At 40.5% G+C, this 144,179-nt stretch overlaps 2 protein-coding genes across 2 annotated transcripts; one reads left to right on the forward strand and one right to left on the reverse strand.

Moving 5' to 3' along the window:
- Nucleotides 1-12,559: 12,559 nt before the first annotated feature.
- Abcb5 (ATP binding cassette subfamily B member 5) lies at nucleotides 12,560-91,243 on the forward strand. Its single transcript, XM_042695830.1, has 27 exons — nucleotides 12,560-12,612; nucleotides 16,170-16,227; nucleotides 18,162-18,312; nucleotides 19,701-19,755; nucleotides 22,020-22,211; nucleotides 22,304-22,475; nucleotides 24,701-24,825; nucleotides 24,920-25,097; nucleotides 27,195-27,308; nucleotides 27,583-27,693; nucleotides 30,184-30,309; nucleotides 33,181-33,384; nucleotides 35,433-35,603; nucleotides 41,733-41,894; nucleotides 45,405-45,545; nucleotides 51,397-51,540; nucleotides 52,953-53,057; nucleotides 53,536-53,613; nucleotides 59,600-59,683; nucleotides 72,211-72,414; nucleotides 74,979-75,079; nucleotides 76,526-76,666; nucleotides 79,598-79,754; nucleotides 82,336-82,533; nucleotides 84,987-85,193; nucleotides 89,256-89,402; nucleotides 91,046-91,243. Exons 1-27 carry the CDS (start codon nucleotides 12,560-12,562, stop codon nucleotides 91,241-91,243), a joined length of 3,777 nt encoding a protein of 1,258 aa, XP_042551764.1.
- Nucleotides 91,244-113,990: 22,747 nt separating this feature from the next.
- Nucleotides 113,991-116,617, reverse strand: Sp8 (Sp8 transcription factor). The gene is made up of 2 exons (XM_042695842.1): nucleotides 116,597-116,617; nucleotides 113,991-115,507 (listed from the first exon to the last, which is right to left on the reverse strand). The coding sequence occupies exons 1-2, from the start codon at nucleotides 116,615-116,617 to the stop codon at nucleotides 114,008-114,010; spliced, it is 1,521 nt and encodes a 506-aa protein (XP_042551776.1). The 3' UTR covers nucleotides 113,991-114,007.
- Nucleotides 116,618-144,179: the final 27,562 nt, after the last annotated feature.

Here is a 144,179-nt window from a genome sequence, read left to right on the forward strand (position 1 = left end):
ACCCAGCCAGCAAAGTGCATGAAACTCTTACCTCCCATTAAGAACCAGAAAACCCAAAAGTGGAACTGTAGCTCAAGTGGTAGAATACTAGACTTGCAATGCACTCATTACCTTGCTCATGTAACTATAACACCTCTGTACAGTATTTTCATAATAAAAAAATTTATTAAAAGAATTAAACTATAAAAAAGAATACTAGACTTGCACACAAATGCTCAGTAATAGAACCTAGGCCTTGAGTTCAAGGCCCTAAAAATAGAGACATAGGGGCTGGGAAGGTGGCTCAGTGGTAGAGCGCTTGCTTACATGCATGAAGCCCTGGGTTTGATTCCTCAGCACCACATAAGCAGAAAAAGCCGGAAGTGGTACTGTGGCTCAAGTGGTAGAGCACTAGCCTTGAGCTGAAGAGTTGAGGGACAGCACCCAGGCCCAGAGTTCAGGTCCCATGACCAACAAATAATACAGAGAGAGAGAGAGAGAGAGAGAGAGAGAGAGAGAGAGAGAGGTAAATAATTTATTTTATAAAATAAAAAGTCTGAAAAGACTTTTCTACAAATCCAGGTAGAAAAGGAAATTGAATGACAACAGAAAAAAAACCCATCTACAAAAAAAAAAAAAAAGGTTTGACGCCAGAGTGTAATGGGTCTCAAATTCTAATAAAATCACTTGCTCTTGGTGTTTGTTTTTTTGTGGACATTTGTGGACATACTCTGCAGAGGTTTTGATTCAGTAACCTGACAAAGACTTTAAAACTTGAGTTGTTGTCATGCATAGTGATGATGGTACACAATGTAATAAGCACAGAGAAGCAGCTGTGTCTGCAGGCTTCCAAAGGCTCACTGGTGGGTGATGCTCTCAGCTATCAGTATTCTGGCCTTAAAGCATCCCTCAGTAGCTACTTTTTCCTAAACCTGAGGCTGATAAAATTAATTTCAAATGTATGTGCGTGCATATACATTCACACATTTACATATGGAAATATTCATACATCAGACATAATAAATCAAAACTCCAGCCACATATCAGCTATGTATGCTAAGATAACTTACATATTCAAACTTTGTTTCCTCATCTTTAAGTTGTCATTCCACGAGATTATAGAGAAAATTGAAGGCACTACTGTATATGATGTACTCAACCTTGTACTTTGCAAATAGAAAAGGATTTGTGAATCGTATTATTATTTAAACACTGAAGCCCAATGCTGGTGGCTATTCAGGAGGCTGAGATCTCAGGATCACAGTTCAAAGCCAGCCTGGGCAAAAAAACACCATGAGACTCTTATCTTCAGTTAATCACCAAAATGCCAGAAGTGGAGGTGTGGCTCAAGTGGTAGAGCATCAGCCTAGAGCAAAAAAATAGTTAAGGGATAAGGTCCAGGCCCTGAGTTCAAGCCCCAGTTCCTACACAAACAAATAGATGAACCCAAGTCAGGAAAACCCATTGATTTGATTCAAAAACATTTTATTTCTGAAACACACACACACACAAACAAACATCCCCCATTTCATTGTACTTGAAATTAATGATATAGGATAGTATCATAGTTTACATGAGTTAAGACTCAATGTCCCATGAAAAGAATTTTCTCACAGACTCAACAGAGTAAAGCCAGGAGTCCAAGAGGTTAGAGCTGAGTGTTTCTTCTAACTCTGAAGTCATACTTCAAAGTCCCTGGAACACCCCACTCAATTTTGGTGTTCAAAATGCAATATCATAGAAGCAATATCATCTAGATCTTTCTAAACTGCAATTGCTTCTTATTAAAGTGGGCCTAATAAATCAGTGATCAATGATATCATTTGCATACTGAGAAAAATAATCAACGTTTCTTGAAAATTCCACAAAGTTTTTCTCACAGTGCACACATCAACTGCCCACAATGGAAGCTATTATTAACTATTTCTAATTTAGAGGCTATAGAAAGGAAAATTTTCCAAATATAAACACAGAACTAATGGATAAAAGATTAGTCACCATTATAGGCACTTGTTTAGGAAACAGAGTAAACATGAACATACTATGTAGCTGGGCCCAGATCACAGAAAGAATCCCTGACAAAACTTGAATTTCCTGTCCAAGATCCTTCTCTAGAGATCACTGATTTCACTTGTAAATTTAAAGTTTTTAAAAATCATGGGGGAATTCCCTTGTAGAGTTTCATGGTTTTGTCCCAAATTCTCCTGGGTCTTGCAAATTACACTGTGTTCTTATATTTGATAGTCACTATTTTGTTGAAGATGGACTTTGCTGAGTTAAAGGCCCACACAGATTCCAATTTATAATCAACACTAAACCTTTTGTGGCTTTGAGTTAGTCTTGGCAGAACACTTCCAGGGTAGGAGGATTTTTAATGGGTTTCTTTAAAGAGATTCCTCAAAGAGTTCATTTAGGCTCAAACCAAAGTAAACTAACTGCTCTATTCCCATGGATTTTAGGGTTAGAATTCAGAGGACATGTGATGAGCAATGCCTACTGGAAATTTGTCTGAACACCATGGACCATGTTACCAAAAGAAACTTTCTCACAAAGATTTTTAAGCACCTTTATCCTCCCATTATTTTAGAGGAGTTAGAACACACAGGTGTACTTATATGCATAGACACCAATATCAGAAGTTAGTGTGGTAAAATTGATATTGTGTTGAATATCACACCATAAAATGACCTTCCAATGCAAAAGAATGACATTATTTTATGGAATTTGCAGTGAAATTTTAGAAGTGAAAAAAGGCATGGCTACTAATAGCTCTTAGCTATTCATAGAATATCTGTTGTACTAAGTAGATGTCTATCCAAGAAAAGTGGAAGACAAGATATACTTTTCTCTCCTCTTACAGTTCCTATACTCTTTATTATGTCTTAAAATGTATCTGAGTTGTGAAATGTTTGATCCTCTAAAATATTTGAAATAGCAAACCCTTATTCTGCTCCTCTCTATCATTCTCTATCATAAATTGTAATAAAAAAAAAGCAAGACAAAACTTCTACATGGGAGGCTGAGAAGGTGGCTCAGTGGTAGAGTGCTTGCCTTATATGCATGAGGCCCTGGGTTCAATTCCTCAGCACCACATAAGCAGAAAAAGCTGGGAGTGGCATGTGGCTCAAATGGTAGAGCACCAGCCATGAGCTGAAGAGCTCAGGGACAGCACCCAGGCCCAGAGTTTAGGCTCCATGACTGACAAAAAAAAAAAAAAGAAAAAAGAAAAGGAAAGAAAAGAAAAGAAAAAAACCTTCAACATGGGCTATTTTCTTGAATGAACCCATGGCTCACATATAGTTTAAAAGTTAGAGATAAAATAAGTTTTATGATAGCAAGATTGTTCCATATTAAGATAAATAAGTCTACATGAATTTTAAGTATTATATGTTATTTACTTTATTAAAAATAATTGTTAAATGGCTGGAAAGATAATTTTCTTAAATATACCTAATTTAATGACTTCCTTTTTATTAATACATAAACAAATTTATTTCTACTGTTTTAATTGTTGAATGATGGCTTTGTGTTGACAATTATGATGCTTGTAATCTATTATTTCTTTGTGTGTGTTCCAGTACTGGGCCTTAAAACCAGGGTCTCTTGTACTCACTTGGCTTTTTCACAAAAGACAGAGCTTGACCACTTAAGCCACTCCTCTACTTCCAGATTTGTATACAAGTGTGTGTGTGTGTGTGTGTGTGTGTGTGTGTGTGTGTGTGTGTGTAAGTGTGAATGTCCTGGAACTTGCTTTCAGGGCCTGGGTTCTGTTCCTGATTTTCTTTTGCTCTGCCACTTATCCCAGCTTTTGTGATGGTTAATTGAATAGCAGAGTCTAACAGATTTGTCTGCATAGGCTGGCTTCAAACCTCAATCCTCAGTTCTCAGCCTCCTGAGTAGCTAGACTTCTAGATATGAGCCACTAGTGCCCAAGTAGTAATTGCAGTATTTCAGTTTTGACTATTACATTAACACATATGAGCTTAGACTTTAGCTGACATTAAAATGAAAACTTTAGGAAACCGTTTGACAGTTTCTTGTAGTTATTTATCCAGGAGAAATGAAAGCATACAGATCCAAAATGTACTCTCATGTTTACTGCAGTACTCATCACAATAGGCAAGATGTAGAAGCAAACTCATGAACCAATGGACAATGAAAATGTGGAGCCATGAACAGGTGAAATATCCTTTTGTGCACACTTTCATGGATAAACCTGAAGAATGCTATGTAAGAGAAATAAAGCAAACCTGGAAAAGTACACCACAGGATCCCTCTCATTTGTGGAATTTAAAATATTTATCTCATTAAAGTTGAAAGTAGAACAGTAGGTAAGAGGAAGGTAAGAAATTAGCCACTGGACTCTAGTGTTACTGGGTAGGGAGTAAGACCTGGCAACTATGGCATGGCTCACTCACATCCTTAATCCCAGCTAGCAGGTGGCTGAGATCTGAGGATTGCAGTGCAAATCCAACCTGGGCAGGAAAGTCCATGAGACTCTCATCTTCAATACCAGAAAACCAGAAGTGGCTCTGTAGCTCAAGTGGTAGAGGGCTAGCCTTGAGCTGAAGAGCTGAGGGACAGCACCCAGGCCCAGAGTTCAAGCCCCACAACTGACCAAAAAACAAACAAAAACAAAAACAAAAAACAATAGAGACTAATTTAGTATATCAAGAGAGAAGGTCAAATATACCTACCATAAAGAAATGATCAAAGTTTAAGGTGTTGAATATACTAAAGACACTGAGTTTATTATTACCCAATATATACTCAGACAGAAACATTTTGTTGTACCTCACAGATATCTACAAGTATGTATCAATAAAAAAGCAAAAGAGGGGGAGGAGAAAAGGGAAGGAGAAGGAAATGGAAAGGGAAAGGAAGGGGAAGAAAAGGAAATATAATGGGCCCACAAACATATACAAAAACATTCAGATCAGCTTTATCTATAATAGAGAAGGGCAAACATTCAACAATAAGTTACTGATTAAACAAATTTCAGTAGTACATTCCCACTGTAGTATATTGTTCAATGTTAGAAAGGACTGAACTGCTGATACATGAATCCACATGGATGATTTTCAAAACAATGGAAGTAAATATAAAGGAATCCATACTATATTCCATTCACATAAAATTCTTGAACTACAAACTTAATGTATGATTACAGAAAGCAGATCAATGCTTGCCTGGAGGTAATCGATAGAGGGACTTACTACAAAGGGACACAAGAAGATTTCTAATGTTAATGAAAATGTTCTGTTTCTTAATTGTAACACTAATGGTGAAGATATGTGCATTGGCCAAAACTCAGAAATTGATACAATTAAAACTGGTGTATCCTTTAGTGATGTGTCCATATTTACTATAAATTGGGGGTGGTAACCTCTAAAAATAAGGAAACAGGATGTTTTGTATAAAAAATACTTTTACCTCAATTTCATCCATGTTAAACACTAATCAATTACAATTACTAATAAAAACAATTATCATCAAATAAATAAAACTGATGTATTTTGTAGACTATAAAATATATTATATCTTGACTGATTTTCCTGTTAATAATTAGAGAAAAAATGATCTAATGAAAGAAGGACAAAGAGAGGGAGGTAGAGAGACAGAGACAGACAGAGAGAGAGAGAGAAAGAAAGAAAGAAAGAAAGAGAAAGAAAGAAAGAAAGAAAGAAAGAAAGAAAGAAAGAAAGAAAGAAAGAAAGAAAGAAAGAAAGAAAGAAAGAAAAAGAAAGTCTATGTGGTGCGTGTATACATATCACAGGTTCTTTTTCCATTTATTCTTGTTGGGCAGCTATACTAATTCTCTACAGCTTTGATATTGTGAATAGTTTAGCAATAAACATGGCTATGCAGATATATCTCATATTTTAAATTATACTTCATAGTATATACCCAGGAAGAGTATAGAAGAGTCCTCCTGTAGATCCATTTTTTGATTTGTGATGAATCTCTATAAAGATTTCCACAGTGGTGGCACTAGTTTACATTCCCTGCCAACAATATATGAAGTCCCTTTTCCCTGCATTCTCCACAATGTGTGCTGGTGGTTTTCTTCATGATAGCCATTCTATATGGGATCAGATGGACTATCCATGTAGTAGTGATTTGCATTTTCTTTATGACTAAGGATTGTGTTCATTAGCTGTTTGCTCTTCTTCTGAGAACTGTCCAATTCATTTGTCCACTTATTAGATTATTTGTTTCTTTAACATCAAACTTAAATCACACATAAAAGTAAATACCTTGACTGAGAATGGCTTATTCCAGTAATATAGTGTCAAGTCGACACTCAAGGTCAATTGCTCACATGTAAACACTGCATTATTCTAGCACTGTTGATACCAGTGTAAGTTAGTATAGTTGTTATGGAAATAGTACTTTACTTCTTCAAAGTACTAAAAATAGATTTCCCTATGACCCAGCCACCTCACTACAGGGTATATATCCAAAAGACTTAAAAGTCAGTATGTCAAAAAGATAGCTGTACTCCTGTGTCCAAATCAACCTGTCTGCCAACAGATAAAGAAGGCAGATAGAACCATGAAACATGATTATCATTTACAAAGAAAGAAATCCTTTTTGCAGTCATATGGTTTAGAGTGGAGAGCATTCTGCAAAGTAAAATAATCCAGGCATAGAGAGATGAAAACCTTGTGTTCTCACATGAGTAATGGGAAATGATCAGACCCACAGAAGCAGAGAGAACAGCAGCTACCAGAGTTTGGGACAAGAGAAGAGAAGAGAAGGGGCGGCAATGGCCAATGAGCGAGACATTGCAGGGAACCAGAAGCAAGAGAATCTGATACTGTGCTTGTTACACAGTGGGGTTACTGTAGATGATGATGATGTGCTGCACACAGTTAGAGGATTGGGAATATTTTCATCATGAAGAAATCATAAATGTTTGAGGAGACAGACATGGTTACTTGACTTCAAAATTACAGCATGTATACATGTATCATAGGGTGCACTCCGAATATGTGCAACTTCTAAGAATCAGTTAAAATTTTTAAATTTAAAAAGCAGTCATATGATCCACAAACCCCACTTCTGTATACAGATAAAAATGAAATAAAAATCCCCATTTCAAGAAGTAGACACACCATCATGCCTACTTCAGCAGCATTCACAATAGCCAAGACAGGGGCCACCCTGTCTTGATACCTGTTAAAGATGAGTGGGCGTAAAGACATGGAAAGGCCTAGAAAAAAGTATATTTCTTGATACCTGTTAAAGATGAGTGGGCGTAAAGACATGGAAAGGCCTAGAAAAAAGTATATTAAGTGAAGCAAGCCAGACCAAAAGAAACACAGACGGTACAGTTTCCCTCATTTGTTATCACTAGAATGTACCTATATATCCACAAGCAAACACAATGGATGATAGAAAATTTTAAAAAACATTACACTTGGACGTGATAAATTATACAGCACTCCAGATATTCGCAGTGAGACCAAAGGAGGACATTCTTAGGAGAGGATCACAAAGGCTATATGCATATGATCACATAAAATGATGGAAACAAGAGGCTTTTGTTATTTTCTTTTTGTTTTTTGTTTGTTTTCTCCTTTGTCACTTTTTTTGTTTTCTGTACTTTTTGGTAGTTTATGTAAGTTTATCTGTTTTGAGGGAAGGCAAAGAGGGACACAGAAATGGTGGGACAAAGGGTGAACAAATGCAGCAGTCATACTCACTAGACACTATTTTGAAAAGGAACTACACAAATTGTAGGGGAGGGGAGTCAGGTGGGAAAAACTGGGGGAAAACATGGGAAGAGGTGAGACTATTCAGGAAGAAATGTACTCATTACCTGACTTATGCAACTGTAACGCTTCTGTACATCACCTCTACAATAAAAAATTTTTAAAAATTTTAAAAGATGAGTGGAAAAAGGAATTGTTCATGAACTCCTGCTGAGACAGGAGGATCACAAGTGGATCTAGCCCAGACTATGCAGTGAGGTCCTCTTGGGAAGGCTAGACAGAGATAGAGACAGAGACAAAGAGAAAGACACACATGAATATAGACCTAGAGACAGACAGAGATAGACAGGGAGATAGAGACAGTCAGGCAAAGACAGGAGAAAGAGGAGGAGGAGGAGGAAAACCAGGAGAAGGAGAAGGAATAGGGAAAGGAAGGAGGGAGGGAGGAACGGAGGGAAGAAGGAAAATACACATGGTATTACAAGAGTGCCTGTAAGCCGGTGATTTTCCTTGTTACTCAGTGCAACCCAGTCTCACTTTAAGACTATTATCAACCCATATATATATGATATATAATATAAATATATATAATAAATATATAAATATATATATATATAAAATTTGGGGGGGGTCCAGTTGTGGGTCTGAACTCTGGACCTGGGCACTGTCCCTCAGCTCTTCAGCTCAAGGCTAGCGCTCTACCACTTGAGCCACAGCGCCACTTCCGGCTTTTTTCTTTTTGCTTATGTGGTGCTGAGGAATCGAACCCAGGGCCTCAGGCATGCAAGGCAAGCACTCTACCACTGAGCCACCTTCCCAGCCCCATATATCCCAAATTTTAACCTTTGCTCTTAAAACTGATTCCCACTAACTCCTCATTTCCATGTTAGCTGCTCTTTTGAACCCAGTTTCCAAAGCCTAATCATTGGGCTCTGACTTTTTATTCCTTCTTCCTTGTCCTCTGAATCTACAGCCTGGCGATCCTCTCTTAAGAGTATCTCTCACATTATCTGTAAAACTAGACCAAAGTAGTCTTTCCAGTCTACCTATGGCATCAAGTTAATTCTATCACATTTTATTAATGGCTTTTTCCCTCTTGTTCCCACAGCTATAATACAGTTGCCCTTAAAAGAAAAGGTTCATTGGTGTCTGCGATCAGATCTATGTTATCTATTTCTACGTGAACTGCTCATTCTACACAGATGGAGCCTCGTCCTCTGCTGTGAGATAACCCGTTGTGTTCCTGAAACTCAGCCCTTACTCCTCCTCCATGCACTGCCACTTATTAAAAATCCTAAGAACCCTGAAGCAATTCACCACGAGTGAGGAGTGAAATCATCTCGGGTCATAATGTTCTTGTTCAATATTCTCATATGCTCCATTAGTCACTGGTCACTCTTTGTACTAGGCATTGCATGACTTCTCTCTAGCCAGGCATGTTAAGCAGGTTTTAGAGAAACGGGCCCAAAACAAAGGAGAGTAGAAGGGGAGAGGGTATATTTTTAATGAAAATACATAACTGTAGCTTCTCGCAAGTCCAAAATCCACAAGGCAGAATAAAAGAAAGTTATATTTGAACAAGAAGGTAACCTGGAGATAAAAATCTCATAGCACAAACCTAAGGTTATCAGGAAAGTTTGATACTGGCATAAAGGCTCACATATACAATGGATTAGAGACCCTAGAAATAAATTTTCTCATATATGGCAAGATGATATTTAAAACCAAGCATCAGTATCTCATGCCTATAATCCTAGCTACTCAGGGAGGCTGAGATCTGAGGACCATGGTTTAAAGCCTTTGGGAAGACAAACCTTTAAGACTCTTATATCCAACTAAACATCAAAAAAGCTGGAATAGAGGCGTGGCTCAAGTGGTAGAGTGCTATTCTTGAGCCAAAAAAGATAAAAGACAGCTAAAGGTACTGTCTTTGGCCTTCTATGGCCAAGACCACAGAATGGAGAAAAGATGTATTATTCGTCAAGCAGTGCTGGTAAACTTAGATCCACATGTAACAGTTACAGGCATGAAACCAAACTGGATCAAACACTTAATCCTCAATGGAAAAAAAAAGAAACACAAGAACACATAGAAGCAAAGCTTCATAATATCAGATATGGCAAGTACTTGTTAGGTAGGACTCCAAAAATTTAGACAACAAAAAAAGACACGTTTTCCCTCAAGATTAAAACATTTGTGCATCAAAATACACTATCTAAAGAATGAAAAGGCATACTGTTATGTGGGAAAAGCATTTGCCAATCATTTACATAGTAAGATATTTATAGCCAGAATATGTAAAGAGTTGACAGATGGAGAAAAGGTACCCTATCATAGCATATTGTACTCATAAAACTGACATGTTGAATTGAAAGCCATTTGTACAACTACTAGAAGATAATTATTAAAATGTAAAAGAAAAAGGACTACATTCTGAAATAGGAAGGAAGGAGGGAAGGAGGGAAGGAGGGAGACAAGGAGGGAGGGAAGGAAGGAAGGAAGGAAGGAAGGGAGGGAGGGAGGGAGGGACGGAGGGACAGAGGGACGGAGGGTGGAAGGGAGGGAGGAGAAGGAAAACCTAATTTAAAATCATTACTCAGAGCTGGGCCCCAGTGGCTCACCCCTTGATCTGAGGATCAAGATTCAAAGCCAACCCCGGGCAGGAAAGTCCATGAGACTCTTATCTCCAATAAAGCACTAGAAAATTGAAGTGGTGCTGTGGCTCAAGCGGTAGAGCACTCGCCTTGTGCTGAAGAGCGCAGGGACAGCGCCCAAGTCCAGTAGTTCAAGCCCTGCGCGGGACAGACCAAAAAAAAAAAAACCTTACTCAATGGTTCTGACTAATCATCTCTGTAAAGAAGACATACAATTGGCCAACTCATGAAAAATCCTCAACCACATTAATTGTTAGGGAAATAGAATTTGCAATCACTTCACACCCACTAGGACAACTATTACCATCTAAACAGGAAACATCGGGTGCTGCCTTCTGCAGATTTGGAAAAACAAACCTTTGCATGAAGTATTGACACTCAATCAACACTCATTTGTGTTAAAGACATTTACTTTACCTATAGTAGTAACTGATTCAGTTAACTAGCTAAAAGACATTATGGGACACAAAGTAGAAAATTAGGTATATAGGCACTTTAGGGAAAGAAAGAAAAGAAAGAGAGAAAGAGAAAAGGAAGGAAGGAAGGAAGGAAAGAAAGAAAGAAAGAAAGAAAGAAAGAAAGAAAGAAAGAAAGAAAGAAAGAAAGAAAGAAAGAAAGAAAGAAAGAAAGAAAGAAAGAAAGAAAGGAAAAGAAGAGAAAAGAAGAGAAAGGGGAGGTGTTCACTTGGTTACACAAACTTCCTGTGCTCCTGTTGTTTCCCAAGTGCAACAGGACAGGAAGTACTTGGTGTGCCTTTGCTGGCAGTTCATCGCCCAGTTATGATCAGATATTAGGCTGTGTGACCAGAAACGACGAAAGGTAATACCCAGTTCAGAAGCTCAGATATTTATGCAGCTGCTCGTTGACGAGAGAAAACACACAGGATTTTTGATGTAACTGGGTAACAGGTCCTGTACATATCAAGGTATGTCCTAATTGTTTGGCTTTCTTCTGATGAATGTGGGAGTTATATTCTGTATTGCTAATTTCTCTAAGATGCAAATGATTGATATTGACTAGTCATGTTAGGACTTTTCTTGTTTATCACTTTTCTTATATATGTGTCAAATTACTGGAGATAATACAACGTCATGATAATATCTCCCATGCATAGCCATGGCTGTTGATTTCTACAAAAGGAGAATAAGATAGTGTAATAGCTACCTTCTTTCTTGTTGCTACAAGTATGTTAACACATTGGGACACTCTCTTTCACTAAGAAGCTTCCTACTTGGAAGTTTATTAGTTTTTTCATATATTTAGTATCATTGAATTAATTAGAAATCCCATTCCAATATATTTATAATAATCTCAGTATAAATCAATATATGGCCTAATATGTGAAACTGAATCACAATATATTGTTATATATCAGTAATAAAACAATAATTTATAATCTGGTGATGATCTTAAGATGATCTGAGATCCTAAAGTATCATCCAAAGGAAAAGAATGTATTATATTTAATAGAGTGTTAACAATGGATGAGTTTTCAAAAAGTTCTTTCAGTAATTTAATCCAGGTGTGATAGAAGCGCTATATGTTTCATATTTGATTAAATTAAAAATTATGCTCCTTCAAATAGCTAGATAACAAAAGTTATTTCAGTTTTTAGTAGAGAAACTAAGCAGGAGGTAACTTCATGGTTTTCATCATTACAATTCAGTCTGTGGTAGAATAAAAATAAAATCCAATATCCTGGCAAATCAATGCATTTTCCACTTTCATTTTTCTTATTGTACTCTACTTTTAACTTTTCCATTAAGCTCAGAGTGTAGTGAAGAAGTTGTAAATTCAATGACAAATACTGAACAGATGAACCAGAAACCAGGGCAGTAGAAGGATCAGTGGATGAAGTTCTGGGCAGCTTCCTTCTCACAAGCCCTTAGGATGTAAAGAATACTGTGTAGTTGGACACCAGTAGTCCCACTTGTAATCCTAGCTACTCAGGTGACTGACATCTGAGAATCCCAGTTTGAAGCCATCATAGGGAGAAAAGTCCATGAGCCTCCTATCTCCAACTAACCAGCAAAGAGTTGGAAGTGGAGGTGTGGCTCAAGTGGTAGAGCTCTAGCCTTGAGTGAAAACACTAAGAGATAGCACCTGGACCCTGAATTCAAGAATGCTATGTATTCATCAAGTGAAATATTCACCATTGTGTTGCATTTGTTAATATGTTTTTTCAGAACAAATTAAACATCAAATAAGATGGAAAATTGTGAAAGGTCTGAAGAGATGCAAGATAATTATCAGAGAAATGGGTAAGTATTCCCTAAATTCTTTGAAAGGTATTCTTCTGCAACTTCATACACAACCTTATCCTTTCCACAGCTATAGAAAAAAAATCCAAAAATATTTTTCACCAAATACCTGATTGTGGGTGTATGTCTATTATTCAATTTCCTATAGCTATGATTTATTCATTTAGAGATATAAAATGAACATTTTTTTATTTTTAATTTATTTTATTTGTGAACATACTGTACAGAGGGGTTACAATTACATGGGCAGGATAATGCATACATTTCTTACCAAGCATTGCAGCCTCCTCCTTTGTTTACCCTTCACCTCCCTTCCCAGCCTCCCCCCTCCCCGCCCACCCAATCCTTCCCCCCCCCCTCACCGATGTTGTAAAGCTCGTTTTTGACATGACAATTTGTACTTCTCATTGTTGCAACAGGTCCACCTGAATCCTTAAACGACTTGTTTTTCCCCATCTCCTCCACAAGTTATACTGACATCAAATATAGTGAAAGCGGGGGTTATACTGTGGGGGAGGGACATACAAAGCAACAAAGAGATAATCTTATAAATGTGTTAGAATCACATGCATGAAAGAAAAAAAACATTAAAATACATATCTAAGGGTTCATTTTCCTAACATCACATTATCTGACCTTTTCCGCTTGACTCATATATATACTAGATATTGCAAATAAGGGAAACCATGGGACCTGTGTTTCTTTGGGCCTGGCTTCCTTCACTTAATGTAATTTTTTCCAAGTTTTTCCATTTCCTAACAAATGGGGCAATGTCATACTTTCTGATGGAGGCATAGAATTCCATTGTGTATATATACCACATTTTCTTGATCCATTCATCTACTGAAGGGCATCTGGGTTGGTTCCATATCTTAGCTATGGTAAATAATGCTGCAATAAACATAGTTGTGCTGGTAGCTTTAGTGTGGTCTTGTTTGTAAACATTTGGGTACATGCCCAAAAGTGGGATTGCTGGGTCATAGGGGAGCTCTATGTGAAGTCTTTTGAGGAACCTCCATACTGCTTTCCAAAGTGGTTGAACAAGTTTACATTCCCACCAACAATGAAGTAAGGTTCCCTTCTGTCCACATCCCCTCCAGCATCTGTTGTTGTTAGAGTTCTTGGTTTTTGCCATTCTAACTGGAGTGAGGTGGTATCTCAATGTTGTAAAACGAACATATTTTAAGATCAATTTTATTTTCAGTTTTACCAGAACAATAGCATTTCATTTGCCATACAATCTATAAACCTGCAGAGAATCCTTCAGGTCACATGACTCATTAGTGCTGGGAAAGGCTTCTACAGCCTGTGGTGTCTTTCTGAATTCAATCACCTGTATCAAAAAAAAAAAAAAACATCTTAAGACTGAAGCAAATTGCCCTGGGGGACTTTTCCTTCAGTTTCAAATGGAATTTAATTTCAATTATTCATTATCTTCTTTTAAATTGGAAAATAATGATTGCATGTATTTCCAGGATTTTATGGGATGCTTTGATTCATGTGGATGCTTTGATACATTGTGGACCAATTCGAGCTCATGAACACACCCACCACCTCATATACTTATTTCTGTGATGAGAACATCAAATCTGCTCCTTTAACTGTGTGTGTGTGTGTGTGTGTGCGTGTGCGTGCGCGCGTGCACCATTACTGGGGCTTGAATTCAGGGCCTGGGCACTGTCCCTTAGCTTTTTCCCTTACAGTTAGCATTCTACCATTTGAGCCACAGCTCCCCTTCTGGCTTTTTGTTGGTTAATTGGAGATAAAAACTCTCAGGACATTCCTGCCCGGGCTGGCTTCAAATCACAATCCTTAGATCTCAGCCTCCTGAGTAGCTAGGATGACAAGTGTGAGCCACCAATGCCCAGCTCCTTTAGCAATTTTTAAGAACATAATACGATTAGTAATTATAACCATAGTGCTGTGCAAAAGATCCTTAGAACTTATTCTTCTACTTCACGGAAACTTTGCTTCTCATCCAGTATCTTTCCTTTCTCCGTTCAGTACTCACCCCTCGGCCTCTGGCAGCCACCATCCTCCTCTCTTATTTCTGCAAGTTTATTTCTACAGATTGGACTTTTTATATTCCACATAAAAGTGAAAACAAACAATATTTGTCATTCTGTATCTGACTGTTTCATTTAGTTTCACTTAGTGGCCTCTAGATTTATCCATGCTTTTGTGAATGACAGAATTTCCTTTTTTCTAAAGACTGAATAGTATTGCATTCTGTATCCATATGGTATTTTTTAACCATTCATTGATGTTTGGATAAAAGTTGTTTTCAAATCTTGGCTACAATAAATGGTGCTGAGCAAAATGGAAATATGAACAACTTTTTAGTCTATTGACTTCAACCTTTGTAGTTGGACCTAGAAATTGGATTGTTGAATCACATGCTAATTCTGTTTTTTGTCTTTCAAGATACCTCTATTCTGTTGTACAAAATGGTTGTCATCATAGCAGCGCAGAAAAGTCTATGAGACACTTATCTCCAATAAACTACTCCCCTAAAAAAAGTGACAAGTGGAGCTTTGGCTCAAGTGGTAAAATACTAGCCTTGAGCAAAAGGATGCTCAGGGAAAGCACCAGGCCCTAAGTTCAAGCATCAGAACTGGCACAATCAATCAATCATCAATTAATTAATTAATTTAATTAAAAAATGATGGGGACATGTTGAAAATCAAAAGATCTACACTTCATTAATTCTTCAGTCTTGTTTTGCACTTTTGTCTTTCTAAGCCCCACAAAATGAGATTCCTTTTGTCTCCATCTCTGTAGTTCTGGGATTACAGGCACAGCCTCTAAACCAGCCATTTCTTTAATCATTTTTGTTATTTTTATGAAGTCCATTTTTCCCACTCTTTTGCCACACTAAATACCTTTTCCTAATAAATTCAAAGCTGATTGTCTAACTTGTATGCCATAGGATAATTGCACACAGGAGTAATGAAGAGATATAGTTGCTACAAGACTTCTGCATTATCTGTGAACCAAATAAATCCTATCTCTTACATGTTTTACTCGCATATTATAACTTCATAGTTAAAAGTTAAAGTTCTGGATTCAGAAACACGTGTAATCACTAGCTTGGTAAACGTGAGCTGTTTACACCATGCCTCTGTTATCTCAACAAACAGTACCAGTGACAACTTATTTTCCTAGTAACTTTTTTACATTATATTTTTATTATCTGTAAGTAGTTTGCAAAGGAGTTATCATTCAACAAATCCGTTTATGAATATAATATGTCTTGATTGATGACACCCTGTTCATCATCCTCCCCTATCCCCTTCCAACCCAACCCCTACTCTCAATGTTCTTAATTTTGCAGAATATGTTGAATATTGAATATTATGACTGTATTCTCCACCCCTCCTCTCCTCATTCTTAAAAAATTCTATGTACCGTCTATCGTTAAATTTGTGTCTGAAATTTCAGTTTATATAAACTTGCTACCAAGGGTCATATTTGACACTTCAGCAAGATGTTAGCTGGAGAATTTTGTGAATTTTGCTTCCATTGTAACCTTCCCATTTTAAACATTTATTTTCCAGAGCTTTTCAAGAACAACCTCCTAAATCAAGGAAGCAAGCTGTTGGTGCTATTGAGATAGTAAGTGAAATTGAGTACACAGTATGTTCTATAACAATTTAAGGAATTGTTGACAGTGCATCAAAAGGTTATGTTTTTGGGCTGCATGAATCTATTATTTCTGATAAGGGGCAAGAAAAAAGGAATTTATCAAAGGAAAGTTTCCATCAAGACAAATATAAACAATCTGAAAGTTCCACAAAAAGAGATTTTAAAAAAATAACACAATATCCACACAATGATCTCAAGCCTTCAACAACAATATGTGTGTGTGTGAGTGGGTGTGTATGAGTGTGTGCATATGCATATGTGTGTGATGCATAAATATTCCCAAGGATTATTGTTGATGGATGGTGAATTATGAATTAAGTTTATATTTCAATATTTCCAATAATTATTCATTGATGTGTTACTGTTATCTTAAAGTATCTTAAAAATTATTTGAAAATAGAAACTAATTATCCAATTATCTAAGTATTTTGTATAGTCTGCCTACCAGAAAACTTTTTTAAACATATCTTCAGAATGTTCCAGGCACGATCTCATGAACATGTCCTCTAACCTCCCCTCCACCAAATCTAATATCTTGACCCCCTGTCAATGTTCCAATAAATAGAAATTAAATAACACCTATTGTTTTCAAAAGTGAAAAGCAAACTACCTGGGAAGTAGCAGAATATGTAAGCTTTATCAAGGAGAGAATACCCTATTCTGGGGTATTCTGATACACTCTTATCTGTCGTATTGAAAAATGCAATGGAAATTGCTCCTTAAATATTGATTCATTATTACACGAATAAATAGAAAAACATAGGATTTTTTCAGTCTCTACACATGAGGTATGTCCTAAGTTTCACTTGCTGTCAATGGAAATCTAATGACACTTTGGTGCCATTTTGCTTTTTGTCTTGATCTCTCTCTGTAAGGTAAGTAATGTTTCCATGTTTCAATCATACTTTGGATTTGGAATGGTGTTGTGAGGTCCTGATACAGAAAAAAAGTAGAGTATTTAGAATTTGGATTTGAGGAATTTCTTTTTTATTATAAACAGCCATTTACTCTATTTACTGGATTAAAAATGTCCTATATACAATGAATCCAAGGAGCTTAAAATAATTTTTTTAAAAACGTCATTCTCTACATGTTTACTAGTTGATTAGTGTTTAGCAAACTTAGTGATGCTGAGCCTGGGAACTGAAATTTTGCCAATCAAATTTGCACAAAGTGGGATATTGTTGATGCTTTCTTTGAAATACCTTTGTGTCTGTATGTGCTGGTACTGGGGCTCGAACTCAGTGCCTGGGCACTGTCCTTCAGATTTTTTGCTCAAGGCTAGTGCTCTACCACTTGAGACACACCTCCACTTCCAGTTTTGTGGGAGGTTTTTCGGGGAGGGAGGGTGTCGCGCTCGTGAGGCTTAAACTCAAGGCTTGGGCATTGTCCCTGAGCGTTTTTGCTCAAGTCTAGCACTCCACCACAGCATTATTTCTGGTTTTTGGGTGGTTAACTGGAGAAAAGAGTCTCATGGACGTTCCTGACCAGGCTGTCCTTGAACTGCAATTCCCAAATCTCAGTCTCCTTAATAGAGAGGATGACAGGCATGATTGATGAGCTAGGATTACAGGCATGTGCCACCAGCAGCCTGGTCTACTTGTATGTGTAGAAAGAAGCTTTGTATTTGTGCTTGTGACCTGACCTATGATATCATTTGACCTTTGATATCAATTGCATTGAGAGAGCTTTCTTAATTTTTCAATGTCTTCTTCAAAAGTGACTGTAAATTCTTAACATTGAGTGTTTGGATTTTTTTTACTTTATATATAAATGCATATCCATGACGTAATTTACTCAATCTCTTAACCAACTGGCAAAGTAGCATCTTCTTGGAGGTGAAAGCTGCATGCTGGTGTCTGTCCATTCGCTGTCGTAACCCTACTGAGCTTTGCTTCCCTCAGTTCCGCTTTGCTGATGGCATGGATATCACCCTCATGGCCCTGGGAATCCTGGCATCTTTGCTGAACGGAGCCTGTCTCCCGTTACTGTCACTGATTTTAGGTGAAATGAGTGACTACCTTATTAGTGGATGTCTAGTCCAAACCAACACAAGTGAGTAGACAATTTATTGTTCTGTATTACTGGGTACTCAGAAACACAAACAAAACAGACACTGATGTCACAGTGAAAGATTCTTGTTGGGTAAAACAATGTCCATGTTACAGACAATGATGCTGCTATTATTCAGCATTGCTAGACACTGGAGAACAAAAGTCTATATTCTTCAGCATTCTCTAGAGAAACCATTAAAGCATATATCCAATAGCTTGCATAAAAAAATAACCAGTATGTCTGCATAGATGTATCTATCTGTTCCTGTGTGAGAAAGAGAGAAAAACAGACATGGATAGATTCACATTATTCTTTAGAAGATAAATTCCAGTGACCTTCCTATGTACAGAGACAGCCTCCAGTCTTTTTATATAGTGGGTATTATATATGTACGTACGTACATATGTATGTATGTATGTATGTACATATGTATATGTAATGCCCTCATTTTTAAAGATACTTTTCTAAATTCCACACTGAGAAGCTGTTAAGATTGGAACTAATAACTCACTGAAATCTTAACTGTCTTTTACACAGTGGTCTTGGTGTATCTAAAGACAGTGTCTTCCCTCTGTAACCGACTCAGTTTTTTTCTTTTTTTTCAGTTGTGGGGCTTGGACTTAGGACCTGGGCACTGTCCCTGAGCTCTTTTGGCTCAAGTCTAGTGCTCTAACAGTTCAAGCCACAGTTCCAGGCCGGGTTTTCTGGTGGTTAATTTGAGATAGGAGCCTCATGGCAGGGCTGACTTTGAACCGCGATCTTCAGATCTCAGCCTCCTGAGTAGCTAGGATTACAGGCGGGAGCCACTAGTGGGCCTGTCTACTTGGCTTTAACTAGAATTTACAGTATCTTCTTTTCCACCCAAAGTCTAGTCTTCGAAGTGTTTCAATCTTGTTTGAATGGACCAAAACTATTGTTTTCCCTCTGTGTCCTTCCATACAATGATTTCTTCTAAAGAGTTAGGAGTGGGGGAGGTGAAGTTTTATGATACGAGCAGAATTAAATACATATACGAATTTTAGAGCTCATCCTTTAATTATATACACCAAACAAAAGCAAAATTACTTGTCATTATTTACACGGATCTACCAGATCATTGAGTTATTTTTTATTCAGTACAACTATGTCTCTATAAATGACAAACCCAGCCACCTAAGACAACTTTCTTAGGGGACCTACTTTAGAAAGGAGGAGACAGTACATATCTAACTGATAATGCTGTGGTATATTTTGTCAATATGGTGCTAGACAGCTTTTTGGAACTAAGCACAACTCCTGACATAACAATGGAAAGCACTAGATTTTGTTTGAGGTCTAGTTATGAAATAGTATGGTTTAACTTATAAATTCATATCCCTTACAACTTAAAAAGTAACTATGTTTTGCAGCAAATTATCGGAACTGTACTAAAACTCAAGAGAAGCTGAATGAAGATATGCTCATGTAAGTCCAAATGAAGCACTAATTTCATGCTCATTGAATGCTGCTTTATTTACTACTTGTAGAGAAAAGCAACTGTTATGTGTGTCTAAAGACCAACGTCTACATAAATGATTAAAACAAAGTGTGCTCTTCTTTTGTTTTATATGAGTATGTTCTTTTCCGTTTAAATGGAATACAGGTCGTATGTTTTGAGTGGTATTTGACCAAGTTGTCTTCAGCAGAAAAGTTGTAGGGATTTTCATTGCGTGCCAATTTGGCCCTTAGAACTGATAGTAATATCCCAGAGGAAGGACTTGATGATCTTCCTTTAAAAAAAGACAGATCATTTTCTTCCTTGGTGCCATTGATTCATGCCTATAATCCTAGCAACTTAAGAGGTTGGGACCCAATGGATCACAGTTCAAAGCTATCAGGGTAGAAAAGTCTACTTCAATTTCATCTCCAAAATAGCCAGCAAAAAATTGGGCTGGCAGGAAGGCTCAAGTGGTAGAGCACCCTTCCCAGACAAGCAATCAAGTAAACAGAGTAACAACAAATATATTTTTCTTCTTTTTAATTATAATAGAAAATATCATTTCTATGAAAGTCAAACGTCAAACATTGAAGAGTTGAAGATGTAGCTCAGTGGTAGAACACTGACCTAGCATAACAACACTCTGGGTTTTAGCATCAGTACATCCTCTCTCTCTCTCTCTCTCTATCTATCTACCTATCTATCACTGTGTCTCACACACACACACACACACACACACACACACACACACCACAAAATCTTGAAAAGATGGATGCAACAAACATTGTAAAAATAATAGTTTTTTTCAAATGAAGGTTTTATTTTAACTAATATTGAAGACAATTTATTCAGACTATTAATGAGTATCCAGACTAAATATTATAAAGTGTGAAATTTTAACAATTCATAAGAACACTCTGGTTTCATAAGTATGTATGGAGTAGTACACTTTTCCCAACACATGCTGCAGTTGCTGGAAGGATTCACCTACACTGCAGATGTACACTGGATTTCCCCAGTGTTTCCCCTGGATCTAGTGGAGCCTGTCATCTCCTTTAAAGCAAAATCTTCATCCTGCCTAACCCCAGGGACACCATGGCCTGCAATAGTGTCTAAACACCTCAATTCTTAGCCTCCATTGCCCAATATATCAGCCATAGCACATATGGCTATATGAATATAAACTACTTAAACGAAGTAAAACTACTCAAATTAAGTAAAAAGAATTCAGTTACTCACCTTAGTCACTTACCAAGTGACTAAGTGGGTAGCCACACCTGGCCAGATACACTGACTTAAAAAAAAGTTGTCTTATAATTGTCTTATTCTTGACTTATCAGAGCTCTTTGCAAATAAATTCTGGACACACGTTCTTTCTCTTCAAATAACAAGCATTGATCTTATTAACGTCCTTCACAGGTCACTCTGAATTGCTCTCTCTTGGGTATTGTCATTGTCCTCCAAACAAAAGGCCAAGACTTGTTCTTGTACGTGGTTGTGCTTCTACGGCCTCATTCAGGAGCACCCAGTATATGTTATTAAATGACCACATCTCTTATCTGGTCTCCTAGTAGGGCATTTATACTAGGTTCCGTTTCTCTGTGGTTGTTATGAATGCCACATGTCCATCCAAATAGACAAATCTTCATATCTGAAATCTTTTCATCAGAGGCTGTAAGCACAATTGTTTCTTTTTTTCTTTTTTTATTTTGACAGTCCTAAGGCTTGAACTCATGCCCTGGGCACTGATCCTGAGCTTGTATACTCCAGGCTACCATTCTACCACTTGAACCACAGCTCTACTTCTAGCTTTTTGGTGGTTAATTAGAAAAAAAGAGTCTCATGGACTTTCCTGCCTAGGCTAACTTTAAAACCATGACCTCAGCTCTCAGCCTCCTGAGCAGCTAGGATTCCAGCCATGAGCCACTGGGAGCTGTCAATAAACATTTCTTAACTCTGTTTCTCCCATAACTATCTTAGTTGACGTCATGTATCTTTCCCATATGAGAATATTAAACATACTGAATGAGGGTATACATGACAGATATGTTTTTAATACTAATTGCTGTGAATAATATGAGAAAGACAAACGAGGTTATTCTGTTATATGTATATATGCGTATTGTTATTTTTAGCTATTTTTAGGCTCTACCATCAATTTTATCCAATATAATGATCTGATAAATTTCGTTCCTTCATCTGATGGAGATGATTTGTGCTTCCATCTAACATTCCAATGCTCTTTCTTCAGGCTGACTCTGTATTATGTATGCATAGGAGTGACGGCCCTGGTATTTGGCTATCTACAGATTTCCTTTTGGGTTACAACTGCAGCACGCCAGACCAAGAGAATTCGAGAACAGTTTTTCCACTCCATTTTGGCTCAGGACATCAGCTGGTTCGACGGCTGTGACATCGGCGAACTTAACACGCGCATGACCGAGTAAGTAGACGAACAGGTAGCAAGCAACCTGTCAGCTTTGTTCCCTTACCCAGCATGCCTCTGACTCGGTCCCTTTCATTGACTTGTTACAGGGACATCAACAAAATCAGCGATGGTATTGGAGACAAGATTGCTCTGTTGTTTCAAAACATGTCGACCTTTACTATTGGCCTGGCGGTTGGCTTGATGAAGGGCTGGAAACTCACCTTGGTGACTCTGTCCACATCGCCTCTTATAATGGCTTCCGTGGCAGTGTGTTCTAGAGTAAGGACACAGGGGGCAGTGGCCACATGCACACGTGTGGGCTTCGGGCCTGACTGGGTGTGTCAAAACCACATGGATAAGCAGGAATGGAAAGGAATAAAAGTCGTCTTTAATGTCCCAGAATACAAAGGGATACTCTCAACCATAAATACTCCTGATCTTGCTAACCATTAAGTACCTTCCAGTCCTCAAATCGTGACTACAATGAGGCTTTTTTTAAATATCCTCCTAAGAATAAAGAGTAAATAAATGTCCCTCTCCATTTAGCAGCTGATTCAGCTTCACCTGATAGTGTGAATAAAGTATGAAATACATCTGCTGCAAGAGACATCTGTGCTCTCAACTCCCAGCAAATAGGTTCTAATTCATTCTCCTGCGTAAAACTAAAGGAGAAAAAATATCTTACAGTAATATACACTTAAATTGCTTATATGTCAGGCTCTTCAAGTTTGCATTTTATAAGGCTTTAGCTAATATTTAAAGTGTATTTTGTGTCTATTTTATATATTACATAAGTATACTTCATTTTTTAAAACAAGTTGCATATTTGCATCCTTAATTACATTTTTTAGTCATGTTGAATTGGCACTAATCTTGTGTGTGGCCTGGTTTTGAAATTACTGTTCTTTGTAAAAATCCAAGGCCAGCAATACATCCATACTAGTCCTCTCTATGTCTAGTCGTGGAACACTCTATTGTTGTGTATTTACTAACCTCTTATATTGGAGATACAGTGGTTTTAATTTTGCAATAATGATTGCCCTTTGGGGAAATCAAATCGTAGCATTTTCTGGTTTACCCACATGTAAGATCACTCACATGTAATATACTACTAAGATGCATTATTATATTAAATAAAGAAGTGAGGATCAAAATGTCCCTAAATTACTACATATACCAGAATAGTTTTTAGCATCTTCCAATTCAAGTTAAATTGTCTGGCATTTATTAAATATTCACAATGTTCAAGGCTTTGCCCAATATGATATTTCTCCTCCAGTGATAAGTTCTCAGAATAATCATATTCATTAAGTGAACTCGGAAAATAGTGTGTATTTCTGAGCTCATGTTACTGCTGAACTTTTAGAGGGGTGTGTGTGTGTGTGTGTGTGTGTGTGAGTGTGTTGTGTGTGTGTGTGTGCATATGTACTGATCCTGGAGCTTGAACTCAGGACCTGGACACTGTCCCTGAGCTTCTTTTTCTCCTGACCAGCACATTACCCCTTGAGACATAGCTCTACTTCTGGCTTTTCTGGTGATTAATTGTAGATGAGTCTCATGGCCTTTCCTTCCCCAGCCTGGCTTCAAACCTTGATACACAGATCTCAGCCTCCTGAGTAAGTAGGAATACAGAGATGAGCCACCAGTACCCAGCTTGTTAACTCTCAACTTCAACAGCCATCCAAACCTGTAATTCACAATATCAACTTGAAATGATATGCTGTGTGCATGGCTGTGTTATAATCTCCCAGACCTGAAAGCGACCACATTGCTTTTCTCTTCACCAAACTGTTATGATAATCACTAACCTATGAAGAGTTAGTAAGAGGGACAGATAACAGAGGAAAGGGTGCATCTGACTTCAAACCTTGGAAAATCAAATACTTGCATCAACAACAACATCCTCCTAGTGTTGGAGAAAAAGCACTTATTCAACAGGTGAATTATGCACACCTGTGCTGCTTCCTTCATTTTCCTCTTCCCACAATGCCACAATGCCCCCAAAAGAACAATATCTCTCAAGTCTTTCCCAATTGTCCAGTGAAGCTACCTATGTCTAAAACAGTTTTCAAAGGTAAAGGGAGAGCTGGGCACCAAGTGGCTCAAGCTTGTAATCCTAACTACTCAAGAAGCTGAGATTTGAGGATTGTGGTTCAAAGGCAGCCTAGGCAATAAAGTCCTGTGAGACTCTTATCTCCAACTAGCCACCAAAAAGTCAGAAGTGGAGGTGTAGCTCAAGTGGTAGTGTACCAGCCTTGAGGAAAAAAATAAAGCTCAGGAACAGCATCCAGGCTCTGAATTCAAGCCCAGGATTCACACACACACACACACACACACACACACACGGTACAAGGACAGAAAATAATGATGTTCCACCAAGTAGAAAAAAATGTAGGGGTGGTGAGGCTACCTTGAATTCTGACTGCATCTGAACTCAATGCGTGGTGCCCTGCTCACGGCCTGGCTTGAGCCTTCCAGCCCCCTGTGCATGGGATCTCTTGCAGATGGTCATCTCATTGACCAGCGAGGAACTGAGTGCCTATGCCAAAGCCGGTGCCGTCGCAGAGGAAGTCCTGTCATCTATCCAAACAGTCATAGCCTTTGGAGGCCAGGAGAAGGAAATCCACAGGTGGGTCTCTTTGATTAAGACAAAACATGCTGCTTGTTTTCAGTTCGTCTCCCCCCCCCCCAAAGGCTATTCCATGGTATTGTGTCTTTGCTAGGTATACACAGAATCTTCAAGATGCAAAGGATGTTGGTATAAAAAAGGCTATCGCTTCCAAACTGTCCCTGGGGGCCGTGTATTTTTTTATGAATGGAACCTATGGGCTGGCTTTTTGGTATGGAACCTCCTTGATTCTTAGTGGAGAGCCTGGCTACACCATCGGGACCGTGCTTGCTGTAAGTCTTGCTTGAGAACAAAGGGAATTAATCTAGATGATGTCTTCTTTCCTAGAGCTTAGTCACAATTGTTTTTACACACCAATAGTTACTTCCTTCCAAGGAATGATAGGCAATTTTATATTATCCTTCAGCTTGAGGGAATTTATTTCTCCAATGTATTTTATTGTCCCCATTGTGTTTTTAGAAGGGTCATAATGAAATCATCACTTGCAGGCACATAGTTTTTCTTATTTCACCAGTCAAAACAACCAGTCTCTAGTAGGACATTTCCTTTCATGCCTACCAAGATACAATGGCACTCAAGAATCACCTCTGAAGTGTAATAGTCTTTGGACGGCATACACTTCCTCTGTCCATTTAGCATACAATAATGTTAAAAAATAAATTACTGGAACCAGATACCAGCGGCTTATGCTTATAATCCTAGCTACTCGAGAGGCTGAGATCTGAGGATTGTGGTTCAAAACCAGCCCAAGACAGAGAAGTCTGTCAGACTCTTATCTCTAGTTAACCAGAAAGCAGGCCAAAAGTGGAGCTGTGGCTCAAGTGGTAGAGCACCAACTTTGAGCAAAAACCTCTATGGGACAGGGCTCAGTCCCTGAGTTCAAGTCCCAGTACCACCCAGAACATAAAAAAATTAGAGAAAAAAATACATACAGCTCTGTCCAACATTACTATTTGGTGTCATTGAAGTGCTTAGGGGTTATATATTCAAATTTTAGTTTATTCAATGATCTCTCAAATTTCATCAGTCGACAACTGGTCAGCTCAGGATTAGGGGGCGTTTGCCGCAGTGAAGTGATCTGTTCCGTACACTACAGCTCTTGTTTGGTCTTCCCATTCCAGGTAGACCTCCTTTCAACTCAATTCATCTTTTGGTTTCAGGCATCCCTTCGAGAGCACCCACACTATGTTAGAGCTCTTTCTGCAAGTCAAATGTGAGCATGAAGATTTTTGGCTAACCCTTGCTCCTTTACCCACCCACCCCCCAACCGCACCTAGCTCACAGAGTTCTTTCCAGGGAAGGGCTAACAGGCACCAAAGCTCACCTCCTTACCCATAGCTCCATGCTCAGGTCATCAGTCTCAGTCAGCTCAGTTTCCTACTCGGATGGCCCAGCAGGTGGTAACCATAAAACCACAGAAAAATTCAGAGTTGTTCCTGCTGGGTACCCATGGCTCTCACCTGTAAATTCTAGCTACTCAGGAAGCTGAGATATTTTCAAAGGGCTTTGAAAATCCAAAATATCAAGCTGGGAAGGTGGCTCAGTGGTAGAGTGCTTGCCTCGCATGCATGAAGCCCTGGGTTCAATTCCTCAGCACCACATAACCAGAAAAAGCCAGAAGTGCCACTGTAGCTCAAGTGATAGAGTGCTAGCCTTAAGCAAAAGAAGCTCAAGGACAGTACTCAGGCCCTGAGTTCAAGCCCTAGGACTGGCAAAAGAAAAGAAAAGAAAATCCAAAATATTCTTATCTCCAATGAACCAGCAAAAAAAAAAAAAAAGGAGTGGAAGTGTGGCTCACATAATAAAGCCTTGAGTCGAAAAGGCCAAACTATGAGGCTGGGAAGGTGGCTCAGTGGAGAATGGTTGCTTTGCATGTAGGATGCCCTGGGTTCAATTCCTCAGCATCACATAAGCAGAAAAGCCAGAAGTGGTGTTGTGGCTCAAGTGGTAGAGCATTAGCCTTGAGCTGAAGAGCTGAGGGACAGCGCCCAGGCCCAGAGTTCAGGCCTCACAACCGACAAAAAAAAAAAAAAAAAAAAAGAAGAAAAAGAAAAAAAAGAGAAAAGGCCAAACTAGATCATGAGATCCTGAGTTCAAGTCCTAGTACCAGAAACAAACAACAACACACACACACACACACACACACACACACACACACACACACGTTATTCTATATTAGAAAATAAAGTCGTTGGGTTTATTTGCATTTGGAGTCCTTGGGTTTGTTTGCATTGCTTTGTATTTAATCACAGTTTCCATTCTCTCTAACCCAATCTCTCTAATATGTCTGGGAGCCTAAGTATGTACTTCACCTTGTGGTTCTGCTTATTCAGGTGCAGAAGGCTAAAGCTCATTTCTTGTTTCTGCAGGTTTTCTTCAGTGTAGTTCACAGTAGTTACTGCGTTGGAGCCGCTGCCCCACACTTTGAAAACTTTATAGCTGCCCGGGGAGCTGCCTTTAATATTTTCCAGGTTATTGACAAAGTAAGACCCCTATTTCCCTGAGAGCTAACAACTTTTATTGCAAAGGGGGACACCATAAACAAGGCACTATCAGGTTTGTTACAATGGGTATTAACCATGCTGGCCAGCTGCCTATGGAAAGAAAAGTGGCTTTTAAGTTGCTTTTAAGAGGGGACTATGTTTTATGCAAATCTTTATGTCTATCTTAATGTCCTTCTAAAACAGAAAGGGAAAACATTGTACAAAAGAAAACCATCTTTAAGCTTTTTTATAACGTCCTCTTTATTTCTCCAAGATACCCAGTATAGATAACTTTTCAACAACTGGATATAAACCTGAATGCATAGAAGGAACTGTAGAATTCAAAGATGTCTCTTTTAGTTATCCATCAAGACCATCCATCAAGGTAGGTCAAATTCAACAGTATTGTGCGGCTTTCTGATCTGCCACTGTCTGAGATCTTCTCTTATAAGATTATCTAGGATCGTTTTGAACAAGGTTTTGGCTCCTGAGCTTTACAGACTTGAGTACGCAGACAGACAGACAGATACGCAAGGGACAAATTACTCTGCAACAGCTATTTATAGTTTCCAGTAGTTTTTTTGTTTTTTGGTTTTTTTTTTCTACTACAGTTGCCCAACAAGCATTTTTTAGCTCTATGGGAACTCCACGTTGGATTTCAGAGCGCGCCAAATGCCTTGGGTTGTTGGCGCCACCTACTGGTTGTGCCTGGATATTACCTCACTCCGCAAGGATAACTCAATGTGATCACAAGATTTTCTGATGGAAGGCAGGTGCTGAGCCTTTTCCCTGCCCCTGCCCCAGACTTTCAGCATCTGCAATCATCCTTGCAATCTACACACACACTTGCTTACACATTCACACACTCACCCAGTGCGTTCTCCATCATTCACTTCGTTTTGGGCGAGTTCTTGGGAAGATGTGGCTGTCTCTCATTACCTTCCATTTTACATTTGCTTAATGTATTTAGCCATACTGTTAAAATTCGAAATGAGCAGCTACTAGCAGATCATGTTTTGTCGGAGGAAAGAAGAGTACCAGATTTTAAGTGAAATATACAAAATTAGTAATGACATCAACTTCTACTGTCACAAAGGATTTTTATGATAGCTGATCTTTATTCTTTATTTTTCCTTGCTAAGTTGTTTATTGAAATTCTCTCTTCAAAGCCATTTATTTTCCAAACATTTTTGTTGCCTTATTGTCTTCATTGGACTAGTGATGTCTTCTCTGCTTTTTGCTTAAGATTATCTTTCAGATAACATCATCTTTTTCTTTTTTCTTTTTCTTTCTTTTTCTTTTCTTCATCTCCCCCCCCCCACCCCCACTGGGGTAAGTAAGCCTCAGATTGTGATGTTTCTACCTGATTTTCCTTTGTAGCTATAATTATAGAAATGAACCATCCCTCCCAACTTATTTGGTCATACATGATCTCACTATCTTTTTGTCTGAGTTGGCATCAAACCATGGTCTTCTCAATTTCTACTTCCTAAGCCGCTGGGATTATAGGCTTGAGCCATCATGCCTGACTTAGATCTGTCTATTTTTAGTAGTAGTGTTAGTATTATCATTATTATCTTTAGTAGTGTACAAATGGGTTTCAATTTAACAAGTCAAACTATGAATCCAATGCATCGTGATCAATGTCACCTCCTCCCATCAGTGTTTCTCAATCTCACCCACACCCTCAAGTTTGGTGTCTCCTTTTTTGTATGTACACATTGAATGACATATTTTCCCACCATTCCTCTCTCCAGTCGTCTGTCCCTCCTTCCCTTCAATCCTCCCTCTCCCCAACAAAACATGTTTCAGCTTCCTCTTATTCTGTCTTTAACAGTTCACTAATTATTCAGAGAAGTTACAACGTTGGAATCCTCAGTAATTTACTCTCCTTTAGTCCATTTGTTTTTTGTATATATACCTCTGTATGTTTTCATTTACTTTCATAGTTTAGATCTAAGTTCTACATATGAGAGAAAACATAGTACCCTTTGGTAGCACAAGTTATTTCACTTAACATTTTTTTTCTAAGTTCATCCATTTCCCTGCAAATGGTGTACTAGTATTCTTCCTGATTAATTTGCAAAGTTTATAGAAATATATATCATGTATTTTCTTGATCCATTTATTCATGGAGGTCATTTGGGCTGTTTCCATAACTTAGCTATGAGGAATAGTTCAGCAGCAAACATCAATGTGCAAGTGTCTTTACCATATCCTGACTTGTAAGACTGGCTAGATCCCTAGGAATAGTATTGCTGGATCATAGGGTAGTTCAATGTTTAGCTATGGAAGAATCTCTAAACTGCCTTCCAAAGAGTTTGCATTATTTACATTCCCACCAATAGTGTAATAGGGCTGCTTTTTCACCCATATTTCAACGAGCATTTGTTTGAATTTTCAGATGCTGACTCATCTTACCGGAGTGAGATGGAATCTGGGTTATTTTGAGTTGCATTTCTTTTATGGCCAGAGGTGTTGAGCATTTCTTCATATGCTTATTGGCCATTCTTACTTGTTCTTTAGAAGAAGAACAGTCTATGTTTAGCTCCTTTGCTCATTTATTAATTGGGTTATTGATTCTTTAGAGTTTTCCTGTCTTGAGCTCTTTTTATATTCTGGATATTAGGCCCTTGTCAGATTTATAGCTAGCTGGCAACTAGATCTATTTATAGAGAGAAGTGATGAAAAATTCTTTCTGGCTTATTTTCCAAAGTTATAGGCCATCAAACATGCAACATGAAAGAAAATTTATTCTTGAGTGTCACGGAAGAATTGTGTTTTTGTGTGTATAATTGTACAGCGAATTCACGAAAATACATACAACTATTATAGCTATTCCTAACTGTTGGTTTACACCCGTGTATTCTGAAAGGTTCTGAAAGGTCTGAATCTCAAGGTCAAGTCTGGAGAGACAGTGGCCTTGGTGGGCCCCAGTGGCAGCGGGAAGAGCACCATGGCCCAGCTTCTGCAGAGGCTCTATGATCCTGATGACGGTTTTGTAAGTGCGGGTCCCGATGGTATGGCTTGCATATATTACCTATCCCAGTGTGCTGGGGCTCAGTCTTCTCATTTTTATTAGTGAAGCTGAGAGAGACTATATTGGTTTTTTTCTATGAATTTGTTCGTTCAACAAATGCATTAGAACCTTGGCATCCACAGGTAGGTGGCCCCAAGGACGCCACCATTGATGATGAATGGTGGAACGCCCAGAATACACAGAGTTCAATGCTCTGAAATGACTCAAATTCATCTATACCATATATCCAGTAGTAGATCAGCGTGTCCATAACTTGAGTAGTACTCTACATGGCATAGACTACAGTACTACCAGTTTCCACATTGGTTCTACCCACTAAACCCAGTGACTCACACACACGCAGGACAATGCTTTACTAGTACAAAGATTCTAACATCACACCTGCACAACGTGAGAAAATTTTCCTCAAAATAGTTTAATTCACCTTATATGTGTTATACACTGCCATCTAGTGGTGCTCTTGAAAACTACATTTAAATTTCTCACCTAATTTGGTGTTTGGGAGAATTACTGTAATTTTAACCTTTTTGACATAGCTAGGGCAAGTTTTTTGTTTTTTACCATTTGAAGAGGATATTTTCACAAAATTAAGAACAGAGAAGCACTCAGACTAGCACTCAATGATCTCAATGAGCTCCTCTGCATCAACTGAGCTATGTGATATATACGTGAAGAATTGGGGGAATTTATTTTTCTTGTTTTGATCTCATTTGAAATGTCTTTTGGTTTTATTTATTTAATTAGTTATTTATTTACCATGCTTAATCATAGCCACATGTAAAAATATGAGGCACTAGGTTATAACTACAAGGTGTTTTGCTACTTCTTTAATAGGCTGTAGGAATCCCTAGATTCTAGGAATTCCTAGGTTCTAGGAATTCCTAGGTTCTTCAGTAAATAAAAAACACTGTTTTCATCAGATTTTCATTCTAATAAGCAGAGATAGCTAAACAACATACAGAACAAGTATTAATGTGATACAATAAAAACAAATTCATATATTAAACAAAACTATGACAACATTTTATAGTGTCTAGAACTTACAAAGATTTTCAAAATTTGATCTAGGCATGGTGGTGCATGCCTGTAATCTAAGCAGTCAGGGAGCTGAGGTAGTATCACAAGTTCAAGGCCAGCATGGGCTATTCAGTAAGATTGTCTCAAAAGAAGAAACAATAAACAATGACAGCAACAAAAATGAATGTCAGGATGTGTCAGATCATTTTAGAAGAATGATATCTATAGAAAATATCTCTCTTCTCTAATCTCTGATGTTGCACTTAACTTTCTCACCCTTGTTAATAGTATGGAAAACAAGGCAGAGTTATCACATGGACAAAGCAATATTTCCACATAAATAATTCTTAATGCTTCATTCAAAGTTTCACCTGCTTCCCCCCCCAAAAAAAAATCTACTCCCTAGGGCCTGATTTCCTTTGCATTTCACTTTTTAACTACCTTAGATTCAGAGTCTATTCTTATGTTCTTAAATTTCTGGAAGAGCATTCTATGTATAAAGCAGTTGTTTAGAATACTCACCTGTTTCCAGGCAAATGCCAGGGTTGGCAAGCAATAGCCAGCCTGTAATCACCGTGCTTGGGCTCCTGTCATTAGATATGTATCAGCATTGCAAAGGGAAGACAGGGTCACTGCAGATCACTGGTATCCATGAACAGAACACACCAGTTTTTGTGGGTTAGTGAGGCACTGAAGGTTTAAAAAAAAAAAGAAAAAAAGAAGGCAGGAAGGAAGATAGAAAGAGAAGAAAGAAAGAAAGAAAGAAAGAAAGAAAGAAAGAAAGAAAGGAAGGAAGGAAGGAAGGAAGGAAGGAAGGAAGGAAGGAAGGAAGGAAGGAAGGAAGGAAGGAAGGAAGGAAGGAAGGAAAGAAAGAGAGGGGGAGGGAAGGAAGGAACAGAAGGAAGAGAAGAAAGTGAAAAAAGAAAGAAGGGAGGGATGGAGGGAGAAAGAAAGGAAGAGAAAGAAAGAAAGAAAAAAAAGAAAGAAAGAAGAAAGGAAGGAAGAGAGAAAGAAAAGAAAAGGAAAAGAAAAGAAAAGAAAAAAGCAAGCCACCTAAGGCCTGGAACTTACACCCCATTCAGTCTTAAAACTGAAGGAGGGCTGGGATATAGCTCAAAGTGCTTGCCTAGCAAGTGCAGTATCCTGGGTTTGATCCCCAGTACCAAAAAAAGAAAAGACAAAAACAAACAAAACCCCTCAAGTTCATGTAATAACATTTGTAGCACCTAGAGTATTATATGTGTGTAAGTTATAGTATATGTAACTAGCACCTGATATATGATTAATATCAAGTATATGTAATTAATACCTGGTATAGATAATTAATACCTAATTTGTGGGTCTTAAGACAAAGGTGCTCTAATAAGATTTTAAGACAGTCTTTTTTATAAGTTTGTTTCATTCCCATCTACCAGAAGAAATCTACTGACTTCACAACTAGTATGTGCAGCACAGCTCATCTTTTGTTTTATTTTGCTTTTTTGCTTTTTGCTCCAGGAAGGGGCTTGAACTCAGGTTCTTTCAAAATCGTGGCTGGTGCGCTACAGTTTGAGCGCAGCTCCACTTTCAGGATTTTGCTGGTCAATTGGAGTTCAGAGTTTTGCATACTTTTCTGCCTAGAATGGCATCAACCTCAATGGTCGGGTCTCAGCCTCCTGAGCATCTTGGATTGATGACCGCCAGGCGCGGGGCACGAGCTCCCAGCAGCCTGTTTCTGATGGCTTCTCAGCTGCTATTTGAGACGAGGAGGGGAACCCCTCGAGCCGGGCCGTTCAGTGAAAGTCAACCCCCTCCATTCTTCCTCTGTCTTGGCAGATAACCGTGGATCAGAATGACATCAGAGCCCTAAACGTGCGGCACTACCGGGAGCAGATTGGAGTGGTGAGCCAGGAGCCCGTGCTGTTCGGGACGACCATCAGGAACAATATTAAGTTTGGACGAGACGGAGTGACTGACGAGGAGATCGAGAGAGCCGCCAAGGAGGCGAACGCCTACGACTTCATCATGGAGTTCCCGCAGGTGAGCCCACCGAGGAAGGACGCGGGGTGAGGGCTGGTTTGGGGTTGCCCCCGATGAACTATCCAGTGGGAAGGGAGCGTGCTGACAGCCAGAGCGGACAGGCATCGTCCACCTGGGACTGGCTTGAGAGAGCTGTGCAAGAATAGCAAAGCAGTAGGAGGTAAAACGCATCAGACCAAGCTGAAAACTGGCACAGCTACACACACACACACACACACACACACACACACACACACACACACACACACGGCCTGAAACAAGCACAGGGCAAGAGATTGTTTGCATACGGATGAGGTTCATGTCAGATAAGAAATGTGGAATCGTATTTGTGAAGAGAGGTAATACAAAGCTGAGCGCTACTAGTTCGTGCCTGTAATCTTAGCTACTCAAGAAGCTGAGATCTGTGGATCCTGGTGTGAAGGCAGCCTGGTCAGCAAAGTCTATGAGACTCTTCTCTACAATTAAGCACCAAAAAGCCCGAAGTGGAGCTGCAGCTCAAGTAGTAGAGTGTTAGCCTTGAATGGAAACAATTAAGGGACAATACTTAGGCCCTGGGCTGATGCTGCGGGACTAGCACAGAAGGTGTGGAGGGAGAGAGGAAGAAAGGGAGGGGGAGAAAGGGTAAGAAAGAGAAAGAGCAAGGGAGAGGAAGAAAGGGAACAAGGAAGAGAGGAGAATGGGGGAAGAGAGAGAATAGAACTTGAAACTCTAGGCAAATAGGAGATATTAGACCTTAATGAGTATTGATACAAAGTTACATTTTCAAAAGACAGATGATTCACATTATAATCCTAGCTACTCGGGAGGCTGAGATCTGGAGGTTAGTGGTTCAAAACCAGATCTCGTAGAAAAGTTTACAAGACTCTCATCTCCAATTAGCCAAATAAAAATATCAAAACTGGGGGTCTGGATCAAGGGATAGAGCATCAGCCATGAGTGAGTGAGGGAAGAAGGAACTGAGTTCAAGACCCAGTATCCATACAAAAATAAACAAGCAAAAAAATAAACTGAGGCAGGCTGGATAGGAACTGAACAAGGCACAAGGAAGCTAGCTCTTCATGTGAGTGCTTCTAACATGGGGGAACTCATTCGCCACAACTCGCAGAGCTGGATCTGAATTATTCTACAATGAAGTGTGTGTGTGTGTGTGTGTGTGTGTCTGTCTGTCTGTCTGTCTGTCTGTCTGTCTGTCTGTCTGTCTTTCTGTACTGGGGTTTGAAGTCAAGGCCTTGTGCTCCTTCTTGGATTTTTTTTTTTCCCCTCTAGACTCATGCTCTAGCACTGGAGCCACAGCTTCACTGCTGAATTTTTTGCCTGTTCATTAAGGAAAAGAGGCTCTCAGATTTGTGTGCATGAGCTGATTTTAAATCTTGATCCTCAGATTACAGTATGTACAGGCATGAGCCACCCCTACCCAAGGAGACTGATACATTTTTGGGTGCGCCGGCTGCTCCTGGGGCTTGAACTCAGAGCGTGGGCACTGACTCAAGGCTAGCACTTTACCACTTGAGGCACAACTCCACTTGCAGCTTTTAGTCGTTAATTGGAAGTTAAGAGTCTCACAGAGTTTCCTACTTGAGCTGGCTTTGAACTGCAGTCCTCAGCCCTCAGCCTCCTGAGTAGCTAGGATTCCAGGTATGAGCCATTGACTCATTGATTGATATTTTTAAAAATAGGAAAATTGGTCTCTAGAAGTTAAAGATCTGTGGGCTAGACATGTGGCTCAAGGCCAGCCCAGGCAGAAAAGTCTATTTCAATGGAAAGAAATTTGATGTAATGGCATACACTTGTCATCTCAGCTATGACGGGAAACCTAAAATAGGTAGATCACCATCCAGGCACACACCTGGGCAGAAAATGAGGCTCAAAAAAATGTAAAAGAGTTCTGGAGGTGTGTCTCAGTGAGACAGTTCCTGCTTGGCAAGCTGAGGTCCCCAAAGCAAATCCCAGTACACCCCTCCCCCCACACACACACCACTATATTTATCATTTCCTGTTCTAATCATCCTGTCTTCTATTTCTGTGTTTCTCTCCCACTATTGAATTAGAAATTTAACACGTTGGTAGGGGAAAAAGGAGCTCAAATGAGTGGAGGGCAGAAACAGAGGATTGCAATTGCGCGAGCTTTAGTTCGAAACCCCAAAATCTTGATCTTAGATGAGGCTACCTCCTCGCTCGATACCGAGAGTGAATCAGTTGTTCAAGCTGCGCTGGAGAAGGTAAGTGAACAGAAGCATTTCTTCTTCCCATATTCTTGGTTCACTGTTATTTGAAATGCAAGAGCGCATAGATCTGCCACATGGTACTAAGTGCTAGACACTCCTACGGTGAGGAAGCAGTAAGTGCTTGAATTGGGGCAATGTATGATGCACACGCATGCATGAAGACCCCTCGTGTCTATCTACTCCAACAGATGTGGACCTCCAACCTCCCCCCACTAACCACTGGGAACCCACAACTATGGCCATGAGTATTCATTTTTCTCCCTTACATACCGGGGTAATTCTCATAACTATAATCACACTGGTGTACCAGAATCTTTGCTAGCTGGGTGCCAGTGGCTCACACCTGTAATCCTAGCTACTCAGGAGGCTGAGATCTGAGGAACAAGGTTCTAGGCCAGACCAGGCAAGAAAGTCTATGAGACTCTTCTCTCTAATAAACCACCAGAAAACCAGAAATGACGCTGTGGCTTAAGTGGTAGAGTGCTAGCCTTAAGCTGAAGAGCTAAGCGATAACACCCAGGCCCAGAATTCAAGCCCCACAACTATTTGCTGTATTAATTTTATTTTTATCATGGGTCAGTGTGGAAGGACAGGTGTAAATCTGCTTTGAGTGAGGATTTCTGGTCTCTCGTGGGGTGAGGGTAAACGATGAAATTCTAGCTTGGTAAATTAGATGGGTGACATGCTCCTTAGGCTTCTTAGGAAATGGCTCATGGCAAAGGGGAGAAGCCAGACACAGTGAGGAAACAAAACTCCACCTCAGTGCCACCAACAGAGCTTGTAAATTCAGGTCTCTGAAGAGGTCTCTGACTCAGTGGGTCTCCTTGATGCCAGTCTGTCTGAGAGCCCTGGGTAGCTCTGCTACATGATACATGATACAGCCTAACTCCATGAAAGCAGACTTTTTTTCTGGTTTTTGTTGTAGTACTGGGGTTTGAACTCAAGTCTTCACGCTTGCTTAGCTGGCACAAGCCCAGGTCTTTTATCACTGCTTTTTTCTCTTTTTTTGTCAGTCATGGGTCTTGAACTCTGGGCCTGGGTAGTGTCCCTGAGGTCTTCAGCTCAAGGCGAGCACTCCATCACTTGAGCCACAGCACCACTTCCGGTTTTCTAGTGGTTAATGGGAGATAAGAGTCTCACAAACTTTCCTGCCAGCTCTGGCTTTGAACCTCGATCCTCAGATCTCAGCCTCCTGAGTAGGTAGGATTACAGGTATGAACCACCAGTACCTGGCCATTACTGCTTCTTTTTGATACAGGGTATTTATTACTTTTTACCTGGGCCAGATGAGACCTTAACTCCTACTTCCTAGGATAACCGAAATGACAGTTGCACACCACCTGCTCACCTATTGAGATAGAGGTTAGGGATTTCATGTCTGGCTGGGCTCAGACCTTGATCTTGCTGAACCATGCTCCTGCATAGAGCTAGGATTGAACAGGCAGGAGCTATGGGCAGAGAGCCAGTAAAGAATTTGTTTTCTTTTTCTTTTTCTTGTTGTTGTTGCTGGTGGTGATCATGAGCTTTAACTCAGGGCCTGGCAGCTGTCCTAATTGTTTTGCTTAAGGCTAGTGCCCTACCACCTTGAACCACAGCACCACTTTGGGTTTTCTGGTGGTTAATTGCAGATATGATTCTCACAGACTTGCAATCCTCAGATCTCAGCCTCCAGAGTAGCTAGGATTACATATATGAGCCACCAGCAACCAGCAAATAAGCATATTTTTGCAGCTTCAAACGCATGCAAGTTGCTAACTAACAAAATAGGGCACAATGCAATGTATTCCCTGTTCCTAGGAATCCTGCCTCCCCTCCTATATTGTTTTATTAACACCTCTTTTTTTAATCTTATTATCTTCCACTTACAGGAAGTAGTAGAATCAGTGAAACTAACCAATAGTCATTTAAAAAAAAAAAAAACATAAGCCAATTGTTTCCTAAAGCAAAAGTAGGTTTTAACTGAAAAACAGCAATGAAAGAAAAGCTTCAGTTCTGTCCTCACTAGCACTATTGCAACAGCTCACTCCTAGTTACACCACACCCTCTTCAATCTCCACCGCCTTGCTTTGCTGTTAAGCTTAAAGTCCAATGACATCATGCTTCTGTGAGAATCCTCCAGTCACTCCCCATTTCACGTTAAAGGAAAGCCAACCTCCTTGCAGTGAACTCTATGCTGCTGGGTTCCATGCTTCTTGTGGGATATCATTCCTTTCCTCCCCCTCCCCTGCCCTTTTCCCTCAGATTGGCCTTAAATAGGACACAGCGCTTCCCAAGGGCATGTAGGTTCTCCTAGCAGAATGTGGACTCTGGGGGAAAGGCATTGATTGGTCACTCTGGTCCTCTCTGAAACAACGCATGACCCTTAACAGGCAGCAAAGAAACATGGTTTGAAAAGACTTTGGGGGAGGGGCAGGTGGCTCAGTGGTAGCGTGCTTGCCTTGCATGCGTGAGACCCTGGGTTCAATTCCTCAGCACTACATAAGCAGAAAAAGCCGAAAGTGGCACTGTGGCTCAAGTGGTAGAGCGCTAGCCTTGAGCTGAAGAGCTGAAGGACAGCACCCAGGCCCAGAGTTCAGGCCCCACAACTAACAAAAAAAAAAAAAAGCTAGGCATTGGTAGCTGACACCTGTAATCTCTGGGTTCAAGTCCCAATACTGGCACCAAAATAAATAAATAAATACATAAATAAATACTTTGCATCAGTGTGATTCAGGATAGTACTAAAAGTGAAGTGCTTCTCTCCCTCTCCCTCTCTCCCTCTCCCTCTCTCTCTCTCTTCTTCCCTCCATCCTCCCTCTCCCCCTTCTTTCTCTATCTCTCTCTCTATCTCTGCCCTCCCCCCTCCCCAACCCTGATTCTTCAATTTAAGGCTTGAGTGGTGCTCTTTAGCTTCTCCACTTAAGAATTTGCACTCTAGTACTTGAAACCAGCTCCACAGCCAGCCTTTCTGGGTGCTAATTGGAGATAAGAGTCTCATGTACTTTCTTGCCTGGGCTGATTTCAAACCACGATCTTTAGATTTCAGCTTCCTGAGTACCTACGACTACAGACATGAGCCACCTGTGCCAGCTTTGTACTTAAAATTACTATAAACTAGTTGTGCATCACCAATCTTTTTCCCCCTCACTGGTCCTGTAAAAATACAACCAATCACCAATCTTGTTCAAGAGAAAAATCTAGGGTTGTGCCAGACACCAGTGGCTCACACCTTAATCCTAGCTAATCAGGAAGCTAAGATCTGAAGATCGAAGTTCAAAGCCAGTCCAGGCAGGAAAGTCCGTGAGACTCTTATCTCCAATAAATTACTCAGAAAAAGCTGGAAGTGGTGCTGGGGCTCAAGTGGTAGAGTGCTAGCCTTGAGCACAGAAGGCTCAGGGACAGCTGCCAAGCCCAGAGTTCAAGCCCCAGGACTAGCAAAACAAAAACAAAAACATCTAAGGTTGGTGGATAAAGGTTTATGTCTAAGGCTCAAGCTTCTACTTTGCTGCTAGTTTGGATCCAGTATGTTGTGGGTCTTCTGAGATCCCTTACATTATATGACTTAGAGAATTGATCAATAAGAAAACTCCATTGTGTAGACTATTTTTCCTCATTAAGCTCTAAGAAATAGTCACTTAAGATCAGAGCAATTTTTACATACACACACACACACACACACACACACACACATATTCTGGTGTGCATGTTCTGTAACTATTACATGTCTTTCTCTATGCTTATATATGGATTTGGAGAATTTATGATTTATTTTTAACTATTTGTAGCAACATGATGGGTAATTAGGAACAGAAAGGGAATTTCTACAAGGGGATTTCCTTGGCTGGCTTGAAGCCAGAAAAACAAAGACAAAACACTCTGCCTCTTGCTGATGTCATTGGCCGTCTGGTAAGCCTCCTTCAGCAAGCTCATCTTTGTAAGGCTTACCTTTAAATGGTAAGCTTCTAACATCTTTTAGAGAAGTGAATTTGATCAATCGAGGTACCCTTGGGAATCTGGCTTAAGAAAGGGAAAATAATTATACTTCATCAGCAAAAAAAATAAAAAAGAATGTACCAATATCCTTTACAAAGTGATTTCCATGTAATATGTAAGAGACTCCTAGAAACACCAAGACTCTTTGTAGGCCATTGTTTGAGAGGTAACACAGGGACACATGGTAACAGTTCTCACATGAGCTACGTGTGGCATTTACCTCCCATCTTCCCATCGGGGTTCACAAAGAGGTTACCTAACACCTGAGCCATAGTGAAGCCAGCACTGGGGCCTAGATTGTGGCCCTCTACCCACTCACATAAGCATGGTACTCAACTACCTCAAGAATCTACCTCTGACTGGGGCCAGTGACTCGTGCTTACAATCCTAGCTACTCAGGAGTATGAGATCTGAGGATTGTGATTCAAATCCATCTGAGTAGACAAATCTGTGGAACCCTTATCTCCAGTTAACCAGCAAAAAAGCCAGAAGTGGAGCTGTGGCTCAAGAGGTAAACCAGCCTTGAGCAAAAAAAGCCAAATGAGACCACAAAGCCCTGCATTTAAGCCCCAATACTAGCAAAGAAAGAAAGAAACCAGTTGTTCATGTGCATCCATAGGAACAAACGCCTATTAAAACAGAACATGTTTGTACATTATGTTAGCTTTTTTTCCTCTTAACAAGCCAACCATGGGTGGGAAGGTAGTGAGACTCCCACACTGCTGGGGCTTTGAAGGTGGGGTAACCACTTTGTAAAGCTGGCAAGGTCCACACAGCAGATCAGCACAGCAGGCCACAGGCCCTGTGACCCATCAAGTCCTTTCCCACAGTAGAGTATACCTTGTAGAATTACATGCTCACATGAAACATATATAAGAATCTATACATAACTTTAAGCAATGGAAAACTCAAATCCAAATCAAAGGTAGGTTGGATAAGGCCAAGTGTATCATGCAGTGGAACTTTACCCAGTAATAAGAATGAATTATCTGGAGAGGGAAGGGATGGTAGGGAAAAAACAAAGGAGGGGGTAACAATGCTTGATAGGAAATGTACTCATTACCTTGCTCATGTAACCGTAACCCCTCTGTACAGTACCTTTACAACAAAATATATATAATAAGAAAAAAAGGATGAATTATCTACAACCCTAGGCCACCAAATGGAGAAAAAATATAATACTGAACAACAACAAAAAGACCCAGATACAGAAAACTATATACTACATGGCTCCATTAGTGTAAAATATAAAATGTCAGCCAGTCACTCACATCTATAATCTTAGCTCCTCAACAGGCTGAGATTCAGAGGATTGTGATTTATGATAGCCCAGGCAGAAAAGTCTGTGAGACTCCATGTCCAAGTAATGAGCAAAAGGCCAGGCTGAAGGCATAGCTTACATAGGAAAACATCAACTGAACAAGCAAACGGAGCAATTGCAATGCCTTGAGTTGAAGCCCTGGTACTGAAAGGAGGAGGAAGGGAAAGAGAGAAGGAGAAAGAAAGGAGGAAGGCAAAAGTCTTCTCTGTTGCTAGAAATGAGATAGTGGCTCCCCTGGGTGGGTAAGGTGTATTACTGGACAGGTCATGGGCTGGCATCTGGGTGCTGGTAATGTTCCACTTCCTAATTTTGGCTCGTGTGTGTGTGTGTGTGTGTGTGTGTGTGTGTGTGGTTTGGAAATCCACAATGTCAACCCCTATAATGTGTGCATTTTTCCTTGTTTATGCTATAAATGGGATCTAACCATTGAAATGCAATTACAAACACAAATGAGTTGAATTACAGATACAGTTGATACTGTACTCAACTATATGTGGAATAGCCCTATTTCAAAGGTAGCAAATAATGAATTTAAGCTAATTCCTTTTGGTTTCTCCTATTAGATAGCTCTGAAATGATCATTTGGGTCCTTTCTAGTTCTAAAGTAGCATGGTTATCAAAAACCACTAATGGGAAATCAAGTTCACTTTCTGACTTCCTTTTTTTCTAATTGCTAATAGTTTCCCTAATCTACTAAGATTTCCAGATGTCTATATCCAAAGATAAGATTCTTCCATATCAAAACTGATACTAGGAAAGGAGCTTTCTTGACTACTGAACAGGTTATTTGTACTAATTAATGTTTCTTTTTCATACATCCTGTGCTATAGGCAAGCAAAGGCCGGACAACAATGGTAGTAGCTCACCGACTTTCTACTATTCGAGGGGCAGATCTGATTGTCACAATAAAGGATGGGATGGTGGTGGAGAAAGGAACACACGCTGAACTAATAGCAAAGCAAGGCCTGTACTATTCACTTGCAATGTCCCAGGTAATAACCTTATAGTCACACATTTTCTTTTTTCTGGGTCCCAGAATTTGAATTTAGGGCTTCACACGTGCTTTCTTGGTACCCTAGCAACTGAGCCAAACCTAGAGGCTGGCTTTTTGTGAGCTATTCTAAAGATGGCATCTTATGGACTTCTCTGCCCAGCCTGGCTTTGAGCCTCCATCATCCAGATCTCAGCTTTCACAGCTGCTTGAATTATAGTCATGAGATACTGGTCCCTGGTTTTAACTTTTCGGAGGTAACAAATACTTTACTAAAAATTAGAGACCTTGGCTCTCACCAAGCAACCAAGGTTGTTTCACGATTCCTATGAAGAAGGTGAGCATGTTTCATTGGCTTGGCATTATGAGAAGTATGGCAGAAGTTAGATTAATGGCTTTAAAAAGGGTTAAGGATATAGCTCAGGGCATTTGCCTAGCATTCACAAGGCCCTGAGTTCAATCACTAGCACCAAAATGAAATGAATAAAATAAAACACTATGTAATGGCAAATAAAGGCCAGGCACACTACAAATAAGGCTTCTGATTTCATGCTGCAATTTGTTATATGTTAGAACACAAAGAGCTATACACAGAATAAACACTCAGCTATCAAGGCAAAATGCAAAATCATGCAATCAGATGTTCCAAGGAGAAATAAAAATTAATATTAATAAGGACCCAGAGAGCTGTATGGCCCCATAGAAGGCCTCGAGGAAGAGTCTTTTAAGGCTTACAAAGTCGGAAGAGAAGGGAGAAATGAAGCTGCAAGGAACTAAAAGGGTACTTGATATAAAACTGAGGCAGAAAGGCAGTCAGTCATCCGTGTGCCGAGGTGAGTGTTGGGGAAAGAGGGAGGAAGAGGGAGGTAACAAGGGTAGACTGAGGTTGGAAAGGTGCAGGAAGCATTTAATCCTACTTACTGGCATTCAATAAATATCCGCTTGGTGAAGAGATACACAGACAGATCCAGGCTGTGTACCAAACACAGCCCCTCAAGGAAAAGTAAAACGCACATCGGACAATCCAAAGGAGCATGATGATTCTGGAGGCACATGGCAAATAGACATTCTTCACGGCCATGTGTCAGCGAGCCATGAGACACCCTGTGGATCTGATGTGATTTCTTGCTTGGGGCACATGAGCAGCAGAGATGGAATCGGCCTTGCTGTCTCCACAGCTGCACTCCAGTTTTTTCCTTGTAACCTGGAAGGCAGTTTTTCCATGGAGAAGTCATCTCAACCTTCTTGGTTGGGCCATTCTACTTTAACTGACTGCTCCTACCTTTTTGCCAATTGGGACATTTAAAAAGTTATGAGCCTCTGTTGCTTCATGAAATTTATAACTTCAGACGTTAAACCATGATGCTAAAATGAACTACTTCTGAACATATCCTATGAAGTAATGAGAGGAAGACAAAAGTTGAAAAGGTTCTGGTGGCTCATATCTATAATCCTAGCTAGTGAGGAGACTGAGATATAAGAATCTTAGTTTGAAACCAGTCTTGAGTGAAAACGCTAATGGACAGCTCTAGTACCAGCGTGCACATGTGTGCAAACACACACACTAAGTAAACAAACAAACCCTGCCGGGCTCCAGTGGCTCATGCCTATAACCCTAATGCTTCAGGAAGCTGACATCTAAAGATGTCATTTCGAAACCAGTCTAGGCAGGAATGTCCATGAGACTGTTATCCAACTAACCACCAAAAAGCCAGAAGTGAAGCTCTGGCTCCAGTGGTAGAGTGCTAGTCTTGAGCAAAAAAAAGCTCAAGGACAGCAGCCAGGCCCTGAGTTTTATCCCCAGCACTGGTGCCAAAAGCAAACACACAAAACAAAGCAAAACCTAATTCTAGGTTTATTGTACATTAGTCCAAATTTCATGTTTCATTTAAAAATATTAGTTAAGCGGCGATTTGACTATTGAATTTGCATAATTTTTATTCTATAAAAGAATTATGAAGGGCTGGGAAGGTGGCTCAGTGGTAGAGCGCTTGCCTCGCATGCTCAAGGCCCTGGGTTCGATTCCTCAGCACCACATAAGCAAAAAGAAAAAAGCCGGAAGTGGCGCTGTGGCTCAAGTAGTAGAGTGCTAGCCTTGAGCTGAAGAGCTGAGGGACAGCGCCCACGCCCAGAGTTCAGGCCCCACGACCGGACCCCCCCCCCCAAAAAAAAAAAAGAATTATGAAGTAATTTTAATGTTTCAAAACCAAAATAAATAACAGTAAAAGAAAATAGGAAAGCCAACTGAAAGCTTTTGATATTTTTAACAACTAGTATAGTTATTTCTGGGCTGAGAATGTGGTTTAGTGGTAGAGTGCTTGCCTAGCATGCATGAAGTCCTGGGTTCAAGTCCTCAGTACCATGTAAATAGAAAAAGCTAGAAGTGGCACTGTGGCTCAAGTAGTAAAGTGCTAGCCTTGAGCAAAAGAAGCTCAGGGACCATGCCTAGGCCCTGAGTTCAAGCCCCAGGACTAGAAAAAAAACTCACAATTATTTCTTTCTTCGGAATAACATTATGTTTTTTGTTTATTTGTTTATTTTTGGTCAGTCATGAGGCCTGAACTCTGAACTGGGCACTGTCTTCAGCTCTTCAAGGCTAGCAACCTACCACTAGAGCCACAGCACCACTTCCAGCTTTTTCTGCTTATGTGGTGTTGAGGAATTGAACCCAGGGCCTCAGGCATGCAAGGCAAGCACTGTACCACTGAGCCACCTTCCCAGCCCCAACATTGTTTGTTTTTAAAATTCTTTTTAATTATAAAATAATTAATGAAAACAAACGTGATATTAGATCATGAATTTGCGTTTTCCACAATTTAGGAAAAATAAAAATGTTTGTTCTAATAAATACATAAAAATATCAAACATCTTATTTAGTAGTCTCCAGTTACCTAAAATTATGTCTAGTCCGAAATAACAAGATCACTTTAAATCTTAATACACCACGAATAAGTGTAAATAATATCTCCTCTGTGTGTGTGTGTGTGTGTGTGTGTGTGTGTGTGTGTGTGTGTGACAGTACTGGGGCTTAAACTCAGGACCTGGGCACTGTCCCTCGGCTTTTTCACTCAAGGTTAGCATTTAAGCCACCTTCCATGTCCAGCTTTTTGCTGCTTTACTGGAGATAAGGGTCTCACGGTCTTTCCTGCTCAAGACTAGTAACTCATTTTTTAAAACATTGACTATACAACTTGCCTCAAACTTGGCTCAATTGTGAGAATTCACTACAACCACAGAAACCATGGTGTTCAAGCTGTTGAGAGGACTCCAAACCACAGCAGGGCAAAGTCGGGAAGGCCGTGAGCTCCAAGCTTTGTTGCAAGCTAGCTGCCGCTTACCAGCTTTGGGATGGGCCAAGACAGGTGCATTCTTGGTGCTTCCTAGTTCTAATCTCCATCATGAGGAATACTCGAGTAGCAAAAGCAATGGCAGTTTTCAAAGGACCCTTAATACAGTTCCTCGGAATATTTTAGACAGTACTCTAATGAGAACCTGTCCTTCTCTACTCAAGGATATTCAAAAAGCTGATGAAAACACGGAGTCCACCACGTGTTCCACTGAAAGAGACACCAGCACTTTGTCTCTGGGTGCTGCAAACAGCGTCCAGCCCGACTGCTCAGGCAAGGCTGAAGAACCCACCTGCAACAAACAGGTAACTCTTCACCTGCCAGCACGTTGGTCCCACATGCTCTCCAGTTTTGATTTCAGTCGTACAAAATTGATCGTTAATACCAACGACACATTCACATCACAAGACAAAATCTTTCCCAAACCTCCCAAGGCATCTCCTAAGACTACATTTATGTCACAGCTCTATGTTGGGGACAAAAAAATATCACATGAGAATCTCATTCTATCCATGAGCAAGCAAGCCATGGGCGAACACAGTACCTTGAAGTGAGGGGTGAATATCGCCTGTGATGCTCAAGGTTGAGGTAACTCATGCAAGGATATAATGCACCCCACTCAGGATACAGGCCAGCTCTAGCACATACAGTCCAGCCCTCCACTCCTAGGCAGAGCCTAAGAAGCCCTGCTCACTGGAGCAGAGAGACACAGTCCCACAGTTCTCCTCCTCACCTCACCGGAGCCCCATATTGCTGCAGGTGCTCCCCAGGATCGCTCTTCAGTCTCCACCTGATTGCAGGCCCCGTTTCTCTATCTCCATTCTGCCTCTTTCCTCTGAACCTTCCCAACCCCCACCATAGGTCTCAAAGCCCCACTCTGGATGTTCTTTCTCCTCAGCACTCCGCCATAAAAAGCATTTTATTATCACCCCACCTCAATCCACACTTTTCCCAGCCTCCATTCCCTGAGGCCTGGCCCTGCCCCTACCTACTGGGTACTGCTTCTTCACAGACTGGCATGCCTTGAAAGCTTGTACCCTGACCCCAGCGTGTGGGGGTCAATCAACAGCTTGTTGGAGGAGACGGAGTGTCATATCTCCAGTTCCAGGACCACTGCTGCCTCCCAAACTGGAATTCCGTGCTTTTCTTGGGTCTGACAGATACTGAACTGCCCTTCCTCTTCCCACTGCCTTCTATCCACTCTTCTCCATCGCATGTGTCAACAACCACCTCAATTCCCTGGATTACTCGCCTTAAAGCCCTCCCTCTGCCCTTGGCATTGCCAACCTGTTCGTTGGTTTATTAGTATAAAGGTGATGTACAAAGGGGTTACAGTTATATAAGTCAGGTAAAGAGTACATTTCTTTTTGGACCATGTCACTCTTTCCCTCTCTATGAGTTTTTTCCTCCTGTCCTTCCCTTTCCACTCACTTTCAACATCATGTCCAGTGAGTACTGCTTTTAACTTAGATCCAATTCATTCCATTGTAGTAGTTAGTCTTTGGGGTTTTCATAATTACACTCTTCCCTTTTGCATTAGCTTTGATTTTTTAAATTTATTTAAATAAACAAGAAAAATATGTTTCAACTTTGAGCTCTGTTCTAAGCATTTAGTGGCTTTTAAAGCTGTAATCCATGACCTCCAAAGGACCTCTGACACAATTCTCTGATAGAATTCACAGGACATTATTCTGAATGGGTAAAAACATACTAACCCTTGATAAAAGTATAATATCTATTCCAATTATGAATATAGGCAAAAAGCTACATGTTTTTCTGTAATGTCACCAATGAACATCACAGAAATATTCATATGTCCCTAATACTCAACATAGTAAAACTTACTTCAAGAATCCAATAAAAAGCCACTATTCAGGGACTGAGAATGTGGCTTAGTGGTAGACTGCTTGCCTAGCTTGCCTGAGGCCCTGGGCTTGATTCCTTGGTACATAAACAAAAAATTAATAAAATTAATTTAAAAAATGTTAAAGCCATTAGTCAACCAAAAAGGAAAATGTATCCAAAATGAAAGAGAAAAGAAAAACATCAATAGAAGTAAACTCAGAAATCACACTTTGTAGAATAATAGAAACACTAAACAATCATTTTCATTAGATTTTATACATTGATATGTTAGAAAGTGAGGGACAGAAGATATGGAAATCATTTGAAGGAGTAATGATTTTTAAAAATTCAAAAATATTTGATGAAAACTTTTGGACTGAATGAGCAAGTAAAAATAGAAAACACACAAATAATATTAGAGATAAGATGAAGTCATTATTGATTTTACATATATTAAAAGAATAATAATCTTATGAAAGCATTTATCCTAACAAACTCTGCAGCTTAGATGAACTGGACAAATTTCTTGAAGGACATAAATTACCAAAACTCACTCAAGAATAAATCTATAGGGGCTGGGAAGGTGGCTCAGTGGTAGAGCGCTTGCCTTGCATGCCTGAGGCCCTGGGTTCGATTCCTCAGCACCACATAAGCAAAAAGAAAAAAAAAGCCGGAAGTGGCCCTGTGGCTCAAGTGGTAGAGCACTAGCCTTGAGCTGAAGAGCTGAGGAACAGCACCCAGGCCCAGAGTTCAGGCCCCTGACTGGACCCAAAAAAAAAAAAAAAAAAAAAAAAAGAATAAATCTATAGCTTGAATAATGTCAAATCTTTTAAAATCTCAAATTAATTTTAATAAATTTTAATCAATTCAGTTTATTTGTGGTTAGAACCATTCCCATGAAGAAAGTTTTAGCCCCAGTGGTTTTGCCATGCAATTCTATAAAATAGAAAGTTGGTCTCCTGAGACCAAGTTTATTATTTGTATGTTATTGAAATTAGACAACAGCTTACAAGAAAATTATACATACAATTACTGCATATATGGAGATACTCATAATAAAACTTAACAAGTCTAATCCAACAATCTATAAAAGGAAAAGTAAATCACTATCAAGTAGGAATTTTATAAGTGGCAGAAGGTTGATTTAAGGTTCAGAAATTCATATTATTTTCCTAATTAAAAAACTAAAAGGGGAAAATCTTATTTTAACTAATGCAAAAAGAGTCCACAAGCTGGTGTAAGTATAAAATTTCAAAAGCACACATTCTTACTATATGAAATGAATTGTTCCGTTTTAGAAGATTTCCTAACAGAAATCAAAGTCAATGTAGATGAATGCTCAATTCAGCTTCATTTTTAATTATGCAAAACTAGAATCCAAGCAAACTTACATTAACAAGTGAATGAAAAAATAAATGGTGGTACATTCATATAATGGAATAATCCTCAGCATTTGAAAGGACTTAAATACTAATTCATAGAACAATGGGGATAAAACTCAAAATAATTATGTTGGGCAAAATAAATTAGATGAAAGATGAGAGTCAGTTGCTTGCAATTGTAATCCTAGCTACAGACTGAGAGCTAGAAGCTTAAGTCTCAGGATGAGCTCTGGCAGAAAGGTATGTGAATAACTAGCAAAAAGTCAGGCTGTCTCCATGACCCAAGTAGTAGAACACCAGTCAAGCAAGTGCAAGACCCTGAGTTCAAAAGCTAGTACTGCCAAAAAATAAAAATCCATAACATAGGAATGCATTTACATAAAATTCAAAAAAGAACAAAGTAAGCAATCTAGGCAGGCAGAAAGCATATCAGTAATTTCGGGAGGGGAGCAGGGAAGGATTAACAATGAGAGAGGCTGAGAAAAGCAAGATAAGACTGATAGAGCTAATGGCTGTGTATATTTCCATGAGTATGTAGGTCTGGCTAAACTTACCAGCTTAGACATTTTATGTATGTAAAAGTTATTGTTAGGAATAATGGCTCAATAAAGCTCTAAAACACAGCAGATGAAATTTTTCATTGTGTAGGAACAGTTTTTCTTTATAAAATTCTTTCCTCTGTCTTTAAACTATATCTATTTCTTATTCTTATATCACATTTAAGACTACCCTGCATATAATATATTTAGGTAGCACCATATCTTCCACAGCTTTACAGAAGGTATTCAAGTTGTTTTTTCTTGTTTAACCTTTTTTTTCTTCCTATCTGTTGACACAAATTAAATGATATCCATTTTAACCTATTATTATCCCAGAGGCAAAAGGACATCTTCCATAAATTATCTGTGTAATATAGACTATCCAGTAGGGACAGGATGCCCCCTCTTCGCTTCCTGGCTCTGTAATTTACTGCTATTATACCCTGGGACATGCTAACCTTAGCTTCACCTCAAAATAAGGTAATTTTGTTAAATATTATGTTTAGCACTCTACAAAACGCAATGCACAACTTTCCTAATTTCCATGCATTCTTGTGGACAGTTAAGTAACTAGGTAAAAAAAAAAAAACAGAGGCCTCTTCTGATGATTGCTTCAGAAATTTTCAGGAAGAAAGACAACTGTCAGACGTTGAAACAAACTCAGATTAAGCTCATGATTCTGAAAACATATTTCAAAGCTGGTAGAATTATCAAAGTCCCATTGTCCAAATGAGAATTTGCCAGTCTAAATTAAAGCCAGAGTCAGAATTAGAAAACTTATTTAACAGTCTTTCCTAAGGAATTCTCTGATTGTGAGTTAATAAATACCAAGATTATAAGTTAATGCCAAAAAAAATTTATCTTGTGAATAACGAAGTCTTTTTTTGTCTGGTTTCCTACTCAAAATAGTGACTTTGCCAGGTGCCCAGTGGCTCAAACCTGTAATCTTAACTACTCAAGAAGCTGAGAAATGAGGATCAAGGTTTGAAGCCAGTCCAAGCAAGAAAGTTCATTAGACACTTATCTCCAATTAAGAAGTAAAAAGCCAGAAATGAAGCTATGGCTCAAGTGGTAGCATGCCAGTCTGAGAAAAAGAAATCTAAAGGACAGCTTCCAGGCCCTGAGGTCAAATAACAATAGTAATAAGAATAAGAATAACAATAATGATTGACCAAAACCTTAGACCACATAAAGGAGACATTCATCATGCTATGATCTATCCTTCGGGAACTGTGGCCACTGTCCTCTCTCCCTGCACACATCCAGGAAGGGCTGGCAGGTACCACCATGCTTATTAGCACTGAGCTGCTTTCTCTATGGAAAACCCAGGCTTTTGTATAACACAAGCCTCTGTCTTTAATAATATCAGCAACAGTCATGTCTGCTAACATTTATTGGATGTTTGTTGTTTACAAAGTCCAAGTTAACTTACATTCTAAAAATAATCCTACTGGATGCTAGTGACTCATACCTGTAATCCTAGCTACTAAAGAGCCGGAAATTTGGGGATCTGGGTATGAAACCAGCCCTTGCAGACAAATCTGATAGACTTTTACCTCTTACTGAAACAGAACAAAAAGCCAGAAGTAGAGGTGTAGGTCAAGTGATAGAGCTCAGTCATGAACAAAAAAGCTAAAGGAGAAACCTAGGTCCTGAGTTCAAGCCCCAATAGGGGCACAAAAGATAGATAGATAGATAGATAGATAGATAGATAGATAGATAGATAGATAGATAGATAGATAGATAGATAGATAGATAGATAGATAGATAGATAGATAGATAGACAGATAACCCTGTAAGGTGAGAACTGATGTGTCCTTATTTGGAAAGATGAGGAAAGTGAAATTCAGTGAGATAAAATAACATGCTCAGACATACTAGCATTTCACTTGTAAATAGGAAGCCCAAAGCAAGCTTGTAGAAAAGTATTAGAAAAAAATATTTGGTAAATAAATGATGAACCCAGAACACTTTGAAGCTTCAAATCCTAGTAACACTTTTACCTTCTACATTTTCTTTGCTTAGTTTCTACCAAGATTTTGCCCTAGGCTATGCTGTGAGACTGAACTGTTAAATAAGAATGATGAAAAGTAGACCTATTATTTTTTTCTGTGATTCATGGCTATCAGAACATGTACACTAATTTTCAGCTTTTGAAGGAGAGCCACTGAGTGAAATGCAATGCTGAGATTGTGCAAATAGTCCCCTTAGAGAATAACTCCTTTATGTTTCATAGCACAGGCAATGAACATTTTCTAAGGAAAATGTTTTACCTTGCTGCTGATGGTGTGTCCTATGTTACATTACAGTTCTGTTTGGGAGCACTCAGCTGTTCTGACTTGCACTGTGCTCTCAAACTACGGGTGTTCACCAAGGTATTTCATTTATAGAGACGTCTTCCTGAAGTTCCTCTATTGAAAATTTTTAAACTAAACAAGTCTGAATGGCCCTTTGTGGTCCTGGGGACCTTAGCTTCTGTGCTAAACGGATCTGTTCATCCTGTCTTTTCGATCATCTTTGCCAAAATGGTAACGGTAAGTACAATTCATTTGTGGATGTGTTTACAGTCATAATAAAGTGTGTCAGAGAGAAAACAGATTTGCTGTACACTTACCAAAATGGGGGGATGGGGACTTTCAGCAGCTCAGTGGTTTGTCCCTAAACTAGGGCCATGGTGGGAAGGTTATCTCTTTTCTTGGGAGATAAACCACATCTATTGTGCCATGTTTGGCTGTTAACTGAGTGATAAGTAAAGAACTTGCTCTGTTTTCTAATTTTGGATTCAGCATTGTATCAGCAATCTTACTTAAGCACTAAAGCAATAAAACAGGCAAATACTACTACCCTCCTTTCAACTAGCTGAAACAATGACAGTGTTTTATTACCAGCCAGCTCAGGGAGAGGAAAGAAGAGACTGGGATTGTGCCAAAACAAAAACAAAACAAAAAAAACAAGAGCTGGCTGGTTCCTGGCTCAAAGATCTTACTAGATCCGTGCATAAATACCAATATAATGACGAACTTTATCCATTTCTGGGGTGTCTTTCAACAGGCCCTGTATCACAGAAACCACTCTCAAGAGAGGGATGTTAAGAAACCTAAATTATTAAGACTTTTTAGAAATAATAATTCGAACCAGGCACTGATAGTTCACACTTGTTATCCTAGCTACTCAGGAGTCTGAGATCTGAGGATCACAGTTCAAAACCAGCCCAGGCAGGAAAGCCAATAAGACTCTTATCTCCAATAAACTACAAAGAGAAAAAAAAAGGGCCAAAAGTGGAGCTGTGGCTAAAGTGATAGAGTACTAGCCTTGAACAAATAAAGCTCAGGGGCAGTACCCAGGCCCCTGGTTCAAAACCCAAGACACACACACACACAGAATTCCAACATCCTGATGATGGGGGTGGGGGGGGGGGAGGTTGCCCAGACTGAAGCTTGAACACAGAGCCTAGGTGCTGTCCCTTAGCGTTTTTATTTTTGCTCAAAGGTGCCACTCTGCCACTGGCACATTGTAGCTTTTCACTAGTTACTTGAAGAGCAGAGTCTCACAGACTTTCCTGTCTGGGCTGGCTTTGAACCATGCTCCTCAGATCTCAACGCCCTGAGTAGCTAGGATTAAAGGAGTGAGCCACTGGTACTCAGCTCAAACTGATGCTTTAATGGAAAGTATACTATGGCATTAAATAGCAGAGACAAGACTCATGTGTCTGATACTGTATTTGCATAGCAAATATCAAAAATTCAAAAGTAAATTAAGTTTATTACTAGTAGACAATAGAATAACACTATGCTTTATCCCTCAGAAACACATAATCTTTTATTATATTGCAATTCATTTAGAAAATCTGATGTATCTACACATATTGGGGTTTTTTTTTGGGGGGGGGGGGGGTTCTGTATATTTTTCCTTTAAACTCCTGATGGAAAAATCTGTTCCTTTTCAGATGTTTGAACATGATAACAAAACCACATTAAAGCATGATGCCGAACTTTATGCTATGATTTTCGTCATTTTGGGCATTATTTGCTTTGTCAGTTATTTCATGCAGGTAAACTTTTGGGTAGGGGTTGTATGGGGTTTAAACGCAGGCTCTTGCACTTGCTTGGCAGATACTAGACCGCTGAGCCACACCAGCAGCCCATGTTCACACTGGTTATTTTGTGATTGAGTCTCACTACCTGTCCAGGCACATACCTAGACTGTGATTGGCCAATTTTAGACTTCCATCCTAGCTAAACTGAAAGGCATATGCCATTGCACCCAGCTATTGGTTGAATAAATGCCAAGGCTGGCCTCCAGCCATGATCCTATTCATTTCAGCTTCCCAAGTAACAAGGATTACAGGCATGAGCCGCCACCAACAGCCAACACTTGGCTTCATACAGGTAAATTTTTCGTAAATTACACATCACTAAGCAGGATTACTTCTTGGTATTGTCATCTCAGAGTTAAAAGTATAATTAAATGTCACAAAGAAATAGAAAAGTGCTTGGAATAAATGTAGATTTTTTTTCTTTGTTTCCTAGGGTTTGTTTTATGGCAGAGCGGGGGAAATTTTGACCATGAGATTAAGACAATTGGCATTCAAAGCCATGTTATATCAGGTCAGTATTTTCAGCTGTAATTTTCTTATCTTATTTGAAATGCATTACAAATGATTCCAGTTCTTAATTCTTTCTCTAGCATTTTCTTGGCCTCATCTTTTCCTTAAATCACTGAAAAGCATGCTTTTTTGTTTTGAGCAACAAAAATCTGATCTCAGCATCCTTGTTGTGCATCTTTCTAGCCAGGCACTGGTAGCTCATGCCTGTAATCTTAGCTACTTAGGTGACTGAGATATAAGGATCATGGTTTGAAGCCAATTTGGGCAAGAAAGTTTGTGCAACTTTCATCTCCAATTAACCACCAAAAAGCCAGACATAGAACTGTAGCTCAAGTGGTTGAATGCTAGCCTTGAGCACTAAAGCTCAGGGAGAACATCCCAGCCCTGAGTTCAAGCCCCAGTATTAGCACACGCAAAAAAGTGTATTCTTCTAATAAAAGCAGGACTAAAATCATGATGTTGGAATGGAAAACAGGGTTAATGGTCCATGTCTGTTCCTTGCATTTAGTTTAACAATATTTTGTTTTATTTTCTGGTGCTGATACTGGGACTTGAACTCAGGGGCCTGGATGCTGCCCCATAGCTTTTGTGCTCAAGGCTGGTACTCTGCTACTTGAGCCACAGCTATACTTCTGGCATTGGGGTGAGAAGAGTCTGATAGGCTATCCAGCCCAAGCTGATTTTGAACCATGATTCTCAGATCTCAGCATCCTGAATAGCTAGGATTATAGCCATGAGTCCCAGGCACCCAGCAACAAATTTGTCATCTAAAACATTATGTAGTATTGTTTGATCATGGGGATGAAAGATAAATTAGAACTCAAAACGAGAACATTCCTGAGGGTGAGGAACTGAACATTCCTCTAGTTCTCTTCTAAAGGTCAGTTGTTGTTCTTTCCCTCCACTCTTGAAGCAGCTCTCAAGTCTGAACCCAGGTAACATTGGCCCAGCTGGCAGGTCTACCAGCTGTGAAATAATTACCACAAGGTGGATCAAGTAGCAACCTCCACACTGAGTCTTGGGGGAAAACATTTCAGATTGGCACCTCTAAAATTCCTTCATGACGCTGAGATGGATTGGGTTACCCTGAAATCCAGTAATCACTGGAGCCCTTTGCCTACTTTTGGTCTGACAAATTCACACAGCAGGAGCAAATAGATTCCTGCCAGGGTAATTTCTTTGCAGAAATAGATTTACGGTCATTCTGGATGATTCCATCAAAAACCAGTTTTTTGTATCACATGACTTTGAGGTGTAGGGCTGCCTTGAACCAAAAGGCCACGGTCTTTGTACTCTTAGGCAATCCCAAGATAGAAAAATGCAGAGATCAAAGTTGGGGGGTTCACTTGACAACCTGAGGCTCTGAAGCACCACCTACTCAAAAAAGGTACTCATCTGGTACTTAATGTACATATATATGTACATATTATATATATAATGTACATATATATATAGTGGGAAACTTGATGTGATTGGTGGAGGAAATAGGTGGGAGGGAAAAAGAGAATGATGGAAGGATGACTCTGATCAAGATGCACGATATACATGAATGGACATGTTAGGTTGTAAATTGATTTAAAATCAATTTTAAAATCAAAATTAAAAGAAAAAACTAAATTTAAAAGGTCCCATCTCACATGCTTCCTTTATATTTGAGGCATCCCTTACTTGAGAAAAATAAAATAGGAGCTGGGAAGGTGGCTCGGTGGTAGAGCGCTTGCCTTGCATGCATGAGGCCCTGGGTTCGATTCCTCAGCACCACATAAGCAAAAAGAAAAAAGCCAGAAGTGGCGCTGTGGCTCAAGTGGTAGAGCACTAGCCTTGAGCTGAAGAGCTGAGGGACAGCACCCAGGCCCAGAGTTCAGGCCCCACGACCAGACTCAAAATAAAAGAAATAAATAAAATAAAATTCTACTTGAAAGATCATAAATTGATTTAACCACATATCTCTCCTGTTACATCTGGACTTTGTACAATGTATGAACACCTTTTGTCTTTACTTCAAATCTTTCATAAAGGTGAGACTATATTTAACTAACATTTTTCACACTTGTTGACAATTTCTGCTTGTTTTTGTCTTCATGAATTCATGTTTTTTCTCCTGTCCAAGAATATTACATCTTTCTAGAACATTCTGTAAATGTTTCCTGAAGACTATAAATTATAATGTTTTCTAAGCATAACTTTGAACTTCCTATCTATCCACAGAATGCTTATAAGAATAGAATCTCCTGATCATAAGTCAGGCTAACCAGTAGTTGTTCATCTCAGTTTCATGATTAATACTGGGTATTAATCCTTTTCCTAAAATTAGTCATGTGAACACTAACAGTAAATTCTTGGATAAAATAAACATGTGCTAACCTATAAGCCATAAACTCTGCCCTTCAAAAAAATCCTGCAAATGCACCCAAAAAACCCATGCTACTTCTCTGATGTTATTAAATTTCCCACAAAAATCAATGCAGTCCCTTTTAGTATATTACTTCTTTTCCATTGTCACCCCTCAACATTCTTTTATATATGCTTCTTAAAATTGGAGGGAGATTGTAGTTTATTTAGTGTTTCCTCTGTAGCCTTACAATTTTTGCTTTGTCTATAGTATTGAAAGCTCTAAAATTTTACTTAACTTTTATTGCTTGGTTTTTGTCATAAGATAAAACTTTGAAGACCTAGAAAGCATGCTAGGGCTTGCAGGGTTTTTATAACTATTTTGAACTCTCATTTTAGGCATAGGTATTTCTAAAAATCAGACATAGTCTTTTTGTAGCTAGAAAATCTGTATTTTATGTGATTACTTAAGTTCCTTTCAGTGAAAAAGAAATATTCTAATTGTTGCTGACTTCCTTGATTATAAATAATTTATTGCTTCTTGGGTTTTAAAACTAAGCTTATATTTTTAGTGGTAAATATTGATCTTTGGAGCAGGGGTAGGGGTGGGTGGTTAACAGATATGAAGTTGATTTTTGCCCAGATCCCTTAAATTGGATTAGCTATGGCTTCTGGGAGGAAGGGATTGTTTTATCCTAAATTCATTGTATTGGCCGTGACCTTTCAGGAATTTCAAGAAGGACCTAAGTAATCTCCAAAAGAACATGAAGGATCAAGTCCTAAAGCAGGAGAAATGGGGGAAATGGATGATGAAACTCAGCTGTAGGAAGTGGAGCTGTGGCTCAAGCAGTAGAGTACTAGTGATTGAAAAAAAAAAAAAAAAACAACCCTCAGCTGAGGAGCTTGAGCTGTTAAACAGGATAATCAAGACTACGGACTCTGCACCCTGGTTGTGGAAGTTCAAACCCTGACAGCAGCTTTTGCCAGCTGTGATCTTAAGCAACTCACTTCATGTCTTAGGCCCTGGGTTTCTCATTTTTTGGGGGGGTCCGGTCGTGGGGCCTGAACTCTGGGCCTGGGCGCTGTCCCTCAGCTCTTCAGCTCAAGGCTAGCGCTCTACCACTTGAGCCACAGTGCCACTTCCGGCTTTTTTCTTTTTGCTTATGTGGTGCTGAGCAATCGAACCCAGGGCCTCATGCATGCAAGGCAAGCGCTGTACCACTGAGCCACCTTCCCAGCCCCCCTGGGTTTCTCATTTATAAAATGAGGAATCATAGGTTCTCCTCACAGAGTGGTTGGCTGTGAGGACTAAGTAGGAAAATACATGCCAAGCAGTTATTTATAGTGTGAATATTTTTGTTTGTTTCTAGCAGAGGGAAGATGTAAGAAAAAGGTCTTACTAATAATTATTTTACCATCAGGAAGAAGAAAAGCAAATTTGTTCTCACTGGACACTAGCTATGATTCAAAAACAATCTGATAAATGCTTTGACAAATCTTGCATTTGTAGGAAAACAATCCTGTCTATGAATGAGCATTCACAATTCAATTGCTGACATGTGGAAAAGCAATTTGAAACATCTTACTGATTGAACATAGCATCATGTTTTGTTTTGTGTATCAATACCATGGCTTGAACTCAGAGCCTTGTACTCTCACTCAGCTTTTTGTTCATTGTTTGCACTCTACCGCTTAAGCCAACTCTGTAGTTTGACATTTTGCTGGTAAATTAAATATAAGGTGTAGAAGATTTGTCTGCCCAGGTTGGCTTTGAACTATGATCTTCTGATTTCAGCCTTCTGAGTGGTTAAAATTACAAGTGTGAGCCACCAGTGCCCAATTAAGTCTACTCACTTTTTTTTGTACTGGCCCTGAGCTTGAACTCAGGACCTAAGAGCTGTCCCTGAGCTTTTTGTTCAAGGCTAGTGCTCTACACTTGAGGCACAGCTGTACTTGCAGCTTTTTTTTTTTTTTTTGCTGGTTAATTAGAAATAAGCATTTCAAAGACTCTCCTGCCTGGGCTAACTTGGAACCACAGCCTCAAATTTCAGACTCCTGAATAGCAAGGATAACAGGCATGAGCCACTGGCACCTGATTCACAACTCCCATTTTACCCTAAGAATGATATGTCATAGCAAGTTACTATAGAAATCGAGAATGTAATATGTAATGTTAAATTCTTTTCTCTATATTATTTACTTCAGAATTCTATCTGAAAACCCTTTGTATGTTCCATGCCATGTGGAAATCAAGAAGCAATTAGAAAAATATATGGTTTGTGCTAATCTGGGAGAAAAGTCTATACAACAACATGCCAGTAATGACTTCTGGTTCAACTGTTCACACTTCCTGAAGCTGTGCCTTTGAAATGGCTACTGTACCACCATGAACATCTTGGGGTGGCTTTGGGACAACTAGACCCCTAAGCTCATTGGGACACCCTCCCAAAGCTAGGCTCACAATTGCTGCTACTGTACCAGAGTTGCACCTACCACAGTTCCTACCATATTCCTCTAATTCCTCTCCTTCTAATTCTTCTAATATTTCTACACAATTAATACATAGCCCTCAATCTGTTTTGGTTTTCCTCTTCTTAACTAATACTCATGTTTAAGAAACCTGAGCCTCCGGGCCTAGGTCAACAGCTTTTTATGTTCTTTACTCACTGTAAAGAGCCAGTCTCCACATGATTTTTTTTTTAATCCACAAGAGATACAAGTAGTGGGAGGCAGGGGGAGGAACCCTTCACCAGCCTATAAAAGAAAACCAAAATTCCTCAGGCTGAGAAGTGCTGAGAAGTGCTGTCTCTATTAGCTGTTGAAAATGAAATTGCTTCTTCCATTGTGCTTTTATTGCTCATATTTCTGACCTGCCTTCTTCAGATTGCATGTCTCCTGGCTGTATTTGTCTTGTGTTTCCTCAGCATCACACAATGCCTGGTGCACCTAAAATTGGGGGATAATGTGAAGAAGGGCCAGGTGAAAAATGTGCCTATGTGGATCCGAAAGAGAGGGAAAACAGACTTTGTCATTGTTAGTCTGTTGAGGCAAAAATATTTGAAAACATTTCTAAATTGTGTTGGGCATCACTTTACTATTTAAATAGAATCTTCTCTCTGCAAAGGACTTGGGAGAGTCAATCTTCAAATTACTTTGATGAGGGTCTAATAATTATTTTTGAACATAGATTATTCCACAATATGGAAACATGGTAATGAGTGCAAATGGCTGGGCTTCCATTGTTCAGTTTACTACACCTACAGATAGATCTTTGTGAATAAGAATCAGAAGTGAGTGTTCCCAAGAATTAGGACCTGGTGAGTGAGAAAGCAGAGAAATGGACCTTCTAACTCACTACAGCAAAGTTATCTTATTGTATGTATGTGTGCTAGTATTGGGACTTGAACTTAGGGACTTATGCTCTAGCTTGACATTTTCCTTCAAGAGTGTCATTCTACCACTTGAGCCACAGCCTTACTTCTTGCTTTGTGGGTAATTTAGAGATAAAACTCTCTTGATTTGTCTGCTCAGGCTTTCTTCAAACTGCAGTCTTCAGATTTCACCCTCTGAGTAGCTAGAATCAGGCATGAGCCACCTGCTTTTTGGCCAGAAAAAACTATTTTTGATAACCATGTTACTTCTCTTTTTTCCCGCAGGATATTGCCTGGTTTGATGATAAAGAAAACAATACAGGAGCCTTGACCACAACATTGGCCATAGATATAGCCCAAATTCAAGGGGTATGTACACTACGTTGATTTTACAGTAGCATGTATATGTGGTGTACATGTGTTTACTTGCACAGTTCATCTCTGCCTGGTTGTGGGCTAGGCTGGAGTAACTCTCACCATTAAGATAATCGGGTAAGCCTTTGAGATCTGGTTCTTTTAACCAAAATTAAAGAAGCTTTAGTATATCTAATAGGATAACTAAACCACTGAGAAGATATGAAGAATGAGAGAAAAGAGCTCATAATAGAATTGTAAAAAAAAAATTTAATGTCACAAATGAAAGAAAACATAGCTACCTCTGATTTTTTTTCCCACTGATGTAGCCCGAGCTGGTCTGAAACTCACACTCTTCCTACCAGGCCACCCAAATGCCTGGATTACTGATAGGCACCAAGCTCTGCTCCAGAAAATTTCTTTTTTAAAAAAAAAATACATAATTTGCCAGGTGCCGGTGGCTCACGCCTGTAATCCTAGCTGCTCAGGAGGCTGAGATCTGAGGATCGTGGTTCAAAGCCAGCCCAGGCAGGAAAGTCCATGAGACTCTTATCTCCAACAAAAAAACACTAGAAAATCAGAAGTGGCACTGTGGCTTAATCAGTAGAGCACTTGCCTTGAGCTGAAGAGCTGAGGGACAGCGCCCAGGCCCAGAGTTCAAGCCCCACGACCAACCAAAAAAAAAAACAAAACATAATTTCGAGGGGCACTGGTGGCTCACGCCGTAATCCTAGCTACTCAGGAGGCTGAGATCTGAGGATCGTGGTTCAAAGCTAACCCAGGCAGGAAAGTCTGTGAGACGCTTATCTCCAATAAACCCCTAGAAAACTGGAAGTGATGCTGTGGCTCAAGTGGTAGAGCTTGAGCTGAAGAGCACAGGGAAAGCATCCAGGCCCAGAGTTAAAGCCCCATGACTGACAAAAAAAATATATGTATATATACATATATATAATTATATATACATAATTTTATTGTTATTATTAAGGTGTTGTACAGAGGGGTTACCATTTCATAAGTCAGATCATGAGTACATTTCTCTTTTTTTAGACAATGTCACACTTTCTTCACTTTCTCCCAGTTTCCCCTCCCCTTATCCTTGTCCACAAGTTACATAGGTCATCTTTCATATCAGAAAATTCCCTTTCTCTGTGCTGGTACTGGGACTTGAACTGGACACTCTCCCTTAGTTTTTTAGTTCAAGGATGGGGATGAGTTAAAGCTCCACCCAGTTTTTGTTGTTGTTGTTGTGAGTTTGTGTGTGTGTGTGCCAGTCCTAGGCCTTGAACTTACAAGTCACAGATCCACTTTTGGTTTTTAGTGGCTCAAGATAAGAATCTCATAGATTTCCCTGCCTGGACTGGCTTCAAAACACGATCCTAGATCACAGCCTCTTGAGCAGCTCGGGTTACAGCGTTACAGATATGGTTCCCAGAATTTTTTTTTAATTTAACCCTGGAAACTAACATCTTAATTTATACCAACTTCAGTGCCTGCTTGCCTGTAGACATGATTCTGTGCTAGTTGTTACCCAGATGGAGTCACATAAACAAAATGTTTATGCAACATACTCGTTAATTAATGATGCCATCAGCAGCTTAATGAGTGTCAGTCATACTTAAGTGCAGGGTAGTGTGCAAGAGATGTAGAATCATTTGTTACTTCCCTTCCAATTACTTTAATACAATCAGCCTTTCTAAAGCAGTGAGATTTCAATTCTGATTGAGCAAAAGAATGCAAAACAAGATCTCATTTTTACTTAAGAAGAGCAGCACAGTATGTGTCAGGATACAATAGTGGCACCCCACTCATGTTTACTGAAACACTATTCACACTAGCCAAATTATGAAAACAGCCCAGAGTCCCTACAACTGATTAATAGGTTTTCTTAAATGTGTTACAGTTACACAGTGGAGTATTATTCAGCCTTAAAGAAGAGTGAAATTGTGTTGCTTACAGGAAAATGGATAGATATAGATCCATCATATTAAGCAAAGAAAACCATCCTTCTACTTATTTGTTGTTTCTAATAAATAACATCTCTTATTGAGTGAATTTAATGAGACTATTGTTCAGCTTGATTCTTTACAAGCATCTGACTAATACCGTTTTATCACCTGGAACTTCCTTGTTGCAATTAGTTAGTAAATGCTTGTCTCACAACTTCTGGGCAAGTCAAACTGTTTTCACTGAAACAGAATAAATGGGTGGATCCTGAAGGTTTTGAATTTACTGAATTTAAGAAATAAAATGACCACAGAAAGTGTCTACGTGCTGCTGGGCTCTGGTGGCTTACACTTGTAATCTAACCTACTTAGGAGGCTGAGATTTGAGGACCATGGTTCTGAGTTTGCCCGACAAGTTGGGAAGTAATTTGGAAGATCATATTGCTATCATGGACTTAACTAAATCATATCATGTGATAGTTTATTTATTACTTAACTTCAGTTACATCTCATTTTATCAAATATATTAAAGTGAATGTTCTTAAAATAATGTACCTTAGCTGGGCACTGGGAGAGCTCACCTGAAATCCTTCCTAGTCAGGAGGCTAAGATCTGAGGATCAGTTTGAAACCAGTCCAGGCAAGAAAGTTGGTTAGACTCTTATCCAGTTAACCAGCAAAAAGCTGGAAGGAGAGCTGTGGCTCAAGTAGTAGAGTGCCAGCCTTGAGTTATAAAGAAGTCTGTGGAAAGCACAAGATCCTAAGTTCAAGCGTCAGTAGCAACACATGTTGATGATGATGATGATGATGATGATGATGATGATGATGATGATGATGATGATGGTGTGTGTTTGTTTGAAACCTTTAAGTACCATTTTTAGGAGCTCTAATACTCTGAGAGTCATGACAAAAACATGTTGGGGAGATACAGTCATCAGAAAACATACCTCATAGAATAGTTGAATGAATGCAAGTCATTTCACTGGTATTATTTTAGCCCAAGGTAATGGCTGATGGCCAACCGGCTCATCTGTCAACACACTACTTTCTGTGCAATAGGTAGTTTTCATAAAGGTATGAAACCATTTGAGGTTCCTTTGGAGACTAGATTCCACAAAATTACAAGGTGTTATTATTCCTGTGTATTTTAGCAACCCTCTAGTCAACCAAAGGTCTTATTTCACTTTTGTCCACAAGAAGGGTGTGGCTAATACCACAATGCACACTTTATATGCCACAGACCAACAGTGCCAGCACTAGACCTGTAATTACTACCCAGAGAAACCAGAAAGATTTATTTCCCTTATTAATTCTAAGAATCCAATGAGCTGGTTAGTTTGTCCCAGAATATTATTTTATTACCTGCACAATGTTGAGCTCATTTCTCTATTTAACCTTTTAACAAGAAAAATACATAAACAGCGTGACACGACTTCTGATTCCATCAGTTAGCAGCTATTAAAACGACATTGCCACAGTATTAAAGTTGGCAAATAGCCAGTTGGTATTTTTTGTTGTTGTTTTGTTTTGTTTTCTCTGTAGTTTTAGGTTAATTAAGAAAAATGATCAAAACTTAATATGTCCACATATGTTAGTGATACTGTAGAAAGTAATATCCAAAACATGATAAATTCATATGATAAATGCAAACTAAATTTGATTTATTTTCCACAAACATATGCTAGTGAAAAATGACAGCAAATAAATATAAATCCTTGATATTTACATGGCCTTTTGCAAATTTGTCCATCTCATTGTTTTTCTGTTCACACCTATTTTCGCTACCATCATTTGGTAACACAATTGGGAAGATTCTGCTACAAGTGGCCCTTAGTCTTGTCTCAAGTACTTTGAAAATATTCTCATCTCTACTCATTCCACAGAGACTGTTCATAGAACCTATCTTTTCACTTCTAATTACTAAAAAACTAGCTTGTAATGGTAGCAAACACCTATAATCCCAGCACTCAGGAAACTAAGGCTAAGAATTGAAATCCAAGGATTGAAAGATTGAAGTCTATCTGAGCTATGTGGCAAACCCCCCCATATATATGTGTGTGTGTGTGTGTGTGTGTGTGTGTAATTTATAATATATAATGTATACATGCTATACATATAATATATATTACATGTAGTGTATATAACAATATATACTAATATATAATTATATATTATATATAATGTGAATCCATTGTGAGCAATAAAGACTACTTAAAATAATTTTCTTACTATGTCTCACTATATAGCCTAGGTTGGCCTGGAATTCAGGATTCTCTTTCTGGATAATAGGATTGACACCATTACTACTAGCTATCAAAATAATCCCTTCTTTGTATTGACTTTTGATGTTGTTCCTAATATCTTAAATAACTCTAAGCAACTGTTCTCATTAAACGAGTAATTATCTTACATAAGATATGCAGTCTGAACACATTTCTTCTCATGCTGCCATTGAACATGAGTTAATTAACTAATTACCTTTAAATGATGTGCTTTGCTTGGCTGATAAATGAGCCACTTGATTTCTGCCTCACTTTCATTTTCATTTTCTGAAGGAGTTCTCCTATTTTCATCTGTTGGTATATTAATCGCATTTAGCAGGTTTTTTTAGAATGCTGTTTTCTGTGATTTTTCATCATGAAGTGTATACCTCTCATTTGGTTGTTTTCTATCTCATTTCATTTTTCATATAATTTTCTTATGTTCTTGCCTCCTTCCAGTTAAAGTTCTTTATTATTCCTTTTTATCTCTCTCTTGAAGGAGGACGTGGCGTTGCCAGCTGCATATAACTTGTATTGTTTTAGTGGTTACGTGAGTGTTTCTAGTACCCATCTTGTCACAGTCTACCATTAAGTGATACACTAGGTCAATATACATTGTGCAAAACTTACAAGAGCAATCTTTATTTGCTTCTCAGCTTTTTTTTCCTTTTATGCACATAGTAAGGTCAACTATGTATTGTAATTATTTTTATTTAACTGGTAAGTGTTTCATAAAAGAATTAATTAAATATAGAAGTTATAATATACATTTCTGGTCTCTCTTCATTCTGTATTCTAGACACATCTTTCCATTGATATCATTGCCCTCTAACTCCAAGTCTTCTTGAAAGAAGAGTCTTGACTGTAGGCCTTAAATTGACTATTTTATCTTTTATATGCCTTAAAGTCTCTTTATTTTACTTCCACTTTTTAAGTTGCTTCCACTGGAGATAGAACTTGAGGTTGACAGATTTGTTTGTTGCTGTTTTCAATTCTGTGGGGTTTTTTTAATTAGATATCTGTTGTTATCCATATTTATTTTCCTCAGTACATAATGTCCCTGTCTTGGCTGCTTTTATGATCATTTTTCTTTGTCACTAACTTTGAAATTGTGATGGGCTTTCATACTATCTCTTACTTGTGTTCTTGTGCTTGGAGTTTACTGATAATCTTAGAATTGTAAGCTTATGCTTTTCACTAAGTTGGGAAAATGTATTGGTCATTATTTATTCAAATACTTTTTCCATTACCCTACCCTTTCTCCTGTTCTTCAGGGCTCCAACTACCAACTACACATATATTAGTCTGCTTCAAGGTGAACCATAACTATTTGGAATAGTTTCTATCATTGTGTCTTGAAAAGCAATTATCTTTTCTCTTTCATTATCTAATCTATTATTTATCCTATCCCTTGTTTTTCATTTCAGGCACTGCTTCTAGACTTTTGTCATCGCTTTGTTTTTGTTTTCTGAGACAGGATTTTATTATGTAACCCTAGCTGACCTCAAATTCACCATCTTCCTTGCTCTCCTTCTCAAGTACTTGGAATACAACCCCACTTATATCTAGACTTTTGATTTGGGAACTTTTTATATCTTGACTTTGGGGGATTGTTTATGGAGGTACTGGGGTTTGAACTAGGATGTTTTGAAGACGGAATCTCCCAAACTTTTCTGTTCAGGCTGGCTTTCAACCCAATCCTTGGGGGTCTCAGACTCCTGAATACCTAGGATAACAACCATGAATCACCAGTACCTGGCTGTCATCCAGCTTTTTTTGCTCCAGTAATTTTTAGCTTTGTACTAAGGTCTCTCTTGTTGCGCAAGCCACTCTGGCCCTTGATCTTCCTATTTACACTTTCTACTATTGCTGTGATATGCCAGCCTTGCTTTTAGATAAGGCCTCATAAACTTCTTCCACCTGGGCTGACTTGGAACCTGAGTTCTCCAGATCTCACATCCTCCTGTGTATCCGGGAGAACAGGTACATGTCACCATATCTGATTATTGGTTGAATAACCAATCTTCTCCATCTAAATAGGATAACAGGTATGAACCACTGGAACCCAGCTTAACTTGTTGACTATGCTATACATTGATAACTTTTCATTAACAAGTAAAACATTGTAGAATTTATTCTATCCCACATTGTACAATAAATTAGGTATTGAACATGTGTGTTTTATGCTTAGGTTTTTTTGTTTGTTTGTTTTGGGCTTTTTTGCCAGTCCTAGGGTTTGAACTCTGGGCCTGGGCACTGTCCCTGAGCTCCATTTGCTCAAGGCTAGCACTCTACCACTTAATCCACAGTGCCACTTTCAGCTTTTTCTGTGATTAATTGGAGGTCTGATGGCCTTTCTTAGCCCAGATGTCTTCTAACCATGATCTTAGATCTCAGTTTCCTGAGTAGCTAGGATTACAGGTGTGATGACCCATATCCAATTTACCATATAGAATTTTGTTTGGGTAGCTGGATACTGCATCTTCTTCCAATTTCTTTTATTTTATATTTTATTATTTTTTATTGTGAAAATACTGTACAGAGGGGTTACAATTACATGGGCAAGATAATGAGTACACTTAACAAGCATTGTAGCCTCCTCCTTTATTTCCCCTTCCCCTCCACAAATTATACCAACATCAAATACATTGAAAGCAAGGGGAGGGACATACAAAGCAACAAAGAAATAATCTTATAAATGTGTTAGAAGCAATCGCATGAAAGAAAAAAATTTGAATACATATCTTAGGGTTCATTTCCTAACATCACCTTATCTGACCTTTTCTGCTTGACTCAGACATATACTAGATATTATTTACTATAGCTAAGATATGGAACCAATCCAGATGCCCCTCAGTAGATGAATAGATCAAGAAAATGTGGTATATATACACAATGGAATTCTATGCCTCCATCAGAAAGAATGACATTGCCCCATTTGTTAGGAAATGGAAAGGCTTGGAAAAAATTATATTAAGTGAAGTAAGCCAGGTTTTTCCAATTTCTTATGCGAGTCATTTCCCTAGAGTCTATACATACAGTAATTTTCATATTTGTTGCATTCCCAGCTAAATTTTGATAGTGAAAACTGTTAAAGAAGCAATTTGAAAATACTTATCAGGAATGAAAACCTATGTATCTTTTACCCTAAATTCCTCTTAGGAATTTAATCTTCAGAAATGAAAGGAAAGCACAAAGATTTTGTCCAAAGATATGTGTTGTAACTTTGATGGTTGTTGTTGTTGAGTACTTGGGTTTCCCAAGCAGGACTCTATCATTTGATCCTTACCTCTAGCCCTTTTTTTGCTTCACTTTTCTTCTGTTCATGCCTGGGCAGATCTGGAACATAATCCTCCTATTTATACTCCCTATAGCTAGGATGACAGATGCATGACCCACTTCTGTTGGTTGTTGTTTTTTTATTATTTTTTTGTTGGGTGGTGGTGGTGGTGGTGGTGGTGGTAATGGTGGTGGTGGTGGTGGTGGTGGAGGTGGTGTGTGGTGTGTGTGTGTGTGTGTGTGTAGTTGAGATAGGATCTCGCTAACTTTTTCATCAGGCTAACTTTGACCTTAGTCTCCCCAGTCTCCATCTCCTGAGTAGCTAGAATCTCAGATGTGAGCCAGCATACTTTCACTTTTTTGTAGTGATATAATGGGAGTAGCTGGATATGGTAGTTCATGCTTATAATCCCAGCATTGAAGTAGGAGGACCACAAATTTAAAGCCAGCCTATACTACATAGTGAAGCCCTGCTTCAAAAAAGTGAACCAATTTTTTTTTTTTTTTTTTTTTTTTTTTGGTTGGCCGTGAGGCCGGAACTCTGGGCCTGGGCACTGTCCCTCAGCTCTTCAGCTCAAGGCTAGTGCTCTACCACTTGAACCACAGCGCCACTTCTGGCTTTTTCCACTTATGTAGTGCTGAGGAATTGAACCCAGGGCCTCATGCATGCAAGGCAAGCACTCTGTGGCTGAGCCACCTTCCCAGCCCCAAAGTGAAGCAATTTTAACATATTAAAAATGTTAAAGATGTTTAAATGTTAAAGAATATTCAAAAATCTAAGAAAAAGTTTGCAGTATAATACAAACAGATAAAAGCAAACTACAAAACTGCATGCATACAATAATATTAATCTGACATATCCAGAAGGATATAAACTTTAACATTATCTTACCTTTTTCCAGTGGGCCATATTTTCATGGTCACAGCAAAACACATATTTTTTAAATGTAATTTATTACAATTCTACTTTTAGGTAAATAAATAAGGTTCATCTTTTTCACTTCTAGGACTAAAGAAACATAACATTTTAGTTTATTGCCTAAATACCATGTGTCCTCCTGAAAAATAACCCATAAAACACAAAGCTCCTTGAAAATAATTAGTTATTTTTGAAAATAAGTTATTTTTCAGTATTTTTTTCTCATACTACAATGTTTCACCTCCTTTCCCATTTTGTAAATGCCAGCTAGGACGCAGAGGCTCCGGATGCTCAGACCCCATCCATGGTGGGGAGTAGGGAAGGGCTGGATCTCAGGTGTGATCAGCTCCTGAAGTAGAGTAGAGGCAGAGTAGAGGCAGAGCCAGGTGCGGACAGGCCTCAAGCAGAGGATGACAGCAGACTGGGTGTACAGAGGGTTAATCACACAATCCAATCTGTTAGGGAACATTAGAGCCAAGTTTCTCACTTGTGAAGGAGGGTATAATAAAAGTAGAAAAGATGGAACCTGGAAATAACCATGTGAACTTGGACTAGAATTGAAGGTACTAACCTGACAGGATTCACGGATATTAAGAAATATAAAAACATAGAGACAAGCCTGGTGCTGGTGGCTCACACCTGTAATCCTAGCAACTCAGGAGGCTGAGATCTGAGGATTTCGGTTCAAAGCCCACCCAGGCAGAAAAGTGTGAGACTCTTATCTCCAATAAACCACTAGAAAACCGGAAGTGGTGCTTTGACTCAAGTGATAGAGCACTTGCCTTGAGCTGAAGAGCACAGGGACAGTGCCCAAGCCCAGAGTTCAAGCCCCACAACCGACCAAAAAAGGAAAGATAGAGACATAGAAATAGAAATAAGTGCATGCATCTGCACACACACACTCACACACACACACACACACACACACACACACACACACACACACACCACATTACCCAGCACTCTTTACCAACAATGTAATAATAATGAGCCCAACAGCCATAATGACATTCTCCACTAAAAGAAACCAAGGATCTTTGGGAAATGACTGATTTCAAGATTATGGTAGTGTAAGTTGAGTTCGGAAAACCTTTGACATCATAAAATATGTGCCTATTCAAGGGACATATCAGAGGACAGCAAATTCCAATTCAAAGAGCTTCCACTAACTGCATCTGAGACAATTGGAGTGCCAAATAATTATACTAGTTATAAACCACCTGAAGAAAACACAAAAACTATAGACTACTACTAAACAAACTGAAATTGTGTTAAGTAATTGGCTATTAACCTACCTCCAATATATCTCATCTCAAAACATTTACCAACAAAGAGAAAAAGAATAAGTTCATAATGGAGAAGCTTCATTATAAAAGTGAGCATGAAGCCTTTCCTCCTGACTACTTACATGTCTGAGATCCAGAGGATTGTAGTTTCAGGCCAGCTGGACAGAAGTGTCCCCAAGAGATTCTGTTTGCAAAATAACCAACAAAAACCTGGGTTGGACTCAGTTGTAGAGCTCCAGCCAAGTAAACAAAATGTGAGGTCTTGAATTCATGCCCAGGTATTGGCCAAAACAAAAAACAAAAAAGGAAGGAAGGAAGAAAAGAAGGAAGGAAGGAAGGAAGACAGGGAGGGAGAGAAGGAGGGAGGGAGGGAAGTAGAGAGGGAGGGAAGGAGGGAGGAGAGAGAGAGAGAGAGAGAGAAACAGGACTATAATGGAATTGACAAGACAGAGAGAGGAACAGAGAATTGCCTCTGTGGTATACAGGTGAAATACTATCATAATCTGAACTCTCTCATGAGAAAATATTGAGTGAGCTAGAAGTGAAATATTCTACCACATAGATTTTTTTCAGAAAAAATTCAGTCATGAGTATCAAGGTCTTCTGAAGAACAGCCCCAAACTGAAGGCAACTGAAAACATAATGGAATGGAGTGTCCTTTTCCTGAATAGGACAGCCTACATGATTAGACAACTGACAAAACTTGAATGGCAGGCATGTGTCAAACTCCCAATCCCCCGCTTCCCTTTCACAAATGCTGAGATTACAGAAGGTACCACCCACTCCTGGATTAATTTTCTCATTTTGATCATAAGAATGTTTTTGTTTATAAGAAATGATTTCTGGGGCTGGGGAGGTGGCTCAGTGGTAGAGCGCTTGCCTTGCATGCCTGAGGCCCTGGGTTCGATTCCTCAGCACCACATAAGCAAAAAGAAAAAAGCCGGAAGTGGTGCTGTGGCTCAAGTGGTAGAGTGCCAGCCTTGAGCTGAAGAGCTGAGGGACAGCGCCCAGGCCCAGAGTTCAGGCCCCATGACCGGACCAAAAAAAAAAAAAGAAATGATTTCTGTGCAGGGGTGCATAGAGTATCAAGGGAACAGAATTCTTTATCCCCTAATGACAAAGTGAATGAGTCCAGGCAAGTTATCTCTACCTCTGCATCCTCATTTGTATTACAGGAATACTACAAGCATCTATCACTCACAATTGTTTTGAGATAATCATGAAAATTAAGTGCTCCTTCAGTGCTTAGTAAATATTGGCTGTGCTTTGCATGCTTTTAGATAGTAGCCACAACTATAGTATGAAAATTTGGTTGCCTATGTTTAATCTTTCTCATATTTATTCAACCTTCCCTTGAGTCCTCCTCTTTCCTCTCCATATTGGTCTTCTGGGTTTTTTTTTCTTTTTATTGTCACGATGATGTACAGAGGGGTTACAGTTACATAAGTAAGATAATAAGTACATTTCTTGTAGAACTTGTTACCCCCTCCCTCATTTTTATCCTTCGTCTCCCCCACACAAGTTGTACAGATCATTTCCAATATAGTGTCTTGTGAGAATCACTGTTGCACTGATTCCCCGCTTTTCCTTTGTCTCATCATTCTGTTGTTCCCCTTCCCTTCCCTAATTCAGATAAATAAATCAGATACAATGACAGCAGGGGATATACAATAGGGGGAAGAACATAGAAAATAAATAAGAAATTACATAGTACATTAAAAGAACAACAACAAAGAAAAACTTCTTGTGTCCATGTTTTGGAGTTCATTTCTCTTAGCATCATCTTCTATGGTCATAGGTACATAGTTAATACTCTGCCCATCTGCCAAGATTATTCTGGATGTATACTAATTATTGCAAATAAGAGAAACCATGGGACCTACTGGCTTACTTCACTTAATATGATTTTTTTAGTACCAACTCATGCCTCTCCATCACAAAGCCTTGTATTCAGATGACTTACCATATAGTCCTAATACATAAAATCGTCACCTGTAGAATATGTATGAAAGTAGGTATGTAACAAAGTATACAAAAATTGTATTTGAACAGATTCCATAAAGTAATGTTTTAATTAAAATAGAAACATCCAGGCACTGGTGGCTCATGCTTATAATCTCTAGCTACTCAGGACGCTGAGATCTGAATAATGCAATTCAAAGTCATCCTGGGCAGGCAAGTGCATGAGACTAACCATCTAAAAAACAGAAGTGAGCCGGGCGCTGGGCTCACACCTGAAATCCTAACTACTCAGGAGGCTGAGATCTGAGGATCATGGTTCAAAACCAGCCCAGGCAGGAAAGTCCGAGAGACTCTTATCTCTAATAAACCACTAGAAAACCAGAAGTGACGCAGTGGCTCAAGCGGTAGATCGCTCGCCTTGAGCTGAAGAGTGCAGGGACAGTGCCCAGGCCCAGAGTTCAAGCCCCACAACTGACAAAAAAAAAAAAAAACAGAAGTGAAACTGTGGTTCAAAGTGGTAGGCAGAGCTTGGGCTCTGTCCCTTAGCTTTTCCTGCTCAAGGTTAGCACTCTACCATGCGTACTACAGCTCCACTTCAGGCATTTTGATGGTTAATTAGAGAAAAGAGTCTCAGACTATCTAGGCTGGCTTCAAATTACAATCCTCAGGCCTCAGCTTCCTGTGCTGCTAGGATTATAGGAGTGAGCTACCAGCATTCAGTGGTTTAGGACATTTTAAAAATATGTGTCTTATTTAATCTTTAAAGATAAATTCAAAGGATACATACTTAAAAACCAAAAGCCTAACTTACTTTTCTACACAGGATACCAATAAGAGGAATTCTTATAAATGTAAAGTTAACCTACTTTTTCCCCAAATATGTCTGATTATAGGCAATAAATACAAGAATTGGTGTCCTAACACAAAATGCAACAAATATGGGGCTGTCCGTGATCATCTCCTTTATATACGGGTGGGAGATGACTCTCTTGATTCTGAGTATTGCACCAGCACTCACTTTAACGGGAATGATTGAAACTACAGCGGTGACTGGTTTTGCCAACAAGGATAAGCAAGAACTGAAGCGTGCTGGAAAGGTAAAATGACATCCTTGAACCATCGTCACATTGTAAGAGAAAATAATCAGAGGGCCTATACTAAGGATTATTCATTTCCTGTCTTAGGAACCTGTAGTGTTCCTTTAGGTTTTTCACTCAAAGCTGGTGTTCTACCACTGAGTCGTGACTCTACTTCTGGCTTTTTGACAATTAATTGGAGATAAGAGTCTCATGGACTTTGCTGCCCAGGCTGGCTTTGAAGTGATCCTCAGATTCAGCCTCCTATGTAACTGGGATCACAGGCATGAGCCACTGTCACCACAGTTTCAAAACTCTTTATCACATTGTGAACAGTTTTTGAATATACAAATGATTCTAATATCATTTAAGATCTGTATCATAGTGACTTGATCACACTCCAATAAATATGAATATTCATAAGTAGGAAGGCCAAGTACCAGAATCAATATAATCTGGCCTGGCTGACCCTTGACAAATCTTGCACTAGGGAAGGATCTTTGGAATGTTTCGTTGAGCTCTGTAGATGGATCTGCTTAGCAAATATTTGCCTTAGAGTTAGAGAATGCAGCCTGTATGATTTTTAAATTATGATAATTTATAAAACATTATATTAGTAATGTTATTTAGACTTGCCCATCATATTGTACCATGACATTTAGTTATATGTGTGTGTATATATGTACATATATACATACATGTGCATATATGTACATACAAACTTTTCCTTTTTCTTTCTTTGTGTGTGTGTGTGTGTGTGTGTGTGTGTGTGTGTGGTGTATAATGGGGCTTGAGGTCAGGGTTTCAATGTCTTGCTTGGCTTTTTAGGTCATAGTTGATGCTCTACTACTTGAACCAGGCCTCCAATCCAGCTTTTTACTGGTTCCTTGGAAATGAAATCCCTCAGACTTTTCTTACAACCTAGCTTCAAACTATGACCTTCTAAATCTCAGCCTCCTGAGTCCCTAAAATTACAGGCATGAGCTACTGGTGCCTAACTTGACTTTTCCATTTTAAGTCATTAATCTCAGACTCTCCAATCAGTAATTTCCATCAAACAGGCTTAGTTTACCAAAAATTAACTTAGAATATAAGTCAATAAAATGTATTGGTTTCTCTTTTCGTTGCATATATCGATTTAGATAAATTTCCAAAATGGCTTTCTTTGATTTTCTTAAAGGTGAATATATTTCATTTCTATAATGACTTTTTCTCTGCATTGTTAAAATATAATCATAAAGATATTTTGTTGATTGCTTCCTTTTTTTTTTTTTTTTTTTTTTTTGGTGCTGGACTTGAGGCTTGAAGATAGGGCCTGGGTGCTGTCCCTGAGTTTTCCCCCTACTCAAGAATAGCACTTTACCACTTGAGCTGCAGCTCCACTTCAGGCCCTTTTTTTCCTGGTTAAATGGATATAAACATCTCACAAACTTTCCTACCCTGGCTGGCTTCAAACCATGATCCTCAGAGCTCAGCCTCCTAGGTAGCTAGGATTATAGATATGAGTCACCTATGATTAGCTTGGCTTCAACATTCTTATCCATTTTTCTTACACACTACCTCATATGTCATTCTCTGAGTTCATTTTCAAATTAATGAGGATTTAAAACAATTTAATATCAAAACTTAAGAACGAAGTCCAGGTATCCTAACCACAATCCAAAAATTATATTTCTCTCCTACAACCCAAAGCGCCCTTCAATTAATACTGGGTACCTATCTGCTTCTTTTGTTCCATAATCTCAAGCAAAATGAACAACAGAAAGCCTCTTTTTACAAAACAACCTATAAGACAGGCATGGTGGTGCACTCTTGCAATCCCAGAACTCAGGAGGCCAGCATGAGTTACACAGAAAGACCCTGCTTTCAGTAGGGAAATATATATATACATATATATATATATATATATATATATGTTCAAAACAACCTGTGTGTTCATGACCACAAAAGTATTCTAAATCAAAACCTCCTCCATTTTGAATTAATGTTATTACATTTCTTAAACTATATAAATATGGAAAAGCATTAATCATATTTGAGGTAGATACAGTTCATAGACATCAAAATGGCAAATGGCTTTATCTTATGAAAAATTTTATCACCACATTGCATAATCCCTTATTGTAATGTTCCTGAGTCCTTTTTAGCTGCTGTTTCCATTTGGATGTTGGAATAAAAGGATTATTTATTTGCTTCTCCCTGCTATCTTTTCTGTTATTGTTGTTGAATGGTTTCATAATTTACGGGAATCTCCTTTGCATGTGAACATAGGCCTCACCAGTATTTGAGTTTCCTATCTATGGAACCAATGCCAATTGAAATTCAATTAAAAAAACAAAAACTTGAATGGAAAGGTGAAAGTGCAAACACTAAATTCCCCTTAAGTTTATAATCCTCAACTGTAATTTGCATATCTTAAGATGGGGGGGGGCGTTGTCTTAAGAGGAAGGAAAGAGCAAGCTTTTCAGGAAAATGTTTGACTTGATGTACTTCCTGTGTGGTCAGTGCGTGTCTGACATTCACTGCTGGGGAAAGTTTCAGCAGGACTAATTTTCTTCTCTATGTTTTTCATTCTCCTTTACAAGATAGCGACTGAAGCCGTGGAGCACATTCGGACTATTGTGTCGCTAACAAGGGAAAAGGCCTTTGAGCAGGTGTATGAAGAAACACTTCAAACCCAACACAGGTAAGGACAGATTCAAGCTGACTCTACGGCTGCATTTTGTTCTGAAAGGCAATGGCTTACTTGGCAATCGCTATCCTCTGAAGTGTTCCTGATAATGGCAGATCATAACTTCTTAAGAGACTTTACCAAGGAGAGACAAAGAACTAAGGACAGATAGGACTAGAACACACATCCTAGGCCTCCCATGTTATCATTCCCTGTCTTTCACTATGTAAACACAAAACTGTCTTATTTCCCTGAAAGACTGAAAAACTAGCATAGTCAAGAAAGGAAGTATGATTTCTCATTCCTTTATATGAAACCTGTACAACAATTTACATTTCAAAACAAGTACCTACACAATAAATGAGCTCATTTAGCTGGCACTTTTTATCATACTGATTCAGAGATTTTTTGCATTTCTGTATCAGAGAGAGAGAGAGAGAGAGAGAGAGAGATGGCCTTGTGGTCTTTTGTTCTCCAGCTTATTCTGCTAATATAAAATTATGATAGAAAAGTAGACAATACAATACAATATTGAATTGAAACTTCTTTTTTCTTTTTCTTTTTTCTTTTTTTTTTTTTTGCCAGTCCTGGGGCTTGAACTCAGGGCCTGGTCACAGTCCCTGAGCTTCTTTTTTTGCTCAAGGCTAGCTAGCACTATACTACTTGAGCCACAGTGCCATCTCTGATTTTTCTGTTTATGTAGTACAGAGGAATTGACCCCAGGGCTTCATTCATGCTAGGCAAGGACTCTACCACTAAGCCTCATTCCCAGCCCTTGAAACTTCTTTGTACAACTACATAAAGATAATTTTTAAAGTAATGAAGAAAATAAAAAGAATATTAGAAGTTGGGCACTGGTGGCTCATGACTATAATTTTAACTATTCCAAAGTCTAAGGTCAAGGTCTGAGGTTTGAGATTCAAAGTCAGCTCAGGCAGCCCAAGAGACTCTTATTTCCAAATAACCAGCAGTGGGCCGAGGTGGAGGTCTGGCTCAAGTGGTAGAGTTACAGAGCAAAGAAACTAAGAGATAGTACACAGACCAAGTTCAAGCCCTAGTACTCACACAAACACATACATATACACACACATACATATACACATATACTCACACTCACACTAGAGACAGACAAGGAAAAAATTAAAGAAAATTAGAATATTTCTAAATACCTCTAAACCAAATCACTCTTACAGTAACTAGTCATTTACAACCTTGCCCATTTATTTAACACTACAAGCAACTTAGTTACACTAAGCAATAGAAAACAATGTCACCATAACATCCATCTTCTCTATAACAATTCTTAATCTTTTTTTAAAAAAAATCACTCTCTTTAATCCTTAGGAAAATATATATTCTCTAAATTATAATGTTTCAGATCTTCTACCTTCATTCCTCGAAGTTGATTAAGTTGACCTGACCTAACTCATGACTCATCATTTGGTAAATTGTGCATTTCAGAAATAGCCTGAAGAAAGCCCAGATCATTGGAAGCTGCTATGCCTTCAGCCATGCCTTTGTGTATTTTGCCTATGCAGCTGGGTTTCGATTTGGAGTTTACTTAGTTCAAGCTGGGCGCATGACTCCAGAGGGCATGTTCATGTAAGTTGTACAAATCAGAAATACCACCAGTGGGACCTGTGGGTGTTAGTCAGCAAGATGTCTACTTAACACACGATTAGCATTTTTATCATGCACATAGGAAAGACATGCTGGAAACATTTGTCTATATCTGTATGTACATTTCGTTTCATTCTTAATTGACAACTGATTGTTGTGTATATTATAGGCTTATAGATTACAATGGACTATGTTGATGTACAGAAAGTAATACAAAAAAGTCAAGCTAATTTTTTGTTATTATTTAGTGGTTATAAGAACTCCAGCCTTCACTACTCAGGAGGCTGAGATCTGAGGACTGTGGTTTGAAGCCAGACTAGGCAGGAAAGTCTGTAAGACTCTTTTTTTCTTTTAATTATAAAAATACTGTACAGAGGGGTTACAGTTACATAATGAATATATTTCCTATCAAGTGTTGTTACCTCCTCCTTTATTTTTTCCCTACCATCCCTTTCGTTCCCACCTCCCCAACTCCTCCCCACCCCACCCCCACCCCCAAAGTTGTAAAGTTTGTTTTTAACATAGTGTCTTATACATCTCATTGTTACAATGGATCAACCTATATCCTTATTTCAGCATTTTGTTATTTCCCTTCCCCTCCCAAATTAGAAAAATGTGTATACAAGATTCAGGACACCAGAATCAAATGCAGTGAAAACAGGGGTCATTAATCTCTAATAAACTACTCAGAAAAAGCCAGAAATGGCACTGTGGCTCAAGTGGTATAGCACTAAGAGGCTCAGGGACAGTACCTAGGCCCTGAGTTCAAGCCCTAGAAAGAGGCAGCAGAAGCAGAAGAAGAGGAAGAGGAAAAGGAAAAGGAAGAAGAGGAGGAGGTGGTGGTGGTAAGGAAAAGAACCTAAGCAAGGTACTGGTGGTTCATGCCTATAATCCTAGCTATTTAAGGTGAAATCTGAGGAGTGCCTTTGGAAGCCACTATGGGCAGGAAAGACCATAAGACTACCAGCTGCAGCTCAAGTGGTAGGGTGCTTGTCTTGAGAAAAAAGAAGAAAGAAAAAAAAAAAAAAAGCAAGAGCATGAGGCCCTGAGTTCAAACACTAGTACTCACATATACCCACATTCATAGATACACACACAGGCACATGCACACATCCAAGAATCACCAGTTCACCAGCCCAGTATTTCTGAATCTGACCTTATCTGAGCTAAAATTCAGCAGGTTGTCAGAAAACAGCATTAGCAGTTGTCTCCAGACATATTTTTTTGTAAAATGGAATCCTGTACTGACCATTTCAATAGCAGAATATATGGTTCTTGTTTTCCTTTGTTCTAACCTCTAAAATAATGCAGTGTTGCCTGTGTGAACCTATAAAACATACCTATGGTATACAGCCTTGGGCTTCATGTAGACTAATTAGTCAGACTAATAAGAGGCAAATCTGGAATCCCAGATTCCCATTAAGTGAGCCACTTTTCCTTTGATTCTAATGTAATACAGGTAGATGCTCCCAATCTGAAATACCTTGAATTCCAAAAGTTGATTGCAGAAGAGCTACTCTTAGCTTAGCCTAGGCTGTCATTTTCATAATTAGAGAGTGCAGGCATTTCCAGAAATGTGCCTCCAGTTTGGAGGACGAAAATCCCGGTTTCCAGGTATTTTTTTCTACCTTTCTTTTCTTTTTCTCTTTCTTTCTTTTTCTCTTTTTTTTTCTTTCTTTCTTTCTTTCTTTCTTTCTTTCTTTCTTTCTTTCTTTCCTTCTTTCTCTCCTTGTTGTTGTTGTTGGTGGTGGTGGTGGTGGTTGGTGGTGGTGGTCATGGGGCTAGAACTCTGGGCCTGGGTACTCTTAGCTCAAGGCTAGCACTCTACCACTTGAGCCACAGCACCACTTCTGGCTTTCTGGTGGTTAATTGGAGATAAGAGGTCACGGACTAACAAGGCCACACTAAAGCTACCAGCACAACTATGTTTATTGCAGCATTATTTACCATAGCTAAGACATGGAACCAACCCAGATGCCCCTCAGTAGATGAATGGATCAAGAAGATGTGGTATATATACACAATGGAATTCTATGCCTCCATCAGAAAGAATGACATTTCCCCATTTGTTAGGAAATGGAAAGGCTTGGAAAAAATTATATTAAGTGAAGTAAGCCAGGCCCAAAGAAACATAGGTCCCATGGTTTCCCTTATTTGCAATATCTAGTATAGGTATGAGTCAAGTGGAAAAAGTCAGATAATGTGATGTTAGGAAAACGAAACCTCAAGTATGTATTTTAATGTTTTTGTTTCTTTCATGCATGTGTTTCTAACGCATTTATAAGATTATTTCTTTGTTGCTTTGTATGTCCCTCCCCCACAGTGTAACCCCCGCTTTCACTATATTTGATGTCAGTATAACATGTGGAGGAGATGGGGACAAACAAGTCTTTTAAGGATTCAGGTGGGCCTGTTGCAACAATGAGAAGTACAAAATGTCATGTCAAAATCAGCATTACAATGTCGGGGGGGGGGGTGGTATGATTGGGTGGGAGGGAGGGGGGAGGCTGGGAAGGGAGGTGAAGGGTAAACAAAGGAGGAGGCTGCAATGCTTGGTAAGAAATGTATGCATTATCCTGCCCATGTAATTGTAACCCCTCTGTACAGTATGTTCTCAAATAAAATAAAATAAAATTTAAAAAAAAAAAAAAAAAAGAGGTCACGGACTTTCCTGCCCCAGCTGGTTTTGAACCCCAATCCTCAGATCTCAGCCTCTTGAGTAGTAGGATTACAGGTGTGAGCCACCAATGCCCAGCTTTTTTCTTCCTTTCTACATCCAGATATCCAATACCAGGCCCTTCAACATCACTGGCACTATGTCAGCCAAAAGTATACACTTGGGATCACTTTTTCCTTTACTTCAGAGTTGTACTGTTTTTAAATGAGCTTAAGATCCAAACTTTCTCTTAATAGAGTTTTCACTGCAATTGCCTATGGAGCCATGGCCATGGGAGAAACACTTGTTCTGGCCCCTGAGTATTCCAAAGCTAAATCCGGAGCTGCTCATCTATTTGCTTTGTTGGAAAAGAAACCAACGATAGACAGCTACAGTCAAAAAGGGAAAAAAACAGTAAGCAAAAATTTACTTTAAGTGTTCACTTACTAAAGGAAAATAATATTTATTAGCCTTGCAAAAGAAAGCTCTCAATAATATAAGGAGCTGAAAGTTTGTAGGAAAGACTTTCATATTGCTAAGACATTTCACATTAAAACACATGCTTTGCTGAGTGCACATGGCTCTACAGCTATATTCCTAGCTACTCAGGAAGCTGAGATGTAAACATTGCAGTTTGAAGTCTGCCCAGACAGGAAAGTCTATGAAACTCTTATCTCCAATTAACCACCTAAAACTGAAAGTGAAGCTATGGTTCAAAACGGTAGAGTGCTAGGCTTGAGCAAAAAAAAAAAAAACCCTCCGGGACAGTGCCCAGGCCCTGAGCTCAAGCCCCATGACCAAAAGAAAAAAAAATTAGCATACTGAAATACATTAGATAGCAGCAGTTTTAAGTTTTATTCTTAGATAAATATTTTCATATGATACAAAGAAATAATGTGACTTCAAACTTTTTTGTGGACAATATATTTTCAGACAAAGAAAAAAAAGGAATGATATTTATTAAATTGACACACAATTTGTCACAAATTCTTAAAAAATACGAACATTTAATGAGAAAGAATGAAGAATTAAATAATGACAAAATGAGCCTCTAAACAATAACCTACACATTAAGCATATATTTAATTTTTTAAACTGTCTTTTTTTTCTTTTCTTTTTCTTTTTGTCAGTCATGGGGCTTGAACTCTAGGCCTGGGCACTGTCCCTGAGCTCTTCAGTTCAAGGCGAGCGCTCTACCACTTGAGCCACAGCACCACTTTCAGTTTTCTGGTGGTTAATTGGAGGTAAGAGTCTCACAGACTTTCTTGCCAAGCTGGCTTTGAACTGTGATCCTCAGTTCTGCCTCCTGAGTAGCTAGGATTACAGGTGTGAACCACCAGCACCCTGCTTAATTTTTAAAACTTTCTAAGCCAGGCTCCAGTATCTCATGCCTGTAATCCTAGCTACTCAGGAGGTAGAACTAAGGATCACGGTTCAAAGTCAGTGTGGACAGATAAGTCCTTGCAACTCTTATCTCCAATTAACCATGCAAAAAACAGAACTGGAACTGTGTCTCAAAGTGGTAGAGCACCAGCCTTGAGCAAAACAGCTCAGGCACAGCATCCAAGCCCTGAGTTCAAGCCCACACCCAACAACAACAACCACCAAAACCCTCTAGACATTTAAAATGTTAAAGTAGAAATCATCATTAAGTATATATTTAAAGTTTACCTTTAAACTATGCTATTTCTAGAATTTTGATAATAGGTTCATATGTATATATGTATAACAGTTTAAAATAATACATAATACAGCAGAGCTGTGTAACTATTGAAAGGAATGTCCATTGTTAAAAGCAAATGAAAATATCATAAAATTACCAAAGATACATCACTGTCAAAATAAGATTTCATATTTGTCTGTGGGAGAGTAAAGGATGCAGTATGGTTCTTTTGTTTTTGGAGTGTGTGGGGGCGGGGTGCCAGTTCTGGAGCTTGAACTCAGGACTTGGGCATTGTTCGTGAGCTTTTGTGCTCCAAGTTAGCACTGAGCTACAGCTCAGTGTTTCTGACTTTTGGTGGTTAATTTCCTGCCTGGGCTGGCTTTGAACCTCAGTCCTCAGATCTTAATCTCCTGAGTAGCTAGTATTATAGGCGTGAGCCTCCAGTGCCTAGCTTGCTACTGTTATTTCTTTCAAAAATTATGAGATGAATTTAGTATCTTAAAGATATGGCTTTTGGAAGTATATGATCATATGGTTCAGTGGTACAGCACTTGCCCACCACCTTAAAGCCCTAGGTTTGATCCTCAGCCACACACACACACACACACACACACACACACACACACACACACACACACACACACACACCATTGGGGGCAAACAATAATTTTAAAAGTATCCCCCTAAAAAAATCTTGTAAACCAAAAATATAAAGGGAAAGTTCATCTTCATGTAGTAGCAGTTCTGGAAAGGTGTTTTGTTTTGCTTTTTCTCTAATGTCCTTGGTGTTGATAGGAATCATCAATCACAAAGAAAATTAAGACACAGACAAAACACTAAGCTTTTATGTAAGTGTCACTGCACAATAATCGTCAGTGAAAAATAAAGATAAATCACAATTCAGGCCACAGTGTATATTAATTATAAAATAACATGTATGCATATAGTTTTATGGGGACCCAGGTGCTTCTGGATGAAGCATAAAGATCTGTAAAATGCAAACCAATTTAAAAAGGAAACAAACAAACAAAGATATACTCATTCAGAGCAGCTAGTCAAACATCCAATCTGCAGATGGGCAGCATAGGTCCAATCTGCGTGGGCAAATGGAAGAGAGTATTGCCTTCTGGGAGGCATGGTAAAGCCCAGTGAAGATGACAAGAAATATGACTATAAAACACTAACAAAAATTATGAAAATGCACACTGAATAGACAGCTCTACAGAGATGAATGTGGCAGTTAAGAGTAAAATGGGGATTTTTAGAAAATACTTCTATGAGTTACAAACTTCCTAAGTCACCCTGCTAAACACAATCACCTTCCTTTCATAGCACACCTGTGAAGGGAACTTAGAGTTCCGAGAAGTCTCTTTCTTCTACCCGTGTCGCCCAGATGTCCTCATCCTGCGTGGCTTGTCCCTCTGCATTGAGAAAGGGAAGACCGTAGCATTTGTTGGGAGCAGCGGCTGTGGGAAAAGCACCTCAGTGCAGCTTCTGCAGAGATTTTATGACCCCGTGAGAGGAATTGTGGTGAGATGCTATTTGATGTGCCCAGTCTCTGGTTAATGGTACCATTCTGAAACATTTGCTAGGACTTCAACATCCTTGGTGGTTTCAGAAGAGCAAATAATGCACAAATTAAAAAAAGCAAAAACAAAATTCACCAGGCACTGGTGGCTCACGCCTATAATCCTAGCTACTCAGGTGGCTGAGATCAAAGGATATCAGTTCGAAGCCAGCCTGGGCAGAAAAGTCCATGAGACTCTTATCTCCAATTACCCACAAAAAGCCAGATGTGGAGCTGTGGCTTACGTGATAGAGAGATAGCCTTGAGCACAAAAGCTCAGGGACTTTACCCAGGATCAGACAGAGTTCAAGCCCCAAGACCAGCAAAAAAATTTTTTAAACAATAAAATAAATTTTAAAAACCCTCTATCCAAACTCTTAACCAGAAACACAAGTAGACCAATACAAAAATAATGAGCAGGATTTTGAAGTGTAAGACCCTAAAAGCCACTGAATTATTGAGAATATGGGTGTAGGGAAGGTCCTCTACACCCTTATCAGGGCTCTTTATTCTGTTCTGCTTTCAGACAGAGGAAAGATTTCCTCCTCCTCCTCAGTTCTGGCCTCAGCTGTAGTTGATGGCCAGCTGAGATCTGAGGATCTCCATTCAAAACCAGCTTGGATAAACAACTCCTTAAGACTTTTACTCTCGGTGCTGGGAAGGTGGCTCAGTGGTAGAGTGCTTGCCTTGCATGCCTGAGGCCATGGGTTCGATTCCTCAGCACCACATAAGCAAAAAGAAAAAAGCCGGAAGTGGCACTGTGGCTCAAGTGGTAGAGGGCTAGCTTTGAGCTGAAGAGCTGAGGGACAGCGCCCAGGCCTAGAGTTCAGGCCCCACAACCGGACCCAAAAAAAAAAAAAAGACTTTTATTCTCCAATTAAAAGCTGGAAGTAAAGGTGTGGCTTAAGGGGTAAAGTGACAGAAAGAAAAACACAAATGAGAGTGTAAGGCCCTGAGTGGCCAAGGGGAGGAGGGGGTGACACTTTACTCATGATTAAGAGTTTTTGTAATCAGTTGTATTAAATTGCACATCTTGATGTTCAAAACATGTAACCTGGGGCTGGGAAGGTGGCTCAGTGGTAGAGTGCTTGCCTTGCATGCATGAGGTCCTGGGTTCGATTCCTCAGTACCACATAAGCAGAAAAAGCTGGAAGTGATGCTGTGGCTCAAGTGGTAGAGCACTAGCCTTGAGCTAAAGAGCTGAGGGACAGTGCCCAGGTCCAGAGTTCAGGCCCACGACTGGCAAAATAATAATAATAATAACCTCTTTCTCCTTTGAACACAAGGATTGTTTTCTTACCTGGCACTTAAACCAACTATTCTTTATATATGTATATAAGTATTCTGTATTTCCATTTCCTTTTTCCCCATGAATTCTCTTCTCTTTCCCCTTTTCTCTCTGAACTCTTGCTCTTGCTCTCTTTCCTTTTTCTCTCTTTCTCTCATGCATATACAAATAATATTTCTCATCCTGCTTCCTTCCTATTAAAAAACAACCTGTAGGTCCCCAAAAAATAACAGATTATCACACTCATCCCCATTCTCCTATAAATTAGTATTTGTAAGTCAGAATCATCCAATCATCCTGTGATCTAGGCAACATTCATCTATTTGCCTGGAGGTTAGCACATTCCCTCCTTGAAGTCCTCCAATAGCTAACAGAACCTGAACACATGCCCTCCACCCACATGAGACAGTCATGGCCTCAATTACTCCCTGACTGCTTTGTCTTCAAGGGACTTTATTTTTCTGAGCTTGTTTTTGAGTGCCTTTACTGCCTACGTCTATCTGCTAGAATAGAAACTACAGAAATAGTGTTTTACCCTGTTCCATTGGTACCTAGAGAATCCCCAATCCAACCGGCATGTTCAACAAATAAAAGGTGGACATTTTCATATGCCCATGTAGGGCTGGGAGTGTAACTCAGAATAGAGTCCTCACGTGGCATGTTCAAGACCCTGGGTTCTATCCTCAGTACCATAAAAAAAATTTTTTTTGAGAAAAAAAATTAAGTGAATCCCTACAACTCTGACACATTAGTATTTCCATATCAGTTTTCATCTAGTCTCCCACAGGCTTTAAAAAGGGTCTTGTTACACTTCTAGGACAGACTGATCTTTTCTATGTAGATTCAGGACAGAGCTCCAGAGTTTATTCCAGACTCTGGCAGCTCTCTGGAATATATTGCCATTTCTAGAAATGCCAGGTAAGTTCGGAGTCGGCATTTCAAATGAATTATGTGCTGTTTGCTTCTACACAGCGTGATTGATGAACCTTCCTTGAGTAACACTTGCAATTTGAAATAGCTTGAATTCCTAACCTTCTTCTTATGATTTGTGTATGTTTGAAGGCAGTGAACAGTAACATGATACCGTTGTCAGATCTTAACATACCATTCTCATCCTGCTTCTGGCAGCTATTTGACGGCGTAGATGTAAGAGAATTGAATGTTCAATGGCTCCGTTCCCAAATAGCCACGGTTTCTCAGGAGCCCGTGCTCTTCAACTGCAGCATCGCCGAAAACATTGCCTACGGTGACAACAGCCGAGCTGTGCCTTTAGATGACATAAAAGAAGCTGCCAGTGCAGCAAATATTCACTCTTTCATTGAAGGTCTCCCTGAGGTAAGAAGACAGCTGGAATTTTGGAATTGTGACTCTGCCAAGTAAGCCTAAATACTTACTTAGCCTATGAGGTTGTTTTGTGTATTTCTTGGAAAAAATGATGATGATGATGATGATGATGATGATGATGATGATGATGATGATGATGATGATGATGTGGGGTGTGTGTGTGTGTGTGTGTACTGGTACACTGGTACCAGAGCTTGAACTCAGGGCCTGTGTGCCATTCCTTAGCTTTTTTTTTGCTCAAGACTGGCACTCTATCACTTGAGCCACAACTCTACTTCTGGCTTTTTTGCCAGAAGAGATAAGATTCTCATGGAATTTCCTGCCTGAAATGGCTTGGAACTGTGATCCTCAGATCTTAGCCTCCTGAGCAGCTAGCATTACAAGTTGAGCCACTGGCACCCAGTGGATACAATCTATTTATAGCCAGCATTTTACATAAACTTAATTGCAAAAAAATGAAATCTCCATTTGACTATTTTTTCCAATAAGGTGCATTGTTCGTTAGTTTGTGCCAGTACTGGGGCTTCAACTCAGGGCCTCACACTCTTTCTTGGCTTTTTTTGTTTTTGTCCATTGTGGGGCCTGAACTCTGGGCCTGGACAATGTCCCTCAGCATTCCAGCTCAAAACTAGCACTCTACCACTTGAGTCACAGCGCCACTTCCAGCTTTTTCTGCTTATGTGGTACTAAAGAATCTAACCCAGGGCCTCATGCATGTAAGGCAAGCGCTCTACCACTGAGCCACCTTCCCAGTCCTTCTGCTTGGCTTTTTGCTCAAGGCTGGTATCCTACCACTTATGGCTTTTGGTTGGAGAATTAGAGATTAGAGTCAGATTTGTCTGCCTGGGTTGGCCTCTAACCACAATCCTCAGATCTCAGCCTCCTCAGTAGCTAACTAGCATGAGCCACATGTGCCTGGCTTGCATTTGTATTTAGTACACTCGATTAACTTTCATGTCCAGACTCAGCTTCTCTCCATCGGCACTCTGCCTGGTGCACACACCACCCTGAGCCTATTCTTGTCCACATCTGTAGCCATGCACATAGTTGCCTTCCCGATCTTCCCCCTTATAACTCTTCTACCTCTAGCAAGATCATTGAAAATGTAAAAGACATTTAAAACTTATGCTGCTTCCAGGATATTTTTCTGCACTTAGAATAGCGAGAAGACTCCTCCATGGCTGTCGAGGCCTGTGCTCTGGCCCGCTGCCTCTCCAGCTCCAGATTCCCCTGCACTACCTGCAGCAGCATGCTAATCTCTTTCTGCCTCATGAACATGCCAACTAGTTCTCAACCTCAGCACATTTGCCTTGGCTGCTCTGCCTTGCCTCCTTTTCTCTGGATTTTTGCACAGCCAGATCCTTATCTTTCAAGCCTTTTTAAAGGGCACCTGTGCTGAGGCCTAACCTGGACACCCACCCTATCCCACACTTCTTCCCCTATCCCCTGTCATGTTGTCCTGAGGATATGGTTACAGTCTGAAATTTTCCTGAGTGTTTATCTCCTTGTTTATTGTCTCCTCTCTCCACTAATGTGTAAGTTCCTAAATTTCTATGATGTGGCTGTTACAGGGATACAAAAATGTGTGTGTGTGTGTGTGTGTGTGTGTGTGTGTGTGTGTGTGTATATATATATACACACATATATATATACACACATATATGTATATATATTTTTTATATATATATTTGCGTGTATATATTTGTGTGTGAACTGTACACCAGCCTTTAGCATAGCAATGCACAGATCGGGGTAATTGTAACTTTAAGTGTTTATAACATCTGACTTTTTTTGTTGTTGTTGGTTGTGGCACCTGAACTCTGGGCCTGGGCGCTGTCCCTCAGCTCTTCAGCTCAAAGCTAGCACTCTAGCTCTTGAGCCACATCGCCACTTCCGGCTTTTTCTACTTATGTGGTGCCACGGGGAACTGAACCCAGGGGCTTGTGCATGTGAGGAAGCGCTCTACCACTGAGCCACCTTCCCAGCCCCACACACTGACTTTTTATAGCTACATACACAAACATGTAAAATAAAAATAAAAATACCTGCTCTAGAAACGAATGTTTATTTTGTGATTTTTTTTAGTAATAATTTTCTAACACTTTTTAAAAAGAAATACAAATTGTGCACTGTTAGCCTATGCTTGTAATCTTAGCTATTTAGGAGCCTAAAATCTGAGAATTGTGTTTTGAAGCAGATTGGGAAGAAAAATAATCTGAGATATCTTATCTCCAATCTTATCTCCAACCAAAGCCAGACTGCAGATATAGCTCAGGTGGCAGAATGCCAGCAAGGTTGAAGTCTCAAATTTGAATCCTGATACAGAAAGAAAGAAAAAGGAAGGAAGGAAGGAAGGAACAGGGAGGGAGGGAGGGAGGGAGGGAGGGAGGAAGGAAGGAAGGAAGGAAGGGAGAAAGAAAGAGAAAGAGAAAGAGAAAGGGAAGAGGGAGGAGAGGAGAAAAGGAGGGAGGGAGGGAGGGAGGGAGGGAAGGAGGGAAAGAGTGAACAATCAATGTAATTAATCTAAGCCCTTTTCTTTGGGAGAGGCTACCATACTGACTTAACATTTACATCACTCCTCACCATGTCCTCAATGGTGACACATAGAAACAGGCTTTGAACCCAATTTGCCTCACTCTAGTAAGATCCTGCAGTACAAACGCTACTAGACTGATACTGTATTTCTTATAAATACTGTGACCTTGTAATTGTCTTTCAATAGCAAGTTCTCTTTTAACCAAGCTATTCACTGTGTTGGTGATTTGTCAGATTGCTATCTGCACCATCCTTATAGTTTATTTTAGTTTAAGGATGGTAAAATGCTAACCATGTTATTTTTGTACTGCTTGACTTGTATTCTTAAATTTCTTCCTTTTCCTTCTTTTCACTGCACCTTTTCTCTAGTTTATGCAAAACTATACATTCCAAAGATTTATTGTTCTTTTCACAATAGACCTTGAGAACTAAAATGTTACTTCCTTAGAAATTAAAAACCATCAAGCAAAACCCAGTTCCTTAGTGTTTTTTATTTTAATTTTAATTCATCTTCAGATTACTGTTTCCTAAAAAAAACTGTGAGAAAATCTTGTGCCAAAATTAAAATTCATTTCTAAAGTAAAACAAAATCAAACCAGATGTCAGGGCTCACACCTGTAATCCTAACTATTCAGGAAGCTGAGAGTTTAGGTGTGAGCATTGTGGCACAGTCCAGTAATCACAGCTACTCAGTAGATAGAGATCCAGAACACCTTAGAGGCAGAAAGTTAGCAAGACTTCATTTCAGTTAAAAGCCAGGCATGGTAATGTAAACCTAAGATCCCAGCTTCATATGGTGCTGTAACTGTGCTCTGAGACCAGCACTGGACAAAAAAGCAGTCAATATCTATGAAGCACAAACTCCATGTCAGTATCTACATTTACTTTTTTTTTTTTTTTGTCAACCATGCATCTTGAACTCTGGGCCTGGGCACTGTGTCCCTCAGCTCTTCAGCTCAAGGCAAATGCTCTACCACTTGAGCCACAGTGCCACTTCTGGTTTTCCAGTAGTTTATTGTAGATAAGAGTCTCACCGACTTTCCTGCCCAGGCTGGCTCCGAACCACGATCCTCAGATCTCAGCCTCCTGAGTAGCTAGGATTACAGGTGTGAGCCACCGGCACCTGGCTTTGAAAATACTTTGAATTATCTTAACCTGAACAAAGATGGTAAGATCACTTAATGGAAAAGGATGTGTGTTTACTGGAAACTTTTTCTTGCCTGTTATTTGTTTTTTCCTTGGGCTTATTTCATTTGAAAATAAAAAGTCCCTTATGGAAGGAAGCACAATGCAAAGGCCTTTGGTGTGGGATCAGACTCAACATGCAAATGAAATGGAAGTGTTTACTGCTCATTGCCATTTATTTGTAGCAAAGGCCAAGAATAGATTGCAGCCCTTGTTGGGACACAAATTTTTAAGAGTAGCAAAATCTGAAATATTTAAGTGGTTCTTATCTACAATTACCATGCTAATTTAAATAACCAGGCCTCGCTTTCTTAATTGCATGTTCCATAATAGAAATACAACACCCAAGTTGGACTGAAAGGAGCACAGCTTTCTGGCGGCCAGAAACAAAGACTGGCTATTGCAAGGGCTCTTCTCCGAAAGCCAAAAATTTTACTCTTGGATGAGGCCACTTCCGCTCTTGATAATGAGAATGAAAAGGTAACACCTCCTTCTTTCCTCTCCAGTGCAAAACCAAATAGCAGCAGGTGGATCATGGAAGACCAAGGTCAGTGTTGGGGTGTGGGGGAAGTCTGGGAAGAATTGTGGTTATAGGGTCACCCATGCCAATGAAAGCTTTGTGCTAAATGCCCATGGGTATAATCCCAGCTACTTTGGATGCTGAGATCTGAGGATTACAATTAGAAATCAGCCCAGGAAGGAAAATCCATGAGACTACGATCTCCAATTAACCAAAAAGCCAGAAAGAGAGCTATGGCTCAAGTGGCAGAGTGTTAGCCTTGAACAAAAAGCTTAGAGACAGGAACCAGGCCCTAAGTTTAAAACCCAGTTTAGACACAAGAAAAGGAAGGAAGGAAGGAAGGAAAGCTTTCTTTCAGAACAGGTCATTTGGTGGCAAGAAGGGGAACAAATTGGGCATCAAATTTTCTAGAAAGACTTTCTCACTTGTGTTTGTCTCATTATCAAAATAGGCTCAATTCTAGAAATGTTTCTCTAGTCAAGGAAAAAGTCTAAAATTTTTCTCTATTTTATTATTATTTCAGTGATGCCAAACAAATTAATAAAGCAATTCTACACATACAGAGCATAATCGGTACTGCAATATTCTACCTTCTCAAGATTTAGTGTGCTTGGTGCAGGAATCAAGAAAGCCAAGGAATATATGACAATGTTCCTTCCAAGGACCCTTGGGTTTTTTTTGTTGTTGTTGTTATTGTTGTTTGGGGGGAGGGGGGTCACAGGGCTTGGACACGAGACCTGGGTGCTGTCCCTGAGCTCTTTTTGCTCCATCACTTTGAGCTATAGCTTCATGCCCAGTTTTGAGTTGGTTAAGTAGATAGGAGAGTCTCACAGACTTTCTGCCCCAGCTGGCTTTGAATCAATCCTCAGATCTCAGCCTCCTGAGTACCTAGGATTACAGGCACGAGCCACCAGCACCCAACTCCAAGGACTCTTTTTGATGACTTCTTTTGCTATGTCCTTCTCTAGTAGTCTCTTTGCTATAAGAGACACGCTTTAGTAAATGAACATTGGTTAAATAAATAATCATCATTAACAATTATCAAAGTCATTACATGATCTTATCTCAATTCTCACACCAACTCTTTTTGATAGAATGTCCATTGTGTAGACCAGCACTTTAAGGTGTACAAAGACTAAGTAACTTCATAATATTGTAACTGAGGGTATCTGACATAAAGGCCACACTCATTGCTATTTGTGAGGTTTGAACTCAGGGCCTCAAACTCTTGCTGGTATTTTTGCTCAAGGCTGGTACTTTACCACTTGAGCCATATCCCACTTCTGGTTTTTGCTCATTAATTGGAGATAAGAATCTAGATTTTTCTGCCCAGGCTGTTTTAGAACCACAATCTTCATCTGTCAGTTACGTGCTTTTCATTTTTATTTATTGTCACAAGTGCTTCTCTAACTGAATGTCTTACCATATCTAGAATGACTTTTCTAGGTTTCTGTTGAGTAGGGTGAACATTTTTTTACAGAGTAAGACAATTTCTCTGTGAATAAGCTGAGAATGTTATTAGATTACCCGAACTGACTTGATTTAGGCAGGCCTCTTCACATCTAACCCAGTCTGGACATCATGGGCTCCTTTTCTCTTCCAGGTGGTTCAGCAGGCTCTTGATAAAGCCAGGAAAGGGAGGACGTGCCTAGTGGTGGCTCACAGACTCTCTACCATACAGAATGCCGATCTCATCGTGGTTATGCACAATGGAAAAATAAAAGAACAGGGAACTCACCAGGAGCTACTAAGAAATCGTGATATGTATTTCAAATTAGTAAATGCACAGTCAGTGCGCTGACACTCTGAGTTCACACGGCTTTCGTGCAAAGACAGAACACTTAGTAATTCTTTGGCCACTTTGATCTATTTTACTACACGTATCTATACTTAGAATCATGCTGCTCAAGGGCAGACATGTTCTGTCCACACAGATTCTTAAAAGGAAACAAAAACTTTGCTAGATTCACACAAGCGAGATAATGCCTGTATCCTTCATTTTATGTGTCCTAACGTATTTGGCTTGTAAATCAGTTTGATGCACAGCAAATGTGTTTCCCCATCAACTTCTGCTATAAAATTAGAAATATGTGCTCAAGGGGGTACATTACCCAGTGCAGTGAGCTGAAACGCTTTAGCAGAAAGCAAGACGTAGCTGGGCCTGTGGCATGGCAGAGAGGAGGGCTGGAATGTTCAATGTAGTACTCTGGGGCCGGTCAGCACACTGTGTGCTCATTCCACTCTCTAGATCCCAGGCTGTGCACACAGTCTCTTGCTTCACATTTCTCAACAAATATCCGCATTTCCCAAAATTCCATTGTATCCTTTCAAGGGGGTGGGGGGCGGTGAGTATTACTATATACAATTTCTGGTAGAGTTAGGTAACTACATCCTTTTTCACCACCAAGTGAAAATGTCTCACGTGGTCGATCCTGAGAGCTCCATTACTCCAAGTTTGGGGGCCAGCAGAATAAAGCACAGGCCTCTCTGTATATGGACATGTATCATTTATTTACTTAAATAAGTTGTTCGTGGAAATTTATTGTTGGTGGAAATTGTAAATGTCTTCCTTGTTTATTAATCAAATAAACTTGTGTAAACTTTTAGGCACTTTATTTTTTGTACTAATATATGACTTAAGTTTTTATCTTCTTTCCTTCCTTCCTTCCATTTTTTCTTTCTTTCTTTTTTCATTCTTTCTTTCTTTCTTTCTTTCTTCCTTTCTTCCTTTCTTTCTTTTTTGTGCCAGTAATGGGGCATAAACTCTGGGCCTGGTACTCTTGCTCAGCTCTGTAATGGCAGATATTAATATTACTTTTCTTTAAAGAAGTGGCACTAGGGACTGGGAAGGTGGCTCAGTGGTAGAGCGCTTGCCTTGCATGCCTGAGGCCCTGGGTTAGATTCCTCAGCACCACATAAGCAAAAAGAAAAAAGCCAGAAGTGGTGCTGTGGCTCAAGTGGTAGAGCACTAGCCTTGAGCTGAAGAGCTGAGGGACAGCGCCCAGGCCCAGAGTTCAGGCCCCACAACTGGACCCAAAAAAAAAAAAAAAAAAAAGTGGCACTATATGCTTCTTATTAAGCTACTCAGGAGGTTGAAGTAGAAGGATCAAGAGTTTAAGAGTTCAAGTTCAGGCTGCTACATAGTGGGTTCAAGATTAGCTGAGGCAACTTGACATGTTCCAAAAATATTCTTTTGAAAAGGCCGTGGAGCCGGGTGCTGGTGGCTCACACCTGTAATCCTAGCTATTCAGAAGGCTGAAATCTGAGGTTCAGAGTTAAAAGCCTGCCCAGGCAGGAAAGTACATGAGACTCTTCCCTCCAATTAACCACCAGAAAACTGGAAGTTGAGCTGTGACTTAAAGTGGTAGAGCATTAGCCTTCAGCAGAAAGAACTCAGGGACACTGCCCAGGCCCTGAGTTCAAGCCCCACAACCAACCAACATACATACATACATACATACATAAAATGAAAAAGAAAAGAAAAGGGATGTGGATGTAACTGTGATCGAGCTTGCTGGGTTCAATCTCCAGTATCACCAAAATAAAGAATAGCACTGAAGCTTGAGAAAATTAAGTAACCTGTTAAACTTGAACTGAGATGCAATCCTTTGTCTTTGTAATTCTAAAGCCTAGAGCCTTGATAGAAGCACTAAAGACTTTATCCACAATGTATTGAGGCAAGATGGTTGGTGTCATTATGGATGACCCTGTCATCCATAGCTGAAGTCCATAGCTGAAGTAAATCAAACTTTTGCCATCCTTACATAGTGCAATGAAGTGAACTGGCCATGCTCTAAAATATTCCTTATGTCCACATCCTTGGATCAAGGTTGAATTCAGATGAAGGGATAAAATCTATATGAGATGTGTTTTCTTTTAGTATTACATGTAGTAGTGTTGTACATTCACACACATGCGTGAACAAAATTATGGAATTCTAGAAAAGAAAAATGCAGAGCAAGCAAGGTGCACTTCTTAAGTGAAAGCAAAATACTTATGTTTTATGTAATGTCTGGGAAAATACTTTGAAAAGCATCAGAAGTGCACTTTAATTCATTGAGCATGATTTCTTAATTTTCAAGATTCGGTTTAATCCTACTAAAATGTTTTCTTTTAAAATGGCATGAAGATCCATTCAAAGAATTTTTTTAGTTACTGGATTTTTTTTAGCTTCAGAAAAGCTGAAAACAGATGACTGAGCATTTAAAACTATAAATGAGAGAGTTATTCAACTGATGGAAAGAATGGTCTAGTAACCAGATCCATGTTTCCATAAATGTAAATGCTGGAATGCTATTATTTATAAGCCAAGTGAAATTGCTATTGAATGGAGGTATTCTATTGAATCCTCAATGTCACTCTATTGCAGTAATATAATATATGGCTAGAGTAGTTCCTGCCCAGTGTTGAAAGTCAGAAGAGATTGTTGTTGAAGTTAAATTACCAGAGCATTGAAGAAAATAGTGAAGCAACAAGACAGAAAGATGAAAGGGGAAAAGGAAGGAAAAAAGATGGAGGGAACCTAAATCATTCATATAATAAGGAAGGTAATAAATACTTTTAACAGTCAATTTTGAGCTGAAAGGAAAATATATTCCATCATTAAATTCTCAGAATATCTGAAAAAGTGATTAGTTTTTTTAAATGTCCCAGTTTAGACAGAATTACACCTTAACTACACTAAGTTCACAAATTCATTAAATCTTCAGTCTCCCAGAGAGTTAAGTCCCCTGAGAAGAGAGGACTTAATGAATGACAAATTATGCAAAACAAGAGACGCTTCACTCTCACAAGATGTACATCTAGGAGGTCAAAGGAAAACAGGATGGTAGGGAGGCAGCACAGAGACTGGGCATGGTCAGCACGGTCCTCAGAATGAGGAGGGACAAAGCCTCCAAAGGCAACCTGCTGATTGATAACCTGGGAAATCCATGGATATACTGAAATGTGCCAGAAGAATTATAAAATGGAATGTCTGGAGCACTGTGTAGTAACAATCAAGTCAAGTAAGCTAAAATGATTACAATGAGTTTGCATGCATTAAGCATGCTATCTTTCAGCTTCAACAAGTAGTCAGGCCTTATAAGCATTAGCTTACCATTCATGTCTTACCAAACTGGAATAGTGAGGCCCAGAATAACTAAGGAGGCAAGCAGGGCATGGGCAGCTCACACCTGTGATCCTAGCTACTCAGGAGGCTGAGGTTTGAGGATCTATGTTCAAAGCCAGCCCAGGTAGGAAAGTCTGTGAAACTCTTATCTCCAAATGAACACCAAAAAAAGCCTGAAGTGGCGCTATGGTTCAAGTGTAGAGCACTAGCCTTGAACACAAAAGCTCAGGACAATGTCTAGGGCTTGATTTCAAGCCCCAAGACCAGCACCAAAAAATAATTATTAGTAATACTAATAATAATTATAACTTAAGGAGGATTCCCCAGGTCAAACACCAAGACAGTGACAGAAGAGAATTCCATCCAGAAATCTCACCAAAATCCACTCACCTGACCATTAGCATTAGGTTGAAAAAAATACAAAGCTAATTAGATAACGTTTTGACATGAGATTGCACGATTTTTTCTTCACATTCACTCTCTGAAAAGATTCTCATACATATCCCAGATATAAATTAGTAGAGATGGAAATAGAGCAACTCCAGCAATAGTACATTGACTACAAATTTCCAGTCTTCTCTACCTTGGACTGACACTTGTAGGGGGAGATGAGACCTCTCATAGATGAACATAGATTATCAGGGTTTTTATCATAACTATTTGTTTTTTCATTTTCTTTGTGGTGGTCCTGGGCTTTGAATTCAGGGCCTGGGCACTGTCCCTGAGGGTTTTTTTTTTTTTTTTTCTGAGGATTAACACTTGAGCCATACCTCCACTTCTGGCTTTTTTTTTTTTTTTGTGCTTTTTTATTTAGAGAGACAAGATTCTCATAGACTTCCCTGCCCAATCTGGCTTTGAACCTGGATCCTCAGATCTCAGCCTCCTTAGCAGCTAGGATTACAAGCATAAGCCACCAGCTCCTAGGTATCATGGCCCTTTTGTTCCTTCTCTAACTCTCTGCATCATTCCTCTTTGCTTAAGATCAAAAACTGTATCATTTACAATGTTATAACAGAATACAAAGAAAATAGTAGCCATACTTGCTTTGGCTGAAGCATCCACTAAGGAAGAGTTACCCAACATGATTTAGGAATGCTTGAGTCTACTACGGCTCATGTTTTTGTCAATGACTTTCCAAATATTCTCAAATAAATCATGCCTCAAAGTTTGGAGCAGAGGCAGTGGCAGAGCATTTCTTTACCATGTGCTAGTCCCTGGACTCAGTCCTCAGCATTGCAATCAATCAATCAATCAGAATAAATTTTAAAAATTACTGCCTCAAGTAATTTTTTGGTTATTTTTGTTGTCAGTGGTGAGACTTGAACTCTGGGCCTAAGCGCTGTCCCTGAGCTCTTCAGCTCAAGGCAAGCGCTCTACCACTTGAGTCACAGCACCACTTCCAGTTTTCTGGTGGTTAATTGGAGATAAAAGTCTCACGGACTTTCCTGCCCAGGCTGGCTTTGAACCATGATCCTCAGATCTCAGCCTCCTAAGTAGCTAGGATTACAGGCATGAGCCATTGGTACCTGGCTGACTCAAATACTTTTAAATAGCTTTAAGTTCTCAATGGTTTTAAAATTAGAGTGTTCAGTGATGAACTATACAATTTTCCTCATCTCCAGATAGGAGGAAAAGTCCTAATGGCATTAACCTGGACACCATCTAATCACTGGTAAATTATCTCATAAATAGAGCATAGCCTGAGCTAGCCAGAGAAATCACAATATTTTGGTTACACACTTTTGCAATCAATGGGAGTGACACTACCACATCCCGTACCCATTAGCTTTTCTCTAATAGTATCTGCCAGTACTAGGATTCAAACTCAAGGCCTGTCATATAAAGTTAAAACAAGAAAGACTTGTCACTTTTCTAAGTCTACTTAGTACTGTTAATTGAGATTTGTTTGTTTGTTTGTTATGCACCCTGTGGTACTCTACAAATGGAACCATGATTCCAATCTGACTTTTTGCTGGTTAATTGGAGATGGAGTCTAATAGACTTTTTCTACCTGAGCTGGCTTTGAACCTCAATCCTACAGCTCTTAGCCTCCTGATTACAAGTGTCAAATACCTGCAACCAGCTATAGCAGAACATTTAAATTTATCTAATAATCAAGTGACTTTAATAAGCACAAACTAAACTAATCTTTTTATATAGCCTTTGTAGTTTTTGTTCTTATTTTCGGTGTTGTTACTGGGGCTTGAACTCAACATGTGCACTGTCAGCTTTTTGGCTCAAAGCTCACACTCCACTACTTGAGCCAGTTGGAAATGAGTCTCACAGACTTTTTTGCTCAGGCTGGTTGAACTCAGATCTCAGCTTCCTCAGTAGTTTCCTGAGTAGCTAAAATCATAGGCATAAGCCACCAAGGGTCTGACCTAATAGTTTTAAATTAAAATAGATGGCATTTAATTCTGGGTAACTACATGTATACTCAGCAACTAGTTTAAGTTATTTTGACAATTTTAAAAATTGTAAAACCTATAGCCCCTACATATTGCTAAAAGGCTTTACAGTTGGGGTGATTTTTTTTTCTTCAAAAACTGATGACTTTTTTTTAAAGAAGATTAGAAATGTTTTCCTGTTTAACCATTATAAATAACTTCTCAAATTATGATTGTGAGTCATCATCATGCTCTAGGCTTATTTTTAACAAGCCAACTAAATCTTAACCCAAATAAACATTCAGTATTTGTTGATTTGGTTTTCTCTTCTGAATAAAAATGATTAGATCATTTCAAACATCACTATAGGATACTTGTCTCTGCTACATTAGAAGTTGTATTGATATCCAATTCATATACCTTCAACATTCATCTTTCCTTTCCCCTTCCCAAAAACAAATGCCTCTGTCTAAGTGTGTGTGTGTGTGTGTGTGTGTGTGTGTGTGTGTGTGTGTGTGTGTGTGTGTGTGTGTGTGCCATTACTAGGACTTGAACTCAGGGCCTGGTTACTGTCCCTTAGCTTTTTTACTCAAGGCCAGCACTCTCTACCACTTGAGCCACAGCTCCACTTCTGGCTTTGGTGATTTATAGATAATCATCTTGCTGTTTGCTGCTTGCTGCTTGCTCCTTGCTCTTGCTGGCTTTAATCAATGATTCTCAGATCTCAGCCTCCTAAGTAGCTCAGGTTTCAGGTGACAGCCACGGACACCAGGAAATGTTTAAGTATTTCTATCAACTGTTACCTTGATGCTAAAGAACTTCATATTTGCTAAAGAGTATAGAGTTACATAAGAAACCTGAAAGACTTTTCATTAATTAAGTAGGCCTGAGTTCAATCTCAAGACACCATTTTTCCAGCAACACTAAAATATTATGGTTATAAAATAGATGTTTTTGTCAAACTATAACAGTGACTCAGACGAGAGTCCTTTTCTGTGTGGCCATGAATGAGTAAGTTGGGGGTTTGAACATAAGTGCTAAGGTTTGAACAGCGCTTAGAGCTTGCTCAGCTTGTTTGCCAAGGATGGCAGTCTGCTGCTTGAACAGTATCTCCAGCCCTGCTCTTTGCTGGTTACTTCAGAGATGGAATTTCTTGAACTTTTCTACCCAGGATGACTTCAAACTTGGCTGAGAGGCTCTCATCTTGACCCTTTATAGCTAGGATTACAGGTCTAAGCCCCTAGGGATGATTAATGGTTGATTTGGTAATGTTCCTATAGCCAGAAACCAAAGTCTGCCTAAGTCACTTAATAAAATAAAGCATAAAAATCTTAATTCATTTTGCTTAGTGCTATAACCTCATAGATTTTATTTTTACTTTTCAACTATTCCCATAGAGACTACTGTGGAGACATTTAGTAGATTTAAACCTCTGATATATTGAGTTAAATTCATATATTATTTTAGTACCAGGTGACAATACAAAACTGTAAGGTCCACTCCTGAAAGGCAGGGAGAATCCTCCCTCCTCTGGCCCAAGTCTCAGCCCAGTACCTGCGTTACCTAGGCAACTGGCACACCTGGAGGTGGTCACATCCACCTGACTGAGGTTAAATCCGGATCCGATGTGGCTTCACCCTTCTCCCACCTGGTCACACTTCCCCTTACCTGGTAGCACCCCCCTTTACCTGACCACACCTTCTCCCCCCGCCCTCGATAAGGCATGGCTTGGGACCAGATTTCCCTTTTCCAGCCTCAGGTAGTGCCAACTTGGCCTGGTGCCAGCCGTCCTGTGAATAAACCTATTCCTTTCCTGAATACCTCATGCATGGTGGCCTCCTTACTCGGCGACCTCTTTAATTACCTAACAAAACCTATGTTCACTCTTCATTGGAAAGCATAACTGGATAGTTTCCCCAAATGTATACATGAAATAATAACATAAATAAGATTGTCTTCCTAGAAGGGAAGGGAATCAAAACAAAAGCTGAAGGTGCGGCTCAAATGGCAGAGTGCCAACTCAGCAAACCAAAGCTAAAGAAGTTTGAGCCCTGAATTCAAACCCTGGTATCAGGGGAGAACGAAAACAAAAGAGGAAAAACAAAAAAGAAGAAATCAAAGCAATAGCAAAAGTTATGTATAAGGATATTTAGTACCACACTGTATCTAATACTAGTCATTTGGAAACAAACTATATGTCTAATGTTTGAGGAGTAGGTAAAATTATGATATACTTATTTTTACCATATTTTTGGCCATTTAATAATGTTAGCAGATAGTTGGGGGGGGGAGTATAATACCGAGACTTGAACCCAGAGCCTCAAGCTCAGTTGGCTTTTTTTACTCATAGATGATATCCTACCCCTTGAGCAACATCATCAGTCCAGGGTTTTGGCTGGTCAATTGAAGAAAGTGTCTCATGCACTTTTCCGCCAAGGCTGGCTTCAAACCTGGATCTTCCAGTCTCAGCCTCCTAAGTAGCTAACATGATTGGCATAAATTGCCAGTGCCTGGCTCAATCTTACTTTTGTTGGACACTTTAGAGATAGAATCTCATATACCTTTCTGCCCAGGATGGCTTTGATTTTTGATCCTCCAGATCACAGCCTCCTATGATTGCAAGTGTGAGCAATCAGAGAAACTAGCAGAATTTTTTTAACACAAGTGAAACTCATTGCAATACTAATAGGGAAAAGCAGAACATAATTTTATACATATATGTAGGAAAAAACACTAAGGGAAAAAAATACACAGAATTGTGTCTGAGAAGTGAAATAAATCCTGCTTGTTTTCCCTATTTCTTCAGATTTTCTTGTGGTTTTTAGAAAGCATCTGAATATTTCCAAAAATAAAATTTGAATTTTTATTGGGGCTATTCTGTTGAGTTCCAGGAGGTTCTGTGTTTGACCCCCGACACTGGAAGTTAAGCAAATAAATGAATGCAACTAAGATGGAGGCGTTAATATGATTAGAGAAATCTATACTTGTATTATGAATGCTTCTCTTAGAATTCACAGAAGTAACTAAAAATAATCATCTAACTGCATAACTAATTAATTTTGCAGAAACAAAGTAAAAAATGGGGAGAGTAAGACAACTTGTGGAGCCTATATACAATTTTATTTCCATGGTTTGCTATCACCGTCAGTCTCATAAATAAGATTTCCCAAATTTCCCAGCTTCCAGTTTTTTTCTAAACTCTGTCTCCTAGGAAAAGCAGCTTCTAAGGGTAGCTTTATTTGAAGCCCAGGATCTGGATAAATCCCAAGTTTATGGGTAATTAGTTGCTTCCATTTTTCTTTATGATGGAACTGGTTGGTATATATTATCTGCTAATGTTGTTTTTTATTTTTGCTGGTACTGAGGTTAGAATTCAGGGTTCACATTGCTGGGTGCTGGTGGCTGATGACTATAACTCTAGCTACTCAGGAGGCTGAGATCTTGGGATCCTGGTTCTAAGTCAGCCTGGGTAAGAAAGTCTGTGATATTCTTACCTCCAATTAACCACAAGAAAAACAGAAGTGGAGCTGTGGCTCAAAGTGGTAGAACACTAGCCTTGAGTAAAAATGCTCAGGGACAGTGCCCAGGCCCTGAGTTCAAGGTCCAGGATAACAGAGGAGGAGAAAGAAGAGGAGGAGGTGGAGGTAGAGGAGGAGGAGAGAGAGAGGGAGGAAGTCCGGGGTAGGAGAAGGAGGGGGAAGGGTCTAGGAAGAAGGAGAAGGAGAAGGGGGAAAAAAGGAGGAGGAGAAGGAGTAGGAATTATTATTCAGGGCTTATACTTACTTATGACTCTTACTCTCATCATTAACCATGTCTCTGGCTCAGCAACTTGCTGGCTAATTGGAAAAGGAACATTTTCAACTTTTCAGCTCTACTGATCACAGCCTCCTGAATATCTAGAATTATTGGTGTGAGCCATCAGCACCCAACTTGTTTTCAAATATTGTTTTTACTTACTCAGCATAAGCTATGTGAAGGCAAGATAGATAAACTGTAGATTCTAGGGTCTTTATCCTTCTCCCTTACTAGCCTGTAACTGTGCACAGCTCTATAGAGTATTACTGATTACCAGAGATAATCATAAATATAATTATCAAAAGATATGGGACTTAGAAAAATTAGTACACAAATCAACTAAGGGAAAGCAAACACTTACATAAACATAATTATTATTTTCTGAGAAAATGGTATTGCCACTATTTCTTAGAGCAAATAAACCCTACTGGTACAGTGTACTTTAACTTCTTATCATTTCAACTCATGTTGCAAATGAGTACTGAGTACATAGTACTCCTGCCCTAGAAATATTGGAATTCACATTTGTATAGTTACAGTGAAAGGAATTCAACAGGAAGGTAAGTCTAAATCCCAGGGCAACAGAAAGTACAAGAAGGAAACTTTAGTGCAGAGTCACAACTGCAAGGATCTACTGAATAGAAAGTATAGATTGATTAGATATCTCCTCACGTAAAGCATTAATATTGAGAAGGAAATGGTAACCAGCAATTGGCAGCAGATAATTTTCCTGGAAGCTAAGTAAGTGTTCTTTCTGAATAAAGTAAGGCAATACTAACAATCTAAATGGTTAAGAATACTAATGGTGAATAAACTGAAAAATCAAAAACAAAAAAACTACAAAGGAAAAATAAGAAAGATCTATTTTAGATGCTCACCCTCCAGGAACTAAGTAAATGCTAACTTCTTGCTGTATCACATTTCTGTGTGTGTGTGTGTGTATGCCTGCCAGTCCTGGAACTTGAACTCAGGGCTTGGGTGCTGTCCTTGAGCTTTTGTGCTCAAGGCTAGCACTCTACCACTTGAGCCATAGCTTCCCTTCTGGCTTTTATTTTGGTGGTTACTTGGAGAAAAGAGTCTCACAAACTTTCCTGCCCAAGCTAGCTTTGCACCATGATCCTCAGGTCTCAACCTCCTGATTAGCTGGGATTATTAATAGGTGTGAGCCATCAGCACTCAGCAACATTCCCCTTTTAAAATAGCACAAAATACTATCTTAGCATTTTTTTGGGGGGGGGGTCCAGTCGTGGGGCCTGAACTCTAGGCCTGGGCGCTGTCCCTCAGCTCTTCAGCTCAAGGCTAGCACTCTGCCACTTGAGCCATAGTGCCACTTTGGGCTTTTTTCTTTTTGCTTATGTGGTGCTGAGGAATCGAACCCAGGGCCTCAGGCATGCAAGACAAGCACTCTACCACTGAGCCAATTTCCCAGCCCTATCTTAGCATTTTCATGAATGAGTGCCACGTTGGTTTTACAAATACTTTTTTAAAAGTTTGTCTTCCTACATATATACATTTATTTTTAAGTAACAATATAACAATGAATAAAACAGGACATTCATTTATATTTAGATTTCAAACAATTCATCTTCAGAACAAATAGAGCTCAAATATTGCATGAGTAAACTCACGCTAAAAAAAAAGTGTTATAGTTTATCTAAAATTGTCTTTTTGCTAAAATCCATCATAATCTTCACCAAACAAAACAAAAACACATATAAATGCATCTCCCCCATGGTACTATAAAAATAAATTAATAATAAACAGATAAGATCTCAACTATAAAGTTTAAAAGCTTACTCTAATGAATAGTTTCCTACCAAAAATACCTTAAAATTTTTAAGTTAAAAAATAAGAGGAGCTGGGCGCTGGTGGCTCATGCCTGTAATCCTAGCTACTCAGGAGGCTGAGATCTGAGGATCGCGGTTCAAAGCCAGCCCGGGCAGGAGAGACCGTGAGACTCCTAACTCCAATAAACCACCAGAAAACCAGAAGTGGCGCTGTAGCTCAAGTGGTAGAGCGCTTGCCTTGAGCTGAAGAGCTGAGGGACAGCGCCCAGGCCCAGAGTTCAAGCCCCACGACTGACAAAAAAAAAAGAGGAAATAAATGAAATTATAATTTATATTTTTATAGTTACTACATTAAGAAAAAGGAGTAAGATAGTCATTTAAATTGTAGAACTAAAAACATAGGCTACAAATACAAAAAATGTTAAAATACATTTTTGGTTATTTGAACTGAAAATATTAATATTCAAATTTTAATCTGATGTTTGTATACATAAAATCAAAAGGACTGAACTGGGTAAGTCTTGAAATTTGAGAATGGTAACAAGGGTGGGGAGGGCACAGAAACTCTACTTTTACAACCTAAAATTTCAAGTAAAAAGTCTACCTAAAAGTTAAGCTGATTTGGGGGAACTTTCTAAAGAATTATCATATTTGAGCTCTCCATCGAGTTTTTTATGCTTGTTAATTGATTTGTAACCACTGGCATACCACCCAGTGTGCTTACTTTCAGATTTATAGGCATATTCTATCTACCACAAATGGGGGAAAACATGCAGTCTTTGTTCTTCTGGGTCCAGCTTATTTCAATTAATATTTTTTCCCCCAAATAAACACCAGGAAAGGGATAAATGCAAGAGGAGGCCAAGGGGAAGGGGGAGAAGAGAGCCAAGAATTAATCAGCAAAAAGCCAGAAGTGAAACAGTGTCTCAAGTGGTAGAGTACCAGCCTTGAACAAAAAAACTAAAGGACAGTACCCAGGCCCTGAGTTCAAACCTTAGTACTGGGGGAGCAGGAGGACTGAGAAAGTCATGCATTGTTTTGGCCACCTAAGAAAAGTAGTTCCAAGGTATTTCACAAACATACCAACCATTTCTGGTGGATCAAGGTCCTATTTCATCCTGAAGGCAGGATCTGAAGAATCTTATAAAACATACATATTAAAAGACACAAGGCAAGATGTCACTTAGCTATGCATTTCAATCAATAATTATATATGGAATAAATTATACCACATGCTTTCTAAAAAGTTTGTAGCAGAATACACAACGATCTATTGCCACGTTTGCCAGATTGTTTCACTGCTGTCTTCTTTCCTGTTAACATTTAATTGTGATAGTCACTATAAGAAGCATAATATACCTTACCCAAATTTACCCACCTCAGTTTTAAGTCAATAGTTATTCACAAAGAAAAACAGTAAAAACTTGTCTCAAGGCTGGTCCCTGGTGGCCCACACCTGTAATCCTAGCTACTCAGGAGGCTGAAATCTGAGGACCACAGTTCAAGGCCAGCCCTGACAGAAGAGTCTGTGAGGCTCTTATCTCCAATTAACCATCAGAAAACTGGAAGTAGAGCTGTGGCTCAACGTTGTAAAGCAATAGCCTTGAGCAAAGAGCTCAGGTATAGCACCCAGGCCTCAAGTTCAAGCCCCACAACCAACAAAAAAATAAAAAGTAAATTTAAAAAAAAACTTGCCTCAAAGTACAAATTAATAAATTATTGCCTTATATTATTTTTTTTAAACTTTATTTCCAAGTACTGGTGGCTCACATCTGTAATCCTAGCTACTCCAGAGGCTGAGATCTAAGAATCATTGTTCAAAGCCATCCTGGGCAGAAAAGTCATGAACTCTGATCTCCTGTTAGCTATGGAAAAGCTAGAAGTGGAGCCGTGGCTCAACTAGTGGAACAGTAGTCTTTAAAAAAAAAAAAAGCTAAAGGGGGCTGGGAAGGTGGCTCAGTAGTAGAGTGCTTGCCTTGTATACATGAGACCCTGAGTTCACGATTCCTCAGTACCACATAAGCAGAAAAAGCTGGAAGTTGTAGAGCACTAGCCTTGAGCTGAAGAGCTGAGGGACAGTGCCCAGACCCAGACTTCAGGCCCCACAACTGACAAAAAAAAAAAAGCTCAGGGACAGTGCCCAGGCATGTGCATACACACACACACACACACACACACACACACACACACACACACACACACACACACACAGACATAGGAGAGAGGGGGAGGGGGAGATGGAGAATAAGAGGGAGGAGAAGAAAACTTTATTTTTTTGAGGTTTAGAAGAACTATAATTTCATGTTGTAACAAAGATCATTTTCCCCTAACTGAAGATGTCTTATATCTGTCCAGCTTCTATTAAAGAATATACAGATACAGATATATATCTCAATAATATTTTTAAGCATTACTAAATCAATGTGAATATCTTTTAAAAACATTTCCACCTGCCACTAGGTTCCCTTCCCTTACAAAGGCCATTGTTTGTTGAATTGAAAAGGGAAAGAACTTGCTTTGGAGAAAAGAAGAGGAAAAAGAAAGCCAAAATAAGAGATAGGTATTAAAAGAAATGAAGCATTGATCAGCACACAAGAAGGAGCCTAAAACTTCCTGAAATGATGGAAAGCTGATGATAGGGTGCCCGCATAATTAGGGGCATTAAATTGGGTGCAAAATTGGGCAGTGCAAGTCCTTTATTTTCAGCTGAACTAGACAATCACTGAATCTCTGGGGGGGGGGGGGGGGGAAGAAAAACATCTACTTTCTTTCTTCTATTTCAGTTCTTGAAATGGAGTGGCCAAAAAACTTAAAAGCTAGAGGATTGATTCCTCTGTAGATGTAAAGATAACCCAAGGTGGATTCTGGAAGGGTTTGTTTTGTTTTGTTTTGTTTTCAACATTTGCACAGAGAGCTGGGTGAAATAAGCATAATGTAAATCAATTCATTGTTTGGGCCCTTTCAAATTAGTTGCCAAGAGAAGAGTGAAAACTTGATAAGCAGGCTCCAGTTTCTATGTGTTTGATTTAGAAATCTTGAAGCTTGTGGGAGCTTAATTCATTTAAGGGAAGAAATGTAAAGGAAAGAAAAGTAAACAAGGAAAACACAATGAACGAAGCACTGGTGTGAATGGAGAGTTTCCTTAAAAAAAAAAAAAAAAGCAAGACAATAAAAGGGTTCCATTGTGTGTTGAAATTACAAATTTAGAGTTCTTTGATTCAGATTAAGAGTCGGATTTCCCTTTCAGTATCGAAATGCTGTGACAGCCATCCACATTGTTGGTGCATTTCAGACCTAGCTTGAGAGAAAACTAACTGTAAATGAATCTCTCAGAGAATTAAGTCCTCATTTACTAATGGGCTATTTTGTATGAAGTAGCAAAGGCATTATTTCGGCTTATCCATCCCTGATGGGAATCCACTGGTGAACAGGTGGGTTCAAACAGGTGGGTTCAAACAGGAACGCTAAATTCTCAGGACGACCACAGCTCCAAATCCAGATGCTTTTTGCTTAGGAATAAGTAGGGGGGAAAACAATCAAACATCAAACTACTAAAAGAAGTCGTTGGGTGGCAAACCTAAGCGCAAGGGCGGATGTTGAGGCAGATCTCGGGTAGTGTGGGTAACCCTTCTCTAGGAAAATGGAGCTTCAGCTTTTATTCATTTGGCTTGCTTTAGTCATCAAAGCAAAGCATTTTTTTTTTCCTTCAAAGCTAAACTCTTTCAGTACTGATCTTAAATATATTTTCAAACCAGTCACAAAACTTCGACGCTGCTTGGCTGGAACAGGAAAGGCGAAAGTGAGGGGTCGGCCTGGATTTGAATCTGCATGGAGGTTTGAAGACACTTGTGGCTCCTTTGGGGAAGCTTCACGGAACGTGGAGCCTAGGAGGGAAATTCAGTTCCCGGTGACAGCGCAGTGGGAATTGCCACTCCAACAACCCATGAAATGTTACTGCATAATGATTCACCTTCTGAGGCCCATTAGAACTTATCAGCAGAGAAAGAAATTTAATTTAAACTCACCCCTCTGTGCTAAAGAATGACTGGGCCATGAGATCAAAGCGTGAAGCCCTGTCCCTCCAGTGGTTTGCAACACCTAGGCACAATAGGGTGAGAGAAACTCGGCATTCCAGAGCTGCCCGGCTTTCCGGACCCCCGAGCGAGGGGGTGGGGTGGGGGCTCCGCTCGCTTCACAGCTGGGAGGGCGGAGGAGGGAGGAGGGTGGAGGACGTGTCAATTATACCCGCGGAGCCGCAGGCGGCCAGCCGGCCTCTCTACTCGAGGGCCTTGCGTACAGACGCAGATACTGGGGTCCGTGGAGCCCGAGATTTAGCCAAGAGGAAGGACGTGGCTGGAGCCCTGCCACGCACAGATAGACGTGCATCCTGACAACAACACCCTGGAGGTAACGCTTACACAGAGTCAGGCTTGTAGCCTCGCCACAGGCTGTCTTCAACAAAAAGAGACCGTCCATGATCGCCAAGTTTAATGGATACAAATACGCAAATACGCCAGGCCCAAGGTGCCAAAGCGAAGAACCCAGGGCAGGAGACGTCTTCCCATGGCTCTCCTTTCGGCAGACGGCCGAGGGAGCGGCAGATATATTCCTGAATGGCGTTGGGGGGCGGGGGGGGGGGGCGGGGGGAAAGAGTGCCATCTAGCTTCATCTTTTTAGATGTCACTAAATATGGCCCGATAAATACTGCTAGCACACCCGAAATATCCCTCTGCCACACGGATCGGGAAAGGGAGAACAAAGAGGCATAAAAACCCACCAAAGGTTGTGGGGTGTTAGAGTTTGTTTGTTTTTGAAGGCCCCCAACGAACAATTTACCTTTGTTCAACAGGTACAGAGATTCCTATCAGATCCGCCTCCCCCACCCGCCCCGCAGCCGCCCGCGTTGGGAGAGAGCGGGTGAATGAATTCTTTCTTTGGGTGGTTACAATGTACAAAGCCAAAAAGTGTCGCCGCCTGTCTGATGGGGTTTGTTTGTTTGTTTGTTTTTGTTCCTTTTCCTGTAACTGAGAAGAAAAAAAAAGATGCGCAAGTTTCTCCAGTTGAATCCGACAAAGCCATAGTAAAGTGACAAGAATAAAACCTCTCTTTGGAGAAAGCTGCTACACTTGGTAAAAGACCCATGGGGGTGTAGGGGGAGCGGGTGGCTACAAAGCAGAATGGCCGGTGGCAGGGGAAGGGGGGACCCAGAGGGGAGAAGGAGAACCCGCAAAGGAAGGAAAAGCCGAAGAGAAATCTGAACTGGTTCGGGAAGGATGGCGACCCGGCACGATGGCTCTGGCGGCTCGGGCAGGACCCGGGGCGGGACGGCCACCTCGGGCTAGGGTGGGACCCCAGAACTCTCAGACTGGGGAGGGCAGTGGGCAGGTGTGGAGAATTCGGAGAGCTTGGGCAGGGAAGGAAAGGCCAAGCCCAGCGTCCAGGGAGAACGGTCAGCCCTCCCCTCCCGGGGGTGTCCATCCCGGGTTGGCCCAAGGTCAGGCCGGGGAGTGGCCGGCAGGGTCGGCCGGGGTCGGCCGCGCGCGCGGCGGCGCTGCAGAGCGCACACGGGGCACAGGGTGGCGCTCGCCGTCCGCGCAGCGAGCGCAGGCGGCCGCGGTGCCTTTGTGTGCGCTGGGCAGCGCGCGGGACGGCGGGGGCTGGCAGTGGCGGAGGCTGGCAGCGAGGGTTGGTGGTGGGGTAGCGGGTTAGACCTGGGTACGAGGTCCCAAGAAGACCCCAGAATGCAGATCCCCTCACCCAAAAGAACTGTAACCGGTCAGCTGAGAATGTCTCTGGTGTGGAGTTTTTGAGAAGGGTCTTTCGAAGAGCCCCCTCCCTGCACGTCGAGGAGGAAGTATGTTTTGAAAGGCTGGATCATCCTCCAGAATTCCAACCTTCCCCCACTGGTCCCCCACTTCAGAGAGAGAGGGAGAGAGCGAGGGAGACCGGGCCCGCCGGACCCAGTTGAGAACTCCACTCAGAGCGAAGGGGGCTCCAGCGTTCGGTGCCATGGGCCAGAAGTTACTGCTGGAAACGCTAAGTTGGGGAGTGGGCTCACAGACGAACTTAGAAGAATGGTTTTGAAGAAACAACGAGCTGCTTGTAGAGGGCGCTTTATCGCTGGTTCTAGATCACTGTAACCCCTCCTCGTGATCCCTAAAACTCTTGGAAAGAAAGCAAATGTAGAAGGCTGCTTCCCTCCGCCTAGAGACTCCACAGAAAATTAAATTAAATTAAACACGCGCCCAGGGACTAAGGAAAATAGATTCCCTCCTCCCTCCCTCCCTCTCCCGCTGTAGCAAATCAACGCGAGCTCATAGGAGTGCAGCGAATCTAAAGAGATGGCCACCGACGCGCGTCCCCTTAACCACATCTGCTGGAGGTCAGGACAGCAAGGAATTACCGGCTTTCCTTTCATCCGGAAGCAGGAAATTAGCGCTTGAGCAAATCCTGTACTTTCTTTGTTTGTTTTAAATAATAACAAGTTATATACTGAGCACACTCTTCAAAAGAAGCCACCCCGAACGAGAACACTAGCTTAAAACGATTCCTTATATAACATCCTTTTCTTGAAATACACAGGAAGGAAGGAAGGAAGGAAGGAAGGAAGGAAGGAAGGAAGGAAGGAAGAAAGGAAGGAAAGAAGGAAGGATTGTAGAAACAACAAACAAGAGAGAAAGAGAGGCATAGTAATACTTGGACTTATTTTAGCAATGAAGACAGAAAAATAATGCCCATCTGGATAGAAGCAACAAAAAATCAGGAGATATATACATATGTGTGTGCATATATACATATACACATACACACACAATTTATTTAAACTACCTAGATCACATCAATACCTCTTTAAGGCTATTTATATATAGTGGAGGATGGGAGTAAAATCTATATCTACTATCTTAGACAATCAGAGAACAAATGTAACCTACACTTTTTTTCCCAGCAGGTTTCTGCCTTAATTTACCAACCTAAAAGGCCATCTTGACCTTTGACCTACCCCTTGAGAATAAGTGAAATATTTATTTTAAATAAATTCTAAACTCCAGTAACATTCCATTCAATGTTTGCAACAAAACAAATACAGAGGAGCTAAAAATACTGTTAGCAAATTTGTCAATCTGCCTATTCAGAAGTCCAGCAGATCACCTACTTGTCAAAGTTTTTATTTTAGCATTCTTAGCCAAAGGAAGTGACAAGAAGAAAGTGGTAAAAAGACAAACCCACCAGAAACTTTTTCCATATAATGACAAAGGATAGAAACTTATCATTGTCTAAATTTAGTATACAGCATAAAATTATTTTTCTATGGTCCAACCTCTCCAACTCTGTCTTACACATCAGTGAACCTGATCATCCAAAAAGAGATGTGAGGAAGAAGAAGGAAAGAAGGAAGGAAGGAAGGAAGGAAGGGAAAGAGGGAAGGAAGGAAGGGAAGGAGGGAAGGAGGGAGGGAGGGAGGAGGGAAGAGAAAGAAAGGAAGAAAGAGAAAGAAAGAAAGAAAGAGAGAGAGAGGAAGGAAGGAAAAAGAAAAGAGAAAGAAATGAAGGGAGAGCAAAAGAGGGAAGGAGAAAGAGAAAAGAGAATAAGGAAGGAAAGCAGAATAGGGAAGAATAAAGGAGGAAAGAAAAAAGATGACTCATTTTTAGTCTCTTGAGTTTGGGTTAATATATGCTGGTCTGACCTCTGAGTCAACTAACTTGATGCTACCTTGATCTGCAAGACTAGAAACTTGTCCTTTAGTTCAAAGACCCAAACTCTGGCATCATCTGAGTGAATCTCCCCAGCCATTTGTAGAAAGTGCTTTCTTACAGACAAAGCAGGGAGGGAAAAAAGTATCAGTTTTGTACTTTATCTGACATTCTCCCCAAAGAGGATGTTCCTTCCTATGAAGTGGACTCTGTCCACCCTGAAGAAAACGATTCCAGAAACACTGCTCAATAACATTCAAAACAAAGTTAAGCCAACCTAGAAGCGTGAGGAGATAGAAGAAAGTGAAAGTTTGCAACACTAGACAACAGAAAATAATCAATTCCCCTTCTACCATCCCAAAGAAACCTGCCAGACAATACCTCTCCTAGTCATAATCCATCTCTTAAATCAAATGTTGATCCTGTATGTAATGCTACAGACATTACAAATGTACTGTGTAGCTTTCCTCTTACCTTCCACTACATTTAATTCCTTCAGAACGGTTCTGTCCGAATTCCCCAGCACTGCAACTTTCAAGAAAAAAAGAAAGAAACAACACTTAAACAGTGTTCTGCATGTTACTCCTAGGAAGAAAGTGACAGAGACTATTTTATTTATTAATAATGGTTATTTAGAGCTACAGTATACCAAACATCAGAGCTGTGTGTCTAAAACTAGAGATCTGCATAGACAGTAAGTTTAAGGTTGCCTAGTACTTGGACATCATCTGAATTATTTTAAGCACATTTACCAGAGTTCTTCATCCCTGCCCCCTCCAGCCCCCAAGAATCGAGTACTTTACATTTACATTTGTCTCTATGTACCATAATGACATTTCATAAATCTCAATGGAAATTTTTCAGTTTGACATGAATACCAAGGACTGAAACTAAGTTCCGGATAATGTAAAAGAAAGAAGCTTAACTTATTGGAATCTGAACACACTAACTTTTTATTTAATTTGATTCAAAATAATATCTAAAAGTGAAATCGTTTGATATAACATCAATCAACAATTTTTAAGTATTTTGTTTCAAAGTATGGCTCAAGAAACACTGCTTAAATGCACTTAGACATAACAAGACAATATTTTTATTGGCATCATTGACACCTTGGAACAATAGCCTCATAGATAGATTAAGGTTTAACCTTCCTTTTCTTTGGTGTCTGTTTAGAGACTTTAAAAGAACAGATAACTGATTTCAACAGGAATCTACTATTGATATTTACTTCTACATAATCTTTAGCTAAGACATGGAATGCCCCAAACAAGCTTTTGTTACTTTGACCTCCTCCACCTCCTAACAACAAAAGTTACCCCTCAAACCCACTTTCTAAAAAAAATTTTAGATGTACTGATATTCCAATGTAAGGTTTGGCCTTTTAAACACTAACTACAATCAAAGGCCAACAACTTAACTCCCTCAGGAGACCAAGAAAAAAGCAGAACAGGAAAATTTCTTTGAATTGTCTTGCGATTTAGTGCAAATTTTCAGAGGTCAATAAATTCTGATGCTATGATCTAAATCTACTGGTAAATAATTCATTACATTTCTTAGACACTATAATTTTTATCTTGGTAAACAGAGAAAACAGAATTTTGCCAGATAAATTTTTCCATCTAAGGAATATTTTAAAGGGAATTATTTAAATATTACCACAAAACAGGGTCATAGTTCGTTTAAATTAGACATTTAAACTAAAGATAAAATGCAGATATCCATAGTTTAAAAAGGAAAAAAAGAATACAAATTAACTGGCCTAGTCTTTTATCTGAGTTTATTAATACCATTTAAAATATTACAAATAAATCAATTACATTTCATGCATTTAAAATGCAAGTCTTAAATGTTCCAGAGAAAGGCTTTTCATTTCAATGTGAAATATCCAAATTATTTCAACATTACAATGATCAATTAGTTTGCAGAATCTGCAAACATTTAAGTGTAGTGACAGGAGTATTTATTAACAATTAACAATATTACCTTCAGGAAATACACAAAGGCCAAAGTTAGTTAGAGTTTCACTTGGACAATTTATTTAATACATGGGTTTTGGTGACCCAGTTATTACGAAATATAGAATTCTCACTTTAACTATGCCTGAACTGCCAGCAAATGCAAATAAGTACATGCTCCATTAAATTAAATGTCATCCAACATTTATCAAATATTGTCTTAGTTACAGTTTGATACCTATCTAAATTCATATTCGAGCAAAACTAGGCCCCGAAAGTGCGTTTGTGGCTCTGCACCTCCAGAAATGAGTTAAAAAAAAAAAAAGACCTGCAGCTCATCAGAACCACAACAATAATTCTTAAAATTTTCTTGTGACAAAAAAAATCAAGTTTACTTCAATATATTTTCAAATATTTACTGGAAGTAATGTACAAGAAAAATACTATACAAAATCGTCTCCTGGACAACTGTACCTCACACCTTCACACTGGTGGAGTTAATTGTGTAACTAATCTAGAACGATTCTCCAGTTGTACAAACCATTAGGTTCAGATACTTTGTACAAAGGTGTTTGTTTCTCTCTCTCTCTTTCTCTCTCTCTCTTTCTCTCTCTCCCCCTCAATTTCTCTCTTTTGGCATTTAAACTACAGCCTCTGAAATAAATGATAGGTTTCTTCACTTGATTAGAAGTTTAAAACACACACAAAGTTAAACCCTAAAAATTTTCAAAGAGTTGCAAAACTTTACAGAAATGAGTACTATACAAATTGACCGCTAGAATTTAAAAAAAGAAATGAGACTATACAGGGGAATGGTGGGAAACGAGGTAGAAAAGGACAAACGCAAAGATAGTAATCTGATCTCACCGGAAAGGGTATTTTTGCATAAGAAAAAGACACGTACCTCATCCTTACCCCCCACCTCCACCCCAGAAGTTAAGTTAATGTGATCAAAATAACTTTGGGATCAATATTAGCAGTTTTGAAAGATGTATACACTACTAGGGGAAAGACTATCCAGAAACTAAGTGAAAGGTTGAAATTTTTTCCCCCTTAGATCTTTCCGTTTGAGAAAAAAAAACATTATTATAAAGATGAAAGAAGATGGCTGTGGTAGCGATTCTCTAAGACAACGTTTGCTAAAACTTGCATTGGTTTCCACCTCAGGGAACAAAGGAAAAGGGGCCAGAGCTGATGGGGGCGGGGCGGGGGGGGTCTCTAACCTCGGCAAACTCCGGGTCTAGGTGCTGCTAGACCAGCACCCCGCCGAGCTCCGCAGCGGCCCAGCAGGGTGCTTTTTAAAGCCGAGGCGCCCGGGACTCCGAGACGGAATCGAGGGGGTGGCCATGCCGAGGGGGAGTGGGTAGGGGTGGAGGGAATGCCGGGCCAGGCCCTCACCCTCCCCACGGCAGGGGCTCCAACTTGATCAGCCGAGTGGCTCCGGCCGGTGCGGAAGCCCAGGGCCTCCACAGCACCGAATCCATCCAGATGTAACTCCAGAGGCCGCTGCCCTCCAAAAAGTGAGGCCAACTGGGTCTGGAGTTGGAAGGCGAGGAGATTCGATTCTGGCTGCACCAGGATCGGGCAGTAACTAAGAGGGTAGAGAAGGAAGGTCGGGGCCTGGGACACAGATGCGAGTTAGGTACACGTCCCTTTGCAAAGTTAAGTCAGGAGGAAAGACATGGAGCGACTAGAGAGACAGAGGCAGAGACGTAGAGACACAGACCGAGAGAGCGAGCAGGGTGCAGTGGAGAGAGGCCGGAGTGGAAGCCAAGACAGACCTGCCCCCCCTCCAGTGGACCCAGGTGCGGGGACAGGTGCGGGGACCCGGTACACCTCACTCTAGGCCGTTGCGGTGCCCGGGCTCCGGGGGCTGCAACAGCTCCGGGGAGTGGCAGGGCGGGCTGCCCGCCGCGCTGTGCTCGCTGTCGGTGTCGCTTCCCTTCTTGCCGCCGCTGCCCGAGCCCGCCGAGCCGGCCCCGCCGCCGCTGTGCGTCTTCACGTGCTTGCTCAGGTGGTCGCTGCGCATGAAGCGCTTGTTGCAGACGGGGCAGGCGAAGCGCTTCTCGCCGGTGTGGGTCCTCAGGTGCCGCTGCAGCTCGTCCGAGCGCGTGAAGCGCTTCCCGCAGAAGAGCCAGTTGCACACGAAGGGCCGCTCGCCCGTGTGCCAGCGCAGGTGCGCCTTCAGATGCGACGTCTTGCCGTACACCTTGCCGCAGCCCGGGATGTGGCAGCTGTGCAGGCCCTTGCGCCGCAGGCTCGCCCCGGCGGGGCCCAGCCGCTCCGCCTCCTGGCAGTTGGGGCAATCGCAGGTGGCCCGGCCCGAGTAGCGGCGGGCGGAGGAGCGCGGGGAGCCGCCCAGAGGCGCCGACGGCCCGGCGCTCAGCATGGAGCTCCCCGCGCCGGCCAGCGGCGACGGGGCCGAGTCCGGGTACGAGCCCGGCAGCACCGGCTTGAAGCCGTCCATGAGATGCTGGCCCGCGGGGCTGAGCAGGTGCGAGGAGGCACCGCTGCTGAAGGCCGAGTGACTCAGGCCCGAGTAATCCGAGTTGTAGCCTCCGAGCGGGGAATGCAGCGAGGTCTGGAGCCCCCCGGCGGCCGGGTGCAGCGAGCCGGGCAGCGCCGCCGCACCGTTCGGGTTCTGCACGTCGATCCAGCCGGCGCCCACATCCCACCAGCTGGAGGCGCCGGCGGAGCCCACGTCGCCCGCAGCCCCCAGGCCCGGGTGTGAGGGCTTGAACCACGACTCGTAGGGGTGCGCCATGCCCACGCGCGGGTAGATGCCCTGCAGCCCGTCCACCGAGGTGTGCACCTTGGAGATGAAGACGGGCTGGTGCGAGCCGTCCTGCGTGTGCGCCGACGAGCCGCCGCCGCCGCCTCCCCCGCCGCCGCCGCTGCCCCCCGACACGCCGGGAGCCTGGAACACCGAGTAGTCGTTGGCGAAGGGCGAGCTGGAGGCGGCGGCCGCGGCGGCGGCGGCGGCGGCCGCGGCGCTGCTGGAAGTGAGCGAGAAGGCGCTGGAGCCCGGGGAGCCGCCGCAGCTGAACGAATCGGACACCAGGGCCGCGGCCGCCGCCGCCGCCGCCGCCGCCGCGGCCGCCGCCGAGGACGAGCCGCCGTTCCGGGAGGCGCCCGACACGCCGAAGCTGGAGAGGCTGGAGCCCACGACGTTGCAGCTGCCGGAGGACGAGGACGAGGAGCGTTTCCAAGGATGGAAACCTTTCCCGAAGGAAGAAGAGCTGTCCGAGAGGGAGGAGGGAGACGGGCTGGGGCTGCCGATCTTGTTACAGGTAGCCGCAAGCATGGCCAGAGGAGTGGATCCCAACCTCGGTTCTTCCTGCGACAAGGAGGAAGGGAGACGGGTGGGGGAGGGGAGGTGGGCAAAGGGCCGGTGGGGGAGGGAGGGAGGGAAGAAACGCGCGTTAGTCCTCCGATCGCCTCCCAGACGCCCCCACTGCACCCCGTCTCTGGTTGCGGCGCGCCCGCCACCAACTCACCTGACACCCCCAACAGCCCCGGCGCCCGGCTGCTTGCTACTCTACAGGAAGGGACAAGTTGGGCGGCCGGCGTCTGATTCGGGAGCCAAGCGCCACGCTAAGGAAGAGTTTGACAAGTAATCTCACCTAAAACAACACTCGTGCGCACACACGGCCCCAGACACTTTGAAACAAACCAGCAAAAACTCCAGATCGGGAAGGAAGTTTCCTTGGCCGAGAAACCTGGGGAAACCATTGGATTGCTTTTTAAGAAGGCTTCTCCGGTAATCCGGAGAGAGCTTTGAAAATCCTGCCCCGCTGCGCGCGCCCCCCTCCCCCGAAAAAGAAAAAAAAAAAAAACAACATTCTGGGTTGTTTCTTCAAGGCCAAAAGGGGTCAAACTGCGAGGTTTCACTCGCCACTCCTTTCCTTGATATTTTATTTTCTGTCTGAATTTTCTCTTTTTTTGGAAGTACATCTACAATAATAGAAACAAAACGAGTTCAACATACCTGCGACACAGGACGGACTGCGGGATTTTTTTTTTTAAGGGGAAGGGAAGAATCTGCAGTTTGCCCAGGAAGAAAAACTTGCTCTCTTTACCACAGCCACCACCACCACCACCACCCACCACCACCCCCTCCCCAAATCGTCGCCTATAAAATGGGCTGGGCTCAGGTCCCCAGGGCAGGGAGCGGCCAGGCGCTGCGAGGTGGCTGGTCTAAATGCCCTTCGAACCTTTCACAGTGCTGAAAAACGTGACTCGGCCCCCCTCTCCCCCTCTTTCTTTTCTCCAAACTCACTTGTATTTAAAAGAGGTGGGGAGGGGGAACGGACGCTCTCAATGGAGAGACTGATAGCCCGTGGCCTGGCCGGGGCGACTTTAACCCCCTCCGATCAGCAATAAAAGGAAACTAATTAAACCAGCAAGAGAAAATCCTGAGACTCACCCCTAGAAGTGAAGTTGCCATCACACAAAAGTGCCCTCCTCCTCTCAGAGGATCTTTTTTATATTGATAAATCAGAGGCTGTGTTTTTTTTAGAGGTGTGCAATACAATGATCAGTTCCGCCCATTCCACCACAATTGTAGCTCCCTCTCTGGCTTTGAAGTGCCGCGGAGGCGCGGCCAGCCAATCTGCGTCCTCGCCGGGCCGCGCCGCGCGCGCGCCGTGAGGTCATCGGCGCCGTCGCCGGCCGCTGGGGCCGCGGGAGGGAGGAGAGGAGGGGAGGGGGCGGGGGTGACTGCGTGTGTTACCGAGTGTGTGTGCGTGTGTGCAATAGTGTAACTGCAAGTGTGACCAAACCTCGGAGATCACAGGCGGAAATGAGGAGGGGTGGGAAAAGGAGAGGTAGCGTCGAAAGCGGGAAGGTGTTGGTGTGACCGTGGAAATGCGTGTGCGACCAAACAGGGGACGAGGGAGCAGAGCAGTAAAAATGCAGCAGGAAGGGTGTGAGTGAACCAGGACGTAACTGAGTCGGGCACAACTCGGGAGGCAATAGGGAAACTGGGGAAAAGTGGGAATGAGGAGAGGTGGCGGTATGTGCGGATGCCTCTGTGTAGTGTGTGTGTGTGTGTGTGTGTGTGTGTGCGTGCGCGTGTCTGTGTGTGTGTGCGCGCGCGCGCGCGTGTCTGTCCGGGTGTGCTCGCGCCTCCAGGCTGGGGGTGGGGAGTAGGAACGACACGGTGTACGTGCGAGAGACCGAGAGGCGACCTGATGAGTGAAACTGACTGCGAAGTTGAGAAAGGCAGAGTAATAAATATTCTCCTATGCCACTACTGTCACCAACTTGCCCCGGCTCCTCGTACCCAAAATCGGCAGATTTCCTTTTCCCTTAACTTCATGGACTCTGCCGCTACATTTTTGTTAAAGAAATCTTAACACCTACCTTTGCTTTCCTGTCTCTCCAATCAAATAAAAAGATCACAAGTGTGAGGGGCATTTTTAGGGACGCAGTGTTTGTGTGCGCGCCTGTGCCCCAGCATTATTACTTTGATGTAACCTTTTTACTTTTTTTTCTGAGATGGGATTCTGCTTCGGAAGTGTAGGGTCTCGCTCTAGGAGAGGAGGTGTGTTCGTCCCGTGGGGTTGAGCAAATTTCACTACAAAAGGATTAAGTTCGAAAAGGTTGGGTTCCTCTCCCCCCCCCCCTTTGGATGAGAAATTAAGGAGCGTTTTGTGTTGTTGTTGTTGTTGTTGTTGTTGTTTTACACGTCAGAAGTTTTTACAAGCAACCACAGAGCCTCTTTCTGGGGCGGGGAGGAGGGTTGGGGGGGAGGTCAGATTTTGACCGAAATTTGGGCGTTCTAGTCGTGGAAGAATAGAGACGAGCTTTTGACAAATCTTAGACTACATTTATAGAGGGTCCAGCAAAGATGTAAGAGTAGGTTTGTGCTAATGTCTACACTGAGTTCCGACTTGGTGGATTTTAATCACTTGCCTGACAATTGTGTTGCTAGTTGCCTTAAGAAATACCATGGCAAGTGCTCGGCCACCACTAGGGAACTTCTTCAACCACAAAACACACAACACCAGTGTGGGTGGGGGACGCAAGCCCTTAGAGCCCTATCCAATATATTTAAAAAATTCATATTTCTAAGTCCAATTTTAAGGTGCAATGATTAAAATGCAACTAGCTGTTTGTTTTGACCAGGGAGGCATTCTTATTTTATTATTATTGTCCTGGATGTGTCAAGACTCCTGCAGATGAGGGGGGGAGGGAGGAGTCCTTCCGGCTTTTACTGAATAAACTCCAAAGTCAGGTTTCATCGTGTGTGTAAATTTCACTTTGACTTTGATGTTTGTGGTGTGAGTTTCTATTTCTGACCCTTTTGAACATGTGGGGATATTGACTGTACATCATATCTATTGATTAAGGGGGTAAGGTACACTCTCATACTTTGAAGTAAGTGTGAAGTAAATTAATGAACTGCTTTCTTTCTCTGAAGGCTGACGCTTACCATAAATGTCGTGTTTCTCCCAGCAAGCTGCTCTGAATGACTTTAGCGTGTTGAGAAGGCGTGACAGGCCAGCCCAGAAGGAGGAAGGGGTGGGGGAAGGAGGGAACTACGTTTAACAAATAAAAGAGAATTAACTTCATTGCTTTGGTCTCCTTCTATAATGATATGCATTTTAAGGACCTAATATACAGTTGTTGAAATTTGGGGTTTAATTGTAATCAATACCATCACCCTCAAAGGTGGAGGGGATTTGAAGGAAGACTCCTTTCTATGAATGGTTTATCTTTTTATCCTACTATCTTCTGGAAGGAGAGGCAGCACTATTAAAAAGTTAAATGCTGATTCTGAGAGTAAACAGGGGTGTTAACCAGTGTTTCCACAAAAATGTCAGGAATTTTAAAAAAGCAACATCATGTGACTGCAATTTTGAGCTACCTAATTCTAAGATCCCCCCCCCCCCCAATTTGGATCATCACTTCAGAATAATAAGTCATTCTTCTGATGACAATGAGTCACAATGTTGGTTTGTATTCTATGAAAATACTAGGGTTTTTTTCAATTTGCATAAGGTTGGCATGCAGCATTTAGGGACTTGGAAGGGTTTATAAGTTCAACTCTCTTCATTAGTATCATTAATGTATTGTGTTTGTGTGTGTGTGTGTGTGTGTGTACACACATTCTATTTACTCCCATTACAAAGTCAAGGTGTCTGTTTCATAGCAGTACTGGACAAAAGATCTTTTCCCCCTGTATGATTCTGTCTGTGTCCACCCCCCCCACCCCCCCCCCCCCACCTCCCGCCACCAAATAGTAAATGTTTTCATCATAGAGTCAAAAAGGAATCATATAATTAATCAAAGATGAAAACAGTCACAATCTTGCTTCTCTAGCTGAAATGAACTGTCTTCATCCACTTTGGGGAAGTAACCCCATCTTGTAGGAGTCTTGTCCCACGGGAGGGAACAACTGTAGCCCCTGGTAGCTATGGCCAGCAATTCAGGGTGGACTTCAGGTTACCTTTTATGATATTGATCATTGTTCTGTAGTACAATATTGTGTTATATGGATGTTTGGAAAGGGAGGAAAAGAAAGATAGGAAGTGGGAAGTGCAGGCTGCCTAACATTAATTAAAAGTTTCCCCCACCCCATAGGAAGTTTACTGCGCCATCTGAAAGAGGGGTAGGTGTATATTCTGCTGTTTCTTGCAAACCTGTGTGATCCACTATCAATAAAGCTAAAAATCTATTAGCATTCTGTATGCATCGGCAGCATAAATTTCATTTGAATTTCAAATTTAATAAAGCAGGAGGTTTTTAATCATCCCTGGTTTTATTTGTTTGATATTAACATGCTTATTGACCGGGTCTGGTGACCAGTTTGATCATTACAGGACAGCAAAAAGTTAATTAAAACGACCACAGCCCCTTAATCATATCATCTGTCTCATCCATGTCGCTCTCTTTATTACCGGTGATGATGGATAGTCTCCCAGATTAATTTCTCTGTTTCTTCGATTTGGACAACAGCTTTTGGGACCTAATTTACATCCTGGGAACAACTTGCTCAAGTATTTCTAACACCTTGCAGCTACAATATACATCATCTCCTTAGGTGGGTCAGAGAAAGCGAGTCTTTTTGCAGGCGGGTTTGAAGACTAATCAATGTTCAGATCTGGAGCTCTTAGGCTTTCACAACCAAGCAAGCAAAGGGTTCTAAAAGCAAATTAGAGGCCACCGTCCCTGCTTTTCCTTTTAGGGGGAGGGTGGAGTGAAAAAACCCTCTGCTGTTTGGTTACTAGATTAAAATGTGTAGATACAGCGACAAGTAAATAATGACATTTGTAGCCATTAAATACAATTAGGAATTTATAGTCGAACACATCAAAGTTATCTAGGCTTTCAACTGTTCGGCAGTGCATCTACACCAAATACAGTTTTGAACGTTCAGTGTGGTCTGATGAATACACACAGTGCTAAAGAAACAGAAGAAAAAAAAAAAAAAAACAGAAGAAAAGCGGGGCCCGGGGTGCGGGGGGGGGGGGGCGGTGGGCAATGTGGGGAAATGTACAGGAACTACAGTGCATCCCTCTTGCCGGGTAAGTAACGTCCAAGCCTGCTCTGAGCATCTCGGTTTCCGCAGCGATGGCCGCGACTCTGCGAATTGATCAGCGGATGCTCGCGGCCCAACGAGGGCACTGGGGACGAGTTGTACGTCCCGAGCAGATGGACGTCTGTCCCCAGAGGGAAAGCTGGTCCCCAAGCCCTCGCCGCAGTGTGAGGACTTAGCGCGAGGACGCCCAAGCTAAGTAAATCAGGAAAAGCCACGGCTAGGGAGCGGAGCGCCGCCGGCGGCTGCCGAGAGGAGCGAGCTGAGCCAGATGCTGGGGGCTTTCCTGCTCAGGAGTAATCTGGTCAAAGTTTCTTTTCTGTTGAAAAGCAAACCTGGCCTGGCGTAGACCTGTAGATTGCTGAGGGGTGCCTCCTGAGCTGCGGCTCATCCTGGCTCTCAGGTGGCTTTGCTAAAGAAGTTGCCTAACATTTCCTGGGAAGGGAGGTAATAAAAGCCCCCTCGCTGGTGGCAGATTGTTGAGCCGTAGGTGGGAAGGGATCTGGCGGCGAGAGCTCAGAGAAGGTTGTATTTTCCTGATTGGAAAATGGGAACTTCCACGCTGAACAATAGCCCCTATTAGTGAGGTTATTCGGTTTCAAACTGTCCGGCCACATTTACAGCCGAGTCCATACTTTTTCCTGGTTCTGCTTAATTGGGTGCATTTGCTGACCACAGCGAAGCGGCTCTGACTGGATCTACTTGCCTAGGCGCTCCGTGGGGATGCAGAGCACTGTTTGGGTGACTTCTTTGGGGAATAAAAAAGAAAAAAAAAAAAGAAGTGGGGAACAGAATATTTCTTTATAGATTTTTTTTACTCTTTTTTCTTCCGTTTCTCCTTAATATTTACTTTTATTTCCTTCCCTGCCACTTCAGAACATCAAAAAGTTAGAGACAGTTTAAGAGATTTACACCCTCTAACCTAAAATAGTATAGGCTTTGATTTTTTTTTTTAGCTGAAGTATCCAAACTGCATAGATTGAGAAAATAAGGAAGACCTGCACATTTATCAAGCAAATTCACAGATAGAAAAAGAATATGAAGGTATTTACAATCTCAACCTACATAGATGGGCTATAGGAAGAAAACAAAACGAGTTTTCCCATATGTTATCTTTATATACAATCATATATTCATAGTATGTTAATGTGGCTTGTGCTGATCCTACAGTCTTGTACTCTATGGTATATTTCATATTCATCTCTCTGCCAGCCCAGAGAGGAAATTGATAATTAATTCTACAACACCACGCACTTCCTTTCCATCATGTAAATGAAGGAAATATATGGAGGAAAAAGAGAGTTTGTTCATTTGAGGTGAATGGGTGGGGGGTGAAGTGTATGTGTATTTATTTTTGTGTGTAAGACAGGAGTGAGAAAAGGCAGCTTAGACATTCAGATGAGTGTGTCTCTGATTTTTTTTTCTAGAATAGATTTGTTTCCGTGGTTTTCTCTTCTGATATTATATATTACTTTCTCACAGCTAACCTGCAGAGTTAAAAACTACTAAATTCTGCTCCTCGGCACTATTGATTTCTTTTCATTCTGTTCTGTTACTAGAGGAGGTAATGCTCCCAGATTACCCTGTCCACTCCACCAGACGGTTGACAATTGCAATCGCGGTTTCAGGAAGATAAATGTTACTTTGGGAATTGTGTTTAATTACAAATAATCTAGGAGCTGCTCCCCGGTTCTGGGTGTAACCACACATGTGTTCAAATCATTGTATAGACTTACACATGGGTGATATTTGTGAAAGGGGATACAAGTCACTCTCCCACACCAAAAGGACAAACTGGGCTGTTCTCTCACATGCGTTTCCATCAGATCCTGAGAGACACCACAGACCCAGTGTACTTTAAAGCCTTTAGGATGGGGATGTTTACTTTCAGGTCAGTTTATTAAAATGAAGATTTAAAACTGGCCCTTCTTTAAGATGGCAAAAATCCCTTTCATAAATCCATGCATGTAGGAAATATAGTTTTAATCTTACGTCATGTGAAATTTTTAATAGTTGCTTTCCTCTGACATCGCTTAATTTTTTTTTTCCCACAGTTCCTCCTGCAGCTCAGCTGAAACCTTGTGTATGCGTGCGTGTGTGTGATTCTCTGCCTATATGGCAGCTCAATTAGTGTTGTTTGTGTGTGTGTGTGCTCGCTTCTTTCTAATAGTCTTATTAACAAGAAAAAAGGTGGTGAACAGGTTATTCTCTTAACCTGACCTGGCTGTAAGTGTAAGATGAGCAGCACTGAACAGATGTCCCCCATTTAAGCCGTTCTTTTCCCACATGCCTGCTGGATATTGCAGTAGCGCAGGAAGCTCCCTTCAAACCTGGCCCATTTCAGGCCATAATGGCCACGTTATTTCGGCCCAGTGAACACGAACAAAATCGCGTGCTTTAGAATCATTCGACTCTGAGTCCAGGAAAAGCAGGGGGTGTGGTGGCAGTGGGGGTGGCTAGGGAGGGAGGAAGGGAGAGGGGGGTGCAATCTCATCTCGGATGGCAGGAAAAGAACTTGCTCAAAAGAATTTTTCCCTAGCAAATATGGTATAATTTACAGCGCAACTTAATAATCCGAGGGGCAATGCAAAAGCCCTTTGCGTTGTAAACCGCTTCTAATTACCTGCCAGAGCAATTAGCTTACTATCACGAAGAAATTAGATCGCTCAATGTAGCATAAATAATGCGAATAATTTTGTAAGAAGAATGGAAAGCGAGACCTGGTGTTTCTTTATAAGGAAATAACACCTCGTACTGTACGAGCCCTCCATGAACACAATATTAATGTCTAGGCATGCATGGCAATGAGTCCGAGCAGGAGCCCTCTGGCTGCGGTTCAGCACTTTTTCCGTTTACGTATGCGGGGTGAAAGTCGGCTTCCAGGCGTTCGATCTCCAGCCTTCCAGCTTGCAGTAATTAACACATAGCGACTTCAATGGGAAAACCTGTTTTGCAGATGATTTTTACAATGCAGCTTTATGTCTCATTTGGCAGTTTAAATAGCTGGAGTTGTTTTCTGGCTTCATCTCTTCTATCATCTGTTGAGCATATTTTGCTTAGAATATTGAATCCCAACCAAAACTTAGGCACAGGCGGTTGCTGACTTTTATTTTCTTCAGTGGGAGGATACCAGGGGCTACTTTGAAGTATAAAGAATTCTTGCAAGGTTGTGCAGGTGCTGGCACAGAGCTAACTGCTTTCTTAAATGGATCTGAGAAATATAGTGGAATGGTTGCTGCGTGTGTTTCACTTCAGGTTTTTATTTAAATCTACCCGAATCATGCTTTATATTTAGCTGATTTCTCTTATTTAGCATTTTCTGTCTATCTAAAGGTTCCAACTGTGAGTTCACACACTTTTCAGCAAAGGAAATCACGAATAAAGCTGTACCTAATTTTGGAGAAAGCTGACAGCACATTAAGGTGTCTGAAAACACCACCAAGCTCTTTGAAATTTACTAGGTTTGTAAATTACAAATGAGACTACAGCTTCAAAAGCTATTTAGAAACAGAGTATGTGTGCCAACATCACCACACACACACACATACACACACACACTGTTGCCCAAAAGTCTACAGCTTTCTAAAGCCATCAAGTGAGGGATCGGAAGGGAGTCCTGAAACTCCTTTCCTGGTAAAGCAGATAGATCACACCTTTGTGTCAAATTGAATAGGCCAGGAGAGCTTCTGTATTATTCAAACTGGATTTCTGTATTGGTCACAGAACAAGTGCTATGTGAACCTGAGTTATACTTGATGCATCACGTTGGGGGTGGAGGTGTGGGGTCAGAGGAAGTCCCAGCCCCACCCCCCACAGCCACCTGGGGCCAAAGGTGGCCCTCCCCTACCACACCTTCCCCACCCCCAGCTCATCCCTTTGCTCAGAAAGCTTTGGCCTAGGCTGTTATTTAAACATCTTTCCCCATTGATTTCTGTGAGGTTTGCAGGGCATCACAACAGTTTTGGCTGACTGGGGGTAGAGGGCAGACATCCATTTTTCTTCTCCTTAGAAAACACAGACTTGTGTGAACAAGAAAATCTAGATGGAAACTGAAGGAATCCAAGTGATTCATTTCATCCGTCCAAGCTACAAATAGAGGATTTCTGTGAATAGTGCCAGTCCCCCCATCTTGTTTAGATAGAAACATCACCTTTCAGTGGATATTTCCATCTGAGGCTAGACACGCTGGGGGCAGGGGTTGGAGGGTGGGCAGAGTTTAAGACTAAAGAAAAAGGAGTCTAGGTAGCAGAAACCTCCTCACTTTCAGTGTAAAAGGTGCTAGGAATAAAATGTTGGATAGAGATGGGATTTCTCATCTGGAATTGGAAGTGAGGGCTTGGCCTTGAGGCCTGTAGACATTCTCACATCTAGTGAGGAGTGCATCATTGTACATTTTATTTAAGGTTTGGCAAGTACCCGTTCTTGTACTCACCAAGGTACACTTCAAGAGGAAATAAAATCTTGATTCTTGCTTACCAATTCTGGGAAAGGAAGAAATAAATGTTCAGGTAACTTGCTGAATTGTGGTTTCTTTCTCTCCAACATTGCATCACCTCCACCAGCAACACTGGCCATGAAAATTCTTCACCTCAAAAGACAAATTCTTCCATTTCAGACTCCTTGGCCCACCTAAAGAGTCTGTCTCATTTCCATCCAAAACAAGATCTAGGATTGCAGTTTTCCTAGCAGGGAAGACAGAATCAACTTGCTCCTCCTATAAGGCCAGCGCTCAGGCAGCAATAGACAAATGTTATCTTTCTTTCCCTTTTCCTTTGGCCTTCATAAAATGGATCTTTCTTTTATCCTTCCTTTTTTATTTTTTAAAGGGAGAAAACAGGGCATTCCTTAAGGTAAAAGAAATAACTGTGGGGGCTTATAAAGCAAACACATTGGTCTTTGATCAACACTGAAGAAAGCAAACATTTGAAGACTCCAAACCAACACTTTGGCGCCTATACTTGGTCTTTACGGCTCTTAAATGGAGTGCCCATTACCTTTTCTGTAGGGGATACTGTGGTATTCTAACTTACGCCTATGCCCACCTCACCCCCATATATTCTTAGTAAAGCTTCCAAAACAAAAACAAAAAATGATTTTCACTAGTTCTGGCCAATGTCCATTTATTTGAAGCTTCTATAGATAAGAACACAGAAGAACTAATGAGTTTACTTCAATTGCGTTTCTGCTTGTGTTCAGGAAGGCTTCTAAGCTTTATGAAAAGAAGTAAAAACAGTCATCTCTGGGCACTGTCCCTGAGCTTTCTGTACTCCAGGCTAGCTCTCTACCCCTTTTTGCCACAGCTTCACTTCCGGTTTTCTGGTGGTTAATTGGAGGTAAGAGTTTCACGGACTTTCCTGCCCTGGCAGGCTTTGAAACTTTGAAACACTATTCTCAGATCTCAGCTTCCTGAGTAGCTAGGATTACAGGTATGAATCACTAGTGCCCCACTAACCAATTTTTTTAAGCCAAAAAACAACAACAATCCTCACTTGCACGGTGGATTTTATTGACTGGTATTATAGGATTGAAAAAAAGTATTTTGTTCTATTTCATAATCTTAATTCACATGAGCAAACATGACTTAAAGCAGGGTAAAATATAGTATTCAAAACTTCAAAATGGACATTGGATGTTCCCCAATAAACTTAAGCTCCGAGGATCAGAATTTCCTTCACTTAACCTCATGTCAAGATTTAGGAACAGAAATTTCAAAATGGGTGGGAGAAATTGTAGGTTTAGAACTGCATGCTGGCTTTGTAAGGCCTGCTCTGCCCCAGTTGGTAGCTCTGTTAAGATTGGAGAACCGAGGGCATCAGAATCAAATAATGTATTCGCACCTAGCTGCGACTTTTAGAGCAAGGCCCACTCGGAGAGCCAAGATTAGCTGCGCTTTCCGGCGGCTACTTGTGGGGCCTCGCTTTCAGTTTTACTTATACTTAGGGTGTTTGGCCATGCGGATTTACCAGTATCTAGCTGTCTCATTCCCCTGCAATGACCACCTAGAACTCCAGGACGGAAGATGGCCACAGAAAGCGCAAGAAGGAGTAGGGTGGGCGCACAGTAGAAAGAGGTCAGGCTAGCGCGGGCATCCACCCCCAGGGGGACAGCCGCCGAGCTTCCGAGACTGCAGCATCCCCAAGAAGGCTTGTCAGCTTAATGACTATCCTGTCCGGGGGCGGGGTGGGGTTGTGGGGTGGAGACTAGGGTCGAATGTGAGTCGTGGGTAACATTCCCCACCAGTCAAGATCACGAAGACCGGATCGACGTGGATCAGAGAGGCCGTCCAAGGGAAGAGCGACAGCTCCAGGCAAGAGCCGTCGGATTTCCCAGCACCGTGGGCCTCGGCGTTTCAGATCTTTCCCCTAGCCAGCAGTCACAATATTTGCACTCCCTTTCTTCCCGGCTCGCCACCTCCTCTCGCTTTCCTTCCTCTTCCTCCTGAACACCCCCTCCCCCTACTTGCCAGTACTACTGCCCGCGGGGCCCAGTCGAGGGTCCCCGATCTGGCTCACGTCACCCGCATCGCTGTACCGGCCGGGGACCTCCGCGTTCCCGCTCTCCCTCTCTCCCCGTGCGCACCGCCCGGCCTGCGGCGACCGCGATCGCGGGGGGCGGAGGCGCAGGCCCCGAGCTCCACCGCAGCCCGGCCCAGCCCCGCCCCGCCCCACCCTCCGGCCCTCCCCTCCGCTTAGCCACGCTCTCCCGCCGAGCTCCGCCGCCCGCTAGCGAACGGCGGCTCTGGGGTGTTCCAGCTCCCGCCAAAGGGGAGGCGCCACCCCGCCCCGGGGCGGTGGTTTCGCGAGGACTCTCGGGCCAGTCACAAAAGGCCCTCGCCATCGGCGCGAGGGGACCGGAGCCGGGTGCGCGGCGGCGACTCCCCACCCCAGCACTCAGCCGCCCGCCCCGCTCCTCCCCTTCCCCTCCCCGTCCCTCCTCCTCTCCCACCCCCCGAGGGTATGCACACCCCGCGGGCGGGAAGGTGCCGCCCTCAGGGCGGACAAAGGGGCGGCCGGGCGGGAGGGGGGGTGCGGGCGGCACGCGCGGACGCGGGAGGGGCCTGTCGCGCCCCGGGCCACCGACCTGACACCTGCGGAGCAGCCGGCGACGCCTGGAGCTGTGGGAAGCAGGCCGGCGGGCTGGGGGGTCCCAGCCTGGGGCGGGTAGGCTGCGGCCAGGGAGCGCGGACGGCCCCGGCGGCCGGAAATCTACCTTTCCCCCGGCCTGAGCTGAACTTCGGCTGCTTCCTTAACCTTCCCCTGCAGTCTGGATTGGATTTCAAAGCCCCTTCAGAAAATTTATATTCTGGTTTCCATGTCAGCGATTATAGATCAGAGTCTCACCCAAAGGGCGAGTAACCGCGCAGGTTGCTCAGCCCATCCCCGGAGTTTCTGCTTAAAAGTGGGTGCGCAGCAGTAGGGCTGTGCATTTGCATTTCTAACGAGTTCCCAAGTGGTGGTAATGCCACTGAACCCAGGCACCCCACTATAAGTATCGCGGCCTGGCTGTGGTTCTCCGCCTCCCTGTTGGGAGCAGACCCCAAATGCACTGCACGTGCTCTCCTGGCCAGGTTAGATTGACCTCTTTGGAAGGTAATCTCTGCATTGAAAATACACTGGGTCTTCTTACCCAGAAGCTCTAACCTGGAGACGGAGCAGATGCTGGAGTGTTTTCCTTCCTCCCTACTATTGATGCTGGGGAAAGAAAGCCGGACTGTATTGATAGGGACCAGAGAAAGCCGCTGTCCAGCTTGCCATTTATTTCCCCCTAGAAGCAGAAATTCAAAAGAAAAGCAATTCCCTTAAAGTTTTATTTAGTCCTATGACCTGTACATTTTTAGTTCTTTACATTTTACTGAGGACCTGTAGGATTTAAAAAACAGAAGAACTAAATGCCCGAGGGAGGGGGGGTGACATTTAAATTGAAAACATAAAAGCTACCATTCTATAATTAGAGAATTTCTGGATGTTTTTTTTAAAAAAAAGTCAACTTCAAGGGAACATAATTTTATCCTTTTAAAATGCATCTCTATCTTCCGAAATCTTGTTTCTCTAACAAGATTATTCGAAAATCTAATGTGAGGTGTATTTTGACATTCCAGTCCAGTGAGAGTTGGTTGAAACTACTCAGAGACTTGCTAAACTTTTCTGATCCCTCACGGTGGGCGGTGTTAATCGTGTAGTTTGAGCATTGTAGTTTTCATTGTCAAATACTTGGGTTCTCTCAAAGGGAAGAAAGTTAGGGACTTGCATTCACTGTTTTTCAAGAGGAGATTAAACACAAAATCGATTTAATGGAGCATCTGTAATCTTAAATACAAGAAGTCAAGAGCTAAAGCTGTAATAGAAAGGTTAGCTTTCCCCCATTGTTCACGCAATCTAACTCATATTTTTGGAACTTAATTATCAATGAAAGCTACTACATCAAGGCAATACAGTATAGGCAAATTACTAGACCTTTTTACTTCTCCCAACTGGGTTTAAATTGCAAATCTTAACACTGAACAGTGTGCTTTTGCCATTGAATATTCAATACAGTGAAATGTGTTTTAAGTGAACCACCCAAGGGCCCGGGAACATTTGCTTAATAATGATACTTTGCAATTCTATAGGGCCTTTCAGGCAAGGATCTCAAGTGGAATGCTTTAACTATACCCTGCTTGGAAAACCTTGGGAATATTTTAAAGTGCTCACTTAAGGCCTATTGGAAAGAATCTTTCAGTATAGATTTCACAGTATGGTTTTAAAAAATGAGCTACTACAAAATTTTCAGTCTTAAGTATATCGTCTTCATGGGGGTTAGATGGGTACTGAATATTTATTACTTATTTTATGTGAGCCCTAAAATGAACATTTTCCTCCCCAACTTTTATTTTGAAAAAAATTCAGACCTACAGAGAAGGTGAAATAATGTTACAATGAGCAATTTAATTTCAAATAATACACGAATTCTCTGTTTAGGTTTATTAGTTGGTAACCTTTTGTGACAATTGCTTAGATTGTCATAGAAGATCGTCACTAGATAGATGAATAGATACAGATAGATATCGATTGCCATATCTGACTGGATATAAGGATATAAACATTTGTTGGTGTATTCACACATACACCTCTCCTTCCATACATTTCAAGTTGGTTCCTAACATTTTATTCTTAAGTACTGATTTTAAAAAAAGAAAAAGATTTTCTTTTCTGCATAATCAAAATGCCAATAAATGTAATATAATGTAAGCATCAAAAAATTAAGGAATAACATTTGTTTTTTGAAGTATTTCAGTGACTATATTTATGTTTAGAATTTCCACAAATTTCATCAGCAATTCTTTAACCTACGTATCTTGGAAATTTTCAGAATTTTAGAGATTCTGATTAAGAAATTGCTGTAACCTATTCAAAAACAATTGCAAATAAAGCCATTTTGACATGCTCATAGAATTCAAGCAGAACATTTATATTTCAGCCCCCCCCCCAAGCTATCTGCTTTTACCTTAATTAATGTTTGATCTAAAGTATCAGAATAATTGTCCTAATTACCCACTTCATTTTGCTATCTAGTGTAGACTTGACCAAAGTGAAAATAGCATTGGCAGTTATGTACTTTGAGAAGTGTATGTAGACAATTTACATAATTTAGCCAAAATGGCCAATTAATTGGTGCAATTATGAATGTCTAGACTTTGCCTTTATGGATAGATAGAAGTAAAACCTCTTATCTTTCCAATGGTGGCTCTTCCTAGCTCTAAAGATCTCTATTTTTCCTGTATTGAATATTTTTACATTTTTAACTTTAAAATATTCTCATATGTTTTAATAATATAGGCATGTTAATTAAAAGTAATTAGCTGAAGACTATCAAGTGCATCTTCTTGTCTCTTACAAGTCCTTGAATTATTACATAACTTAATGTGTGATTTATCCCACTCTTGGAAATGTATGTAATTACATATTTACCTCTAAGAGTTAGTGCCTTGTACTTAATATTCACTCATTAGCATTATTCTTGTTTTCTATAAAAAGTCAACTTCAAACTGCATGAAATTCTTGGAGCTTAACACCATCTTACAAATAAACGTAGATGAATTTTTACAGTTTGTTAGGTGTGAAATTCATACAGCTTTATGTAGAAATTAATGGGAACATTAAATTTTATACATATAATTAGCTCCTTGGATCAGAGGCACTGTTATTTTGATTATTTTAAATATAATTTAATGTTTTCTTTATTCTTAAGTAGTTTGCATTTTTAAATATAAGTCTTTCACTATTTCAATAAACTCATGATCTTTTAAAGGTATTTTTCAAGGTAATGCAAAAATGTTGACAGTTGCCATAATCTCATTAAAGAACTGTGGTATGAATTGCTCTAATAAAAAGTTAAGCTTTAGAAATGCACAATCTAAATGGAATATTTATATTACATTGTATATCTATAATGTATAATATAATAACATGTGGTAATATATATAATACAGTACTATATATTCTTTTTTATTGTTTGTTTTCTGAGATAAAACTATTGTTGCTCAGGCTAGTTTTGAACTCTCTAGATTCTTCTGTCTCCACTTTCTGAGTGCTGGGATTATAGGCATGGGCCTATACCCCTGACATAATACATTTAATTTTATTTTGAGACAGAGGAACTTTGAATTTCCATCTCAGCTTCCTCAGTACTAAAAAAATACATGTTTTTTGACAACTGCTAATGGCTATTGTCTCTGTCCTTAACAAATTTGTTATTATATATCAACTGAAGAAATTGGCTTTAAAATAAGTAAAATTGATAGTTTTTGTTCACACATTTGGAGAAGTTACGTATTTTAAGGAAATGAGCACTAAATCATAAATTAGCAAAACTAAGTTGTATTTTAAATATCACTGATTTTCTATTAGCTTAAGTGATATATCACTTAATGCACCGAGTCTCAGTTTTCCTATAAAATAGGTATATTACTGCCCTGTCAATTCTGTAAGTCTCTGAGGACTCAATGAGACAATGTATATGAATTTTCCCATCTATTTAACACTTAGTCTAGAGAAATGTATGCCTGATTTCAAGGTATGTACAATCCCAGGATAGAGTAGCAAATTGCAGTGTCACCCTTGCAGCATATGGTAGAGAAAATAGTATGTATTTAATAACTTTACGCAAATCACTACTTTAGGTAAAGTAAATCCTTACCGAATTACAAGTAGACAAAAATAGAAGGCTGTGCTATATTTGATGAAGATACATGTAACAGATATAAAAACATTTTACAGATTCAATTTTTTACTTTTTAGATCCCTCTCCTAGTAATGAGGATTAGAACTTTGTATTGGTTCTTGGCTTTTTTGCTCATGGCCCATGCTTTACCATTTGTGGGACACCTTCAACTCAGCATTTTCTAGTTAATTGAAGATGGAGTCTCTGCCTGGGCTGGCTCTAGGAGATTATAGGTATGAGCCACTAGCATCTGCTTGCTTTTACTTTTCTATTGTTAGTTTCTCTCTCTCTATCTCTCTGTTTGGATATATATCTCTGTCTATCTCTGTCTCTTCTCTCTCTTTGTCGTATCTTTCTTAAGTTTTTGCAGTGCTAGGGATTGAACCCAGGTTTTCACATTTGCAAAGCAAGCACTTACTACTGAGTTACACCTCCAGTCCTGCTTTTCAGATTGTGTGTGTGTGTGTGTGTGTGTGTGTGTGTGTGTGTGTGTGTGTGTGTATGTCTTGAATCCTGACACTTGAATTCTGGGCCTCAAGCTATTCCTAAGCTTTTTTGTTACTCATGGCTGGTGCTCTACCTTTTGAGCTACATCTCCACTTTCACCTCTTCATTGATTAGAGATAAGAATCTCTTGAATTCACCTGCCTGGGCCAGCTTTGAACCTCAATTCTTAAATCTCAGCTTCTGTGTAGCTAGGATTACAGGGTTGAGAAACTAGGGCTTGATTTAACTTTTCAGATTGTTCTTATTCAGAGACCAGGACTTGAATTTGGTATATACCACTTTTGCTCACTGAATGCCTCTCTGCCATGCCTCCAATCCTGCTTTTCAGATTTTTGGTGAAAAAAGAAAGAAACAATACCCAATACAAAACTAAAGTAGCTCTTATTTGAGACATATAATGCAGACAAGGACAAAGCAATAGTATTCAACATATGTCTAGTAAAATCAAAATAGAATAAAAAGGTAACCATAATGAGTTAGGGAAAAACAGTTGATGGTTTACCTGGATTATCAGATAAAATGGTATTCTGAGAACTAATCAGTAAATACTACTTTGTTACCAGTATCGTGTGTGTGTGTGTGTGTGTGTGTGTGTGTGTGTATGTGTATATATATATATATATGGCAGCTGGCATACAAAAAATTATTGAAGTAAATGGGGCTAAAGGACTGTCTCCCTCTTTTGTTTGTTGGGGATGGGGTCCTGCCCACTTTGAGGCTCTGGCTCTACATCTGTCACTCCATTCACCAGTGATTCTCAGTCGGGACACTACAGCTGTCTTGTTCTTTTCAACCTTTTCTGGGATGGGAGAGAAGAGAGGCCTGGCTGGCTGGCCAAGGCTTCATCACGTATTCTGCAAGTCTGTACAAGCACCATCATGTAATTGTATTGTTCTCTCTCTTCATTGTGGAGAAGAACTTTTTGGTGTAAAAGGTCATTGGAATGTTTATTTTACTATGTGTCCCTATTTAATTATTTTACTTTGAATTGTATTTGTTCATAAAAACAATGGTGTCAAATTGTGAGCCATAATTTATGTCTGGGTGTGCACATGCACGCATTTGCATAGCTAGAAGCATTTAATAAAGGGAAGAGGGCTGGAGAATCTAGTTTGGAAGTTTCCAGTTAGGTTTTTCCTTTCCAAATAAGAGCTAATCTGTTGACTTCCCAAATAAGACTTGTGGACATAAGCAGAGTCTTTTGTGTTTAGAAGTAGCCAATTCTACTAATTGAGTATTAATGACTTGGATCTGTCACAGGAACTTGAATGTAGAGAAGTCAAATGGTTTTTCTATTGCTTGGTGACTGGCCTGGTTCGCCCAAACTCTCCAGCTTTGAGTTGGAATTGGTGGAGATAGGATCAAAGTTCATCTGGGCTTTCTTTTCACTGGATATTATGTTGATTAAGTGAGTGTATGTTTATATATGTGAGCAAGTATGCATGTGTATAAGTGTAAATATTTGAATATGTCTTTTATAAATAACCTTGGTGGAAAAATTCCAGGGTGAAAATTCTCTCCCTCCTTCCCTCCCTCCCTCCCTCCCTCCCTCCCTCCCTTTCTTTGCTTGCTTGCTTGCTTGCTTGCTTCCTGCCTTCCTGCCTTCCTGCCTTCCTGCCTTCCTGCCTTCCTGCCTTCCTTCCTTCCTTTCTTCCTTCCTTTCTTCCTTCCTTTCTTCCTTCCTTTCTTCCTTCCTTTCTTCCTTTCTTTCTTTCTTTCTTTCTTTCTTTCTTTCTTTCTTTCTTTCTTTCTTTCTTTCTTTCTTTCTTTCTTTCTTTCTTTCTTTCTTTCTTTCTCTCTTTCTCTCTTTCTTTCTCTCTTTCTTTCTCTCTTTCTTTTTTTTTCTGTTGTTGTTGGTGGCAGCGGCGGCGGTGGCAGTGGTGGTGATAGGGCTTGAATTCTGGGCCTGGGCGCTGTCCCTGAGCAATTAAGCTCAAGGTGAGCACTCTACCTCTTGAGACACAGCACCATTTCCAGTTTTCTGGTGGTTTATTGGAGATAAGAGTATCAGGGACTTTCCTGCCTGGGCTGGCTTTGAACCTCAATCCTCAGATGTCAGCCTCCTGAGTAGCTAGGATTACAGATGTGAGCCACCAGCGCCTGGCTTCTTGCTTTTTTTTCTCTCTTGAATTTATCTCTCTTATCTGTCTGTCTCTCTCTCTCTCTCTTATTTTCTTTTTTTCTTTTTTTTTGTGCCAGTACTGAGACTGGAACTGAGGGCCTCTAACTCAGCTTTTTCCATTCACAGGTGGTCCTCTGCCATTTGAGACACACTTCCAATTCTGACTTTTTGCTGCAGAAAGAGTCTGTGGATTTGTCTGCTTAGGCTGGCCCCAAATCTCAATCCTCAGATCTCAGCATCCAAAGTAGCTAGGATTACAGATATGAGCAGATGATACTCAGGTGTAATTCTAATTTCTAACCCAGAAATTTAACTCACTTCACACACAGGAGACTTTATAGTCATGAAATAGCAAACCAACCATCAGACAGATATGCTGCACACAAATTATAGGAGGAATAGGAATTCTGAAGGCATTTGGAACATTAAACTTAATTTTTATATCTAAACATATTTTGCCCAAGAATGCCTTGTATAATAACTTACTGGCACAAATAATGAAGAATCTAAGGTTTCTACACATACACGCACACACACACACACACACACATCCTAGCACACGCATATGTATACACACAGAGCATTGAGCAGATGTAGCTGATTTATACTAAAATACTAAATAGAAGACTAAAAGGTAAAATGGTGTGGAGCTGTGAATGAGACTCAGTGGTAGAATATTTGCCTAGCCTATGTTAAGTCTTGGATTTGTTAGATCCTCAGTGCCACAAAGAAACAAAGTGAGTATTTTTTTTTTTTCTTCTCAAGATAGTGTTCTACTACTTGAACAACACAACATGGGCACTTTTAAAATCATTACTTTTTAATTATTGCAAAAAATGTATCAGCTACTTTGGCTGTTTATTTCAAAATGGTGAAAGTTATACTGAAAGCCAGCCACTCATGGCTCACACCTATAATCCTAGCTACTCGGGAGGCTGAGATCTGAAGATCATGATTTGAAGCCAGCCTGGGTAGAAATGATTGTGAGGCTCTTAAATTCAATCAATCCTAAAGCTGGAAAGTGGGGGTGTCATGGCTTAAGTGGTAGAGCGCCAGCCTTGAGCATTAAAAGCTAAGGGACAGCACTCAGATCCTGAGTTCAAGCCACAGCACTGGCACAGAAAAAGAAAAAAAAAGGAAAAGAAAAGAGAGAAGGAAGGAAGGAAAGAAAGAAAGAGTAAAAGCCATGTCTAAATTTGAGTATCAGCTTTTGAGTCACCTAGATTCTCCATCCCCTTTTCTCTTTAAGCTTTTGTTCCTAATCCAAACTTGTGTCTATTTCACAGCAGAGTAACCAAAACAACAAGGCCTTAACCATACCATCATGATTTACCCACATGCCCAGGAAATATTGTAATGGGGTATCTCTAAGGCCCATTTTGTTCATTGTTATGTAGTTGCTGTGGATTTAAATGCATAAACTTAATGTTTAGTTGCCACATTCTCTGGCTTCCTTCTTCAGTCTCAGTGATTCTTCACTGTGTCTGTAACTCCACGGTCTCATGAGGTTTCATCAATCCTAATGCCTTAAATCGACTCTCAGAGATTGGTTTAATTGGACTGGCATGTGCCCGAGCATTGGGAATTTTGAAATTCCCCAAAGAGGATATTGAGAGAGGTTTCTAATATGTAACCAATCTGGAGATGTGCTTTAAGGAGTCTGTGTGAGAATTTAAAGTTCTTTGAGCTGTTCTTCTAATCTTCCTTGAAAGTCTCCAATAAAGTTTCAAATATCCACATGAGAGAAGCAAGTAAGATAAATGAATAAATATCCATGTATAAAAACAGCTTGAACTAGAATATTGTCAAAAGACTCCAGTTCTACTGGGACCTAGTCTTCAATAATTTCTTTTTCTTCTTCCTCCCCCTCCCCCTTCCTCCTCCTCCTCCTCCTCTTCCTCCTCCTCCTCTTCTTCTTCTTCCTCCTCCTCCTCCTCCTCCTCTTCTTCTTCTCCTTCTTCTTCCTTCTTCTTCTTCCTCCTCCTCCATCCCCTCCTCCCCTTCCTCCTTCTCCTCCCCCTCCCTCCTCCTCCCCTCCCCCCCACTCCTCCTCCTCCTCCTGCTCCTCCTCTTCTTCTTCTTCTTCTTCTTCTTCTTCTTCTTCTTCTTCTTCTTCTTCTTCTTCTTCTTCTTCTTCTTCTTCTTCTTCTTCTTCTTCTTCTTCTTCTTCTTCCTCCTCCTCCTCCTCCTCCTCCTCCTCCTCCTCCTCCTCCTCCTCCTCCTCCTCCTCCTCTTCCTCCTCCTCCTTCTCCTCCCCCTTCCTCCTCCTGTTTCCTCCTCCTCCTCCTCCTCCTCCCTCCTCCTCTTCCTCACCTTCTCCTTCTCCTCCTTCTCCTATTCCTCCTCCTCTCCCGCCACTTCCTCCTCCCCTTCTTCCTCCCCATTCTCCTCCCCCTCCTGTTCCTCCTTCCCCCTTCCTCCCCCTCCTTTTCCTTCTTTATTGCTGCCAGTCCTGAGGCTTGAACTTTGGGCCTGAGCATTGTCCCTGAACTATTTTGCTCAAAGCTGGTGGTGCTCTGCCATTTGAGTCACAGCTCCACTTCTGTCTTTTTTGGTGGTTAATTGGAGATAAAAGACTCATGGACTTTCCTGCCTGCGCTGGCTTCCAGCGGTGATCCTCACAGGCCAGCCTCCTGAGAACCTTGGATTACAGTCATGAGCCACTGGGACTCTGCTCTCATCTTCACTTCGTGTGTGTGTGTGTGTGTGTGTGTGTGTGTGTGTGTGTGTGTGTGTGTGTGAGATCGGGCCTGGGCGCTGTCTCTCAGCTCTTCAGCTCAAGATAGCACTCTGCCACTTGAGCCACAGCACCATTTCCGGATTTTTCTGCTTATTGGTGCTGAGGGATCAAATCTAGGGTCTCATGCATGTAAGGCAAGCACTCTACTACTGAGATACCTTCCCAGCCCCTCATCTTCAATTCTTTAGAATATGTGATCTGGAACTATTTGAGTGAAGTCTTTCTTACTGGGGTTTGAACTCAGAGCCTTCTAGGCAGGTGCTCTACCACTGAACCATGCCTCCAGTTCTCTTTATTTTTGATAAAAAGTCTTGCTTCATTATCAGACTCACATCTAGTCATTGATACACCAATTTTAGACTTTCCATCATTTCTAGAGTGACACATGTCACTACATTCAAATTTCCTCTATTAAGATGGAGTCTCATGGATTTTCCTTTCTTTTCATTTTTGGCCCTGGGCTAGCCTGGAACCTCAATCCTCCCAATCTGAGCCTCCCACATAGTTTAGGATGACAGGTGTGCACCAATATGTTCTGCTATGAGTTGGGTCTTGAACTTTTCTCATTAGCCTGGTCACAAACCATAATCTACTCATTCATAGACTCCTAAATTGCTGGAATTACACGTGAGACACTAGCATTCAACGAAGTCTTGTTTTGTTTAGTTTTACAATCCTTGCTAGTACTGGAGATTCAACTCAGGCCCTCTCACCCTTGATTGGCCTTTTTGCTCAAGGCTGGCACTCTATCACTTCAGCAATGCTACCACTGATGGCTTTTTTTCTGATCAAGTGGAGGTAAAAATTTCTTTGCCTAGGCTAGTTTGTAACCCGGATCCTCAGATCTTATCCTCCTAAGTAGCTAGGATTATACGTATTTGCTACCAAGGGCAATTCCATACTCAGCACTAGCCCCACATATGAAGACCATGGCTTGCAAAGATGCTATTTCCCCCTGGAATGTAGCTGTTCAAGATTTTATTACATTTGTTGCCATGTACTTGCCCCATAATACATTTATTTTCTTATATTTCTGTTTCCTGGGGGGTTTTCCCTCCTCCTGTTCCCTTCATTTGTTTTTGGCTCCTAATTAGTATATTACCACATGCTTAAAAGATTAAAATATTCCATGTGTATTACTTCACCATTACTATTCGAAAATGGCTTAGCTGTATCTTACATTAGGTGGTTTGCAATCTCAGCTGAAGGTTCAAGTAGGGAAGAATACACAACTAAAACCAGTCCTGAGGTGTGAGTTTCCTTTAAACTGTATGATCAATGGCTCTGTGTTTTTCCTGTCTGTCAGCTAGTGCTAGCTACCCTTAGCAACTAAAGGCTGACAATAGTTCCATGTCATGTCTCTGAATCTTTCATCAAACTAGTAAGGAAATTGTCTTGAGCAAGTGTGCTACTAAAGTCTCACAAAATATACTGCAACCCTAGGAGTGAGTCTCACTATGTTTGATTAGAAGCAAGCCACAGATGATCCCCAGATTCAAAGATAGGAGATTATACAAGGGCAGGAATACCAAGAGACAGAGACTATAGGGGAAACTTTATAGTCTGTCAATCACAGAAGGTCTCCAGTGTATTCTAACTGGATGACAAGTCCAGAGTAACACTGTTAAGAAGCCCACTGTCCTTATAGAGTGGAGCTTACATTGGTTATGAATACTTGCAACCTGCAAATAAGATTATGATGTTCAATAACCATCGACAATGCAAAACAGCACGAAGAGAGGTTAAAGTTGAATATTATCAATAATTCACCAAAGATTGGCAAAAATTTACAAGGTAAAGCTGGCAGATAAATATACTAGATAGACTTTCGGACAGAAATTGCATTATTCATCTTGCATTAAGTTGTGATTTTTTTCAAAAGAAGAAAAACTTCATAATGGTAGTCTTGTAGTTAGATCATGCTAGTCAACAAAATGAAAGGGAAACAAGCTCCAGAACTTTGTTGGGTGTGGTCATTTCATACAGTGAGAAATAGATATCCTGATAAGAAAGACAATAAACACAGTCATAATCTAAGTCACTGGACAACTGTGATTATTGTCATTTGACTCACTATTGTAATTATAGGTGCAGTGATTACTGGACAAGCATTGTTTTGTGACAAATCTGTTGTCTTTTCCTGTGTATTTTAAAGGCAAGACATATACTACTAGTACAAAACTTAGAGAATTAATGATTTCTCTTTATGTGACCATAAGAAAGAAAAAGAAATACTATTATTCATAGTTGATAAATAGGAAATGGCTGATAATATAGCAAAGAGGTCTTCTTTACATGTTTATATTCCTTATATTCTTCTACTAGTTTTTTTTTGTTTTTGTTTTTAACAATATATTGTTTGAACTCTGGGCCTCAAGCTTGCTCAGTTGGCCATCTGTCACTTGGTTTGTGCCTCCAGTCAAAAACCTTGCTCGTTACCTAGGTATAGATTATCATAAAACTTCTTTTTTTTTTGGTCCTGGGGCTTGAACTCTGGGCCTGGGCTCAATTCCTGAGCTTCTTTTGCTCAAGACTAGTGTTCTACCTCTGAGCCACAGTGCCACTTCTGTCTTTTTCAATAGTTTATAAGGAGATGAGAGTCTCATGGACTTTCCTGCCTGGGCTGGCTTCAAACCATGGACCTTAGATCTCAGCTTCCTGAGGAGCTAGGATTATAAGCGTGAGCCACCAGAACCTGGCTTTTCAGGCTGCCTTCAAACCTCAACCCTCCATATCTCAGCCTCTGAGTAGCTAGAATTATAGGTGTAAGCCACTAGTGGCCATGTTACTCATAGAATTTAAGGCTTTTCTTATAGAATTTAAGGCTTTTCTTACTGTATATTCTTATGTTTTGCCTTTTCTTGATGTGTCTAGTTGTTTTTTTAAGCATCTTTATATTTTAATTTAATAGCTAAATAACTATTTAATATTTTGGTGGAAAATCTAATGTAAAACTACTTCATATCTATCTATCTATGGTACTAAAATCCTCTTAATGAGGAAATTACTTCTGCTCTATTTCCTTTTTTTCTGAGTTTCCATGCGACTCTTATCTCCACTTAGCCACCAAAAATCCAGAAGTGAAGCTATGACTCAAGTGTTAGAGGACTGCTAGGCTTGAGCAAAAAAACTCAGGCACAACACTCAAGCCTTGAGTTCAAGCCCTGGGACTCTCTCTCTCTCTCTCTCTCACACACACACACACACACACACACAAACACACACACACACACACACACACACACATGCACACACACACACAATAAAAAAGAAAAGAAAGCTCAATCATCATCCATATCACTCAGAAAACAATAGATGGTATATTAAAACTTTACTACATGTATACAATTTTGATTACTAAAGATAGAACCAAAAGTAGCTACATTGGGCTATAGGATTTGTGGAGGGACTGAGAGAAGGAGAGTTTGTATGTAGAGATTTTCTAATAGTACTCTATATGTTTTTTGTGTGTATACTTGCCCTGGGGCCTGAACTTGGACACTGTCCCTGAGCACTCTACTACATGTCTACTACTTCCTGATCTTTTATTAATTTTTTGGAGATGAGTCTAATGGGGGGCTGGGAAGGTAGCTCAGTGGTAGAGTGCTTGCCTTGCATGCCTGAGGCCCTGGGTTCGATTCCTCAGCACCACATAAGCAAAAAGAAAAAAGCCAGAAGTGGCACTGTGGCTCAAGTGGTAGAGTGCTAACCTTAGCTGAAGAGTTGAGGGACAGCGGCCAGGCCCAGAGTTCAGGCACCACGACTGCACCCCCCCCCCCAAAAAAAAAAAGAGTCTAATGGATTTTCCTGCTGGAGCTGGCTTTGAACCTCAGTCCTCAGATCTCAGTTCCCTGGGTAGCTAGGATTACAGGTGTGAACTATCAGCACCCAGCCTTGTAGTATTTTTTTTAGCTTTCTCAACTCAAAGTATTCTTTCCAGGTTTTGCTTTTTAGCATTCTTAAGAATGTTAAAACTCAGTAACTCAGTTGTTTGGCTACAGAGATTTGACCCAACTATTAAAAAAAAACTCAAAGAAAACCAGTTATAACAATAAAATATATGTTTTGGATTTTATTCTCTCTCGTTGAATTTGTGACAAAGAAGTGCAAAACAATTTACACATCAGGGTCTTCATAAGCTCCACTGCTGACAGATGGTGTGGTTTTGAAATAGTACCTTAACTTCTATAAACACTGTTTTTGTCTTTGTTTTTTCTCTAAAAGCAGATCAAGTAAAGTAGGTGTGAGAATGGAATGAACTGAACAATACTAGCAAAGTGTTGTATGCAGTATAGGGATTTAATAAGTAATACTAAGTTTTATTACTCTGCTTTCTCCCTGTGTTTACTAATTCCTAACAAACAGATTATACTTTTAGAGCTCCATTTAATAGGAAGTGTCTTCTATCCCTGAGTAACTAGATGCTTTTGAACATGCCCATTAGATAGTTATCTCTAGCTACAACAATTTTTATAAACAAATGAATCTGAGTCATTATCATGTTGCACAGCTGAACTAATTTTTTAATAAGTGTCTTAATTATATGATGCAAGAATAGGTAACTAATTTTTGATGTTCTGAGGGAATAAATTAAACCTTAATTGTGTTTATATAGCACTTTATTGTGCCAGTCCTAGGATTTGAACTCAAGGCCTAGCATTTTTTGCTCAAGGCTAATGCTTTACCACTCAAATCACAGCTCCACTTCCGGCTTTCCTGTAGTTTATTGGAAATGAGTCTCCCAGGGTTTCCTGCCCAAGCTGGCTTTGAATTGCAATCCTCAGGTCTCAGCCTTCTGAGTAGCTAGGATTACAGGCGTGAGCCACTGGTGCTCAGCTATAAAGCACTTTTATTTGTCAAGCTTAATTTGCTTAGATAAATAAGTGGATGAAAACTTTGATATAATTATTGCTATCCATTTTCCAGATTGGAAAATCAAGACTAGAATAAATGTATAACTTTTTTCTTTCCTTTTTCCATCTTTCCTTTCCTTCCTTCATTCTTTTCTCCCTCCCTGCCCTCTTCTTGCTCACTTTCTTTTTCTCTTTTTCATTTTTGGTTGGTCATGGGGTTTGAACTCAGAGCCTTGGCACTGGCCCTGAGATTTTTTGCTCAAGGTTAGCACTCTACCACTTTGAGCCACAGCTCCACTTCTGGTTTTCTTGTGGTTAATAGGAGATAAGAGTCTCATGGATTTTCCTGCCCAGGCTGGCTTTGAAGCGTGATCCTCAGATCTCAGCCTCCTGAGTAGCTAGGATTATAGGCATGAGCCATCAGTGTCTGGCCTCTCTTTCTCTTTATCTCTCTCTTTGTATCTTCCTTCCTTCTCTCTCTCTCTTTCATTCCTTTTTTCTTTTTTGTTATTTTTATAGATAGATTCAGGCAAATATTGTTACCTGGACTGGCTTTGAGCCTTGTTTCTCCAGATCTCAGCCTCTGAGGAGATAAGATTACAAGGCATGAACTACCAGCACCAAGTTGCTTTCTTATAATTTGTATAGTTTACATCTTTAAAAAGCATTCAATTTTATCTAATATTGTACATTATTTTATTCCATTTTAACTTTATTTTAGCTTTATAATCAGTGTGGCTCAATAAGTAAAAACACTGTATTATAACCTGAGTATACAGACAGTGACAAATTCATATTTCAGAAAGATGGCATTTTTAAATCCTTAGCAGCTTTAAAACTTGCTTGTTACAAGGTCAGTGTGATTTTCCTCCACTGATTTCTTTCTGATTGCTTTATGTGCTCACTTATCCAATCAGTAACTACAGTCTGCTCATGTGATAGGCATACTGTTTGGTTCTAGCTATTCACCACCAAAAAGATGAAGTCCTTACTCTCAAGCAGGATAGAAGGGAAATCTACCTATCCTCATGCATTTCTAATTCAGTGCAATCAAAGGTGTGAAGAAGAAAAAGCATCTGGATGTGTCCAAAGAGTCAGACTGATTTAGTCCACTACTAAATGGATTATCTAGGAGCTTTGCAGGACTTTGCATCTAGAACTTGTTTGGTTTTCTCTGAGAGGTTCTTTCAAACATGCTGCACTGGCATTGCTTTTTGAAATAACTTTTCTCCCTATTAGCATGTTCTTATCTTCTCTGGTAGTACCCTGTCTGATCCCATATTATTTTACTTTCCTTTACTGTAAGATACCACACACATTCTACTACTTGCTGTGAAATTAAAACTTAATGGATCCACTGTAAAGTAAAAATATCATTAAGTCAAGATGCATTTAGTATGCTGAATAGATAGAATCTCACAGCTTTGCCTATGGTGTTGGTTGTTCATTTTCATTGTGAGCTGAAACTTGTCACCATTGTCCAGCAACATGAGAAACTGGTGTGATGCGCCTCACAAGCTTGGGAGCAGATAAAAATTAAAAACAGTACAGTTTTAGCTGGAAGTGTATGACTCAGGAACTGTCACAAGATCAAAACTTGTCAACCCATTGTAAACTGGGGAATCCTCTCATTCCTATGTCAGTCTTCATGAATGGGCCCCTATTTGCTAGTACAGTTGTTTCATTGGACTTGGGTCCAATTTTCAACTAATTAGCAGACTAGACTCATTTTCTGGGCTTAGATCATAGAGGCACTTCATAAACATAAGTTTCATCACCTTGTAGCAATGTCACACTCTACCTCCACCCCTACATTTTCAATGAACCTAAAAACAGAAGGAATATGGGCTCTCCTTACAGATCCCGTAATGACATTTCATTAGCTTGCTTGTGCTGCTTTTGTCTGTCCACTATCATTGTGAGTTTGTTTGTTTGTTTCCTTATCAGTCATGGGGCCTGAACTCAGGTCCTAGATGCTGTCCCTGTGCTCTTTTTGTTCAAAGGCTAGTCCTCTACCACTTTGATCCACCAGCTCCACTTCTGGTT

The sequence above is a fragment of the Dipodomys spectabilis genome, unplaced genomic scaffold, assembly GCF_019054845.1.
Source record: "Dipodomys spectabilis isolate Male_0828 unplaced genomic scaffold, ASM1905484v1 ptg000190l, whole genome shotgun sequence".
Taxonomy (NCBI): domain Eukaryota; kingdom Metazoa; phylum Chordata; class Mammalia; order Rodentia; family Heteromyidae; genus Dipodomys; species Dipodomys spectabilis.

Bases quoted from the DNA above. Each gene is read 5' to 3' on its own strand.
- Abcb5 (XM_042695830.1), top strand. From the start codon at position 12,560: ATGGAAAATTGTGAAAGGTCTGAAGAGATGCAAGATAATTATCAGAGA. The intron at 12,613-16,169 runs GTAAGTATTCCC...TTTATTTTCCAG, and splicing joins GATAATTATCAGAGAAATGG to AGCTTTTCAAGAACAACCTC. The intron at 33,385-35,432 runs GTGAGCCCACCG...CTATTGAATTAG, and splicing joins TCATCATGGAGTTCCCGCAG to AAATTTAACACGTTGGTAGG.
- Sp8 (XM_042695842.1), bottom strand. From the start codon at position 116,617: ATGGCAACTTCACTTCTAGGG. The intron at 115,508-116,596 runs GTGAGTCTCAGG...TCCTTGTCGCAG, and splicing joins TGGCAACTTCACTTCTAGGG to GAAGAACCGAGGTTGGGATC.